Source organism: Aedes albopictus, chromosome 1 (assembly GCF_035046485.1).
Source record: "Aedes albopictus strain Foshan chromosome 1, AalbF5, whole genome shotgun sequence".
Taxonomy (NCBI): Eukaryota; Metazoa; Arthropoda; class Insecta; order Diptera; family Culicidae; genus Aedes; species Aedes albopictus.
This window is the reverse complement of record NC_085136.1, coordinates 177944902-178089080: the sequence shown is the minus strand read 5'-3', so window position 1 is coordinate 178089080 and position 144179 is coordinate 177944902. Positions and strand designations below refer to the sequence as shown.

The following is a 144179-nucleotide window of genomic DNA, read 5'->3' as shown; positions in this document are numbered from 1 at the left end:
AAATTTAACTGGACCTCAGAGTGCCAGAAAGCATTTGAAGAATTGAAAAACTTTTTAACGTCTGACTCTTTGCTAGTGAGACCAAATTACAAGGACACATTTGTTTTAACGACAGATGCCAATGAATACGCTATTGGAGCAGTTTTATCGAATGAAAAATCAATTGACAGACCCATAGCTTACGCTAGTAGGGGATTTATTGGAGCAGAACGAAAATATCATACAATTGAGAAAGAATTACTAGCCATAGTATGGGCAGTGAATTATTTCCGTCATTATATCTACAATCAGAGATTTAATATTCGAAATTAATTGCTGTGGTCACACGACAGCAAAAGAAATTAGCAGAACAAGAAAACGTATCCAACCAAAAGCACCGCGACCGCGATCATCCAAACAAACAGCTGATGGACACCGTTCCGTGCCGCAGTAACGGGGGCGCGATCGCTGACCGGGACTATGAAAGCGAGGGAACCAAAACACGTGTGCTCATTCTGCGAATGGAGTGACGTGAGAAAAGTCGGAGTCGTATATCGAGATGAGGAATCCACTCTCGAATGAAGTGACTCGCCGTGTAAATCAAATGGAGAGTCACCTCATTCGAGTCGAAATTTCTCATCTCGATATACGACTCCGACTTTTCTCACGTCACTCCATTCGCAGAATGAGCACAAAAAACGCAAAAGATGACCTATATGAATGATAGCTTAAATAATAATTGCACGGGTTCCGACCTACGAGGCATAAACAAGGTATCAAATATACCTCCAGCAAGTACGAGTGCGATATCGGACGAGGCTGAAGTTGAAGAATCCATTATGGCCGACGTTTTGGATTTATGCAATGAAACGCACACCAATGACACATTTGCGGCAAGCGCATATGATGAATTTTTAGAGATGTTTAAGAATAATCCAATTGATGTAAATCGATTGAAAATTTCTAGGAAAATGAAAAATGCAGATGCTGATTGTAACATTGTAATTTTGAATAGCAGATCAGCATTTAATGAAATTTCAAAAATTAATAATTTACCCCATGGACTGAAAGATTTTTGCGAAGATGGAGTTTTTTCTATTCCAGATAGTAATTTATTGATTAATACCAAACCATTCTTTTACAAATTTAGCAATTGCTTGAATCAAAATAAAGCGCTGATAACAACGTCCAGAAATATTCATATGATTTCGTTTAGAAAGTTTAAACAATTTGAAGTACTTGAGATGGTTCAATTTTTAGCTTTGAAAAATCAAATAACGCTAAACCTTTATAACTCAGATTCCGAGCGCACTGAAATACATAATGACGATATCGAAACAATTCTTCGAGAATTTCATGATGCTCCCTTAGGCGGACATGTTGGAGGCGAATGCGGAAACGCATTGGTCTCATTTTTAATTGGAAAAACATGAGAAGGGATATCGAAAATTACGTAAAACAATGTGATTCATGTCAGAAAAATAAAATTTGTAAACCCAATAGAATTCCTTTAAAAGTAACCACAACGTCATCCGAGCCGTTTGAAAAATTATATATGGACATTGTTGTTCTCCCAGAATCCGAATGGGGCAACAAATATGCGCTGATCATGCAGGATGATCTTACAAGATTTTTAGTAGTAGCTCCAATGGACAATCAAGAAGCGGAGACTGTATCCAAAACTTTTGTCGAAAAATTCATTTGTAAATTCGGTACTCCGTTGGAACTTGTGACAGACCAAGGAGCAAATTTCATGAGCAAATGTTTTAAACACGCATGCAAAATTTTGAAAATCAAAAAAATCAATACAGTGCTTATCACCCACAAGCAAATTTAGTAGAACGATCAAACAGAGAATTAAAAACATATCTGCGACAATTTGTCGGAGGAAACCCGCAACAATGGGACTAACATCTTGATTACTTTACTTTTGAATACAATACTACAAATAACAGCTCATCCAAATACAGTCCATTCGAACTTTTATATGGAAGAAAGGCAAGGATTCCTACCTCCATATACACTCTAACAAATTCAGATCTAACATATAATGACTATTTTCGCGAAATGAAACAAATTCTTAAAAATTTGCATGAAAACGCCAAAAGAAATTTGATTATTTCCAAAGAGAAACGTAAAATTATTTATGATAAGAAAACCGAAGAATGGCAACCTATGTGGGGCGAATTGGTTTTAGTACAAGCAATCCCAACAGGAACAGGTCAAAAACTTCAAAGTAAATGGAAAGGCCCATAAGCAGTAGTTGACCTACCCAGCGAACAAACCACAATTATTAAAAATGGGAACAAATTTGAAAAAGTCCACAATAATAGGTTAAAAAAGTATAATGATTGATTAGCTATGCATAGTCGTCAATGTATAAATTGATGTAAATATTGAAAAACCCATTTTTTCCTAATTACGAATGATTTTTGTAAATATTAGTTACTAAATATGTTGTAAAAAGAAATACCATAGGAATAATATGTTAGGAAAAAGACTTGCGTAGGATAGCTAGGAATATTAATTGAATTATTATATAAAATAAACAATTAACATATATAATTGTAGTAAGGTTCACAACAAAGCGGTAAACAATTGGAGAGCATACGAATTAACTTAATTGAAATTATATCGTAACAACTTAAAAGGAATTGAAAAAAAAATATGATGATAGCAATAAATAAATAAATAAATTTGAATATGGAGAGACATAAAGAAATGATGATGATGAATGAATCAGGATAATGAAAATAAGTTTTCGGGAAATTTTATACAGCTGAATTATAACAAAAATGCGTCCATCAATTCGGCATGAGTTTGAATGCAAGAACGATTTGAATGTACCGAAGAGCTGAAAAGGGGTAATTTGGGATGAGTAAACATAACTAAGCAAAATGATTAATTGAAAAAGGGTATATAGAAATTGGGGGATTAAGAATTGGGCATTTGATATATTGGGAATAATATGATGGGGAATACAAAGCAATCGTATAAGATATGAAAGGGGAAATACCACTGGGTTATATAGAGTATATCGGGTAACAATAGCGGGGAAGGTATAAGTAGAAAATAATAACTAGAGAGATTCTTGAATAAAGAAGCAGATTCAATTAAGGGAAAAAAGACATAAATTGTTGATTGAGAGTTTTAATAATAAAAAGAATCAATGACAACAAACAGAAACAAAAAACAATTTAGACCCAAATGAAACTACGGAGGACGCTCCTATATAAAATGGCCATGTTACATAACATTTTTGAAAGTATTTACGAGATCGGATGAAAATTGAATGATGAGGACAAGGGAGGGCCCCCCAGAATGCTTGTGAATGTTGAGTGTGAATGATGAATGAATAACTAATTTGAAAAAAAATATAATATGTGAATGAAAAATGAAGTAATATTTATAGATTCGGAATCATTAGGTTGCGTCAAGAAACAAAAACTAGAAATAAACATAAATATATTTATATTTTATCAAATCATGAATTAAACACAAGATCTAAGTCTCGTTACTGGTATCCACCCAAAGTCCTTATTCGGTAAGGGAAAGAAGTCGTAGCAATAAGGCGATCAAGCCGAGCCTGCGAAAGGAAACGGAGCAAACAGGAATTGAAAGAAAACGCACTGGAGAGAATTCTGTAGTGAGATTTTTTTTGGAATTGGTAATACAGATGTTTATAGTGACCCTGCAGAGGCTTTCCATTGCTACAACTCACATTTTAATATTTTTCGGTTTTTGAGTAAAAAAATAACAGTTTTCTGACTATTAAGAAAAGTAACGGTAACAGAGCATGATTAATGTAATGGTGAAGTTTTTTTTAAATACTATTGTAAAGGTTATATTTTGCACATACAAGAAAAAACAAATAATAATAACATGAAGACTAAAAGTTCAGTTTGCCATGGTAGATCAATATTTTATAAATCGATGGTTTCGATAGAATTTAAATACAACTTCCTCGAGAGATGACGCGGGAGGACAAGACGAGAAGGCAACATCCGGCGAGAGCAACTAGAGGAGCAGTTCAACAGTACCTCTATGAAAAAAACGTACCACAGCCAATGGACTACCCGCTTTGCGCACACCCACAGTTGATCAGCAGGAGTAAATCAATTTAATTTTGTATGGCGAAATGCATCTAAACTTGAATTACTTGAAATATGTACTCATTCTGCGAATGGAGTGACGTGAGAAAAGTCGGAGTCGTATATCGAGATGAAGAATCCGCTCTCGAATGAAGTGACTCGCCGTGTAAATCAAATGGAGAGTCACCTCATTCGAGTCGAGATTTCTCACCTCGATACACGACTCCGACTTTTCTCACGTCATTCCATTCGCAGAATGAGCACAATACAAAGCTTTTCCCGAAAAAATATTTGGTAGGCTTAATAGTGGTCACCATTGTGCACAACCACTACCAAATATTTTTTCGAATAACGTATTCCACTTCGATAAATTTGCCTTTAGATGCTATTCGCCATACAATATTTTTGCGATATACTTTTAGCGATTTTTCGCGCATAGAAGCTAGCGCCACATTGGTCGATGCGGAGAGTAGGAAAACAGCCGATGTAGTTAATTCATTGGTACGATGACGAGAAATAACAGATCGGATGGAAAGTTGAAGGTCAAAGGTGCTGGTATGGCGGAGGAGAGAATTCAGCGAACATAATTTTATCACCGGAGACGATTCAAGGTCAACTCGGGTGGCACATCGAGACAAATATTATTGTACATCTGCGAATCTGCTAATATGAACCAACACAATGCAGAACATCGGGAAAACCACAACAACAACCATTGGCGTATCTAGGATTTTTTCCTAGGAGGTGCCTAGGGGGTGCCAGTTTCAGAAGCTTTTGTTTTTTTTTTTGTAAAAGGAAATACCGATCTACCCTCAATTTCCTTCTCTAATTATATAACCGGTAAATTTAATCGCAATTGTAAATAGATGTGCGCGACTGCGTCAAATCATGTTGTGACATCAACGCATTATTCTTGAGCTAAATTACAAACTTTTTGTAAAAGACACCAATTTCAAATCAATCCTGAGTCGCGTTGTTAAGCTTCACAAACATGTATCTGGTAAATGAAATGCTGTATAAAGCTGAAATTTTCACGTTTGTAAAACTTTGATTAGTAATCAGCAGGACCGGATTTACAAATGTGGGGGCCCGGGGCCACAGTGTTGTGGGGGCCCTCTTATTAGAGATTTTTTTTCATTGTAGAAAAATCCAGAAAATATGGAAAGTTATTCCAAAAGTTGGGGTTGTTATTGAAGAAATTAATAATCTAGCTTTATAAGCGCAACTTGAAAAAATAGCATCTACTATAACCTAAGCATAACAGAGATCCAGTTATGAAAATGTAGTCTGAAATCGTCTTCAGAATTTTTTCAAGTAAGTAACGCTTTATCCGATAGTGTTTATAGTATTAGATTCCATTGATCAAGTCGAAATTCATGAAAAAGTCCTTGAAGAAATTTGATAATAGATTTTATGCAATTTAGTATCATAATTTATATTTTATATAATCCATTTTGGTATCATAATGTCCAATTCTCCGAACTGGTTCATTATGCAACTGAAATGAGTGGCATAATGAAAAATAGTTGCATAATGATCATAATGCAACTCATTTGAGTTCCATTATGAACATTATTCAACTCAAATGGGTTTCATTATAAAAAATTCATTTCATAAAATTTTGTATGGAACTCGTTGCAAAACTCGATTGGATAAATATACGACTCGTGCTGAAAAAATCAACTTTTTGGAACTTGTTACATAAATAACTATTATAGGAGACATTTTCGATAAAATTCAGATAAAATTTATAGCGCTATCTTTCTTACGGAGTCATTGATATAGATTGTCATAGAGTTGCTGACCAATTACCAGGTTTCATTTTTTGTGGAACTTAAGCATAAACATTCCTAAGGCGACTCCGAGAGGAGTTTCTGGTGAACGCGCAGAATAAATGTTAAGAACTCCTTGAGAAACTTCAAGAGGCAAAATATCCATAGTGGTATTTTTAGCGGAAATTCTACTTAAAGCTGCTGAAGAAATTTCATCGGAAATCCATAATGAGTTCCTGATGGAATTTCTGTTTTACTATGAATAGAATTAACAGTAAACTTTTTTAATACTCTTGGGCGGACGAATTTTTAGTCAATTTAAACAAGAATTGTTTTGAAAATTTTAAATATTTCAGGATCTTTTATGAATTTCTCCACAAATATCTACAGCATTTTTCATAAGGAACCTATGGATTTGTTAAGAGTTCGTCTTAAATTACACAGTCAAGCTAAGTAGAAAAATTCGTCATGGATTTAATCATATTGAAGAAAATCGGATCAGATCTCCGCTAAATCTGACCTAAAATTCTTGCTAGTTCCTTCAAAAAAATTATTCAACAATTCTGGGGTTTGATTTGAATAATGTATAAGTATGGTAAGTGAAATCAAACTCTACAATTCTAAAAACTTTTCTTTATTCTGATAGAAACACCAATAGTTTTTGACAGAAATAAACATGAATTTTCAGCAGAAACTTTTCGACTCTCTATTCCATAGCGTTTAAGATTTCATCCAGAATTCAGGTGAAGATTTTCTCATGTATTTTCGGTAAAATAACTTGTGCAAATCACAAGAGTGATTAATTCAAACCTTAAAAATCTTAACAACTTTCTGAAAAAGGTTGAAATTTTATTAAAAGGCATATTTCTAATTTGAAGCACAATATTTTACACGCATCTTGAGAGCAGAAGTACTTGTGATAAATCAAGATGTCTCTAGCACTACTTTTTCTCAGTTCCCATTTGAAGTAACATTATTGAAGACTACATCCCAAATTGGACTATCACACTTCTTATGGTACGCCTAAAAAGTGTGATAAAAGTGCACATTTGCCTCGGATCGTCTCGACTGCTTCGGGGCACTTATTCCTCCATTTACAAGGAATAAGTGCACCGAAGACCTCAATTCGATCCGACATATCCGCTATATCCGACGTATCCGCTGTAATCACACTTTGAAGGTATGTGCACACTATTGTGTCAGTCCAATTTGGGGTGCAGTCAGCAATATGTGCCCCCCCCCCCCTTAAATCCGGCCCTGGTAATCAGTGTCACAATTTCTGCTTCTAACAACATTCTGTTAGCATGACACATGTTTTGGGAAATTCCAAAACTCGACCAGATAATCGTGTTTATTTTTTTGTTTTCGGCTAAACATTCGCTCGAAAATTCCTAAGGGAATATTTCCGGCAATTTATTTGGAAATTGTATTACCATTTGTATGCCAATTAAGATACATTTTGGAATTTTCTCAGTAAATTCTTTGGAATTGGAAAATTTCTTATGCATTTTATTTGGACTCCCTTCGGCAATTTATTTGAAACTTTCTTCTGCAATATGTTTGATTTTTTTACAACATACCTTTCGACACATCCTGTGATAATTTTATTGGTAGTTAATTACCGTCGTTGGGGGTGAGAATGGGTCAAAAAAGGATTCTCAAAGATTGTTTGTCAATTAGCAAATACAATTTAAGTCGGAATATTTTTTTATTTGGCAGACATACTATTCTATGTTGTTATAATAGTTTGGCAAGAAAGTACCACATTATATGATTTTTTTTACTAAAATGGGTTTTGTTGAAGTATTTTTTTATAATAAAATCATGATATGTTTAATTCATTGCTAAATATATATTGAACCAAACTTTCCGTTATATAGGGTATTGGTTCCCTAATTAAGCATGTGGCTCCCATTTTCACAATACAAAAAACAAAGGATGAAAGCACTGTTTGTTTTGTTTCTTATTTTTGTATTTTTTGTTAGAAGTGAGCACGCATGAAAACAAAAAGAACGCAATCAATCGGTGCCGTAATCGCTTGTTTTCGAATAGGATGAAATTGGGAGCATGAGATTACTGATGGCACACAAACCCTATGTAAATTTACGTATTTACGTAACAATCATTTAATGATTGGCCCCTGCAAAAGTAAACTATTCTGTCTCAAGAAAGAGGGTAGTTCAAATATTATGTAACACGACATTTCAAAGTTTTTGACCCTATCCCTTAATATTTTTTGAATTTAGTTTTTTTTTAAATTTTGATGTATTGCAGTAGACTCCTCCTTCCTCCAATGTATGTATTTTATGAATGACCCCCATATGGAACTAGGTCATAACATTAATATTCAATACTCAGTAAGCAACTAGGTGCTGCGGATAGAAACGGTTTTATTTCTCAAGCTAGCCAACACACACCAACACACTCCCGTCACACAGCTTGTAAACACGCACGAGCGTTCAATTTTCTTGCAAACACCTCTCTGAGCGCAGTTGTCAAACATGCCGTCGCGACGCTGTTCGGAAATGGTAAACATGATCAATCCACCATTATTCCAATTTTGTTGTCGTGTTCAAAGTTTATTATTTTCCATTTGCGATGGAAATTTGGAAGGATTGTTGTTACAAAATTAGCTAAAATGGGCTCAAAACAATGTTTATTCTTCTCCTCGCTTTCCGACGGATTGATAGCGGCAAATGGAGATATCGTGACAACAGTTTTGATTATATCCGCAACACATAGATAACAATACTCTTCAATCAAGCACACAGGTACAACAAGGTTTAACATAACCTCTATCTTCAATGTTTGGCTCCCAATATTTGGCTCCCGCTGAGAGAGCATATTGAGTCAGTCCGCGACACTCAGGTAAGCAATCTCCCTACGCCTTCTTGTACTCCATTCCATGTTCACAGCTTCGGACATTGTACGAAGTTGCCGGCTTTATAGGCCTAGTATTTTTTCGATTCTATTAATATTTTTCTTTTTTTATCACATCATATTTATTTTTATAATAAAAACATGAGTTGGTAAATCAGAAGAACGCAATTCAGTTGGTTTAGTGAGCTTACAATATTACCGTGCACTAACAATCTTCTGATGATTACGGGAGCTTTTCAAACGCATGAGTTTGTTGTTATGAATGGTCTTGGACACGAAACGTATGAACGCACTCTTTGACACTTCAGTGAAACAATATTTACGAACCAAAAATTCGTCTCTATGAAGGTCCGGTAAACACGGTACACCTCGAACGTTAAATGTGTGAGTTCATACACTGGATAGCAAGTGAAAATGTGCATTGTGGTTGTGTGCACTCAATTTTCCGTTTGACCCAATCTCACCCCTATTTTTAATGTTAAGACATAGGTTTGAAAATGTTCAATTTTTTAATGAAAAATCAATTGACAGCCAGCAATTTTTGTTGCATCATCTAGGTAATACCTATAGCTTACCGCTTAACAGAAAATTAATGGTAAGGGACTTGTGTTAAACCTTCGTAAACATGAAATTTTTCCAGAGTGATTCACTAGTAGTTTCATCATCTAAGTTTAGTCACATAATATACAGGCAAATATTATTGCCTAAAATCTTATTCTGCATTACAATGTGTAAAAATATGTCCTCTTTGAAATAGTATGAAGTTAACAATAATAATTAACGATATTTATTTGATGAGATATCTTAAATTATATTTTTCTCCGTTTTGACCCAATCTCACCCCCTAGACCCATTGTCACTCCCATCGACGGTACCATGGAAACTTTTGTGGCAATCCCATGAGAAGTTTGTTTGTCAATTTCATCAACAAATCATTCGGATTTTTTAAGAATCTCTCAAGCATTATTCATATACGTCAGCTTTTTTTTTGGTAATTCATTCGACAATGACTCTAGCAACTTCCTCGCAAATTCCTTTGCAAATATCTTCGGAATTTCCATCTATTTTTTTAGGAAATTCGTCGTATTTTTTAATGTTCGAATTCAGTTTACTTCGGCATTTTCTTCAAGATTTCTTTTATGGGGAGGGCTCGGGTTCTGTTTGCCTTTCTATTCCGCAAAATTATCACCTGTTCTGTGGCTTAGTTGGTTAAAGCACTGAACAAGCGAGGGGTCGTGGGTTCGAATCCCACCAGAACGCGATTTTTTTCAAAAATTCATCCCTCAATTTGTCAATTAGCAACATTCTGTGTCTTCTAACTACAAGTTTTTCTGTATGTTTATGACATACCAGCTTATCTGGTAAATGCCAGACATATATCAAGTGTCCGAAGAATCCCTTTAGAAATTCTTCCAGAGATTTTTCTAGAAAATCTTCTATGACTTTCTTTAGAAATTCGACTAAAGTTTTCTTCTGAAAGTCTTCTATAAATGGTCGGGGTTCTGCTAAACCGAACCAAAGACCATTGTTTGAAAAATTGAGTTTTCTTCACCATTAGATGAAGAATATGATGATCTTCTTTCCGTTTAAAAAATCCAGCAATTCTGACAGCTCTTCGTGGAGTAAATTCAAAATTTCTGTTTGGCAGAACATACAAAAAATAAAATTGCATCCAACCAGAGTGAACTGTAAACCATTCCATACAATCTGCGAGAGAATTTAACACGTAAAGAAAAATACGGGTGTTGGAGGATCCAATTATGTTTCGATGGCGTTGATCGCCATTTTTCCAAATCACATTCAGCCAGACCGAACCAAATCCACTGCATTAAAAAATCAATTTATTCTCAACTATACAAAAATGAACTGGTTTTGAATACATACGTTATGTCGATACACCTCATACTGATCATTTAACCCAGGAGCCGTCATTGAACAACAAGGCTTATAAGAATGGTCCACTGCACGAATTTATGCTGGCCTGCTTACTCTCACACGAAATTTGACGTTTGAGAAGTGTCGGCACCGCTCAAACGTCAAATTTCGTGTGAGAGTAAGCAGGCTAGCATAAATTCGTGCAGTGGACCATAATAAAGCTTGAAAAAACCCAAACACTTAGTTCACTTTGGCTGATCGAAAATTGGCGTTTTCACGAAAACCATCCTTGAGAAGAATGTTTGAAACTTGATTCAGACGTAACGACTGACCTTCAGCTAGTTAAAATGACCTAGAGGTAACGCGCTTGGTAATCACTTAAATGACCCACGTTCGAATCTCTTCCATATTTTAGAAAACTTTTTTGTACTTAGTTCACTTTGGCAGAACATTTTCATGGTTTTCTTAGACCAGCATAAATTTGAAGTACACAAATTGCTCCACCTTCACATTTCCGGATCTCAGAACATGCACGGACATCATTTGGCATAATCACTCTTGTTCTGTGCCTGCACAATACACATGCACCGCCTATAAAATAAAAACATGGGTGGGAAGGGCTGAGCTGGGAGGGCTTCCGCCGTTTACATTTCACACTATTTTGAGACCTCTGTGCTACCATACTACGCGTCCTCTCTGATTCATGTAAAGGATTGTGAGTGATATCGATTTCAACTTCATAGACACTGAAAAATCGAGATTTTTTATTACATTCCGACTGGTTTTCTCTTAAACAACGAAACACAGTCAGCCACACTGAACTATAAACCATATTCCAATGTTTTTGTTCAGCCAGAATGAACTGAGTGCAAAGTACTGAGAAATTAAATGTTATTATATCAATGATTTTAAATAATTTACATTTATTCTTCATCTCTGATGGTTAATAAAGGCTTGTAAGTTACATGTGTGCGAAAAAGTTCCAAATAATCTTAGCTGTTGTTTATTTCTGAGTGGTTGAACTTTAAGCTTAATTATCTCGGAATAAACTTTTTGGCGCTTAGTTCGGTTTAGCAGAACCCCGGCCAATTAAGCTTCAAGTTCAACCACTCAGAAATAAACAACAGCTAAGATTATTTGAAACTTTTTCCCACACATGTAACTTACAAGCCTTTATTAACCATCAGAGATGAAGAAAACATGTAAATTATTTAAAATCATTGATATAATACCATTTATTTTCTCAGTACTTTGCACTCAGTTCACTCTGGCTGAACAAAAACATTGGAATATGGTTTATAGTTCAGTGTAACTGACTGTGTTTCTTTGTTTCAGAGAAAACCAGTCGGAATGTGATAAAAAAAATCTCGATTTTTCAGTGTCTATGAAGTTGAAATCGATATCACTCAAGATCCTTTACATGAATCAGAGAGGACGCGTAGTATGGTAGCCAAGGAATTGGCATCCCTATCCCACCAATGCAATGTTTTCGTAGCCAGCATAACAGCGGCTCAAGCTGACAACCTATCTTTCAACACAGCAGCATAATTTTAATGCTGGGTAAGAAAACAAGAAGACCATAACAGTCCCCTGATGGTAGCACAAAGGTTTCAAAATAGTGTGAAATGTAAACGGCGGAAGCCCTCCCAGCTCAGCCCTTCCCATCTATGTTTTTTTTATAGGCGGTGCATGATCAGGCACAGAACAAGAGTGATTATGTCAAATGATGTCCTTGCATGTCCTGAGGTCCTGAGATGTGAAAATGGAGCAATTTGTGCACTTCAAATTTATATTGGTCGAAGAAAACCATGAAAATGATCTGCCAAAGTGAACTAAGACAAAAAAAAATTCGAAAATATTGAAGAGATTCGAACTTGGGTCCTTTAAGTGATAACCAAGCACGTTACCTCTAGGTCATTTTACTTAGCTGAAGGTCAGTTGTTAAGTCTGAATCAAGTTCTAAACATTCTTCTCTAGCATGGTTTTCGTGAAAACGCCATTTTTCGATCAGCCAAAGCGAACCAAGTGTTTGATTTTTTTTTTTCAAGCTTTATTATTCTTATTAGCCTTGTTGTTCAATGACGGCTCCTGGGTTAAATAATCAGTATGAGGTGTATCAGCATAACGCATGTATTCAAAGCCAGTTCATCTTTGTATTGTTGAGAATAAATTGATTTTTAAATGCAGTGGATTTGGTTCGGTCTGGCTGACTGTGATTTGGAAAAATGGCGATCAACGCCATCGAAATCCAAATCGATCCTCCAACACCCGTATTTTTGATTACGTGTTAAATTCTCTCACAGATTGTTACTATGAGTCGGTTACAAGTTAGAAATCTGACAGCGATGAGTAGAACTTGAAATGTTCATCATTTGGACCAAAACTAAAATATTTCGCTGATTCTATGGAATGGTTTACAGTTCACTCTGGTTGGATGCAATTTTATTTTTTGTATGTTCTTCCAAACAGAAATTTTGAATTTACTCCACGAAGATCTGTCAGAATTACTGGATTTTTACACGAAAAGAAGATCATCATATTCTTCATGTAATGGTTAAGAAAACTCAATTTTTCAAAAAATGGTCTTTGGTTCGGTTTAGCAGAACCCCGACCAATTATCTCAGAATAAACTTTTTGGCGCTTAGTTCGGTTTAGCAGAACCCCGGCCAATTAGTAAATAGATCCACTGTTTACCAATTCATCATACTTATTCGAAATATTGGGTTCAAAAAATAAGAGTTTATGAATGCTTACAAAAAAAAATCGAATATGGCTTGGTAAATGACCAAAATCATCAAAACATTGTTTTTTTCATAATCATTAATGGAATTGAATAAGCAAGCGAAGCATCGAAATTGGCACTTTCCTAATGATCAAGTCTTTATAACATTTACAATGCAAAAACGTGACACTTTATTTCTAGAAATTTGCTTTCAAAGCACTCTATAAAATTCAATTGAACTGGCCATCATAAACGCCGTGAGCCACGCGCTGAATGTTGGTGAATTGCCATCTCTTCCGCACTGATGGAATGGTCTTCGCTCAATCTGCTGACTTTTTAACCCTGCTGGATTGATCGAATGAAATAACTTGAGGGGAAAGTTTGACGGACTTCGATGATCTTGATGGTTTGGTCAAACTGGATGATAGTGGTGGTTGGATCAATCTTTCTGAAGGGAAATATTTAGGATATGAACACCAACCTCAATCCTCGCTTTTGCAGGTTGATCATTATTGATATCAAGATTCAACATTATCATCCATCTTCTCCGCAATAAAAATGCAAGCAATACATTTAGCAATATTTCCATCAAATTGTGTTTCTTGATGAAGTTGAAGGAAAGATTGAACCTCTTGGTTGATTCAACTTATTGATAAGTGTAAATGGCACTATTATTCAAGAAAAATCAATAATGGTGGCACCATCAAACGCCAGGTACGAAGAAGATACAGTGTCAACCAAAAATATTCGCACCTGTGGATTTACTAATATTCATTAGTATTTGCAAAAAACTAAACAAAAGTATACCTTTTCCAAAAGTTTTTTTTTTCGAAACGCTCAAGAGACATTCGAGTGAACTCGTGCATGGGTACATGAACTTCTTTTCTATTTATTTATTTAGCATGTGAACATTTTTTTAACATACACTGTAATTGGAAACATCTTCCAAAGACTGTCAAAAAATGTTTTTTTTTTTTTGAATTATGTCACCTAAAAGTATTGGCAACCAAAATATGACAAACCGCTTTGTTTAATGCACACGCTAACCCTCAGTTACCCAGATTGGTGTCAAAGCGACCCAGACTGAGCAAAACTGCAGTTACTCTAAACTGAGTAAAGGCACCTTTACTCAAATCTGGGTTACCGATGTTGGTGGCTGTGGTGGGTTGCGTAGTTGCGTGCTTCGCTTTCTGACAGTTGAACTAGAAGTGTTCTGAATCTTGTGCGTAGCCTACTTGATCACGCTCAACTACCACATCTCCTTTTCTTTATAATTGAATGAGCTTTATATAGTTATTCAAAATGGTGTTTTGTTTCAACGATTTGGCTTGAGAACGGGTCAACGGATCTACATATATTTTTTTTACTAGAGGGTCTTTATTCTGTCATGCCCTCACCGACCAACCCAAGGTTGTCCGTGAGGGACTTTATAATGTCGTGCCCTCACCGACCAACCCGAGGTTGTCCGTGAGGGACTTTATTATGTTGTGCCCTCACCGACCAACCCGAGGTTGTCCGTGAGGGTCTTTGTTCTGACATGCCCTCACCGACCAACCCGAGGTTGTCCGTGAGGGACTTTATAATGTCGTGCCCTCACCGACCAACCCGAGGTTGTCCGTGAGGGGCTTTATTCTGTCATGCCCTCACCGACCAACCCGAGGTTGTCCGTGAGGGACTTTATAATGTCGTGCCCTCACCGACCAACCCGAGGTTGTCCGTGAGGGGCTTTATTCTGTCATGCCCTCACCGACCAACCCGAGGTTGTCCGTGAGGGGCTTTATTCTGTCATGCCCTCACCGACCAACCCGAGGTTGTCCGTGAGGAACTTTATTATGTCGTGCCCTCACCGACCAACCCGAGGTTGTCCGTGAGGGTCTTTGTTCTGACATGCCCTCACCGACCAACCCGAGGTTGTCTGTGAGGCACTTTGTATAGGATCCGCCGGATGTGAACTTGCAATTTCAAGTTTCATTGGTAAATCTTGCCACGGTAGAAGGTCTTGTACGGATGGATTCCCTCGTAGGCTAGTTGGTGGAATTTGCATGCCAAACCAGGTCAGACTTTTCTTCACATTTTCGTTTAAATCGTCCTCGTCTTGATGCGAATTTTCATCATCTTCGATTTGTTATATACTTCTTCAGGCATTTTCTCCAAGATCCCATCTTCGTCAGCCATTTGTGGTGGGTTGCGTAGTTGCGTGCTTCGCTTTCTGACAGTTGAACTAGAAGTGTTCTGAATCTTGTGCGTAGCCTACTTGATCACGCTCAACTACCACAGTGGCAAAATCTGGGTAAACGATACCCAGCTCCTCCGGGGCCTTGATTTTGTTAATTTATTTTCAATTTAGATTTTAAATAAAAAGCTCTTAATTTCCATGTGCTGTTCACTTACCTGATGCTGGAAAACAGTTCCCCGGAATAATTCCACTGTTTTCCCGTCATTTATCGGCATATTTTTCGCGAAAACATTCATAGTTTTCAGCGTTCTCCTGACCGCTGCCATATTCTCAAGCTGAAAAGTGACAAAGTGCCGATTACCCAGATCTTTACCCAAATTCAACGAATCTGGGTTTTCGGGTTACCCGGATTATGACAACTGCTAACAACATGAAAATCCGGGTCGAATCGACCCAGTCGATGGGTAGTTTCAGGTTAGCGTGCATTTCATCGTCTGATACGAATGCACTTCAAAGTGTACACACTTAAAATTGGTCCTCGAGCTCGGCATAAATATTTGCTGATTCCGAACGGCAATTCTTAATTTTGCTGATAAATATTTCAGCAAACAAAACTAGATTGAGTATAAATAAGGGTGAAAGTAACATGAGAGAGTTCTCTTCATCGAATCTCTCTTCTTCAAATTTAAGTGACAAGTTGCAAGTGTTGTTGAACTTTTTGGTCATAAATCGCAAGGTTGCGATGCAATCTAGCGTCTGAGTATAAAAAAGTTCGATTGAATTTGCATCTTGTCACTTTAATTTGCAGAAGAGAGAGTCAATGAAGAGAACTCTCTCATGTTACTTTCGCCCTTATTTAACCGTAGTGTGGCCAGCAAAAAAAACACCCGTAGAAGGCCGGCAGGGTACCCGGGTACCCACGAAATGGAAATGATTATATCTCAGCGATTTTTCCACCGATTTTAAAAGTTTTTGCCTCATTCAACTCAGAAACTCATTATCTATCGAGATCGTATTTGGTTGGACCGGTCCGATCACCATGGGTACCGGAAAATCCGGATTTACGGATCCATGTTTTTATACAATACAATATACGGGATTTTCGGTAGTGTGGTAGTCGGGTTCATTGGCAGATGATCACAGCAACCATGAAGTGGAGGAGACTGACAGCAGAGGGAAAACACAGTCATTGGAAGACAGAATATACTTACACCATTGATACTATAATAATAGAATAAATAATTATTACCTATCGTGGCTACAATATTTCAATAAATACCACATAATGGCGACGAGAATCAAACTCACGTGTGCGGGACGCTGGAGTAAGTATTATTTTGACGGCTTTGGCCCAAAAACATCTCGCCTCGAAAGAGGGAGATGCCTGACGGTTGATGAAAATTTGACCGGTTCAGGCAAGAATATCTCGCCTCGAAAGAGAGAGATGCCTTTGCGGCGGATGAAAATCTGACCGGTGCGGGCAAGAATATCTCGCCTCGAAAGAGGGAGATGCCTTTGCGGTTGATGAAAATCCAACCGGTGCGGGCAAGAATACTTCGCCTTGAAAAAGGGAGGTGCCTTTGCGGCGGATGAAAATCCGACCGGTGCGGGCAAGAATATCTCGCCTCGAAAGAGGGAGATGCCTTTGCGGTTGATGAAAATCCAACCGGTGCGGGCAAGAATACTTCGCCTTGAAAAAGGGAGGTGCCTTTGCGGCGGATGAAAATCCGACCGGTGCGGGCAAGAAAGTGGTCGGACGACATGAGCGGGGGCAATCTGGACACCCTCTCGGTGGATTCCTCCTCCAGACCATCCAAGATCGGAGGCACGGCGTTCACGCTGGACGACGACTTCGAGAGGATTCGACGTGAACGAGGACGAAGACCGGATTTGTTTCCGGTGCCACTCGGAGGAAAATGAGGATTCCCACGAGAAGAAACACATCTCCAAACTGCATCGAAGAGACATTTCACATCATCTAACAAAACTAACGCGTACATCACGATGCTGCCGTCAAGAACAGCAGTCGGATGCTGAGTTTGCTGAAGCTGAAAGTGTCGCTTCCACCACCGCCGAAGCTCAAGGAACATCCGGCCTTGGAAGCGGCCAGTCAAGGTGGTGATGAGCAGGCTGATGTGGTGGAAGTGGCGACGGCGGCGGCAGTCGAATCAAAAGATGCCACGGACGCATTTACGGAGCTCAAGGAGGACCAGTTGGAGATCCCCATCGAACGCACATCCACCGGACTGAGGTTAGACGCATAGTCCTTTGTTTTTTTTGGAAAAAAGGAGATGTGGTAGTCGGGTTCATTGGCAGATGATCACAGCAACCATGAAGTGGAGGAGACTGACAGCAGAGGGAAAACACAGTCATTGGAAGACAGAATATACTTACACCATTGATACTATAATAATAGAATAAATAATTATTACCTATCGTGGCTACAATATTTCAATAAATACCACAGGTAGGTTAGTAGCAATTTCGGTACCAAGCATCGTAAAATTGCTTTGGCATATTGTATCTGACTGGCCTCCCGAATAGAAATTGTAATGTAGAAAACATTAGCATACATCTATAAAACCTTAACATTTAATGTATATCGTTGTTCTCCTAATGTACTCAGACTTCAATGTAACATCTAAGTACACAGTAATACATAAGATTTACATGTAACATTGAAGTCAAACTTCAATGTGATGTTGAATTTGACATCATATAACATCCAAAGACAAAATATTCAAATGTTACATCAAAATCAAATGTCATATCGATTTCAACTGTTGCTCACTTGAAACATCAGACTACATCTAACGACAGACAAATGTAATGTAACATTAGAATCAAACATCATATTGATGTCGAGTGTTGCTCACTTGAAACATCAGAAAACATCTAACGACAGATGATTGTAATGTTACATTAGAATTAAATGTCATATTGTTGTCAACTATTGCTCGCTTAAAACATCAGACTACATCTAACGACAGATAAATGTAATGTAACATTAGAATCAAACATCATATTGATGTCGAGTGTTGCTCACTTGAAACATCAGAAAACATCTAACGACAGATGATTGTAATGTTACATTAGAATTAAATGTCATATTGTTGTCAACTGTTGCTCGCTTTAAACATCAGACTACATCTAACGACAGATAAATGTAATGTAACGTTAGAATCAAACATCATTTTGATGTCAAGTGTTCCGCACTTGAAACATCAGCATACATCTAACGACAGATGAAAGAATTTTACATTAGAATCATACATCACGTTGATGCCTCAATCATCAGAAAGGATTCAGCTGAGCTCACTAATTTGACGTTTGAGCGGTGCCGTGTTTACAGAAAATGAACATGTTTCCATAGCCACGACGCCGCTCAAAAGTCACTTGTTTGACACACGTGCATTTGTGCAACGAAAGATAACTTTCCCCACACGTGTAAGGGAACGTTCAAAAATTACGTCCAACATTTGGGGGAGGGGGGGGTCTAGAAAAGTGTGACAGTACGTGTATTGGGTATAGGAAAAGTGCGTGACAGAGGGGGGAGGGGGGGTCTAGAAATCCCGAAAAACGATGGACGTAATATTTGAATCTTCCCTAAAATTCATAACACAGGAATGCATGATGCACAAAATCGGCCAAATTCCGTTTGTTTTTCTGTGCGACACAAATTTAATATCAGCTCGTGCATCCACATAAGCCTGTATTTTGCAATAATTTAGGCATGGCAATAATGTTTAGTATACCGAAAAACATTGAAATTCCACAAAAATGTGAGCGAACGAGCTATTTTAGATTTAATGTCTGGATTTATGTAAATGTTACTCATATTTGAGTGCCATGGAGTTTTACTGAATATGTGTGACTTCAATTCAGCGTTGTTCGTCAAGCCTTTCTTTCTAAAGTTTTTTCAAGTTTTTTCGGTCGGTCGAGTTTTCAAGAAGTGTCGTTCCTGTTGAAAAAATAGTTTGCGGAGGCCAAAAAGTGTTTCACAGAAAAGTCTGGCCCGGGAAGAACATTCGGCAAACGGAAGATTGCAGATTCCGTGCCGTTTTTGAGGTGTTTTGTGCGTCGCAAAAGTACCTCCCCATTTTCTTCCTGACGCCGACGTCGTGCGCCGAAAGTAGAAAGTAAAACGAAGAAAAATCCCTGTGTTTATTAAGTGCCGCTGTGTTTATTAAGTGACTGGCTGATTGATAAGCGGGCAGCCAGGCTTTCCGTACTCTGTGATGGTTATTTTGATGTTTTAATTCGGTGTGTAAAAGATTTGCGACGAGACGAGACGTGCTGAACGACCGGAAATTCCGGACGAAGTCGGGTCGTGTCAGATTTATAGCGGTGGCGGCAACATAAGTGTCTCCGACGACGACATCATGGCTGGAGGGGAAGTTCGTAGCAGTTGTCGGCTGCGACGCAGAACGGAACCGAGTTCATCCAGCGCCTTCCAGCTCGGTAAGAAGGGCTCCGGCGGTGGCCAATCGGAGACGGCTGTGGGACGACAGCTATGACCAGTCTTCCGGTGCGGATAACGGAAACAGCTATAGTGGCAGCAAAATTTAACAATCCGCACGCAAGAAGGCTAAGAAAAGTGTGGAAACCTACGAGGTGGGTCCGAGTGGAACGCATCAGGTATGTTTTGTTTTGGGAGGGAGCGGTGTCCTCTGGCTTGGGCATTTAAGGATGATTATGCTAACCCAATAGCACTTGAGCGCTGATTTATTCATCACAGTTTGGCCCTTGAGCTAGGTATAAATCTGGTTTACGAGTTGAGCGCAGGCCGTAAGTGCTAATGGGAATCAAAGAAATATTCGTTGTGCATTTATCACAAGTCAAAGACGAGTTATAATTCAGTTTGCCTAGACTCAATCTTTGCATTCTTTGAATTTTATCAAATTTAACAATATTTAATATAACGTTACGAAAGAGTGAGTGGGGCAGGACTCTGCAAAACTGACTGACTGACGGACTGACCAGGCAAAAATAAAACTATTATTATTTTTATTTCTTCACATCAGTTATCTTGACGTTTATTTTGACGAACTAAAAGAACAGTAACCTGCGCGTAAACAAATTGTTTATTTATGTTTATTTATTTCTCCTGAAATTCCTCCAGAAATTGCTTCAGGGATTCCTCCAAGAATTCCACCAGGAATTGCTCTAGGAATTTCTACAAGAATTTATCCTGGAATTCTTCAAAGCATTCCTCCATGGATTTTTCCAGAGATTACTACAGGAATTCCTCAGGGATTTCTTTCGGAATTTCCTCAGGATTTCCTCCAAAGATTTTTTCAGGAATTTTTTCGGGGATTCCTGCGAGAATTCCACCAGGAATTCTCCTGGGCATTCTTTCAGGCATTTATCCAGACATTCTTCCAGGAATTCTTGCAGATGGTCCTCAAAGAATTCTTTTAGCGATTCCTTCAGAATTTCCTCCAGATATTTCTCCAGGAATTGCTTCAGGGACTCTTTCACGAATTCCTCCAGGAGTTCCCCAGGAGTTCTTCCAGGAGTCCACGAATTTATTCAGGAAATCCGTCAGGAATTCCTTAAGAAATTCTTCCAGGATTTTCTCTACCAATACTTTCTAGAATTTTTCAGATTTCCTCCAGGCATTCCTTCAGGAATTCTTCCAGATTTTCCTCCAGGAATTGATGCAGGAATTCCTCCAAAAATTCGCTTAAGAATTCATCCAGGAGCTGCTTAATGGATTCCTCCAGGTATTTCTCCAAGGATTCCCTCAGGGATTTCTACAGGAATTCTCTCGAGGTGTTCTCCAGAAATTCCTCAAGAAACTCAAGGGAATTACTTCAGGGATTTCTCCAGAGATTTCCCAAGGGATTCCTCCAGGAAATCCTTCGAAGATTCGTCCAGGAATTCTTCCAAAGATTTTTCCAAATACTCAAGGGAAATTTCTCAAGCGAATTTTTTTTAGAATTTTCTCCAGGGATTCCTTCCAGACTTCCTCTGGAGATTTCTCCATGAATTCCTCCAGGGATTCTTTAAGAAATTCTTCCAGGGATTGCTCCAAGAATTCATCCGAGAATGGACTACCCGCTTGACGCGCAGCCACGGTTGATCAGCAGGAGTAAATCCATTTAATTTTGTATGGCGAAAAGCATCTAAACTTGAATTACTTGAAATAGAACACTCCCTACAAAAACATTTGGTAGGCATAATAGTGGTTGCCATGGATTACTGCACGAATTTGTACTGGCCTGCTTACTCTCACACGAAATTTGACGTTTGAGAGGTGTTGGCACCGCTGACACGTCAAATTTTCAGTGAGAGTAAGCAGGCCAGCATAAATTCGTGCAGTAGACCATTGTGCACAACCACTACCAAATATTTTTTCGAATAATGTATTTCCCTTTGAGAAATGTGCCTTTAGATGCTATTCGCCATACAATATTCTTGCGATTTACTTCTAGCGGTTTTTTGCGTATAGAAGCTAGCGCCACATTGGTCGATGCGGAGAGTAAGAAAACAGCCGATGCAGGTAATTAATTTTCTCCAGGAATTTGTCCAGATGTTCCTAACACCGCTAGCCATCATGGTTTCCCATAGCGGAAAGAATCATGGTTACAGGTCGCAAGCCCTAGTAAAGTGTGGAACGTTTTGATGGCTGTGATCCCTGACCATCATGTAATCAAAATCCCAGGGATACTCAACAGTGACCAAACTGTTGGGCTGTGGGTGTTGCGTGTGTGGGGTGCATATATTGACAAGCATTGCTATGGATCGAAAAGTTGAGGTTATGTCGTGTAATTTTGTAAGTTTGAAAGGGAAACACCAGTTCCCCATCGATTTTTTTCTACCCGGTTTTTGCCAGAAAGATTATCTAAAACGACTCAAATATGGGATAATCTTAAGGACAGACTTGTTAGAATCCCAAAATGGCCGCCACACTGGCCGACTTTGGCACCTACTCACGATTTCGAGAGCACAAATCTCTTCGTAAACAAAACAAGCGCACCTGATCTTCTTATTTTAAGCTTATTACAAGTGAGCAAGAACAGAATAATAAAGTGCACTGTTGTTTGAGGCTTGCTGATTGAGATTTGTGCGTTTGAAGTTCTGATGCACTTTTGAAGCGGGATTTAATGACGTTTGTCCTTAATTTGATTCTATAATTTCTCATTTCTACTTTTAATCTGCCTTCATTTGGTTCTTTAAGGGAATCCATGGAATAATTTCCATAAATCGAAACTTTAAAATAAATTAAATTAAAATTTATTTATGTGGAGCGAACCTGGTGTGGTGGTTAGAAGACAAGACTATCACGCCGAGGACCTGGGATCGAATCTCATTCTCGACATACTCACATAATGTGGATTCTTCCTTCGGAAGGAAAGTAATGCGTGGTCCCAAGATGAACTAGCCTAGGGTTAAGGACAGACTTGTTAGGATCCCAAAATGGCCGCCACAATGGCCGGCTTTGGCACCTACTCACGATCTCGAGCGCACAAATCTCTTCGTTAACAAAACCAGCGCATCTGATCTTCTTATTTTAAGCTTATTACAAGTGAGCAAGAACAGAATAATAAAATGCACTGTTTTTTAAACTTGCTTCTTGAGATTTGTGCGTCTGAAGTTCTGATGCACTGTTGAAGCGGGATTACAAGACGTTTGTCCTTAAAAATCTCGTTAATACAGACAAATAACAAATGTGGATCCTCGTAGCCGTGCAGTTGCTGTTCGATTTCCGCTCCGAGCGATGTTTCTTCTCCGTATCCACTGCATGCTCCGTGTGTCCCTTGTCTAGTGTTAAGTTTCATTCAGTCTTTTTTCATTAAGTCATTCAGCCCAGTTTCGAGTTCAACGGGAATCGCTCAAGAAACTTCTTGAACGATTCCTGGCAGAAACTTTCTTCGGTGACTGCCATTTGGACTGTCATTTTTTCGCAACTGCGTACTGCGATCGAACAAAAAAACGTTTTCTTGAGCAATTCAGGAAAGGAATTTCCTATGCATCAAGATAGGCTGAGAAATTCCTTCTGATTTTCAAACCCGTAACGTGAGTAGATCACCTTGGAATAGTGCGTTAAGGCGTAAGGACTATCACATTACATTTTGAGCATGCTATTTTCCTAACAAATGTAGTCAGGCTCCTGTAGGAACATTCCAGGATCAACCGTTGATGTGGTGCTTTTTTCGGTGTGTCTGTTGGTGTGTTTAGTGTTTGCTGATAATGAACATATTGTTTCGGGAGGATTCAGGTAGGTTTATTATATAATACAGGAACTATGGTAAGGTGTAGGTATAACCATTGCAAGCTTATCACGAATAGCTTATTCAATGAAATATGTTGATACAGTTTTCTTTTCCAGATTTTCGGCCACCCAGTTCTGCAGCGGTCAATATGGAGAAACAAATCAGATGAATTATGCAGCAGCTGTCTCAACACAACAAAATAATATTTTGTGCGCCTCAACGTTCACCAAACGTATTCTTTGGAGTCGACCTTCCCAATAACAATATCCAAATTCCCGAGACACCTTGGCCTGAGCGATCGTAGAGCTATCTACATCTTTCATATAGGTGTTCAAAACTAACCATTGTATTGATGAAAAGTTGTTATTAACTATTCGAATTTCTTTTGTTGTCCAATAGAATGTGTAAAATGCTACAAATTTGATCAAGCACGCCGTAAAATTCGTCACCCATGATTTGGCGCCTACATCAGTGGTCTAACGACTCTTCGCGTTCTCGGCACTAGTTCCAATATGTCGCTTAAAGAGTTGCCACATATGATGTTAGGTAAGCTGAGGTCAGTTAACTGACTGATGGGGCACGGGAGCTATTGCTATGATCAAAATGTATACATTACTAAGACATTATAGACGGACTATTGAAAGGAAACCGAGTATTTAAGAATATAACTTCAATCTATCATGTCGGAAGTAAGGTAATGTGCTATGTAGTTAGAGGTGTAGACAATAGTTGTATTGATGAGAAGTTGTTATTAACTATTCGAATTTCTTTTGTTATCCAATAGAATGTGTAAAATGCTACAAATTTGATCAAGCACGCCGTAAAATTCGTCACCCATGATTTGGCGCCTACATCAGTGGTCTAACAACTCTTCGCGTTCTCGGCACTAGTTCCAATATGTCGCTTAAAGAGTTGCCACATATGATGTTAGGTAAGCTGAGGTCAGTTAACTGACTGATGGGGCACGGGAGCTATTGCTATGATCAAAATGTTTGCATTACTAAGACATTCTAGACGGATTATCGAAAGAAAAACTAGTATTTAATAATATAACTTCAATCTATCAATATCTATCAATCGCACTATAACTGTGGTATTTGGAGTAATCTAGAAACATCATAAAACGTTCAAATATTATGTTTTTGCAAATATGAGTATCAATCTTGGTATCAAATGGTTATGTACATCAAAGAACGTAAGAAAACGTCTGCATCTAATGTTTTTACATCAACATACATCAGAAATACGTTTGAATCCAATCTATTTGCACATCATAAAACATCTAAAAACGTTTCAAATAAATGTCTGAATTTACGTCAACATACATCAGGAAACGTCTGAATCTAATGTTTTTTACATAAACATACATCAGAAATACGCTTGAATCTAATGTATTTGTACATCATAAAACATCTAAAAACGTCTAAAATAAATGTCCGAGTTGACGTCAACATACATCAGGAAACGTCTAAATCTAATTTTTTTAACATCAACACACATCAGAAATACGTTTGAAGCTAATGTATTTGCACACCATAAAACATCTGAAAACATCTAAATCTGATGTTTTAATTTACATCAATATACATCAGCAAACGTATGATTCTAATGCTTTTTACATTAACATACATCAGAAAAACGTTTAAATTTAATGTTTTTGTACATCATAAAACATCTAAAAACGTTTAAAACTAATGTCCGAATCGACGTCAAAATACATCAGGAAACGTCTAAATCTAATGTTTTTTACATCAACACACATCAGAAATACGTTTGAATCTAATGTATTTGCACACCATAAAACATCTAAATCTGATGTCTTGATTTACATCAATATACATCAGCAAACGTATGATTCTAATGTTTTTTACATCTACATTAGAGTGGGTCAACGTTGTATGGGAAAATTCAAATTTGATCCTATCATTCCGGAACAAAGTTTTTTCGATGCTTTTCATGGGTCCAAGCAACTGTGCAAAATTTGGGCGCGATTGGTTGCGTCCCCGCATTCCGCATTGCATTTGAAATTTGTATGGAGTTTTACATAGGAAAACCTACGTTTTAGCATTTTTCTCCTGAGAGGCCCAACTTTGTCTTGAACTGTGTAACCAACGATGTTAAAGTATAGCCAAGGGGATGCTGATAAACTTTGCCGAAAAGAGTAAGGTACTAGAGTGGTTCTGGAAAAAGTTATTAATGTTCAAAGTTTGATACCTCAGTGAAACTACTGAAAATCACTTTTTCTGCCAACACTGCTGGTGCTTAAAAGGATCAGTTCATCCTGGCTTTTTATTTTGACATTTCGTGGAACAACAACCCCCGTTTTCATCAACAAACACCAACAAGCTAGTGGTTTTCAGTTGATTTTCGAATTATTTTTCAATTTAAAACAAAATTCTTATCATTTTAGGTCAACTCTGCTTTTGAGGAATGGTGCTGGAAGTATTTTAGAGGAGTACCGGTGCGTTCCGACGTGAATTTCACTAATCTCTCGATCGCATGCATGCATTCTTTGGTTAGCTTGATCTCGTCTACGTGATGATGCACTAGGCGGTTTATCAACGCAGTGCCATACTCAAACACACCGAATTCCGCCTCCACAGAATCATTTTAGATAACCCAGTGTCATTACTACGCTGTTGGTCCAGATTGAGGGATGTCTCAAGTCCAGACCAATCGCCAGTCTTTCGGAGAATCCTGACTATCTTCAACAGTCTTCAACCGCTCACACCTGCACATTTTTTGAGTGGGAGGGTCACTGCAAGCATTCCCGGAGGGTGATGTTACCACAACTCCTATCCTATCAATCGCCTCACCCAGTTAGAATCAGTCCAACGGAAGATCCGATTTTTTTTTGTAAACGAGTCAGGAGTATCTGAGCCAGCTCCACGGACGGAACAAACGTTAGCGGCACCCGGTTAACATTGAAGATGGCAAGAGGGTGGTGATATGCGACGATAATCTTCCACCTTGCCCTGGAAGCTAAGCCGAATCGAGCAAACCCACCCTGGAGCAGATGGCCTTGTTCTGCGGACAGCTACTGGGGAGCTCAAACGACCGGTGGAAAGGGTTTGCCTCCTACTGTAACCAATTAGGGAGATCGAATTCTTGTTTTATTTAAAAAATATTCCAACATAATTGGATAACTATCATTTATTAATATTTAGTTTTAAGAAGTAACGAATAAAATGTTTGTAAGTTGAACTAACTAGCAATATTTAATTCAAACACATAACCGATACTGTAGCCGCTTGCTATTAACCAAAGTGTCGGTAACGCAATCATCTTTTGAAATTGGTTCCTAGTCTATGATCGGTAAGTTCGGTGTCTAATTAACGAAGTTTGCTGGTGTGGTTGGGCCACCGGGCATAATAGTGTACATCATTGGTATCTGCGGTCGATCCGTTAGCCAGGAAATGGTTAGACGACCGCTAAACCCGTGGTCAGATCGAGGATCATAACATGCCGATTAAAGGTGCGTTTTGAGGTGGATGCATGTTGATATGGATTACTTTCAGGGGCGTTACCGGTCACAGAATGATGGATACACCTGTAGTCTTCGGAATTCCTCAAAAGCAGATCTGATCTAAAATGATAAGAATTTTGTTTTGAATTGGAAAATTATTCGGAAATCAACTGAAAACTACTAGCTTGTTTGATGTTTGTTGATGAAAACTGGGGTTGTTGTTCCATGAAATGTCAGAATATAAAGCAAGGACGAACTGATCCTTTTGAGCACCAGCAGTGTTGGCAGAAAAAATGATTTTCTGCAGTTTCACTGAGCTATCAAACTTTGAACATTAATATCTTTTTTCAGAGTCACTCTAGTACCTTACTCTTTTCGGCAAAGTTTATCAGCATCCCCTTGGCTATACTTTAACATCGTTGGTTACACAGTTCAAGACAAAGTTGGGCCTCTCAGGAGAAAAATGCTAAAACGTAGGTTTTCCTATGTAAAACTCCATACAAATTTCAAATGCAATGCGGAATGCGGGGACGCAACCAATCGCGCCCAAATTTTGCACAGTTGCTTGGACCCATGAGAGGTATCGAAAAAACTTTGTTCCGAAAAAATGACCATGTTGACCCGGTCTAATCTACATACATAACAAAACGTTTGAATCTAATGTTTTTGCACATCATGAAACATCTGAAAACGTCCAAATCTATTGTCATTTTACATCAACATACAAAAGAAAATCGTTAGAGTTTTATGTTTTTTGCACATCAAAAAACATTTGAAAACGTCAGGTTTTGATGTTTCGGATTATTTGCTTGACATCAGAAAAACGTTTGATTTCCTGATGTATACATTATGTTACCTTGCATAAACACATCTGAATCGTAATGTTTTCTAATGTTCAACATCAGAAGTACATCAAACCTTGATGTTGATGTATACATCGAAATTTAACGTCAGGCTAATGTAAATTTTTATTCGGGCTGGAATCATAAAACGTGTTGACTTTGAAACTGTGATTTCGGAACACGCTTCTCGTGGGGCCATGGTTGACCATAAACATCCTAGTCTTAACAATGTGGGTTTCAATATGGTATAAGGACATGCTCCCAAAAATATGGATTTTCCGAAAACCACGGTGATTAGATCGGTCTAACCAAATATTTTCCCGATAGATGATGAGTTTCTGAGTTGAATGAGCTAAAAATTTCCAAAATCTATGCAAAATTGACGGAGATATGATCATTTCAATTTCGTGGGTACCCGGGTACCCTGCCGGCCTTCCACGTAATAAAAAAATGCAGGAGCCCCTCCCCCTGCCCCTGCTTACTTTAAAATTCGGTCAACCCCATTAATAGATGTATATTCACGAGTTCTAAGATCTAACAGAGTTCCAACATACTAGTTTCAACAACCATTAAAATGTCGAGATTTGAAATTGAAAAAGGTACCCGGGTACCCTGCCGGCCACATAAGTGTTAAACTCAATCTAAGACATTTTAAATGTCTTTGCCGAGATTGTTTAAAACATTTTACTGAAATATCAGCAAATTGCTTTAAAAATTGGAAAACTGACAGCATTTTTTGCTAAACCTGTCGGTGAACACGGATTTTACCGAAATCAGTAAACGAGATTACCGAGATATCAGCAATCGTATCATCCTTCGCTGAATTTCGGTAATACAACGGTCACTTTTGCAGGTGCCATGTTTTGGTGAAAAACAAAACAACATATCAGTGATAGTGGTGCTGAAGTCACATGAAGTGCATTCCCAAACGATTACGAAGTCCAGATAGGTATGTAAGAACTATCGAGCTTCTATAAGTAAATTATTGCAAATTAGCGTCATATTCAATTTATTCTAGAATAGCGGTCCCTCCCATTAGTAGATGTTTGTCGAGGAGCGGTACGCCTTTGCAGTAGCCAATTTAGAAATGAAAGGTGAAACCCTGGGAGTAATGAATGTTTCCGGCAACAAAATACATATTTTTCATTACAATTTTATAGACCAATGAAAAATAAATGTTCAAGAATAGAACTCTTTTATTGTATTTTCGTGCGGGTTAAGAACGCGTAATTTTATTTTCAACTAGCTGTCCCATTTGATTGTGCCATTTTGATTGTGATTGTTTGACAACTGCTGGGGAGTCATTTTGGCACCGCAATCTAGATTGGTTTCATTGTGATCGTTTTGAATTTCTTCCCCGCTCATAACAATTCCAGTAATTTTACAATTGCTTTTCTTTAAAGTTGATTTTCGTAACTTTTTTACATATAAACACAGCCACCATGAATACGAATCAAACCCTGCAAGAGTCATCCCGATCGGTTCAGCCGTTCGTGAGTTTTGTTGCCTCAAAGGGACTTCAAACTCATTTTTATATATATATATATATATATATATATAGATATAGATACTGTCTTCCATTCTCAAAAGAAAACAAAATCAAATGCCGAGATTCAGTAAGTTCATTGGGGGTAATGTGTGCTGGGTAATGATTTTGCCGAGCTATCGGCAAATATTTTTACTGAGAATCTCTGCAAAATATCGATAGCTGTCATTTTTTGTGATTGCCGAGGGCCCGGCAAACCTAATTTTTGCTGAGCTGGTTGCCGAGCACTCGGCGGTGCCTATCTCGGCAATCGGTTAGCCGAGATTCAGCGAAAAAAACTTAGTGTGTAGTGTCAAAAAATAAACAAAACAAACGAACATTGTCATCGACGCATCTCAAGCGAAGAGTGTCCCTGAACATTAGTTTTTCTGCTAAATGCCTAATGCTAAAAGGCCTCGCATCGTTCTTCATCGTAGTGTCGTCGCAGAAGGATATAAGCAAAAAAATTGCACCTCCGCACGAACAGATCGTCCCCATGAAGGAACATCGACATTGCCCCAAGGAGGAAGTTTTGCCATCGAAGCGGATCAGGGGACAGATCGCGGTCTCGGTGCAAAAAAAAAAAATGGAGAGATAAAGCGTAACAGCAGTTCGACACCTTCCGAAACGGGAGCGGGAGTCTCTAGAACTGGCGCGGTTTTTTGAAGTTGGTCTGGTGACTGGCGGTTCGGGGAGTGGTGGGATTATTAGAAACCCAAAGCTGGGAGAGAAACTTAGGATGTGTCACGTGAATTGGAGTGGCAGGAGGGATCCCCCCAAAAAGCCGTCCAATTCCGCCTGATCCGTATACTAAGTTCAGCAATCTTTTCCTCTGGTTTAATGAACTTTTTCATATACCGATACAAATCGTTGTCCAATTTGGAATCCCTCTCACACAAGCGAATGTAAACAAACATTGGAGAAAGTTGAACCGCGTTCTCCATAAGGGAAAGATGTTATACATGTTGTTATTGTAACTTGAATTGAACATGTTTAACAAATTTGAGTGACAAAACTTGCCTGGGGATGAGACCATGGATGAAGCACTTGATTTTTGTGTTTGTTTTTAAAAAACATATTCACAACATTATTTTAGATGCATATGTTCTCTGAAAACTTGTGAAAACTTTGTTTTGACTTGAGTTGTTTTCAAAAATCTTTTATATAACAACTTTTTAACTGCAACATGTTTCGAGGTGTTACTTGGGAGGCAGCCATCAGTTGTTTCTTTCGCGTTGAATGGCGTGGTGAAACGTTGGCTTGACAAGGCTTCTTCGGAGTGAGCGTTGCCGAACGAGTTGCACTTTTTGGCTGAACGTGATTCGCCATGCACGGGATGAAATTCGGAGGTGATGTTTGGTGTGATCACTGCGCTAGGAGCTTCCGCTAGAGAATATAGCCAGCTGCTGAAGGACGACAAATTGACCGTCGCTAGCGATAATCGGTACTGCGCCCAATTCAATTTGATTGATGGGGGCAGCTTGTTCACGAGTTGGCGAAGGAAAGCCATGTTGTAGAAGTATTCTTCCAATCCACACGCGTCCACGGTTGCGCAGAAGTTTTGAACGCGAAATCCACGATGGTTTCTAATTTATCCTCTCTCAGTGCCGGAAGGAAGCTGATCTTCGACATCATCGAGTGAACCTCTGGTTGTCCGAACAGCATTTTTAGAGTCGACATGACCCCGCTGACGTTCGATGGATGAAGCAGTCGGCTTTTGACCGCTTCGTATGCTCGACCTTTCAAACTTCGCTGTAGGCGAACGATGTTTTCATCATTGGTGAGCCCACACATAGCAGTGGTGCTGTTGAAAGTAGTTATAAACAAGGGCCACTCTTCCGGGTCTCCAGAAAACGTCGGTAGATCCTTCGAAATGGCTTGTCGGGCTGCCAGCTGCTTCCGAGAAATCGGTTAGGAATCATCTCCTTGGTCGTATAGTCGACAGTCTCGCATTGTAGATGAATGGGAATAGTTCTGTTGACGTTCCGCTGGTTGATTAGAGTTTGGAACAAATCGCTGGTAATTTGGAAGTGACATATTACGTGTGATGCGACGCACTGCATCCGGTTCCATGTTTTGGGAAGCAATTGGTGCGGCAACTCCGCGTTCGCCAGAATGAGGAAGCTGTGCCATCGAAACACGACGCAAAGGCTCGGAATTTGGGACCGGTCATTGCTGTGTCGGTAATGGAGCATGATTCGTCGACCCGAGAGACAATCGCTGTATTCCATCGTTTAGCATCGGTGGATTAACGGGACAACTCAGCATGGATGCTGGTGCGGGAAATGGATCTGGAGGAATTACCTCGGACGAGCGAGTGCTGCTAATCTGTGCAGCTGTTGAATTCCAAACTTGCATTTTGCCGGCGTGTATGTTCGGATTTACTTGACTCTCGATTTGAGCTGCAGATAGCTCAATGCTGTGTGCATTTGTGGCTGCGATCCAGTTCTGGGTTCTGTTCATGGAACTGTTCTTAGATGAACCGTCGTCGCTCATGGCTTGCTCCAGCTGGTACTTTTGCTCCAGGAAAGCCCTTTCTTTAACTTCTTCTTCCGCTGCCAATGTTGGTTGTCGCTCTGCTTCACGCCGCTCGACGTTCCTTATCTCCTCAAGCATTTGTAGTTTGAGTCTAGCGAGAGCTTGCGAGGAGTGACTTGAAGACACTGAAGGAGGTTTGGCTTCGTTTCGAGACGGAGAGACAACCCACTGAAGCGAAGTGACGATCGGAACTTGACCTTCCATCTGAGTCTGGTTCAACCCTTCCGCTGCAAGCGAGAGGGTTTGTTGACTAGTTGTAGGCTCAAGCAGCTGCTGATGCTGTGACGGTACGGAGAGCCTATTCGGATACGTTCTGGATGGCTGCCCTGAAGGACTACCACTTCCTTGGAGAAGAGTTGCAATAGAACTGGTTTCCTAGACACCTTTCGCTGATTCGCATTTGGCGCAACTCCAGGAAAAATTCTCCATATGCTGGGTGACTTCTACGCATCGGAAGTGAGACTATTTGTAACACACGTTGCATTGCATCATCTCGGATGTATCCACTACCTGCCATAAAAAGCACCATTCTCTCCTACATGAGGAGTCCTCTCCAAGTCCCCAACTACCTGAGTCAAACCCCCAAGAACCTAAACCCGCATCACCAACGACAGACTCTCCTAATACACCGTCTCCCTCCAGTCAGAATTCCAATTCTAAACCTCAACAGCAAACCACAGTAAATTCAACATGTTCATGTAATCATTCCCAGAGCCTGAAAACTGTAATGTTGTTGACGGCTGTTGTAATGCTTGAGAGTGATGGTGAGTTGATTCCATGTCGTACGCTCCTTGATAGTGGTTCGCAAGTGAATTTTCTTTCCGAGCGAATGGCCAACCGGTTGAAGGTTCCTCGCGATGTTGTAAATGTTCCAATTACAGGGGTCGGTGGTTCAAAGATGTACGCTCGAGAGAAGTTAACCGTTTCAGTGCAGTCATCATATTCCAAATTTGCTACAGATCTTGAGTGTTTGGTGGTTCCAAAGGTGACTGGAATCATTCCAGGTTCAAAGACAAACATTTCCTCGTGGCAAATCCCCGCTGGTATCCATCTAGCGGATCCGGAGTTTAACGTCCCTAAGAGTATCGATATGCTGATTGGCGCCTCTAAGTTTTTTGGTCTTCTCAAGTCAGGACAGCTGCGCTTGGCTGAGGGCCTACCGGAACTTCAAGAAACTCATTTTGGTTGGGTTTTCTCCGGAGAAATCGACCACGGAGACAAATTTCGTTCGTTTGAAACAAAAATATTCATGTTTATTCGGTAAACTGATAAAATATTTAAAACTAATTTTTAAAACAAACTCAATTACATATTGATTTCTACAATACCCATTGAAGAGCCCCCCGTTCCGCCGTCGAGAACATAAACAAAACTCTCAAGTTCCAGCTGCATCACCAAACAAGTTTTCCTCTTTGCAAAAAAGCAAAGATTTTTAAGTACAAGATAACCCACTCTTGCTTTTCCCATACAGTCCATTGGCGAACACATTTATTCGACAACAGCGCCTTCTTGCGCCAGAAAATCGAACGATTTTAACAAGGACCATCAAAGCAGCCGTTGTTTTGCTGCATCGTTACGTCTACGGTAGACGTCATTTGATTGAGTTGCTGGTCGGGCCTCAAGGTGTGTTTGGAAGTAATCTTTCTTTTTCCATACCGGCCAATGCACCGGCATATGCCCTCATTAAGTCCGGACAGATTTGACCATTGAACCAAATGTGTGTTGTATTTCTTTCCTTTTTGAGTTGTAACGACAAGATTCTCTTTAAGTCATCCCTCGAATCAGAAGGTACATGCTGGACCTGAAGAGACGTCGTTGACAAAGAGATTTACAGGATATTTTCGCCGTAATTACTAATTCTAGAGAAAGACTGTTATGAGTTGCGGTTGGGAGGGATGTTTTTGATACTATCTCTTCAGCTACAACTATCTCCAGAACTCGTTCAGGTTGATCCACATCATGATGTGAACACTTACGTTACTCGGACATCTTGGCTGCATAATAGCAAATTAGCGAATCAAGTGGTCGAGGCCCCACACAACATGGCTGTTGTTGAAAAAGTTATACCCAAAGAAATTCCTTTCAGGAAGTTTTGATAGGGATCGGTAGAAATGAAGATAGGTTTGAGATGCCTGTGCTGTTAAGATGGTTTCCACACCGAAACCGCATCATGGCATGAATCGTATGAATCATACTCGAGCTTGAAGAGCGCATTCTTGCAGTACCTGCCGTTTTTTTCTGACTCCCATATTTATTGAATTACATTACAAGATCCCAATTTGGACGTGAAACCTTTGAGCACTGAAAATGACGTCTGGAGTTCGTTCCAAATTGTCATTGTTTGTCTTTTTTTTTTTTTTTTCAATCAAAGCCACCTGCGGTTTTGCGGCAGTAAATTAGTTCGACCGCGAGTCAACCGTGTCGCTGCTGTCGGTAAAATGCGTTCGCCAGTTTAGCGCTAGAGTGGGTCATATTCTTAATATATTATATTTGAAAAAAGGCAAGTTTCACCAAAAGTTTCCACGAAATCCCATTGATTTCGGGAGCGTATGTTATCTACATGATGTTGGCATTGAAAGTGCCACGCGGAAAGTGGATTTTCCTAGAGAAGGAAATATTTTTGTAAATTTAATTGGAAAACAAATATTTCCGTATGGCCGACCTGCCACAAAAAAAACAAAAATTTTTACATTTGTTTCTAACATAACCAGTCAGAAGATACATGTTTGTTTCAAAAATGGATTGAATTTGGTTCAAATGTGACGTTCGATTTGCTCCAAACAGTTTTATTTTTGTTGCCAGAACAAATTGACAATTTATTTGAGTTTACCTGGAATATTTTTGATTTTACCATGCTTTTTTCTGCGTGATACTTTGCCAAGGACAAACATCACCATGACTAGCAATAGAGCTCGCAATAGAGGTAATAAACTATAGAGGGAGAATTTCGCTGGCGTTGCTGCCACAACATCTCTTGCTGGCAGAGATAGGAAGGGATATAAGCATAAGAAATTAGTCTATGATATAAGTGTCAAAGCGAAAAAGTATGCAGTTTGGCAAATAGACATGAGGAGTGGGAGCTCAAGGTAAAATATCTCCTGGGCGACCATGAAAAACCACCCTCAGTGAGCAGCGGCGCTTGAGCCAAGCTATTTAGCACTGTACTTAGAGTAAATGCCAATGCAGAACCCGAAGCTTCCGGGAATGAAAGCACACCCATATGGAGACACGAGCTAGACGAAATAGAAGAATGCGATCGCCCGAGGAGGGAGCCCCTACTGGAGCTGGTCCTGGAACGGGGGACAGAGCGAGCGGCCAGCGGCTGGAAGAGGAAGTGGCGCAAGAGCGGCCTTCCAGTCAACGGGCACAGCCCGTACCACGAACGCAGAGCAGAAACGGCAGCAATAGCAATCACTAAGGCCATGCTGCACCTGCCAATGTTGCTGTGGCTGATCGACGTCAGTCACTCACGTTAGCAGGCGGCCGACGGCAGCGGATCATGTGGACGAAGGAGATGAATATGTACGTGATTCGCTGCTATTTTGTCTGCACGAGGATGGAGACGGACATGTCCGGCAGATCAGGGATGCTGGAAATGTTAAACGAGAAATTCCCTCGCTTTGCGAACCAGCTTGACTTGAACAAGCTGTACACACGAAAGCGAGCAATTATGTCTCATAATATGCTCACAGCTGCAGAAGTGGAGTGCATCAAGCTGGAAGCGCAGAGGGAATTGGGAGAGGAGAGGACAAGATCGAGCGATACGTCGAGAAGGAGTTCTGATGGACTGGATGCATCGAACGCGAGTGAGAGTCGTGATACGACTGCACCCACTGCTCCAGGACCAACAGCGGATATGCAACGACAGCAACTACGAGACGAACTAGCGCTCCACATGGCCACAGCAGTCACGCAGTTCCGTGGGACAGACCCCATGTCCCGGCACCGAATACCAAAGCTGCGAAATTCCTATCGGTTAACAAGTGCAGTAAGCATCCTAAACCAGGATATTTTGCCACAGTACTTGGAGGCTGTACAGCACCTTGAGGATCTGCAGTTTACGGTGTATTCAGCTGCGGTGGCTGTTGTCAAGACGCTGGGACTGCGGACGCGCCCGCAAGGCGACGGTGAAGGTCGCACACGCCCCAGCACACAGAAACCCGCGTGGATGCGACGTTTGGAGAACCGGATCGCCACATTGCGGACCAAGATTGGTCGATTAACACAGTACAAGCAGAGCAGGGGAATCGATCAACGAGGCTAGTTCGTTATGTTGCTGAAACTGTGAAGCCCGCAGAACTCCGAGATCTCACAGAAGTCAACATTACGGAGATCCTCGACACCCATGTACAGCGGTTGAGTGCTCTTGCGAAACGATTGCGGCGTTATGGAGAATGTTCGAAGCGGAAGGAACAAAACCGGATGTTCAACATTAACGAAAGAGAGTTCTACAACTGCATCCGAAACGACAAGCCTGACTATGGAGAAGGCCTTCCGGAGATTGGCGAAGTCACACAGTTCTGGGCCAATCTATGGGAGAACCCTGTCCAGCACAGCGACGATGGGATGTGGTTGGCAGAAGAAGAGCGACAGTGTAATGGAGTTGGAGACATGACCGCGGTCGTAGTAACCGCTCAGGATGTACGCGAGGCTACCCGGTATACCAGAAATTGGGCTGCACCAGGACCCGATTTCGTGCACAATTTTTGGTATAAAAAGCTCACGACGATCCACGGGCGGATGGCGGAATGCTTAAACATGGTGCTAGAAGACCCCACGCAGCTACCAGAGTTCATTACCAGGGGTATCACTTATCTTCTGCCGAAGGACCAAAACACAGCTGACCCAGCAAAGTACAGACCAATAACGTGTCTTTCGAGTCTGTATAAAGTGCTGTCGTCGGTGATAGCGAGGAGGATACAAACTCACTGCGATGCCAACAACGTAATGACCAAAGAACAAAAAGGGTGTCGCAAAAACACGCAAGGCTGCAAAGATCAGGTCATTATAGATGCAGTCATTGTGGGTCAAGCCACCGATAAGCAGAGGAACCTGAGCATGGCGTACATCGACTACAAGAAGGCGTACGACTCAGTGCCGCACTCGTACCTTCTTAAGGTGCTGCAGTTGTACAAGGTAGACGGAAACGTCATCAGGCTGATGCAACACGCGATGGGGATGTGGAGCACGTCCCTACAAATCACCGACGGAACAGCTGTATTGCGGTCCAGAACTCTCAGCATCAGGAGGGGTATATTTCAAGGCGATACCTTCAGTCCGCTATGGTTCTGCCTTGCAATGAACCCCCTCAGCAGAGCACTCAACCAATGCAACTATGGCTACCAACTGAAAAGTGGGGGAAGAAGTACAAGAATAACCCACACCTTCTTTATGGACGACCTGAAGCTGTTTGCGGAATCAGTACAGAGGCTGCATCAACTGTTGCAGCTTGTGACGGTGTTCAGCAACGACATCCGGATGGAGTTTGGAATTGACAAATGTCGGTCAGTCCATCTTCGCCGGGGTCAAGTAGTGGACGCCAGCTGTTTCCGCGTCAACGAACAGGAGGAGATTCGGAATATGGTTGAAGGCGAAGTGTACAAGTACCTCGGCTTCCTGCAACTTAGAGGTATTCGCCACACAGCGATCAAGAAGGAACTGCAGGAAAAGTTCTTGCATCGTGTCAACTGTGTTCTGAGGAGCTTTCTGTCAGCCGGCAACAAGGTGAAGGCGATCAACACGTTTGCTGTGCCCCTGTTGACCTACAGCTTTGGGGTGGTAAAGTGGACCAAGACTGACCTTGAAGCGTTAGAACGAGCAGTACGAGTGGCGTTCACCAAGCACCGCATGCGCCATCCAAAGTCGTCCATTGAGAGAGTCACCCTGCCACGCGCAGTAGGAGGAAGAGGCATCACCGATATCCAGGCACTATGTGTCTCCCAGATCCAGCAGCTGCGGGCATATTTCGTAGAAAGCCAGAACCGTCACGAAATGTACCGCACTGTATGTGAAGCTGACCACGGTTACAGCGCCCTGCATCTGTCGCAGGAGGATTATCGGCTGAACTGCGACATCAAGACCCTCGACGAGATGATCGTAACGTGGAAGCAAAAGGAGTTGCATGGGACGCACCCCCATCAACTGGAACTCGAGCACATCGATAAGGCGGCGTCAAAGGCGTGGCTGGTGCGGGGTGACCTGTTCTCAGAAACAGAAGGTTTCATGGTAGCCATCCAGGACCGGGTAATTGCGACGAAGAACTATCGGCGGTACATATTGCACGAGGACGTGGAGGACCGTTGTAGGAAGTGTAATTCAGTAGGAGAAACGATCGAGCATGTCGTTGCAGGCTGTTCAGTGTTAGCTGGATCAGCTTACCTCGATCGTCACAACGAAGTTGCCAAGATTGTGCACCAACAGCTTGCTTTAAAGCACAACTTGGTCGACAGATTTGTACCCTACTACAAGTACCAGCCGGACCCGGTTCTGGAAAATAGTTGCATAAAGCTGTACTGGGATCGCGAGATCATTACGGACATCCTCATTCGTGCCAACCGGCCTGACATTGTGGTTTTCGACAAAAGGATGAAGCGAGTAACTCTCATCGACATCGCTGTACCGTTAGACCATAATGTCCAATCAACATTCTCCGGCAAGATAACCAAGTACCACGACCTAGCGGAGGAGTTGAAGCAGATGTGGAACCTGGAGGACGTCCGTATAGTTCCGGTTGTCCTCTCGGCAACCGGAGTTGTCCCTAAATCTCTCCTGAGGTCCCTAGACGAGCTGGAATTGAAGAAGGACCTGAACAGTATCCTGAAAGCGGTGGTTCTTGGAACCTGTAGTATAGTTAGGCGGTTCCTGAATCATCACAACTGAAAGTACATCCAAAAGCAGACTCATTAGGATAAGCTAAAAAACCGGCTAATGAGATCCACAGAGCCTAATCCCCTTTGGCATTCCGATTGCCCGGGGTAGGTGAAAGTTTCCAGCAATTTTTGCTGAGAAGTGCCAAAACTCTATAATAATAATAATTATAATAATAATAATAATAAAATAATTATTTTTAAGTTAAGGCCTCCTAAAGTGAGGTTAAGTTTTGTGAAATCCCATTTCGTATTTTAGTGATTGAGTCGTTTCAGATAAAATTTAATGTGGAATCGGGGTAGAAAAATTCATTTTATCGATAAATTTACCAAAAAAATAATGATTAATCTGATGGGTAACTGATATTTCCCTTTCAAACTTCCAAATTTTCACGAATAACCTCTACTTTTAATCGCCAATTCTTTTTTACAAAACGGCTACTTTGTAGGCTAGAGGCAAGACACTGTGTAAACGAGAGTAACTCTTTTTATGGATGATCGACGAAATTTGTTGAAAGACTTCCCCAAAACTGCAATTTTCATTCAGCAAACGCAACATTTTGCAGTTTGACATTGGTGCCGGACCACACTTTGGGTTCATTCAAATATTACATAACGACAAAATTGACCCTCTCCCTCCCCCACGTAACATTAAATTTTTTGTATGAATCGTAACACAGCGCTAGACCCCCTCCCTCCCTCCTTAGCGTTACGTAATATTTGAACGAACCCTTCGGTATAAATGAGAGAAAATCTGAGGAACTGTGAGGAATCACTGAACAACACTTCGTAATAAGGTATAATTCAGGTAATACCATTTAACAGTGTACTCTCCACAGTTTCTATCCGAGATCTCTCCAGAGACTCGACACTCATACACCCATTGTTCACTCTGTAAAAGTTTCTCGATTAATAAAGACGCGTTTGTTATAACTAGCGAGTTATCGGTCTTTATTCGAATTGTCCGGTTATCCCATTAGGTTATGGACCCAGGGCCGGTTCCGGATTGCGTCGCGGAAGTAGTTCGAGTTCTGGTGCTGTGAAAAATCGCGGAGTTGAGTGTTTTTGCGTGCATCATGGAGGATTCCGGAAGGGACGAGATTCGTCGAGTCGCCATGTTTGATGGCCACAACTTCGTCTCGTGGAAATTTCGAATGATGACCTTGTTAGAGGAACATGACTTGGTCGAGTGTATTGAGGTCGAAATAGAGGACGTAGACGAGTTAAAAGTGGAAGATGACGATTCGGCGGTAGTGATACAGCAAAAACAAAAGGCCTACGCGGAGCGCCAGAAGAAGGACAAAAAGTGCAAATCCGTCATCGTGTCGCGAATCCACGATGACCAGTTAGAGTTACTTCACGGGAAGAGCTCGGCGAAACAGATGTGGGACACGTTAGTGCGTATTTTTGAGAGAAAAAGTGTCGCAAAACGTATGCAGCTGAATCGCGAGTTGTTCGAGCTACGTCACTCGGGCGGTCCGTTACAAGATTATTTTGTGAAGTACGATCGGCTCATTCGCTTGTTTCAGAATGCTGGTGGAAAAATCGATGATGTCGACGTCGTGTGCCGCTTGCTATTGTCGTTAGGCTCGGAGTACGATGCCGTCGTGACGTCGATCGAGAGTCAACCGGAAGAACAAATAACGATGGAATTCGTTAAGTGTAGACTTCTCGACGAAGAGATTAAGCGAAAATCGATGGCCGCGAGTGATGTGTGTGGAGACCAGAACGAGTCCGCTGCCTTCAGTAGTAGTGGTAAAGCCGCCGCCCGCCACATCTCGAAGCCGAAACTGAAGAGAGTGTGGAAGTGCTTCGGCTGTCAGAAAGAGGGGCACAAAATTGCGAACTGCCCCGACAAAGCAAAAAGTGAAAAGAAAACGGTGAAATCGTCGTCGGCTTCCAGTGCCGAGCCGAGCGCAGAGCCAAGCGATGGTGGTGGTGATGTAGTGTTTTTGGCAGATGAATGCAAAAGCAAGCCGCCGACGCCGTCGACGCCGCCGATCAACCGAGTGCAGTGGTTCGTGGACTCGGGCGCCACCGAACACATATGCAATGACAAAAGTTTGTTTTCAAAACTCTCGCTGCTCGAAAAGCCGATGAAAATTGCCGTGGCGAAGAACGGCGAGTGGGTTACAGCGAAGTACGTTGGTGATGTGCCTGTGGTGTCAGTCGTCGGAGAAAAAGTGATCGAGTCCACCGTGAGCCGAGTGTTATTCATACCGGAGGCGCGCTGCAATTTGTTTTCGATAAGCAAATTTGAGTCGGCCGGCATGAAAGTGGTGATCGCGGGTGGTCGGCTGGAAATATTTCGTGGGTCGGGGGTAGTAGCCACCAGTGAAAGGCGGAATAAACTGTACGAGCTGAACTTTTTCTCGCGTCGTCGTAGTAGTGACATGTTGTGTTTTTCGGGACAAATCAGCAAGGAAAGTGAGTTGTGGCATCGGCGGTACGGACATTTGGGTGAACGTAACCTGTCGTCGCTGATGAAGAACGGAATTGTGAAAGGGATTCCGTCGAAAGCCGCCGGTGGTGCCACAATAACCTGTGAGCCGTGTGTGTCAGCGAAATAAACAAGAAATCCGTTCACGCTGAGTGAAGAGCGTCGTTCGAGCCGAGTGTTGGAGATCATTCACTCTGACGTCTGCGGTCCAGTGACCCCCGTCGGATGGAACAATGTGCGTTACTTTGTGAGTTTTGTGGACGATTGGTCGCGTTTTACCGTAGTATACCTGATCCGATCAAAGGACGAAGTAGTGAATTGCTTCAAGCATTACGAAGCACAGGTAACGGCAAAGTTTGGAGTGAAAATCTCGCGTTTTCGGTCGGACAATGGTGGTGAATACACCAGTAAGGCGATGCGTTCGTTCTATGCCAGCAAGGGAATACGGATGGAGTTCACTGTGCCCTACACTCCCGTACAAAACGGGATCTGTGAACGAATGAACAGAACGCTCGTTGAGAAAGCACGGTCGATGTTATTCGATTCTGCCGTTGATCGTGAATTTTGGGGTGAGGCAATACAAACCGCCGCGTATTTGACGAACAGAAGCCCGTGTAGTGTTCTCGATTCGAACTTGACGCCGAGTGAAGTGTGGGAGGGTACGAAACCGGATGTTTCGAAGCTGCGCGTCTTTGGGTCGCCGGCTTACTGCCACATCCCGAAGGAACGTCGGAGGAAGCTTGATGAGAAGACGTGGAAAGGGGTGTTTGTCGGATATTATGCGAATGGGTATCGCGTGTGGAACCCCGAAACGCGGCAAACCGTTGCGGTGCGCGATATTATCATCGACGAGAACGCGATATTGTCCAATGCGAAAGTGAAGAAAGAAGATGTGAGTGATGTGAGCGTGTGGGACTACGCTGAAGAAAACAGTGGACATGAAAAAGAAGATGACGATGCAGAAGCACAAATAGAAGAGTGCGGACGATTGAATGACTCTGAGGCTTTTGACACTTGTGATGACAGTGACGGAGAAGATATTGCTGCTGAACCAAGAGCTGAGCAAGGTGATGCCCGCCGGCAGCGAAAGCCGCCGTCATGGCATAAGGATTATGACATGACCTTCGCTGGCGTGGCGCTTGGTGCCATGGATTACGTGAACAACCTGCCGGATACGATTGCTGAATTGAGAACGCGAGCTGACTGGCCATCCTGGAAGTTGGCCGTTCAAGAAGAGCTGGAGTCACTTCAGCGAAATGGGACGTGGACCCTGTGCAAGCTTCCGGAGGGGCGAAAGCCAATAACATGTAAGTGGATCTTCCGCATCAAGCCTGGTGACGATGGACAACCGGATCGTTTTAAAGCAAGGTTAGTAGCCAGAGGTTTTTCCCAGAAGAAGGGGTTTGACTTTACCGAAACGTACTCGCCAGTCGCCAAATTAGATACACTGAGGGTCATGCTGGCGATAGCCAAACAGGAGCGTATGTCTGTCCGTCAAATGGACGTGCGCACAGCATTTTTGAATGGTGTACTCTCTGAGGATATTTACATGACCCAGCCCGAGGGTATGCACCAAGAAAATGGCCTGGTTTGTAAACTAAATAAGTCCATTTATGGCCTCAAACAGGCTTCCAAAGCATGGAATGACAAGTTTCATGACTTTGTGACTAAACTGGGATTTCGACGAAGCGATCAATGCTTGTATAGGCGCGGTACTGGCAAGAAGAAGATTTTCTTGATTCTGTATGTCGATGACATTCTTGTCATTGGGCATGACACAAATGAAATCGAAGCTGTCAAAAGGAGTCTAGCCACAGGTTTTGACATGACAGATGGAGGAGAAATTTCCAGTTTTCTTGGGATGAAGGTGGAACGGAATCTGCAAGGCCGAACGATGCGAATAAGCCAACGCAGATATCTGGAAGCCCTACTCGATCGTTTCAACATGACTGACTGTAAGGCAAGCTCTATACCGATGGAGTGTCGTCTTCGATTGGACAAGGGCGTTGAGGAGAACCGAACGAAAAAGCCATATAGAGAACTAGTAGGCTGTCTCATGTATGTGGCCCTGACTAGTCGTCCGGGTCTGCTGGCCGCAGTAAACTACTACAGCCAATTCCAGTGTTGCCCAACAGACATCCACTGGACGCACCTGAAACGTATCTTGCGCTACATAAAGGGAACCTTGGATTTGGGACTCCACTACACTGGACGAGATGAAGCGGATTTGGTAACGGCTTTTTGCGACGCTGACTGGGCGAATGATATCAGTGACAGGCGGCCGATTACCGGATATCTTTTCAAAGTTTTCGACTGTACGGTGGTTTGGGCCACTCGTAAACAGCGGACCGTGTCCTTATCTTCCACTAAGGCCGAGCTGTGTGCGCTCTGCGAAGCAACCTGCGATGGGACGTGGCTGGTACGATTACTCGAAGAAGTCGGCTACAGAAGCAAAACTCCAGTACCATACCATGAGGACAATCAGTCTACCATAAGGATCATCGAAGAACCTCGTGATCACAGCAGACTCAAGCACTTTGATGTGAAGGATTGTTTCGTGCGAAATCTGGTCCAGGAAGGGAGCGTCGTGCTGAAATACATACCTACGGAGAGACAAGAAGCGGACATCCTTACGAAAGGTTTGGCGGCCGGCCAATTCAAGCGTCTTCGAGCTGCCATAGGATTGCGGGATTCCATGAATTAAGGAGGGGTAATAAGGTATAATTCAGGTAATACAATTTAACAGTGTACTCTCCACAGTTTCTATCCGAGATCTCTCCAGAGACTCGACACTCATACACCCATTGTTCACTCTGTAAAAGTTTCTCGATTAATAAAGACGCGTTTGTTATAACTAGCGAGTTATCGGTCTTTATTCGAATTGTCCGGTTATCCCATTACTTCGAACACAGATTTTCTCTTGTTCTTCTATAGTTCGGAGGCCATACAGAAGTGACCGGTAGAATACAAGTAGCCGGTAAATCCACAATAGAAGCTTCTGGTAAAAATGTCGGTAAAATAAATAAAATTAATTAGGATTTATCGGATTTATATTTCAATTTTCATCTTGCTTACAATTTTGTTGATATAGTCAAAAAAATTATAAAAATAATTAAACTCGCTAAAATTAAAATACAATAAATTCGTTTGTTTTTTCTTTGATATTTATCTGCTTTTTGAAGTTGTTTATACCCCTCAAATATTTTGGTTTGAGTGCTTTCAATGTTGTAGTCAATCCTATCTAGGATTGTACCTTGTTCCTGTACTATTTGCGACATATCCTTGAAAACTACATTCAAATCATCTATTGAATTTACAATTTTTGATACTTCTTGCTCTCGATTTTTTATCATTTTAGTGTTTCCAGCTTCAATCAGCATTAAATGTTTTTGATTTATATTGAGCCCAGCGGCGGGGAGTTCAAAATATTCATCCAAATTTCCGGCTTCGTCGAAATGTAGAATACTTGATGATGTAGACACATTTATATTCAAAAAATTATCGAAAGTTTCAACTGCATTGCAACCGGGCACCTGGGAATGGCTTGAAATATTCTCAAAAAACAGATTGGAATTCTGTTCCACACTATTCTGCTTCTCGTTGAAAGCTGCATGGCTTTGTTGAAATTGTTCTGTAGTTGATTTCAATGTCATCAGCATTTTTTTCTCCACATTTTGTAGTAAAATAGTTTCTATGCGACTTTTGCCTGAAATGAAATTTAGTGGTATTTTAATTTTAATGTTATCTTAAAATTACAAAGGCTATACAAAGGGAGTAGGCAAGGGAGTAGGACATTTCACATAACGTTACACGGAGACAAATTTCGTTCGTTTGAAACAAAAATATTCATGTTTATTCGGTAAACTGATAAAATATTTAAAACTAAAATATTAATTTTTAAAACAAACTCAATTACATATTGATTTCTACAATACCCATTGAAGAGCCCCCCGTTCCGCCGTCGAGAACATAAACAAAACTCTCAAGTTCCAGCTGCATCACCAAACAAGTTTCACCAAAAGTTTCCACGAAATCCCATTGATTTCGGGAGCGTATGTTATCTATATGATGTTGGCATTGAAAGTGCCACGCGGGAAGTGGATTTTCCTAGAGAAGGAAATAGTTTTGTAAATTTAATTAGAAAACAAATATTTCCGTAGGGCCGACCTGCCACAAAAAAACAAAAATTTTTACATTTGTTTCTAACATAACCAGTCAGAAGATATTGTGGATTTACCGGCTACTTGTATTCTACCGGTTATTTAAGTAGCCGTTACAAAGTAGCCGTTTTCATATAAAAATCAACTTGATTGTCCAAAAATGAATGTCGCTGAGTAGCTAGTGGTAACGAGGAATAGCGCATACAATAAAAATGTTTAAAATTATTTTTAAGTTACTCTTTTTATAAAACGGCTACTTTGGAGGTCATACTGAAGCGACCGGTAGAATACAAGTAGTCGGTAAATCCACAATACATGTTTGTTTCAAAAATGGATTGAATTTGCTTCAAATGTGACGTTTGGTTTGCTCTAAACAGTTTTATTTTTGTTGCCAGAACAAATTGACAATTTATTTGAGTTTACCTGAAATATTTTTGATTTTACCATGCTTTTTTCTGCGTGATTCAAATGTAATGTTCGATTTGCTCCAAACAGTTTAGTTTTTGTTGCCAGAACAAATTGACAATTTATTTGAGTTTACCTGGAATATTTTTTGATTTTACCATGCTTTTTTCTGTGTGTATAGAGTCGGTAATGATCAATGCTTGGGTAAAATAAGCAACCATTAAGCCGTTAAAATGGCATTACGTCGGCTCTATAGTCGAATGTGGAACCTATCTAACAGAGCTAATTGGTTCTATATCCTCTTATAGAGCTGCTCAAAAGCCACTTTTGGCGAATTATTCGGCTGATATACGGCCAACTTTGAAATATCGTACCAAGTCTCTGGAGCGAAAGTTGTCAAAAGTGAGACAATCACGGAGACAAATTTCGTTCGTTTGAAACATAAAATATTCATGTTTATTCAGTAAACTGATAAAATATTTAAAACTAAAATATTAATTTTTAAAACCAGCCTCTTGTCACCGCAATACTGCCCCACAGGAAAATAACGAGCCAACATCTCGAGCATCTCTGGTTCCCACTTTCAGCCGCCTCGTAGAACACAATAGCGGCGGCTCGGGCGGTTGGTTCCCCATGACAGCGCAAAGTTTGTAAACAAACATTAATCCAGGAGCAATAATTGAAAACTGCGAAACATTTTACACAACAGATTTTTTTTTCACCTTTTAAAACAGTTAGTAAAGGCAAAACATGACTTTTAATTTCTCAATTATTTATTTCAAAATGAAGTCGTAATAGTACCGGCTCGTCTTCTTCACGGGGTGGAAGTTTTCATAAAATTTAGAATTGTTATTGATATGATTCAGCCACAGTAAATTATCGTTCCTGGATTTTGATGCTGACCTCAAAAACATGGCCGCGTGACAGGAGGCTGTTTAAAACAAACTCAATTACATATTGATTTCTACAATACCCATTGAAGAGCCCCCCGTTCCGCCGTCGAGAACATAAACAAAACTCTCAAGTTCCAGCTGCATCACCAAACAAATTTTCCTGTTGCAAAAAAGGCAAGTTTCACCAAAAGTTTCCACGAAATCCCATTGATTTCGGGAGCGTATGTTATCTACATGATGTTGGCATTGAAAGTGCCACGCGGGAAGTGGATTTTCCTAGAGAAGGAAATAATTTTGTAAATATAATTGGAAAACAAATATTTCCGTAGGGCCGACCTGCCACAAAAAAAAAACAAAAACGTTTACATTTGTTTCTAACACAACCAGTCAGAAGATACATGTTTGTTTCAAAAATGGATTGAATTTGCTTCAAATGTGACGTTTGATTTGCTCCAAACAGTTTTATTTTTGTTGCCAGAACAAATTGACAATTTATTTGAGTTTACCTGGAATATTTTTGATTTTACCATGCTTTTTTCTGTGTGAAAGAAAAAAGAAAAAAAATATTTTGTTTATCTCCTGTTCTTTTCTATCTTCCTTCGCTTCCATTCAAGTTGCTTTTTTGCAACGTCATCCAGATTCTAGCTGTTGTCCTCTGGGTTCCTGATCAAGTCCAAGTCCGTTGTCTTTCTCATCTGCTCCACCAATGCACCATGGGAATGGTGTGATCAAACTAGTATTTAAACCATGAAAAACAAAATAGTTTGGACATTTCGAAGGTTGAAAAGGATAAGGGATGAAGATGATTCAGTGGTAAGCTCGGTGGTGACGAACGCAGGAATTGATGCAGGAGAAGCAATGTTTAATAAATGGTCGGGAAACGGAAAGATTACCAGATTCCATTATCTATTCAACAACACCATTGCGATAAACATTCCAACAACAAAAATAATCCCGTTCCGCCAAACCCGTCCGACATGGATGTTTAAAATGTATTGATCATGACCGACTCGAGTCTGTTTTGGTCGAAATCCATTTTGATTGATATAATCGTCATGTGCTCCAAGCCCTGTGACAGCACTGCACGGTGTCAAAATTTTGATTATTATCGAACTTTCACGCAGAAAAAGCATGGTAAAATCAAAAAAAAATCAGGTAAACTCAAATAAATTGTCAATTTGTTCTGGCAACAAAAATAAAACTGTTTGGAGCAAATCGAACGTCACATTTGAAGCAAATTCAATCCATTTTTGAAACAAACATGTATCTTCTGACTGGTTATGTTAGAAACAAATGTAAAAATTTTTGTTTTTTTGTGGCAGGTCGGCCCTATGGAAATATTTGTTTTCCAATAGGAGGCAATCAGTGAAGTACTAGATTGAAAGTAGTGAGCTGGATTTTTGTATGGTGAGATGTTCAATTCCTTATTTTTGCAATGAATTGGTGCAAACAGCGTGGGTTATATGATTTCTTGGCTAATTTGATGCTGTTTGAGCAAAAGTTTGGATAACTTTGTTGTTGTATACAATATATTATTTATTTCATGCAACTTCAACAACACAGTTACCCAAACTTTTGCTCAAACAGCATCAAATTAGTCAAGAAATCATAATACCCACGCTGTTTGAACCATTTCATTGCAGAAATGGAGAATTGAACATCTCACCATACAAAAATCCAGCTCACTACTTTCAATCTAGTACTTCACTGATTGCCTCCTATTAAATTTACAAAACTATTTCCTTCTCTAGGAAAATCCACTTCCCGCGTGGCACTTTCAATGCCAACATCATATAGATAACATACGCTCCCGAAATCAATGGGATTTCGTGGAAACTTTTGGTGAAACTTGCCTTTTTTGCAAGAGGAAAACTTGTTTGGTGATGCAGCTGGAACTTGAGAGTTTTGTTTATGTTCTCGACGGCGGAACGGGGGGCTCTTCAATGGGTATTGTAGAAATCAATATGTAATTGAGTTTGTTTTAAAAATAAATATTTTAGTTTTAAATATTTTATCAGTTTACCGAATAAACATGAATATTTTTGTTTCAAACGAACGAAATTTGTCTCCGTGATCACCAAACAAGTTTTCCTCTTGCAAAAAAGGCAAGTTTCACCAAAAGTTTCCACGAAATCCTATTGATTTCGGGAGCGTATGTTATCTACATGTGTTGGCATTGAAAGTGCCACGCGGGAAGTGGATTTTCCTAGAGAAGGAAATAATTTTGTAAATATAATTGGAAAACAAATATTTCCGTAGGGCCGACCTGCCACAAAAAAAACAAAAATTTTTACATTTGTTTCTAACATAACCAGTCAGAAGATACATGTTTGTTTCAAAAATGGATTGAATTTGCTTCAAATGTGACGTTCGATTTGCTCCAAACAGTTTTATTTTTGTTGCCAGAACAAATTGACAATTTATTTGAGTTTACCTGGAATATTTTTGATTTTTTTGTTTCAAACGAACGAAATTTGTCTCCGTGTATGGTTGTCATTTTAGCCACCGGTGCAAAGGTTTTGCCATAATCCAATCCCGGACGCTGCGATCAACCTTTTGCAACAAGGCGAGCTTTGTATCGCGGTGAGTCATCTTCCATTTTGACCGTGAAGGTCCACATTGAATTGATTGCCTTCCTCCCGTTAGGTATTTCTTCCACTATGGTCCAAGTTTTATTTTCACGGAGTGCTGTCATTTCCTCTTCCATTGCACGCTTCCACTGATACCAATCGTCACGCTTCTTCAACTCATCGATCAGCTGTGGAACTTCCCCTGAATAGTGAGATAGTACGAAACTAGTTTGGTAGTCACGGAGCCAATTTGGGCGATGAGTCATCCTCTGACTGAGGCGTTGAGACATTGGTTCAACATCACCAAGTCCTGGATTATTCTCGTTCCCATAATCTTCCGCTTCTACAAATTCCTCTTCATCGTCACTACCACCAATATTCTCTAGGATTTCCAAAGCATTAATTGGATCAGCGGATTTCAGTACTGGAATGTCGGCTTCACAAAAGTCTTTACGCGATTCTTTAGGTAGTGGCGGTTGGGAACTGCTGAAGGGAAAAGACGATTCGTCGAAAATTACGTCCCTTGACACAACGACCTTCCTCTCGTCATCGTCCCACAACCGATACCCCATCGGGGCATACCCTATCATAACCAATGATTTACTTTTCGAGCGAAGATGTTTATCGATGTGTGCGTAGGCAGCGCATCCAAACACTCTTATTCGACTCACATCGGGTTTATTCCCAAACCACATTTCGTAGGGAGTTCTGGAATCAGTCAGCGCATTTGTCGCGCTGCGATTAGTGAGAAAGGCCGAAGTATATAACGCTTCACCCCACAAATACATAGGATCATTTCCTTCATGCATCATGGTTCTCACTTTATCCATTAATGTCCGATTCTTCCTCTCACTCACCCCATTCTGCTGGGGAGTGTAGGGTACAGTCGGCAACATTTGGATTCCCTTTTCTTCACAGAAAGCTTTGAATTCTCTACTGAAATACTCTCCTCCATTATCTGATCGTAACCTTGAAATGTTCACAGAAAATTGGCCAAAGCTTCAAAATGCTTGAATTTATCCAGGACTTCACTCTTGTACCTCATCAAGTACACAATAACAACATGTGTGTAATCAACTATGAATGTCACGAAATACTCATACCCATCATTGGTACTCTCGGCCATCCGACCGCACACATCCGAGTGGACCCATTCCAGTGGTCTATTGGACCTTACCTTGAACGACTTGTCAAATGCTTCCCGAGTCTGTTTCCCCATGATACACGGCTCGCAAACAATTGGATCTTGGCCCTTAGCTGATGGTTCTAGATCCAACCTCTCAACCATACCCTGTTTAACCATCTTCCACAAACAAGCTTTATTCAAGTGTCCCATCCTACAGTGCCATAACCTTTGCTTTTCCAAAACCTTACCCAAGCACACGCTTTCGCTGTCCGAATACAGGTCCAGGTGATAGAGCCCATTGACTCTCCTCCCTGTTACTAATACAAAGCCATCTCTGTCTCTGATCTCGACTCCACCATTGCCAAACAGAATCGACTTACCTGCTTCTTCAAATTGAGACACAGAAAGGATATTTGCATTCAAGTCAGAAATGAAAAGCACATCGTAAACTTCCAAACGCGGGCGTCCCAAGTAACCATTAAGCCGTAAAAATGGCATTAAGTCGGCTCTATAGTCGAATGTAGAACCTGGCTAACAGAGGTAATTGGTTCTATATCCTCTTATAGAGCTGCTCAAAAGCCACTTTTGGCGAATTATTCGGCTGATATACGGCCAACTTTAAAATATCGTACCAAGTCTCTGGAGCGAAAGTTGTCAAAAGTGAGACAAAGAAAAAAAAAACAAAATGTTTATCTTCCGTTCTTTTCTAACTTCCTTCGCTTCCATTGAAGTTGCTTTTTTGCTACGTCATCCAGATTCTGGCTGTTGTCCTCCGAGTTCCTGATCAAGTCCAAGTCCGTTGCCTTTTTCATCTGCTCCACCAATGCACCATGGGAATGGTGTGATCAAACTAGTATTTAAACCATGAAAAACAAAATAGTTTGGGCATTTCGAGGGTTGAAAATGATATGGGATGAGGATGATTCAGTGGTAAGGTTGGTGGTGATGAACGCAGGAATTGATGCAGGAGAAGCAATGTTTATATAACTGGTCGGGAAACGTTTCAAAAGAAGAGGGAAACGAGCTGAAGTTTGTCTTGATTGAAAAAAAAATGGAATAATCAAGATAATCAAATTCCATTATCTATTTAACAACACCATTCCGATAAAAATGCCAACAACAAAAATAATCCCGCTCCGTCAATCCCGTCCGACATGGATGTTTAAAATGTATTGATCATGACCGACTCGAGTCTGTTTTGGTCGAAATCTATTTTGATTGATATAAACGTCATGTGCTCCAAGCCCTGTGACAGCACTGACAAACTTCTTTACAGCTTGTAGGCTTTATAAAGGCTTACAGGGCTTAATTTAGTTCTTACTGGTTATAGTGCCTATAAGCATTAGGAAGGCTTATATAGAGCTACTTAGCACTGAAAAGCTGTTTAATGGCCGTTATAATGCTCAGAACAGTGCTTAGTGGTTACCTGGGATTCTTAGTATGGTATTTCCTATTTTGCAACACTTCAGCACTTCCTCATCTTTGGCTGTTCCTACCTGTAGCTCCGGGGCGTCCCAGAGGCGGTTAAACTTTAAATCCGTGCATAGAATGACAGTTCAATCGATAAAAAAAAAAAAATTTCCCCATACAAATTTTAAATGCATTTTAAAAATAGTTCCCGGGCACCAAAAATGATGAAAGTTTGGATTTCGACTAATAGGCTCCTAAAGGCCTATCTCAATTTCTGCATAATTCGATCAGGCATTGATTAAAACGACATGTTTACTCATTTTTTAAGTATTCCTATTAGGTAAAGCCCATAAAATATATTTTCAAAAATTTTAATAATTTTTGCAACACTCCTTGTTTAGCACTAAATTTTGGGTAAATTTTGTTTAGCGTGTATGTCAAACAGGAACATTTATTGTCAAAAGTGAGCCAATGTGGTGTCTTTTGCAACCCGCCGTTTCACTTTCGTTACGTCAAGGTTGACCTCGAATGTCAAACAAGACCTGCTCATCATTATTTTATTTTCAAGTTTATTAACTATTCTGTTATTGTTTAAGTTCGGAAAAATTACCATTGAGATCAGAAAAGCATGCTCTTTCGTGTTATGCAGCAAAACCGGGGAAATATTTTTCATTTTAGGACCCTATTGTTGGGCGGAGATTCCGACTATGCAATAATCTGGATACCCCTAAAGAACCCAATTATTCCATTTTTTTCAATCAAGACAAACTCCAGCTCGTTTTCGCTATTCTTCTGAAACATTTCCTGAAAATTTATATAAACATTGCTTCTCCTGCTTCATTTCCTGCGTTCGTCACCGCCAAGCTTACCACTGAATCATCCTCATCCCATATCATTTTCAACCCTCGAAATGCCCAAACTGTTTTGTTTTTCATGGTTTAAATACTAGTTTGATCACACCATTCCCATGGTGCATTGGTGGAGCAGATGAGAAAGGCAACAGACTTGGACTTGATCAGGAACCCGGAGGACAACAGCTAGAATCTGGATGAAGTAGCAAAAAAGCAACTTCAATGGAAGCGAAGGAAGTTAGAAAAGAACAGGAGATAAACAAAATATTTTTTTCTTTTTTCTTTGTCTCACTTTTGACAACTTTCGCTCCAGAGACTTGGTACGATATATTAAAGTTGGCCGTATATCAGCCGAATAATTCGCCAAAAGTGGCTTTTGAGCAGCTCTATAAGAGGATATAGAACCAATTAGCTCTGTTAGCCAGGTTCTACATTCGACTATAGAGCCGACTTAATGCCATTTTTACGGCTTCCAAAAAGTTTTGTTTTTTGAGAAGGACCAACAAATCATCACCAATGTTAAAAACCCGATTTAATCCACCTATGGCGAACAGAACCTTTCTTACACTTATTAAAACTATTGTTGTATTATTTGTATTTAACATATTTATTTTGTGTAATGGACCAAAAGTTCTAGAAAATATTGTGGATTTGGCATCTAGTGGATTGGTTTCCAAAATAGCATCATGGACCATGGACTAATCTACCAGAAATGCCAGACACCTTCTATAATCTTGAATGAAATTTAAAAAAAAATAGTTTACATATTCTGAAATATTGTATCTTTTGTTAACTGCCAAAAGATCTTGAATCGATTAACAAATGAATAAGAAAATCAGCGAGATACACTTTGTCTAATATCTCTTAATCAGTCGAATAAATTCTCCAAAGTACTTGGTATTCATGGTTATGGTGTAAATGGACAAAAATTATATATCTACTATGCTAATCAGTTTTGGAATTAGCTAGTTATTTTGACTGTCAATTTCTTGCATTTTCCCACAATACATAAATTCAAAGCTTTAATTTAACATATTGTTAGTTTTCATAGAATTCCTGTTTATTTGTAGTTGGTTATTTATAATTTTATTGAAAACAATAACCTGCGAGGTCAGGATTGAACAATAATTTCCCATAGACTGTTCAAAAGCTTATGCAAGATAACAAACGAATATAATAATAAAAAAAGGAATTTATTGAAATACTCTTCGAAAGATATCTCAGTAATCAAATGTCCAATCCAAATAAAATTTCAGAGCCTTTTACAAGGATACTGTAGCTTCCATTTGGTGCTAAGATATCCCAAATCGGTTGACAGACGGCTGAGATATTTATTAAGATACACTTGGTCGAAAATCTCTCAAAAGGTTAACCTGTATTACTCCCAAGTACTCTTTGAAAGATATCTCGGAAACCAAATGTCCACTCCTAATAAAATTGTATAGGGTTCTACTAGGATGTTATAGCTTTCATTTGGTGCCAGGAGAACCGAAATCGGTTGACAGACGGTTGAGATATTTATTATGATAAACTTGGTCAAAAATCTCAAAAAGTTTAGTTGAATAAATCCCAAGTACACTTCGAAAGATATCTCTGTAACCAAATGTCCCCAGGTAACCACTAAGCACTGTTCTGAGCATTATAACAGCCATATAACAGCTTTTCAGTGCTAAATAGCTCTATATAAGCATTCCTAATGCTTATGGGCACTATAACCAGTAAGAACTAAATTAAGCCCTGTAAGCCTATATAAAGCCTACAAGCTGCAAAGAAGTTTGTCAGTGCTGTCACAGGGCTTGGAGCACATGACGTTTATATCAATCAAAATAGATTTCGACCAAAACAGACTCGAGTCGGTCATGATCAATACATTTTAAACATCCATGTTGGAATGTTTATCGGAATGGTGTTGTTAAATAGATAATGGAATCTGGTTATGTTAATTATTCCATTTTTTTTTTTTCAATCAAGACAAACTCCAGCTCGTTTCCCTATTCTTCTGAAACGTTTCCCGAAAATTTATATAAACATTGCATCTCCTGCTTCATTTCCTGCGTTCGTCACCACCAAGCTTACCACTGAATCATCCTCATCCCATATCATTTTCAACCCTCGAAATGCCCAAACTGTTTTGTTTTTCATGGTTTAAATACTAGTTTGATCACACCATTCCCATGGTGCATTGGTGGAGCAGATGAGAAAGGGAACAGACTTGGACTTGATCAGGAACCCGGAGGACAACAGCTAGAATCTGGATGAAGTAGCAAAAAAGCAACTTCAATGGAAGCGAAGGAAGTTAGAAAAGAACAGGAGATAAACAAAATATTTTTTTTCATTTTCTTTGTCTCACTTTTGACAACTTTCGCTCCAGAGACTTGGTACGATATTTCAAAGTTGGCCGTATATCAGCCGAATAATTCGCCAAAAGTGGCTTTTGAGCAGCTCTATAAGAGGATATAGAACCAATTAGCTCTGTTAGCCAGGTTCTACATTCGACTATAGAGCCGATTTAATGCCATTTTTACGGCTTAATGGTTACTTGGGTCCAATCCTAATAAAATTGCTGAGCAATCTACTAGGATGTTGTAGCTTTCATTTGGTGCCAAGAGAACCCAAATCGAATGACACACGGCTGAGATATTTAGTATGATACACTTTGTAAAAAATCTCAAAAAGTTTAGTTGTATAACTCCTAAGTACTCTTCGAAAGATATCTCGGTAATCAAATGTCAAATCGAAATAAAATTTCAGAGCGTTCTACTACGATGTTGTAGCTTTCATTTGCTGCCAAGAGAACTCAAATCGGTTGACAGACGGCTGAGATATTCATCAATATGCGAAATATCGCAAATCTCTCAAAAAGCTAATATAGGTCAAAGTACTCTTCGAAAGATATCTCGGTAACCAAATGTCCAATCGAAATAAAATTTCTGGGCGATCTACTGGGATGTTTGATTCCCAGCCCCGGCACTTGCCATTTTTCGTCAGTTGCTCTTCTCCCGAGAGCGACTGGCACCGACCCTCTTCTGAGCCCCATGGCTCAAACGGACCCGGATACCTGGACATCGGCGAACTGCTATTTATATAATGGACCCCCAATCGGACCGGAAATGAATCATCATCCTTGTGCTCATCATTCTACCATAGAGTAGAAAAGTGAAAGCAGCAGAAAAGCTACCAGTTTTATATAGTAGAGTAGAATAGAATACATCTAGGCGCTGTACAAAAATGTAAGTGAAGCTGTCAAATGTAATCGCTCATGTAGTGCCCTAGTGGACAATAGAGCTGTAAATTAGGTTAAGTGATCAAAAAAAATCTACTAGGATGCTGTAGCTTTCATTTGGTGCCAAGAAAACCCAAATCGATTGACAAACGGCCGAAATATTTATTATGATACACTTGGTCAAAAATCTTAAAAAGTTTAGATGTATGACTCATAAGTACTCCTCGAGAGATATCTCGGTAATCAAACGTCCAATCGAAAAAAAAAATCAATAGCGTTCTAGTAGCTTTCATTTGCTTCCAAGAGAACTCAAATTGGTTGACAGACGGCTGAGAAACGTGCGTGACTTTTTTTGTAACGCACATACACACACACACATACACACATACACACACACACACACACACATACAGACATTTGCTCAGTTCGTCGAGCTGAGTTCATTGGTGTATGAGACTCGGCTCTCTGGGCCTCGGATCGAAAGTCGGTTTTTCGAGCGATATTTATAACCTTCTTATGGGTGTAAGAAGGGTAAAAATCTGTTGACAGACGGCTGAGAAATTTATTATGATACATTTTATCAAAAATCTCTCAAAAGCGTAAATTTCATTACTCCTTAGTACTCGTGGAAAGATGTCTCGGAAACAAAATGTCCAAACGGCATGAAATTTAATAGCATACTACTAGGATGCTGTAGCTTTCATTTGGTGTTGAGAACTCAAATCGATTGACACACGGCTGATTCATTTATTATGAAGTTGTATTACTCCAAAGTACTCCCCGAAAGATATCTCGGTTACAAAATGTCCAATCGGAATGAAATTCAAAAGCGTTCTTCTAGGATGCAGTAGCTTTCGTTTCGGGCCTTAAGAACCCGAATCGGTTGATAGACGGCTGAGAAATTTGTGGTGATACACTTTGTCAAAAATATCTAAAATAATTAAGTTGTACTACTCCCTAGCACTTTTTGAATGATATCTCGGTAACCGAACGTCCAATCAAAATCAAATTCAAAAGCGTTCTTCTAGGATATAGTAGCATTCGTTTGAAGCCTTAAGAACCCAAATCGGTTGATAGACGGCTGAGAAATTTATGGTGATACACTTTGTCAAAAATATCTAAAATAATTAAGTTGTACTACTCCCTAGCACTCTTTGAAAGATATCTCGGTAACCGAACGTCCAATCAAAATAAAATTCAATAGCGTTCTACTAGGATGTATTAGGTTTCATTTGCTTCCAAGAGAACTCAAATCGGTCAACAGACGGCTGAGAACCGTGAGTGACATTTTTTTGTAACACACACACACACACACACACACACACACACACACACACACACACACACACACACACACACACACACACACACACACACACACACACACACACACACAGACCGAGTAGACCGCGAAAAAGCACCGGTGCTTGGTCGTCAGGGCGCCTGTGAACCGGAAGCCAGTCTCCAACCGGAATCTCAGAACCGACCTTGGCACCAGCCTGGGAAGTATCGGTAACGGAAGAAGTTTCAGTGTCGGGGAACTCTTCGTCGGATAGGGTAGATCCACCGTCGGGGACTATCCGAGTCGTGCGCGAAAAGCCGGAGTGCTGAATGGCACACGGACGGCATTAGAATAACAATTTTGGTGTATGTTTGTACCAACTGTGTCGCTGAATGGCGATAGGTTAGGTACGAACACTAAAAAGATTATAATAACAAATTTAGAAGCGACAAAATGTGCATGAGCACAGAAGAAGAAGAGCGCATGAGCGCATTGCCCCCCCTGAAGCAGTCGCATCAGTGGTACCAGGGGGATCGAGGCGACAAGGTGTAGCAGAGTTTTTCCAATCGGTTTTCTCTGCTCGGGAGGTTGGGAGGAAAAAAAAAAAAACACACACACACACAGCAGGGGTTGACCCTGCCCGCCTTCCGAGGGCAAAGGGAGTGGCGAGGACCACTCGGGAAACTGCCCCAGGTAACCACTAAGCACTGTTCTGAGCATTATAACAGCCATTAAACAGCTTTTCAGTGCTAAATAGCTCTATATAAGCATTCCTAATGCTTATGGGCACTATAACCAGTAAGAACTAAATTAAGCCCTGTAAGCCTATATAAAGCCTACAAGCTGTAAAGAAGTTTGTCAGTGCTGTCACAGGGCTTGGAGCACATGACGTTTATATCAATCAAAATAGATTTCGACCAAAACAGACTCGAGTCGGCCATGATCAATACATTTTAAACATCCATGTCGGACGGGATTGGCGGAACGGGATTATTTTTGTTGTTGGAATGTTTATCGGAATGGTGTTGTTAAATAGATAATGGAATCTGGTTATGTTAATTATTCCATTTTTTTCAATCAAGACAAACACCAGCTCGTTTCCCTATTCTTCTGAAACGTTTCCCGAAAATTTATATAAACATTGCTTCTCCTGCTTCATTTCCTGCGTTCGTCACCACCAAGCTTACCACTGAATCATCCTCATCCCATATCATTTTCAACCCTCGAAATGCCCAAACTGTTTTGTTTTTCATGGTTTAAATACTAGTTTGATCACACCATTCCCATGGTGCACTGGTGGAGCAGATGAGAAAGGGAACAGACCTGGACTTGATCAGGAACCCGGAGGACAACAGCTAGAATCTGGATGAAGTAGCAAAAAAGCAACTTCAATGGAAGCGAAGGAAGTTAGAAAAGAACAGGTGATAAACAAAATATTTTTTTTCTTTTTTCTTTGTCTCACTTTTGACAACGTTCGCTCCAGAGACTTGGTACGATATTTTAAAGTTGGCCGTATATCAGCCGAATAATTCGCCAAAAGTGGCTTTTGAGCAGCTCTATAAGAGGATATAGATCCAATTAGCTCTGTTAGCCAGGTTCTACATTCGACTATAGAGCCGACTTAATGCCATTTTTACGGCTTAATGGTTACTTGGGCTTAGCCATGGCTAAGCGCCAGCATGCTACCGTGATGGACTCTCCAAAGCGAGTCATCGATGTTCGTTGCTGCAGGCTACGCAGCTAACCTTGTGGGTGCGATGTGCACTAGCCCCTCTCTGAAGCAATACCTTCTTGGTGGTTCCGGAGAGACGTAGGGTTTGGCGACCATAGGAATGGTTCAGTGGGTACGAGCAGAGAGTAGTCCTTGATTTTACTTTTGTTGTAGAAGACGGCCTGTCAGACCTACACTACCCTAACCTTCTGTTAGGGTGTCTGTTGAGCAGATTATCCCCCTATGGTTTAGAAGGAAAAAAAAAAACACACACACACACACACACACACACACACACACACACACACACACACACACACTGCGCGGTGGTCACCCTGGATGTCAAAAATGCCTTCAACAGCGCCAGCTGGGTAGCAATCGCCGATTCGTTACACAGGTTGAGGGTGCCCAGTATCTGTGCCAGATCCTGCAAAGCTATTTCCAGAATCGCACACTTACCTACGAGACAGACGCCGGGAAGAGGAGTGTGGCTATTACTGCGGGCGTTCCACAGGGATCCATTTTGGGCCCGACCCTCTGGAATGCTATGTATGACGAGGTCCTAAAACTAGAGCTACCCAGAGGAGTGAAGATTGTTGGCTTCGCGGACGATGTGGTGCTGATAGTGATCGGTGAGTCACGAGAAGAGGTTGAAGTATTGGCCACGGAGGCGGTAGACGTAGTGGAAGAGTGGATGCGTAGGAAGAAGCTATCGCTAGCGCACCACAAGACCGAGCTGGTGATTATCAGTAACCGGAGGACAGTGCAGCATGCACGAATGATGGTTGGCGAATGCATTATCGACTCAAAGCGTGAAGTCAAACACTTGGGAGTTATGTTGGACGATCGACTGAACTTCAACAGTCATGTCGACTATGTCTGCAAGAAAGCCACGGTGGTGATCTCAGCACTATCCCGGATCATGCCCAACAACTCTGCGATTAGCAGCAGCAAGAGGAGGTTACTAGCGAGCGTATCATCGTCCACCGTAAGGTACGCAGCTCCAGTGTGGTCGACCGCATTGAAGACTGGAAGAAATCGCGTCCAACTTAATCGTACGTTCAGACTGATGGCGATGCGCGTGTCAAGTGCGTACAGAACCATTTCGTCAGACGCCGTGTGTGTGATAGCCGGGATGATCCCTATCTGCCTTCTACTGGAAGAAGATAGCGAATGCTACAGGGACCGAGGCACAGGAGGAGCTCGGAAGAGAGCGCGAGCCAGTACACTATCCAAGTGGCAGCAGCAGTGGGATAACGCTGTGAATGGCAGGTGGACCCATCGTCTAATTCCCAACTTGTCGATGTGGATCACCAGAGCACACGGAGAGGTAAATTTTCACATGACTCAGTTTTTGTCCGGTCATGGGTGCTTTAAGCAGTATCTGAACAGATTCGGCCATGCCCGGTCGCCGATATGTCCTGAGTGTCGGGACACGGAAGAAACACCGGAACATGTTATCTTCAGTTGCCCAAGGTTCACGCGCCTGCGAGGAGAAATGGCAGCAATTGTCGGCGTCGACGTAAATGTGGACAATATCGTCGAGCGTATGTGCAGCGAGGAAGAAAAATGGAACGCGGTGAACAGGACTGTAGTTCAGATCATGTCGGCACTACAGCGAAGTTGGCGGGAGGAACAACGAACGGTTTCGGGAGATATTCCTTCGCCGGAGAACTCTCCGACGGAGTCGGCCGGGGGCTAGCCGAGTATCACGTGTCGTCGTGTCGTACATGTTAGAAATCTGTATAGCGGAGTAGAGAATAGCATGAGGAGTGTTAGTAACCGAAATCAGTCGCTAAATGGCGGCTTAATTAGTACTAACCTAGGTACTAACACATTACTAACTGGAGCCAAATGGCTCGGCATGTGGCATGGTAAATGTGGCTAACACACAAGAAGGCCGCTAAATAGCGAATGTTTAATCGAAATAGAATAACAAATTGCACGGGAGCCAAAAGGCTCAGTACGAAGACTAGAATAATAAATTGGTGATGGTGCACAAGGCACATAACGCCTCCCCTCCGAAGAAATACTGCATGGTGGTACCGGAGGGGAATTTAAGGTGGAGGCGAACTAGGAGAGTGTTTTTAGTGGGTAGGCGCACATTCGAATCCCACACAGCGTCTTTAGAAGATTTTTGGACTCCTAGAATAAAAAAAAAAAACACACACACACACACACACACACACACACACACACACACACACACACACACACACACACAGCAGGGGCCAAAGTAAACGGGGTCTTCTTCTGTAGCTGTTACGCGCCTCCGCGGTGGCCGATCGAGCGGTTCACGCAAATGCTGGACCGCTTAACGACCGTGCTAACAGGGCGAAGGCCGGTGGTAATAGCGGGTGAATTTAATGCCTGGGCTGTGGAATGGGGAAGCCGTTTCACGAACCAGCGGGGTCAGATCCTGCTAGAAACACTGGCCATCTTAGATGTCGACTTGGCTAACGTCGGTACCAAGAGTACCTATAGTCGAAATGGAGCGGAGTCAATTATTGACGTGACCTTTTGTAGTCCTGGCCTAACAAGTAGTCCGAACTGGAGAGTAGATGATGGCTACATTCACAGCGACCACCTGGCGGTTCGCTACAGTATCGACTACAACAACAGCAGACAGCGGATAGAAGAAGAGGCGGCTAGGCCAAGGCCAAGCCCTCGTAGGTGGAAGACATCATACTTCGACGAGGAGGTATTTAGGGAAGCGCTCCGCCGTGAGCGAAACTTAATCGGTTTAGACGGCGACGAGCTGGTAGCGGTGCTCTCACGTGCGTGTGATGCGACCATGCCTAGGCGAGTCCACCCTAGAAATGGGAGGTCACCGGCTTACTGGTGGACCGACGCGATTGCGGACCTGCGCCGCGCCTGCCTACGGGCTAGGCGGCGGATGCAGCGAGCACGATCAGAGGAAGAGCGAAACGAACGGCGGGTGGTGTTCGCCGCTGCAAAAGCCGCGCTCAAGACCGAGATAAGAGCAAGCAAAAAGGCCTGCTTTGAAGGTCTCTGTCAGAGTGCCAATACGAACCCGTGGGGTGATGCCTACAGGATTGTTATGGCCAAGACGAGAGGTGTGATGGCTCCTACAGAGCAATCTCCAGAGATGTTGGAGGGGATCATTGGAGGACTTTTTCCGCGTCATGATCTTAGTCCTTGGCCTCCTTTCGTAGGACAGCCGGGGACTGGGGCTGGCGATGAGGAAAGGGTCACCGATGTGGAACTTGCGGGGATAGCTAAGTCCCTTAGCGTAGGTAAGGCCCCAGGTCCGGACGGAGTTCCGATCCTGGCCTTAAAAGTAGCTCTTGCAGAAGCTCCCGAGATGTTCAGGTCTGCTATGCAGAAATGCCTGGACGAGTTTTCCCAGAAGCTTGGAAGAGGCAGAGCGTGGTACTATTGCCAAAGGCGGGGAAACCACCCGGAGACCCGTCGGCATATAGACCAATATGCTTGATTGACACGGCGGGGAAGGTGCTCGAAAAGATCATCCTCAATAGAATGTTGAAGTTCACTGAGGGCGTAAATGGTCTCTCGAGCAACCAGTATGGCTTCCGGAAGGGGAGGTCCACCGTAGACGCTATCTTGTCGGTTACAAAAACCGCCGAGAAAGCACTCGAGCCTAAGAGGAGGGGAATTCGCTTCTGCGGGGTAGTGACTCTGGATGTAAGGAATGCATTTAATAGCGCCAGTTGGGCTGCTATTGCCGAGCGCTCTTGCGTCTGGGGATACAGGAGTACTTGTACAAGATTCTCGGAAGCTACTTTCAGAATCGCGTACTAGTATACGACACGGAGGTGGGTCGGAAGTGCTTTCACATAACCTCAGGAGTCCCGCAAGGTTCCATCCTGGGTCCGGTGTTATGGAATGTCATGTACGACGAGGTGTTGAGGTTAGAGTACCCAGTGGGAGTGGTGATTGTCGGATTTGCCGACGATATTACGCTCGAAGTCTAAGGTGAAACGATCGAGGAGGTGAAGTTGACTACCGACCACTCGATCAAGGTTGTGGAGGCGTGGATGCGGTCCAGAAAACTGGAGCTGGCTAACCAGAAGACAGAGGTGACGGTTGTTAACAACATGCAGTCGGCGCAGCAGACGGAGATCAGTGTAGGAGAGTGCACTATCCTGTCGAAGCGCTCCGTCAAACACTTGGGCGTGATGATCGACGATAAGCTTACCTTCGGTAGCCACGTCGATTATGCCTGTAAAAGAGCCTATTGCGGCACTGTCCCGGATGATGTCCAATAGCTCAGCGGTGTACGCCAGTAAGCGCAAGCTTCTGGCTAGTGTTGCTACGTCCATACTTAGGAATGGCGGCCCGGCGTGGGGTACCGCGCTAAGTACTGAATGCTACCGACGGAAGCTGGAAAGTACTTACAGGCTTATGTGTCTGAGGGTTGCAAGCGCGTACCGTACCGTGTCACACGACGCTCTCTGTGTCATTATGGTGTGTCATTATTATGTGTGGTATGGTGCCTATCAGCATTCTTATCAGTGAGGACATGGAGTGCTTCGAAATGCGCGGCACAAGAGGCATACGCAAGACTGTCAGGATGGCCTCTATGGTCAAATGGCAGCGCGCGTGGGACAGTTCCACCAAAGGAAGGTGGACCCATAGGTTGATACCGAGGGTAGATAGTTGGATTAATAGGCGCCATGGGGAAGTTTCATTCCACCTGACACAGGTCCTTACAAGTCATGGTTGCTTCCGACAGTATCTACACCGTTTCGGGCATGCGGATTCTCCCGAATGCCCAGTGTGCAATGGTTTAGAGGAAACGGCGGAACACGTTTTGTTCGTGTGCCCGCGTTTTCGCACAATGCGTGACCGCATGCTTGCCACATGCGGGGAGGACACAACTCCGGACAACTTGGTCCAGAGAATGTGTAGGGATGAGATTAGCTGGAATGCCGTGTCAACGGCTATCACCCATATCGTCTGGGAGCTACAAAGGAGGTGGCGCGTGGACTCGGAGAATGGCTAGTCCAGATGCAGTACAAGAGGTGGTCCAGGGGTTCGAAGTCGGCTTCGTAGGTCATACCGGTGCCCTGCGGTCGAGATCGACCCTTACAGCGATTAAGTGGCCGCGGAGAAGAAGTCCCGGTAGCGGTGCTGTCGTGGCGTCAGTCTACTGGGTTGGATCTGAGCCCGCGGTTGGAAAGGGGTCCCCGGCAAGGGTCGGGGTAGGTGAGACCCTGCTGTCTGCAACCTACGGATGCATCTGATAGGGCCTGAAGGGTAGTAATACCCTTCCTTTGCGGGCAGGTCAGATCGGGTTGCATGTGGGCATCAGTTCTTGATGTCCGCTCAGCAGTAGGGCGCGGGCGGGGTTGACCCTGCCCGCCTTCCGAGGACAAAGGGAGTGGCGAGGACCACTCGGGAAACTGGCTAAGCGCCAGCAGGCTACCGTGATGGACTCTCCAGAGCAAGTCATCGATGTTCGTTGCTGCTAGGCTATGGCAGCTAACCTTGAGGGTGCGATATGCACTAGCCCCTCTCTGAAGCAATACCTTCTTGGTGGTTCCGGAGAGACGTAGGGTTTGGCGACCATAGGAATGTGTTTTAGTGGGTCGAGGGGAGAGTAGTCCTGGCTTCTACCGGCATTGTAGAAGACGGCCTCAACCCCACACTACCCTAACCTTCCTGTTAGGGTGTCTGATGAGCAGATTTATCCCCTTATGGTTTAGAAGGAGAAAAAACACACACACACACACACACACACACACACACACACACACACACACACACACACACACACACACACACACACACACGCACGCACACACACACACACACACACACACACACACACACACACACACACACACACACACACACACACACACACACACACACACACACACACACAGCAGGGACGGATGTCCTGGGGCCTGTCGCACCCCCCCGCTTGCGAGTCAGCCGCGTAGTTGCCGGCTAAGAATAGGACTACTAACCCCAATTCAAGGTGTTAAGCGACCCGTGCCGAGGAATGAGTGATCGAGGGAGTGAAAAAGATGCTCGATCTTTAACGGAGCCTGTGGGGCACCTGGGCACCCCCCACAGTAAGCTGTCCCTTACCGCGTTAATGCAGAGCTCTGGCGTGGTGGACATTCTTTCTCGTGCGACTCGTGGGAATAAAATATGAGTAAACAAATATCAAAAACAAGTGTAACAGGTAGTAGTGGTGCGATCAACCCCTTCGCAAGAAGCGGGTTGATGCGGTCTCCAACAAGGAGAAGCGAAGAGTCAGGTGCTGGAAGCTGCTTGCGCAGCTCAAGCGTGGGAGCTCCTGTCCACTCCACGGCAAGCCAGCCGGCGGAGGTCATGGACGGAGCATGGTTGCTGAGGGCCATCAGCCAAGTAGCAGGAAAAGGACGGCCCGCATTGGAGGTAGCTGAGCAGCAGCTTGGCAAAATTATCGACTTCGCGACAACTAAGTCGAATATAAGCAAGGACCTGAAAACGGCCTTGCTTCGGCTTAGAGCGTCAGTCGATGAGGCCAAGCAGGAGCACGCGGTCGCGTTGCTGGCTGCGGCAGCGGCGGAACCCGCAAAGGAGAAAGCGTCTAAGCTTACGCAAACGGAGGCCTTCTCCTTCGCGGGTAGTCCGAAGAGTGTGGAAGCGAATGCTCGTGACAAACGTGACAAGCATTCGCAGAAGCGGGCGAGGCAGCCGTCAGGTGAGGAGCTGTCTGGCGGTGCCCGCAAGGCCAGGCGCATAATAACCCCGAAAGCCGGTGGTTATGCCGGAAAGTCGGACCCCAGCCAGGGTTCCCGGAAAGCTGGGAAGGGTGGGCCTGAAAAGGCCGGCCCGTCTCGGATTGATGGGAACAAGGGGTTGCGACCAATGGTGGGCCCTCAGCAGCCACAGAGCAGGGCGGTCCAAGGAGAAGACCCTCCTTGGACAAAGGTGGAGCGGAAGAGGAAGAAGAAGGGGAATCCGCAGGTAGAAGCGCAGGTCGCCAAGCCAAGGCGTAGGAAGGCAGGTGCCAGGCGCGAAAAAGGTGACGCAATCGTCATCAAGACCGAACAGTCGAAATACTCGGACGTCTTGAAGGCGATGAGGTGCGACGCCACGCTCGAGGGTCTTGGAGCCGACGTACGCAGTATCAGACGTACTCGTACGGGCGAAATGATCCTGTAGCTTAAGCGCCAGAAGGATCACAAGGGCGCCCCGCCTACAAGAGGCTGGCAGAAGAGGTCCTTGGAGATGGAGTGGAGGTGAGGGCTCTTACGCATGAGGCGACTCTGAAGGTCAAAGACCTAGACGAGATCACCGAAGCGGAAGAGCTCGTCACGGCACTGCGGCAACAGTGCGATGTTCAGGTGGCCGCCACAGCCGTCAGGCTGCGGAAGGGGCCAGCAGGGACACAGATAGCTCTGGTTCAGCTACCTGTGGCGGATGTTAAAAAGTCCGTTAAAGTAGGGAGTATTAAGGTGGGCTGGTGTGTTTGTCACCTGACATTCCACGAGCCACCTGAGGTTTGCTTCAGGTGTCTGGAACCAGGACACAAGTCGTGGGACTGCAAAGGCCCCGACAGGCGCAAACTGTGTAGGCGATGCGGCGCTGAAGGTCATAAGGCCCAAAGCTGCACGAGTCCGCCCATCTGCATGATCTGTACCGGGAAAACCTCGAAAAACAGACATGCGATGGGTGGTCCAGGGTGCCCGGCCTTTAAGAAAGCCGCAGTGAGCAACAAATCACAGTGCAGGTAACGCAGCTGAACCTGAACCACTGTGATGCGGCTCAGCAACTGCTTTGTCAGGCGGTTTCTGAGTGGGAGACGGATATCGCCATCATTTCGGACCCATACCGAGTACCCGCCGGCAACGGCAACTGGGCCTCGGATGGGACCAGGAAAATGGCGGCGATATGGACGACGGGTAAATACCCCGTGCAGGAGTTGGTGTCTACTACCTATGAGGGCTTCGTGGTCGCCAAAGTAAACGGGGTCTTCTTCTGTAGCTGTTATGCGCCTCCGCGGTGGCCGATCGAGCGGTTCACGCAAATGCTGGACCGCTTAACGACCGTGCTAACAGGGCGAAGGCCGGTGGTAATAGCGGGTGACTTTAATGCCTGGGCTGTGGAATGGGGAAGCCGTTTCACGAACCAGCGGGGTCAGATCCTGCTAGAAACACTGGCCATCTTAGATGTCGACTTGGCTAACGTCGGTACCAAGAGTACCTATAGTCGAAATGGAGCGGAGTCAATTATTGACGTGACCTTTTGTAGTCCTGGCCTAACAAGTAGTTCGAACTGGAGAGTAGATGATGGCTACACTCACAGCGACCACCTGGCGGTTCGCTACAGTATCGACTACAACAACAGCAGACAGCGGATAGAAGAAGAGGCGGCTAGGCCAAGGCCAAGCCCTCGTAGGTGGAAGACATCATACTTCGACGAAGAGGTATTTAGGGAAGCGCTCCGCCGTGAGCGAAACTTACTCGGTTTAGACGGCGACGAGCTGGTAGCGGTGCTCTCACGTGCGTGTGATGCGACCATGCCTAGGAGAGTCCACCCTAGAAATGGGAGGCCACCGGCTTACTGGTGGACCGACGCGATTGCGGACCTGCGCCGCGCCTGCCTACGGGCTAGGCGGCGGATGCAGCGAGCACGATCAGAGGAAGAGCGAAACGAACGGCGGGTGGTGTTCGCCGCTGCAAAAGCCGCGCTCAAGACCGAGATAAGAGCAAGCAAGAAGGCCTGCTTTGAGGGTCTCTGTCAGAGTGCCAATACGACCCCGTGGGGTGATGCCTACAGGATCGTTATGGCCAAGACGAGAGGTGTGATGGCTCCTACAGAGCAATCTCCAGAGATGTTGGAGGGGATCATTGGAGGACTTTTTCCGCGTCATGATCCTAGTCCTTGGCCTCCTTTCGTAGGACAGCCGGGGACTGGGGCTGGCGATGAGGAAAGGGTCACCGATGTGGAACTTGCGGGGATAGCTAAGTCCCTTAGCGTAGGTAAGGCCCCAGGTCCGGACGGAGTTCCGAACCTGGCCTTAAAAGTAGCTATTGCAGAAGCTCCCGAGATGTTCAGGTCTGCTATGCAGAAATGTCTGGACGAGGGAGTTTTCCCAGAAGCTTGGAAGAGGCAGAGCCTGGTACTATTGCCAAAGGCGGGGAAACCACCCGGAGACCCGTCGGCATATAGACCAATATGCTTGATTGACACGGCGGGGAAGGTGCTCGAAAAGATCATCCTCAATAGAATGTTGAAGTTCACTGAGGGCGTAAATGGTCTCTCGAGCAACCAGTATGGCTTCCGGAAGGGGAGGTCCACCGTAGACGCTATCTTGTCGGTTACAAAAACCGCCGAGAAAGCACTCGAGCCTAAGAGGAGGGGAATTCGCTTCTGCGGGGTAGTGACTCTGGATGTAAGGAATGCATTTAATAGCGCCAGTTGGGCTGCTATTGCCGATGCGCTCTTGCGTCTGGGGATACCGGAGTACTTGTACAAGATTCTCGGAAGCTACTTCCAGAATCGCGTACTAGTATACGACACGGAGGTGGGTCGGAAGTGCTTTCACATAACCTCAGGAGTCCCGCAAGGTTCCATCCTGGGTCCGGTGTTATGGAATGTCATGTACGACGAGGTGTTGAGGTTAGAGTACCCAGTGGGAGTGGTGATTGTCGGATTTGCCGACGATATTACGCTCGAAGTCTACGGTGAAACGATCGAGGAGGTGAAGTTGACTACCGACCACTCGATCAAGGTTGTGGAGGCGTGGATGCGGTCCAGAAAACTGGAGCTGGCTCACCACAAGACAGAGGTGACGGTTGTTAACAACATGCAGTCGGCGCAGCAGACGGAGATCAGTGTAGGAGAATGCACTATCCTGTCGAAGCGCTCTGTCAAGCACTTGGGCGTGATGATCGACGATAAGCTTACCTTCGGTAGCCACGTCGATTATGCCTGTAAAAGAGCCTCCACAGCTATTGCGGCACTGTCCCGGATGATGTCCAATAGCTCAGCGGTGTACGCCAGTAAGCGCAAGCTTCTGGCTAGTGTTGCTACGTCCATACTTAGGTATGGCGGCCCGGCGTGGGGTACCGCGCTAAGTACTGAATGCTACCGACGGAAGCTGGAAAGTACTTACAGGCTTATGTGTCTGAGGGTTGCAAGCGCGTACCGTACCGTGTCACACGACGCTCTCTGTGTCATTACTGGTATGGTGCCTATCAGCATTCTTATCAGTGAGGACATGGAGTGCTTCGAAATGCGCGGCACAAGAGGCATACGCAAAACTGTCAGGATGGCCTCTATGGTCAAATGGCAGCGCGCGTGGGACAGTTCCACCAAAGGAAGGTGGACCCATAGGTTGATACCGAGGGTAGATAGTTGGATTAATAGGCGCCATGGGGAAGTTTCATTCCACCTGACACAGGTCCTTACAGGGCATGGTTGCTTCCGACAGTATCTACACCGTTTCGGGCATGCGGATTCTCCCGAATGCCCAGTGTGCAATGGTTTAGAGGAAACGGCGGAACACGTGTTGTTCGTGTGCCCGCGTTTTCGCACAATGCGTGACCGCATGCTTGCCACATGCGGGGAGGACACAACTCCGGACAACTTGGTCCAGAGAATGTGTAGGGATGAGATTAGCTGGAATGCCGTTTCAACGGCAATCACCCATATCGTCTGGGAGCTACAGAGGAGGTGGCGCGTGGACTCGGAGAATGGCTAGTCCAGATGCAGTACAAGAGGTGGTCCAGGGGTTCGAAGTCGGCTTCGTAGGTCATACCGGTGCCCTGCGGTCGAGATCGACCCTTACAGCGATTAAGTGGCCGCGGAGAGGAAGTCCCGGTAGCGGTGCTGTCGTGGCGTCGGTCTACTGGGTTGGATCTGAGCCCGCGGTTGGAAAGGGGTCCCCGGCAAGGGTCGGGGTAGGTGAGACCCTGCTGTCTGCAACCTACGGATGCAGCTGATAAGGCCTGAAGGGTAGTGATACCCTTGCCTTCAGCAGGTCAGATCGGGTTGCATGTGGGCATCAGTTCTTGATGTCCGCTCAGCAGTAGGGCGCGGGCGGGGTTGACCCTGCCCGCCTTCCGAGGACAAAGGGAGTGGCGAGTACCACTCGGGAAACTGGCTAAGCGCCAGCATGCTATCGTGATGGACTCTCCAGTGCGAGTCATCGATGTTCGTTGCTGCTAGGCTACGGCAGCTAACCTTGAGGGTGCGATATGCACTAGCCCCTCTCTGAAGCAATACCTTCTTGGTGGTTCCGGAGAGACGTAGGGTTTGGCGACCATAGGAATGTGTTTTAGTGGGTCGAGGAGAGAGTAGTCCTGGCTTCTACCGGCATTGTAGAAGACGGCCTCATCCCCACACTACCCTAACCTTCCTGTTAGGGTGTCTGATGAGCAGATTTATCCCCCTATGGTTTAGAAGGAAAAAAAAAAACACACACACACACACACACACACACACACACACACACACACACACACACACACACACACACACACACACACACGCAAATACAGACATTTGCTCAATTCGTCGAACTGAGTTGATTGGTATATGTGACTCGGCCCTGCGAGCCTCGGATCGAAAGTCGGTTTTCCAAGCGGTATTTATACCCTTCTTATGGGTGTAAGAAGGGTAAAAAGAACAGGTGATGTCCTTTTTCACTCGGTATGACTTTATTGATCCCCCAGAAGTTCGCCAGAATATTGGGATTTTTAAAAACTAAACGGTTTAATACATCGTTCCGTTTCAAATCTTCGGACGCATTCCAAGGAATGCGCCAGCAAATGCTGTTTCGGTGAAGATCGTACTGTTCAATCGCGAACTTGAAATCATCCACCGCCTTCTCATTGCTCAACAACAAGCTCTGTTTCAGCCAGTCATAGCTTTCTTGATTTTCCGTATTGATTTGCCGTATCTGAGCCCGGAACCGAGGAATGTTAGGATGAATGAATTAGGCGGCGTTTGATATAAAAGAGTGTTCAAACCCTTCATCAGTTCATCCTTCAGCGCATTCGTAAAATAGCCTTTTTCAAGCCTAATTTGCAAACGCAATGAAGGTTTAGAACTGTTTGCTTCCCCAGAGATAGAAGTTTTACCGATCAAAGCAGTTTTGCAGTTTGCTTCTTTCTCTGGTTTCTCGCATAATTTTTGCCTTTCACTATCGCGGCAAAACCAGGATCACCACTTTTTGCGGTCGATGGCTCCGCACTCGGAAGTTTATGTCCAGCACATAGAGTTTCTTCTTCAGCACGTCCAGTAAATGCACGAAACTACCAGAGGGCTTACCTGAAAGTTCAGCCATGTTTTCAAATAAAATCACCGCTTAGCTAGAAATATCGAACCACAACGAATGACGTCCAGGATCAAAAGAATGATCAACTTCAACTGCAGTCGAACCGCTCTGTAGGGTTCCATATCAGTAGTTGGCACACCAACACACTAACTTTTGGAGAGAATTTGAGCACCAAAAGCGAAAAAAGGTCCATAAATACACCATTATGAACAATATGCAATACAGGGATATTTTTGGCGTACATATGCCATACGCCACGTTGTGCAGGTTGAGGATCAAGGGCCGATTCTTCAACTTCAGCATAATAAACGTGCACAGCCCACACTCCGGAAGTACTGATGATGACAAGGACGCATTTTACGCGCAGCTCGAACGCGAGTACGACCGCTGCCCAAGCCACGACGTCAAGATCATCATAGGAGATTTGAACGCTCAGGTAGGCCAGGAGGAGGAATTCAGACCGACGATTGGTAAGTTTAGCGCCCACCAGCAAACGAACGAAAACGGCCTACGACTCATTGATTTCGCCGCCTCCAAAAATATGGCCATACGTAGCACCTTTTTCCAACACAGCCTCCCTTATCGTTACACCTGGAGATCACCACAGCAGACGGAATCTCAAATCGACCACGTTCTGATTGACGGACGGCACTTCTCCGACATTATCGACGTCAGGACCTATCGTGGCGCCAACATCGACTCCGACCACTATCTGGTGATGGTCAAACTGCGCCCAAAACTCTCCGTCATCAACAATGTACGGTACCGGCGACCGCCACGGTCGCAACGGCTTCGTGCCGCGAGCCGAAATATGCAGGGATAAAGACGGAGGCCTCTTGACGGACGGACGTGAGGTGATCGAAAGGTGGAAGCAGCACTTCGATCAGCACCTGAACGGCGTGGAGAACGTAGGCACGGGAGCCCACGGCAACGGAAGGAACGACGACGCCAGTGCAGCGGAGGACGGAAATGAACCAACTCCCACGCTGAGGGAAGTTAAGGATGCCATTCACCAGCTCAAAACCAACAAAGCAGCTGGTAAGGATGGTATCGCAGCTGAACTCATCAAGATGGGCCCAGAAAAGTTGGCCACCTGTCTGCATCGGCTGATAGTCAGGATCTGGGAAACCGAACAGCTATCGGAGGAGTGGAAGGAAGGGGTAATCTGCCCCATTCACAAGAAAGGCGACCATTTGGAATGTGAGAACTTCAGGGCGATCACTATTTTGAATGCTGCCTACAAAGTGCTATCCCAGATCATCTTCCGTCGTCTGTCACCTAAAACAAATGAGTTCGTGGGAAGTTATCAAGCCGGCTTCATCGACGGCCGGTCGACAACGGACCAGATCTTTACCGTACGGCAAATCCTCCAGAAATGCCGTGAATACCAGGTCCCAACGCACCACCTGTTCATCGATTTTAAAGCGGCATACGATAGTATCGACCGCGCAGAGCTATGGAGAATCATGGACGAAAACGGCTTTCCTGGGAAGCTGACTAGACTGATTAAAGCAACGATGGACGGTGTGCAAAACTGCGTAAGGGTTTCGGGTGAACTATCCAGTTCATTCGTATCTCGCCGGGGACTGCGACAAGGTGACGGACTCTCATGTCTACTCTTCAACATCGCGCTGGAACGCAACAGCCGGGGAACGATTTTCACAAAATCCGGACAATTTGTGTGCTTTGCGGACGACATGGACATTATCGCTAGAACATTTGGAACGGTGGCAGAACTGTACACCCGCCTGAAACGCGAAGCAGCAAAGGTCGGACTGGTGGTGAATGCCTCAAAAACAAAGTACATGCTGGTAGGCGGAACCGAACACGACCGGATCCGTCTGGGTAGTAATGTTACGATAGACGGGGATACTTTCGAGGTGGTGGAGGAATTCGTCTACCTCGGATCCTTACTGACGGCTGACAACAACGTGAGCCGTGAAATTCGGAGGCGCATCATCAGCGGAAGTCGGGCCTACTACGGGCTCCAGAAGAAACTGCGGTCAAAAAAGATTCACCCACGCACCAAATGCACCATGTACAAAACGCTAATAAGACCGGTGATCCTCTACGGGCACGAGACATGGACCATGCTCGAGGAGGACCTACAAGCACTCGGAGTTTTCGAGCGACGCGTGCTAAGAACGATCTTCGGCGGTGTGCAGGAGAACGGTGTGTGGCGGAGAAGAATGAACCACGAGCTCGCTGCACTTTACGGCGAACCCAGCATCCAGAAGGTGGCCAAAGCCGGAAGGATACGGTGGGCAGGGCATGTTGCAAGAATGCCGGACAACAACCCTGCAAAGCTGGTGTTTGCAACGGATCCGGTTGGCACAAGAAGGCGTGGAGCGCAGAGAGCACGATGGGCGGACCAGGTGGAGCGTGACTTGGCGAGCATTGGGCGCGACCGAGGATGGAGAGCGGCAGCCACAAACCGAGTATTGTGGCGTACTATTGTTGATTATGTCTTGTCTTAATGATGTTGAACAAATAAATGTATGTATGTATGTATGCCATACGCCCATAAGATACCCCATGCACGCAAATTATAACACATTGTATTGAACCTTTACCCTATCATATTAAGATTGAAATAATTGACAATACAAGCAATCGATCGAACTCTCATATTGCAAACAAATGAACAAACCTCCATTGCCATATGCTCTCCCATGAACACATGCCAAGACACATGCAATATAGGTTTATATGTATGAAGGAGAAATTCCAAATAGTGAACAATTTGAAAAATACAGGGATATTTCCTGATGCACATATTACATACACCCAGAAAAAAACCCCATGCAAATCAAAGGTTCACAAAGGTATTTCACTCTTCCAAATAACGTGTCCGTGTTTTTCATATATATATTTAGATATATATAAATACGATAACATGATTTGCGATGCACTCGTATCACAGTTATACGTCATTCATCCACAAATATTAGTCACTATACTATTGGAAATGACCCATAATTGTAGAATGTATAATTGTAGAATTGCTTGCACAGTTGTATTACAACACAATATCACCCTGATACGCGGTCCTCTGTAAGTAGGTACACGCAGTAGAGGCGAATTGAAGAGCGCACACGAAAACAACAGTGTACAGTCTCTCATTGTCTCATCACAGCCATTCTGGTACAGACCACTATTGCAATATAATGCTGTAGCTGTTTACCTACGAATGGCTTTAACGGATACCCAAACTCGCACAACGATAGCTGATATGGATACCACATTAAGTTCTCACCTCCTCTGTAAGCGACAACACTAGAAGAGATGAGACGACCCCACACACAGGAGGTTTCTCATGGCTCCATACTACCTACATGCCCCAAACGATGGAGTAAGTAATTGCACCACCTATTGAAGTAGCACTTCACAGTAAAGAAATATTCTTTTCACTATATTTCTTTTTAGACGGGTCAGAAACATTTCACTTTTCTTAACCCGTTATCACAGTGGTAATACTTTTTTTAATTAATTGCCTGAAGGGAAATTAAAACGATAACACCAAACTAAAATTGCTTAAAGCGGGTCATCACAAAGGGCGTCCACTACCCAGCAGCACTACTCACAGATGTCCAATCCATCATTATAGTCTATCGTATGAGCATGTTATTCATGATATATTTTGTTTGCTTGTATTTTTTATAGCGACTAGAAATTTGTTTATTCTTAATTGCGCAAAGTTTAGTGCTTACACGGTAGTCGACTATTGTTCACAACCGCTACCAAATATTTTTTCGAATCCAGATTCGACTGTGATAAATTCGCCTTCAGATGCTATCATACACTATTTTTACGATTTACTTTTTAGTTTTTTTCGCGCATAGAAGCTATAGCCAAACTATTTTGTTTTTCATGGTTTAAATACTATAGTTTGATAGTTTGATCACACCATTCCCATGGTGCATTGGTGGAGCAGATGAGAAAGGCAACGGACTTGGACTTGATCAGGAACCCGGAGGACGACAGCTAGAATCTGGATGAAGTAGCAAAAAAGCAACTTCAATGAAAGCGAAGGAAGTTAGAAAAGAACAGGAGATAAACAAAATATTTCCTTTCTATTTTCTTTGTCTCACTTTTGACAACTTTCGCTCCAGAGGGTTTTCACTCAAACTTGAAAATTATACAAATTTATTTCAACCGCACCAAGAGTTCGATGGCAATGTTTACCACCCACCACAGTACAACGACGACGGCAGCAGCGCGACGCGACGGTGCCGTCTGGCGCACAATCATCGATCATTGAACGCAGTGATGTCGATCTTGCGGGTCAATTCATCAATAAAATCAATCAAAATCATTGAAATGGTCAATTCAAATTTATCGATTATGCGTCGTAAAATCGAAAACTATTTTTCGAATGATTATTGTTGTACTTTGAAGTACATATGATAGTAATAAAAGCAAATAATTTTTATTTGTGAAATCTCCTCCGCACTGTCCTCCAACACTGCTGCTGCTTGCAAACATCAACAGCGGAAGAGCATACTGAGAGTATTCGATCATTTTTAGCTTATTACACATAAAATTCGGTGTTTTTTGTAATATTGAGACATGTTTCATTGTTATTTAGCAAAACAGAGAAGTCTACTGCTTGAATTGATTTTAAATGATTAACAATCTTGAAATGTTTACATTGGCGGAAGCGAGACAAAGAGGTGCCATTTTTGTTTGTTTGTTTATAGAACAAATGTAAAAAGGCAACACCACTACTGTTGCGCTCGATGTTTGTTAGAAATAAGAATCGAAAAAGAAGAGCTGAAATAGGAGTGATACAGGGAGTCGGATAACCAACCGAAATGGTATGTTTGACATACGTAATGTCTGAAGTTCATAGGCACAAACATGTTTGATAGGATCGCTCAAAATCTACAGGGCTGTTGACGAAGAAGTTGCCAAAGCAGTACATAAAGGGTTCTTGAAACATCTGCAGTTTTTGGATAGTAATCGCAATATCTTTTCAACCATATTTTGATATCATATAATCCAAAAATGTGTCTGGTAAATCCATAATCGAATCAAACAACATTTCTACATTTGAACTGCACTCATTTGTACAAGGCAGTCAGCACACAAAAGAATTATTACACAGTGAAACATTTTGTTGTCTCAGAAGCGAACTTATATGTCTCTGACAGTTTTTGTGTCGCTGAATCCGAATCCGGGCTCAGATTTGCTCCAGCACGTCAGGATTTTTAGCTATACCTCAATTTATAGGGCAAAATATGTGATTTTGGGCTTTTTTGACTGAAAGCCATTTGGCATGAAAATTATTTTTTAAAGCAATTAAAGTGTAAATTGGTCGATTAACATCTAAACTAACGATTTATGCCAAATATTTCGTTTTACCAAATTAAATTTGATAATTTTAAGCATTTTATTTTGGGTACAATATTTGCCATACAAGCCAACCTCCAAAACTTGCGTGCAAGTTGAGTAGTCAACTTAAAATGCTTAAAACTATGAAATTTGATTTGGTAAAACGAAATATTTGGCATAAATCGTTAGTTTAGATGTGATTCGACGAATTTACACTTTGATTGCTGAGCGGTTCCATATCATTTCAGCAACGAGTAATTTCATATTTTTTTATTTGAATGAAACCTTGCATACAAGTCTTTGGGGGAGGAAAAAACCGTTTCGCATACTTGGTTCGCCATTTTGAATCTATCGTTACTTATGAGAAGGGCACATGATATCTTCAAAAAATTGTATCTCGAAAACGGTTTGTCCGATCGGTTTGGTGTCTTCGGCGAAGGAACTGCGTTGAGGTTTTTTGACAGTTCGAAAAGACATTTAAATTGTTTCAACATCCTTCTATCAGTTATGATAGGAAGATTGCATGAATACGATGATTTTGTTGGTGTAAATCAAAAGAGCACACATTTCATCCGCTCAGTACGGACATGCTTGGCCATGACCATTGCAAAAGTTAATTATATCTGCAAATACCGCATTAATGAAAAACTTCCCCATCTTAGGGGTTCAACAAACAGTTTTACTCTTCAAACTAAACTCTTCTTCCTCATAGAAACAGCTGAATAAATATTTACTTGAATTTTTAAATTTAGTCTCACAAAACTTTTCAAAATCTTACAAGGCGCCGTCCACAAATTACGTAACGCTCTAGGGGGAGGGGGGGAGTATGGCCAAGCGTTATGGCTCATACAAAAATTTTCGGGTTTTCATACAAAAAAGCGTTACGGAGGGGGGAGGGGGGGTTGAAAAATGTGGATTTTAGCGTTACGTAATAAATGGATGCTGCCCAATGAGATGAACCTCTCTAGTAAATAAAACTCTTTGGTAGTCCGTACCACAATATTTAACTCTGTCGATAGAAATCGGTTTGAATCACTATATCGATGCCGTGATTAATGAAATAGAACAAGAGGAGAGATAATAATTAGAGAATATCTCATTATAGATAAGACACCGAAAGATTTGTAGGAAATTATGGCTTGAAGCTATTACGAAAAATATTACCTGGTTGAATTTTCTGGAAGAATTTTTTGATCTTAATTTCCAGAAAAAACAACCCTAACGGAAAATACAATACAAATACAAATACTTATATCGTTTTTTAAATTTATTTTTCTACAAAAAGGACCACTTTTATGCAAAATAAGTGAAACACCCAAAAAAAAAAGATTCAAAATTTAAAAATGAAAATAAAAGATTTCATAAATAATTGGTGATACGCCCGAGAGGGACAGGAGAAGTACAAATTCGCAATGGTTGTTACGCCCTTTCCACATGTTGGTCTAGGAATATTTTAACAAAGTGTTACATGCCAATAAAGGATTATGGTTTTAAACTATACAAAAACATGACTGGCAAATTTTCTGGAAATATTTTTTTGTTCTTAATTTACATCTCAAAGAACCACCCTAATTAAAAATAAATGAGCAACCCCTAATGAAATATTATATATATTCAATATTGAAAATGACTTACAGTTATATAAGAGATTTTTAATACTATTATCTTATTTTAAAATTTTTCTACAAAAGGACCACCCTAATGCAAAATAAGTGAACCACCCTAACGATATATGATATATTGAAGGAAAACACGTGTGGTTGCAACGGAATGACAAACTAGAATGATTTATTAAACTTAAATAATTCAAGGGTTACTATGACCAACATCCCCCCTTAACCCTGAATTTAAGAAACCCCAAGTGATTTTCTTGCTTCTCGGAGTTTCGGATACGGAACCGGCTTCGTCAGGACATCCGCCAGTTGACCTTCGGATGGAACGTGTTGAAGGGTGTGGTAGATAAAATAACTAGTAGTAGGCTGGGAGATGCCGGACGGCAGAGTAAAAAGAGCTGTCAATGAATACGGTTGCCACCCACCACAAATGGCTGACGAGGATGGGATCCAAATCATGAAGAGAATCGGAACTTGAAAAACAAGATTTGAGGTATCCTGGACGATTTGATGGATTGATGAGCACGGACCGCAATTAATTTTACCATTCCTCTGTGGGCGAGATCTCCAAGGCGACCAAGGGAGATAAGGCCGGTGCTGTTTTACGACGACAATTGAAATGTTATTCACGATGTGATATGGAGGACAGCCTTACAAACCCCCGGGATGGATGAAGACTCTTGGTGTTGTCAGCATGTTAGTTGCTACGATTTGTGCAGTGCGAAAGCTTAAAAGGATCAATACGTTTCCGTACGCTATCAACCAGCGATAGGTAAATATGAATAAAATTTAAAGTCCAACATAATGGACACGCGCTGTTCCTGGAGAGGAACGCATATAACAAAATCCTTAACGAGTAACACGCTAGGCAACGTGTTAGCTCGGAGAAGGTAAGAAGTACCAAAGACCTTAACGGACAACATGCTGCCAACATGTTGGTCCGGAGAAGGCAAAGAAATATCAAAGTCCTTAACGAGCAACACGCTGGCAACGTGTTGGCTCGGAGAAGGCAGCTAAAATCAAAGTCCTTAACGGACAACGTGCTGCCAACACGTTGGTTCGGAGAAGGCAATAATAAAGTCCTTAACGAGCAACTCGCTGGCGACGTGTTGGCTCGGAGAAGGCAGAAAGCATCAAAGTCCTTAACGGGCAACACGCTAGTAACGTGTTGGCCCGGAGAAGGCAGATAATAATATTTACAGTTTTCAGCAATCCGAAAAAGAACGAGACTTTAAAAACAGACAACCTTTCAAAGATGTGGATTTGGAAGATTGATTTAGAGATTGCAGAACAGTGCAGTTTAAGTTTGGAGGAGCCTTAATACAAACTACTGAAAACCATTCTTGGACGATTTTTAATGACAAGCAGAGAGGCGTTGAGGCGTAGGCCGGATTAGGTATGCCCAACCGTATAACATGTTTCATTGCAGATCCCTTTGCCACCTACATCAGAGTCAGCAAAGCAAGTTGTTCAAGTCTATTGGAAAAGAGAAAAACCAAGACAATAACGCTTAGATGTCTAAAGTTTTAGAAGAAGTTTCATTTGTTGATGATGAGATAAGATCGAGTAACTAACGGAATCCTGTCGATGGAGTTGCAGGAGTTTCCGTTCAATGTTTGCGAAGAAATTCATGTATGGAGAATTACATACTTGAAAACAAAGCCTTTTTTGATTTGCAACAAAAGGAGATGTGGTAGATAAAATAACTAGTAGTAGGCTGGGAGATGCCGGACGGCAGAGTAAAAAGAGCTGTCAATGAATACGGTTGCCACCCACCACAAAGGGCAATAGTTTTCTGCTCCAACTGCTCCTTGACGAAATGATGACGCAGATCGATGTGTTTTGTCCGCGCCGAGTAACCGACTTCTTTTTCGGCTAAACACATTGCACTTCTGTTGTCGCAACGCATTTCAACTGTGGTAGTGAGGCCACTGAGCTCTGCTCGGAATGAGCGCCACCATAGAGCTTCCTGGCCCGCGGCTGCGATCGCCATGTACTCTGCTTCCGTCGTGGAGAGAGCAACGGTGGGTTGTCTTCTGCAGCTCCATGCAACTGCACCGCCCGAGTGCTTGAAAACGTAGCCTGTCACGGACCGTCTGGTCTCTGGATCGTTTCCCCAGTCTGCATCCGAATACCCGTGGAACGATTCTTCACTTTCGCTACTGTAGATTAACTTCATATCCTTCGTTCCTTTCAGGTACCGCAGAATGCGTTTGGCTGCCGTCCAGTGAGCTTCTCCCGGGTTGCTGTTGAAACTGCTGACTGCATTGACCGCGAATGCTATATCCGGTCTGGTGCACTGAGCCACGAACTGCAATCCACCGACGAGTTCGCGGAAAGGTACATTTGCCATCCTCTCGACGTCATCGGGCAATTTCGGGCTCATTTCTTTGCTCAGTTTCTGGCTTGCATCGAACGGCGTGGAAACGGGATTGCAGTCATTCATTCCAAACCGCTCGAGCAGTTGCTCGATGTACTTTTCCTGGTCCAATGTGATCCTCCCGTCAACTTGTGTGACCCGCATTCCGAGGATCTGCTCCGCGTATCCAAGATCTTTCATCTGGAACCGGATCATTAGCTGCTGTTTCAACGCGTCGACTATTTCATCATCGTTGGCGAACACCAACATATCGTCCACATACACGGCCACGATGAGAATCTTGTCGCCGTCGATCAGGAAATACACGCACGAGTCCATCTTCGATTGCTGCAGACCGATTTCCCTGAGTACATTATCGAGCTTCTTGTTCCATACGCGACTCGCTTGCTTGAGTCCGTAGAGCGCTTTCTTCAAACGACACACCTGGCCGCCAGGGATTACGAAGCCTTCTGGTTGCTCCACGTAGATCTCCTCATCCGTCAAGTCGCCTTGAAGAAAGGCCGTCACTGCGTCGAGTTGATGGATCTTCAATCCTAACCTCGCTGCTACTGCCATCAGGTAACGGACCGTGGAGTATCGGACCACTGGAGAGTAGGTTTCTCCATAGTCGACTCCTTTGATTTGCGAGTAGCCCTTCGTCACAAATCGCGCTTTGTACCGCTCGATCGAGCCGTCCGCTTTCGTCTTCAGCTTGAACACCCATTTCGATTTTAGGGCTTTCCGCCCCGCCGGTAGGGCACAGAGCTCCCAGGTCCCATTGTCGCTGTGGGATTTCATCTCTGCCTCCATGGCTTCATGCCACCGGTTGCTGTCGTCACGCTGCATTGCTTCCGCAAACGTTTGCGGCTCATCGAGAAATACCTGAGATGGGGAAATGCTTTGAGGGACGGCACTGAAGCTCAACTGAAAATCATTGTACTTGCCTGGGATACGGCGCTCCCTGCCACTGCGCCTTACCACACATTGGGGGTCCTCTGGTTGTGGAGGGAGCGCAATTTGTGATGGGTCCGACAGCACTTCGCCGCCAGTTTCATTCGCTGGTAATGGTTCTGCTACGGTAGCTTCTCCGCCTTGCTCGGATTCCGGGTCGGTGTCCACTGATGCCATCCGAAACTGTAGCATCTCTGGTTCGGGAGCTTCCAGTCGTTCTTCGCTGCTGCCTTCGTTCAGGAACACAACGTCCCGACTCACATACACCTTCCTGGATTTCGGATTGTAGACTCGATAGCCTTTCGTTCCCGCTGCGTATCCAACAAAGATGCCTTGCTCCGATTTCGGATCCCATTTCTTCCTTCTTACCTTCGGTATGTGCGTCATCACTCTCGTACCGAAAACGTGCAAATTGGATAGGTCCGGCTTCTTTCCGCTGAACTTTTCTTCCGGGGTCACTTGAAGACCTTTCGTTGGTGAACGGTTCACGAGGTAGCACGCTGTTCCAACCGCTTCGGCCCAAAACGATTTGTCCAATCCTGCATCAAATAGTAGGCAACGAGCACGTTCCACGAGGGTCCGGTTCATCCGTTCTGCCAGACCATTTTGCTCCGGATTATGCGGCACACTGGTTTCGTGTCGGATTCCACATTGCCGCAAATATCGCCTCATGTCATGATTCACGTACTCCGTCCCGTTGTCACTTCTCAATCGCTTCACTCGCCTACCTGTTTGGGTCTCTGCATACGCTTGAAAATCTTTGAAGCATTCCAGCACTTCCGTCTTCGATCGAATGAAGTAGATAAAGCACTTCCTGCTGCAATCGTCGACGAAGGTAAGGAAGTACTTGCTGCCTCCTACGGAAGTCGTTTCCATGGGACCACACAGATCACTGTGGACGAGATCCAACACCTCTGCTGCTCTGGCCCCTTTGAATTTGAACGGTTGACGTTGATGCTTCCCTTCCAAGCACGGAATGCACGCCGGCATATCGGATTCGTCGAATTGCACACCACAGACCATACTGCGAAGTTGCTTCAAACTGTGTGCATTCAAGTGCCCCATGCGGCGATGCCATAATCCGATGTCCTCCTTGGGCGTCGCGATGCACGATACATTTCTTCCGGTTTGGCGGAGACGATATAGTCCGCCTTGCTGATCACCAACAGCCACAATCCGACCGGTCTGGTCGAAAACTTCACACACGTCCTTGGAAAACACCACCTGATGACCACGACTGCAGATCTTGTGCACGGATAAAAGATTCATCGCCAGTTCCGGAATGCACAGCACTTCCGAAACATCGAGCACTTCGGTTGCATCACCCAAGTCGGCTTTGATTACCACGTTGCCCTTAGCAACGACTGGTGTCTCCATGTTGTTTGCAACTATGACACTATCACTCACCTCTTCTGCTTCTTTCAGGATTGCTTTTTCGCGACACATGTGGGACGACGTGCCGGAATCGAAAATCCACTCACCCGGATTTCCACGACGATGTTGGACCATGAACGCCGAGTGTCTGTCGAACTTCTTCGGTGCTTGTTGCCCGCCGCTGCGGTGTCCTCGTGGTTCCATTTTGCCTTCTCGCTGGCACTCTGAGGCGTAATGACCCGGCTGGTTACACCGGAAACACTTCACGTTGCTCTTGTTCGGTTTCGTTGACTTTGGCTTCGCTCCGGGTTGGCCATAGAACGCCCGTCCAGACTCGCTTCCAGAGTCGTCAGGCCACTTTACATCCTGCAGTATCTTCGCACGTATCGTATCTGCTCGCATCTGGATCCCGGACGCTTCCAGGCCCATGATCATGGGCTCATACTGTTTCGGCAAGCCCATCAGCAGAATGCTGGACATCCACCGATCGTTCACCTCGAAGCCAATCTGCGCCAGTTTGTGCCTGGTGGACATCAGCTGGTTGACGTAGTCCTCCACCGTAGCACAATCCACTAATTTTACTCTGGTCAGTTGCCGAAGTAGTCCGAATTCCCGGATGTATCCGCTGTCCTGGAATGCAGCCTTCAAACTGTCCCATGCTTCCTTGGCCGTTGCAGCGTTCTGGACAAGGCTGTAGTTCGTCGGATCGATGCTCAAACAAATGGTTGCAAGCGCACGCTCCGAAAGCTCTTCCGTCGGGTTGTCCGTCTTGATGGCCGCCCACGTACCTTCTCGGATCATCACCATTTTGATTGCGAAGGACCAGGAGCTGTAGTTTTCCTGCCCTCGTAACCGCTCCGCCAATGGCAACGATAGGCTTCCTCCCGCTGGTAGGATTCTTGAATTCGTCGCCACCGGTGCTCCTCCAACGGAATCCGCTTGCTGGCTTCCTGCTCCTGCTGTTCCGGCCGGACCTCCGGCGCCTGGAAGTGCTTCTGAGCTGCTACCGTTCATGCTTCGTGTTGGAGTTCTCTGGAGCGACATCAATTTTCTTCTTGTATAAAAATCTTGAAATTTTCAATTCTTCACATCGGCGAAAAATTTTTCTTCAATTGTTTGTCCGTTGCTATGGTGCCACAGGCCCATAACCTGAAGGAAAACACGTGTGGTTGCAACGGAATGACAAACTAGAATGATTTATTAAACTTAAATAATTCAAGGGTTACTATGACCAACATATATAATAAGCTAGCAGTTGCCAACGATGATGTAAGACATTTTCCAGTACTATTGCTATGAATATTTCAGCAACTAAATTCAAATCCTCCATTTCAAATTCATTTCACTCCCCCAACTCCAAGTCCAAAAAGTCAAGTTTTTTCCAAAAAAATTTTTTTGAGATAACACCAGATCTCGACGTTTCATGCACTTTTAAGGCATTTGGCATCAAAAAAAAATTTTCGATTTCGAAATTTTCATGTATCCCTTGGGTTATTTTTCGTGTTTCAAAACAGCCAAACTTTGACCGCTTTGGGCCACCTCTTAGCGAAGTCCGATTGAGCTGAAATTTTGCATGGGGACTTTTTTTGAGGAGACGAAACTTTTGAGCACTACCCGTTTTCGAAATTCGAAAATTCGATTTTCATTGGCACCCTAAGCAGCAGTGTTGGAGGACAGTGCGGAGGAGATTTCACAAATAAAAATTATTTGCTTTTATTACTATCATCTCTCTCTCTCTCTTCTTGGCGTAACGTCCTCGCTGGGACAAAGCCTGCTTCTCAGCTTAGTGTTCTATGAGCACTTCCACAGTTATTAACTGAGAGCTTCCTCTGCCAATGACCATTTTGCATGTGCATATCGTGTGGCAGGCACGAAGATACTCTATGCCCAAGGAAGTCAAGGAAATTTCCTTTACGAAAAGATCCTGGACCGACCGGGAATCGAACCCGTCACCCTCAGCATGGTCATGCTGAATACCCGTGCGTTTACCGCCTCGGCTATATGGGCCCTCAAGTACTATCATATGTACTTCAAAGTACAACAATAATCATTCGAAAAATAGTTTTCGATTTTACGACGCATAATCGATAAATTTGAATTGACCATTTCAATGATTTTGATTGATTTTATTGATGAATTGACCCGCAAGATCGACATCACTGCGTTCAATGATCGATGATTGTGCGCCAGACGGCACCGTCGCGTCGCGCTGCTGCCGTCGTCGTTGTACTGTGGTGGGTGGTAAACATTGCCATCGAACACTTGGTGCGGTTGAAATAAATTTGTATAATTTTTAAGTTTGAGTGAAAATATTTCTTTGTGGCATAGATAGTTGGAAAGGGAATTTTAATTGGAATAGTGTGTTCTATATTTCTTTCCCAAATATTTTGCGTGAAGTGGAGAATTTAAGAGAAAAGGTGAGCGTCGATTTTCTTACGTAAGTGTATTAGTGCAATACTGTGTAAAGTTGAATTTGGATGATGATTCTGAAGAAGCCGTTGTGATGACACAAGAAAAAGCCTTAAATTGACTTAGTTATAGAAGCAAGTGCCCAAAATAGGAACAATTGCCCAAGCGGTACAAGACTCTATAATGCAAAGGTTTAGGTACTATACTTACTTCTGGCAAATGATTTAAGAGCTTTAATATTACTATGAACACTGGATATCATCCTAGAAACATCTCTGGCGTGTAGTTTTGCCTAAAAATCAAATCTAGTATTTGAAAAAAAAAATCATCTATGTCAGTGTTTAACATACTCTTTCCTTGCCATCGACGTTTTCACTGAGCACCAACCGAGAAGTACATCCATGAATTTCTACTAGATCTTCAGTCTTGATTCTAATTCTAAAAAGAGAAAAATGTAATCAACCCACTTTTATGTCCCATACCCACATATTTTTTATATACACTCACTTGTTGAATAAATATGTAACGTCTTCATAATATTTCATCCAGGATGGTTGTTCTGAGCAGCTAGCGAGTTCGTCCAATCCTCGGTCAAGTAGCGCAATATTGTCAGAATTGTTCTGAAACATAAAAAAATCAATGGTTTTGGCCAGGGAGAATACACTTCTATTGCTGTTAACCCAGCAGAGGTTAGACGCGGTTAAAGTCGGATATTGTCGGTTTTCCCCCTTATCGAATGCGAAGATTTGAACCCGTTGCAAGTGAAACCATCGCTAAAGTCGTCGCCAGCCAATCAGCAAGTTGACAGAAGACAGATGACACAGCACTTGGGGCAGCAGGGATGAAAGTCCTGGGGCCAGACGCACCCCCTCCCCCCCCGCTTGCGAGTCAGCCGCGTAGTCGCCGGCTAAGAATAGGACTACTAACCCCAATTCAAGGTGTCAAGCGACCCGTGCTGAGGAATGAGTGATCGAGGGGGTGAAAAAGATGCTCGATCTTTAACGGAGCCTGTGGGGTACCGGGCACCCCCCACAGTAAGCTGTCCCTTACCGCGTTAATGCAGGGCTCTGGCGTGGTGGACCTTATTTCCCGTGCGACTCGTGGGATGAAAAAATTAGCAAAAATTCAAGAAATCAAAATTTAGGTGGAAGTAGTGGTGAGATCAACCCCTTCGCAAGAAGCGGGTTGATGAGATCTCCGACAAGGAGAAGTGAGGAGATAGGCGCTGGGAGTACGCAGCTCAAGCGTGGGTGTTCCAGTCCACTTCCCGGCAAGCCAGCCGGTGGAGGTTATGGACGGAGCGTGGTTGTTGAGGGCCGTCAACCGGGAATCCAAAGGACGGTCCGCAATAGAGGTGGCTGAGCAGCAGCTTGGCAAAATCATCGACTTTGCGTCCACTAAGTCGAACATAAGCAAGGACCTGAAAACGGCCATGCTTCGACTTAGGGCGTCGATCGACGATGCCAAGCAGGAGCACGCAGCACTCGCGTTGCTGAGTGCTGCAGCAGCGGAGCCTGCAAATGAGAAAGTGCCGAAGTTTACCCAAACGGAGGCCTTCTCCTTCGCAGGAAGTCCGAATAAGGCGGAAGCGATTGCTCGCGACAAACGGGGCAAGCAATCGCAGAAGCGAGCGAAGCAACCATCAGGCGAGGAGCTGTCTGGTGGTGCCCGCAAGGCCAGGTGAATCATTACCCCGAAAGTCGGTAATAATGCCGGAAGGTCGGACCCCAGCCAGGGTTCCCGGAAAGCTGGTCGGTGGTTTAGTCATCCCCATTCCCAAAAAGAACTCAATTCGTACCGAGCCTAACGGATACCGTCCGATTTCTCTGACCAGCTGCTGCAGTAAGGTTATGGAACGAATGGTGAATCGGAGACTAATTTATTCGGGACAACGACCTTCTGGACCATCGGCAACATGCGTTTCGCCAAGGATGTGGCACGAGCACCTACTTCGCAACACTCGGCCACGTTCTGGACGACGCCCTTGAAAATAGTCTCCACGTGGACTTGGCTGCGTTGGATATTTCGAAGGCATATAATCGTATCTGGACCCCGCCGGTTCTGGAAAAACTGGCTAGCTGGGGCATTGGTGGCAATACTTTCGCCTTTATCCGTAACTTCCTATCAAACAGAACCTTTCAGGTGTCCATCGGAAGTACAAAATCGAACTACTTTCCAGAGGAAACTGGCGTGCCTCAGGGCTCCGTGTTAGCGGTAACCCTTTTCCTTATCGCTATGAACGGAGTGTTTGAATCCCTACCAAAAGGAGTCTTCATTTTGTATTTGCGGACGACATTGTTATCCTTATAACAGAGGCCTGCTTTAATCCGCAAGAAACTACAAAGAGCCATCGATGCAGTCCATTCCTGGGCACTCTCTAACGGATTCGAATTGTCACCATCAAAAAGTCAATTCTCTCACATTTGCTCTGGAAGACATCGCGCTAAAAAGAACCCGCCGACCATCAATGGAGAAGAAATTCCTTACGAGTCCACCATCCGCATTCTCGGAATACACTTAGACCGACACCTAAAGTTTCCAGCCTCACTGTGATCGGATTAAAAAAGAATGTGAGAGTCGATTGAATCTTATACGAACTATCACTAGCAAACACACTAAAAACAATCGTGATGTGGGTCCACGTATCACGCGGGCAGTCATTTGCAAACTACTATATGGTGCTGAACTACTATGCAGGAACTCTGAAACTGTAATCAAGAAGCTTGCATCCACTTTCAACCGCTGCATCCGTATTTTATCTGGCCTATTTCCATGTACACCTGCAGCATCCGCGTGCGTCGAGGCCGGTATCTTACCATTTCGACACATTTTTGCAATAGCCGTATGCTCCAGGGCAGCCTGTTTTCTTGAAAAGACGAGCGAGGATGACGAGGAAGTGTTCCTCCTCAAAGAGGCAAACAAGCTCCTCCAGCAGATCGCCCACCAGATCCTCCCCCCGGTGTCCACGGTCCACTGGGTTGGAGACGAAGCGTGGGACTTCTTTCCACCTAAAATCTTATGGACTCTAAATACACCAACCAAAGAAAATCTGAATTCTTGTACTGTGGTACCATAGACTAATTTCAAGACCTCGATGTACCAAAGAAAACCATTAAATTTTCTGTGTCCAGGCCGGTACCCAATAAATATTCATTACCGTGTATTTTTTCCGTGTAAATAGCCTTTTGTGTAAATTATATTTAGCGTGTTACACCGATCTGACAGAGCTCTGACAGTAAAGGACTGAACATAAATTACGTAAAGTTAGTACCGAGGATTGTTCACAATCTGCGAACTTGACTGCGGAAAAAATCGCGAACATGACGCCGGTGGTGGTACCCCGTTTCAACGAGCTTATTGTCGTCGCGGTTGAAACCTGAAGTTTCCCCACACCCGACAATCGAATTTTCTCAAAATGCATACGTGAAACCTAACGTCGGCCGTAGTGCGCTAGACAGCGGACCTGGTCCTCTATCCAGCGCACTGTGCCCGACGTATGTCCGACACACGGTTTAAAAGAGAAATCGATTTACGCGTGTCCAAAATTTCGATTTTCAACTGCACGAACAATATTAAAACAAAGTTGAACGGTTACAAGCTTATTTATACTGACGGCTCCAAGGATCTATGTAAAGTTGGCTGAATTTTTGATTTTACCATGCTTTTTTCTGCGCGAACTAAATTAAGCCCTGTAAGCCTATATAAAGCCTACAAGCTGTAAAGAAGTTTGTCAGTGCTGTCGCAGGGCTTGGAGCACATGACGTTTATATCAATCAAAATAGATTTCGACCAAAACAGACTCGAGTCGGTCATGATCAATACATTTTAAACACCCATGTCGGACGGGATTGGCGGAACGGAATTTTTTTGTTGTTGGAATGTTTATCGGAATGGTGTTGTTAAATAGATAATGGAATCTGGTTATCTTGATTGTTCCATTTTTTTTTTTTTCAATCAAGGCAAACTTCAGCTCGTTTCCCTCTTCTTCTGAAACGTTTCCCGACCATTTATATAAACATTGCTTATCCTGCATCAATTCCTACGTTCATCACCACCAAGCTTACCACTGATCCGCATCCCATATCATTTTCAACCTTCGAAATGCCCAAACTATTTTGTTTTTCATGGTTTAAATGCTAGTTTAATCACACCATTCCCATGGTGCATTGGTGGAGCAGATGAGAAAGGCAACGGACTTGGACTTGATCAGGAACTCGGAGGACAACAGCTAGAATCTGGATGAAGTAGCAAAAAAGCAACTTCAATGGAAGCGAAGGAAGTTAGAAAAGAACAGGAGATAAACAATTTTTTTTTCTTTTTTCTTTGTCTCACTTTTGACAAATTTCGCTCCAGAGACTTGGTACGATATTTTAAAGTTGGTCGTATATCACGAGGGGGGCGACACATCCAGATTATCACATTTTTACCAAAAATCTTACGCATCTTTTGCACTGTGCATTATCCGTTTCCATCTTGACATCTGCTTTCCATCCAAAATCTATCTCAAATCCTTTTTTCAAACTATTCACATCTCTTCAATCTAATGCGATCGACGTAAACAAAGCTAGCGATTTTGTTGCCAAACGTCAAAACAGATCGCAACCCTTGCAGTGAATCGCGCAATTAAAGTTGATCGTCGGGAGGAAACAGGATCTCCGCCTACCGTATCCCGAAGGAAAGGAACCGGAGCAACCCGGCCGTGTGAAAAGCGAGTGGAGCAAAGCAGTTGACACAGGCAATGTATCTCCGCCGTTTGCAGCCAGAGCTAGGGCCGTATTCCGCTTCCGAGACTGGTGAGTGATGGTTCTGGTCGTCGAGATTGTCGGCCACTCCCTTTGCATTGCTGGTCTGCTAGGCGGAATGAAGCGAAAAAAGTATGTCCGAATCTTAACTAACGTTTAGAAACTGATTACTATTAATATTTTTTAGGCACCGCCGTCTGCATTCACTCAGTGAGGAATTCGAGGATCGGTGACAGGTACCTAATTTGATACCAGTAATAGTCGGTCTACTAAAGGCTTTCGGGACATGATGCTCTCTCGGGATCAGACCCCGTTTCCACGATTGCTGCTCCTTTAGTGACATTGCTGTTCCTCGCAGCGGCTGCCATGCATCCTAAGCATTCAGCACTCCTTCATCCCACGGCCACCGATATGGTTTACCTCTTCAATCGGATGCTTCATTCCGCTACACACAATCATTTCTAGCAACTTGATAGGCTACCCAATCCAGCCCGATTATAAATCAGTGCCCTATTTTAACCCATTAAGCCGTGGAAATTAGACGAGGTGTCAGAGTTTACTATTATGGAAATAATTTTGTTTGAAAGAAATTCTCAAAAATCTAGGAGGCAAAATAGTTGCTACTGGTCGTTTAGGCCACCAGCGTGGGTGTAAAAATCTTGCCACTGCCCATTTGGGTACTTTGTTTATCTTGGATATGCCAAAAAGCCCGAAGGGTTTTTCAAGTGGACTAAGCTGCCCCCATTGGCACAACAGTCCCATGTGAATAGGAAACCCAGCAAACATGGGACGGTTATGCGAATAGGGGCAGTAAGGCTAACCCACAATATTTTTGCATAGGTTCAGCTCTTGGTTATTTCATAAAATATTTGCTAAACCATCAGCTTTACAACAGTTCAGAACCAAAAAACACCCATAGTTGTTAGTGCGCGGTGGTATGGCGCGAAACGAATGAAGCCGGGCGGCATACATGTTCTGGATCCTTTGGAACTGGTGATGATCAAATGCACCGAGCTGAATTAAATATTGCTCGTAAGATGAAACTGATTCGTTACTTCAAATCAGAAACATTTCTGGCAATAGACTAAGTCTGTCATTCAATTTAGCTTAGATTCCTATGTACTGCCTATGTTCGCATATCCGTCCTATATTTGCTGGCTTTCCTATACATGTGGGGCAATTATGCGATCATAGGCAGTGCAGATTTGACAATTTTCATGTCGTTTGCAAGAAATGAGTTGCTTTCAAAAAATAGTAGTTATTGTTATTGAAGAGGGAAACAGAACCTATAATGGGATGGGAAGGGCGGTCATCAATATGTATACACAATCAGTACAAAATACCTATCTTTTTGAAATGTACCACTTCGTAAAATTTTACAATAGGACCAATTTATAAACTACTCTTAGAAGAGCACTTTTAGTTTCGGCAGTCCTGTGGGCACCGGATTTATTACGGCTTTCCTCGGTCAACTGAGTTTTGGTGAACTGGCTTTAAAACGATATCACGCACTGATAGGTATAGAAGGTCTAGACTCTGGCATCGCTCATGATCAAGTGATACTGTGGAGTTTTTGGCAGCTTGCAGTAGTCACAAGGGATCTGCTTCACCCAGAGAGCGTTGCGTTGCCGGACTTTCGCTCAGGGTAAGACAATTCAGCAAACACCTGACCATGTTTCCGATCACCTTTTGGATCATATCAAAGTTGGGCTTTTCACTTTACATCACTTTACAGTTTCCCGACACGATGTTCCTGTTAGTGATAACACTCGTGATTATATATATATATAGAGATTCACCATGCACATTTTGAAACAAGTAAGCCCTGTCGAATCCAAACCGGACGCAAAGCTTGCCCCTGCTGGATACTGAAACGGCGTTGCTACACATGGCACAATTGGCACGCACCGAGTTCTGATAAACCCCAAGACATTTCTAGTTGTCGTTACAAAAGTCCATCATCTCCCACTGAAGTGTCCTCTCCGTCAGCTGGAAGCACTGGGCACATCGTCGCATGTTGCTCGCCTCGCGATCCAACTGAGCGTGTTCGGCTTCCTCTTCGCTGTGTTCTACGGCCTTGGCCAGCTTCTGTGGTTGCTCCGGTTCGGTAGGACAGACTCCTACTTGGACTCCTAACCCTTACCGACGGTCGCTTCAGCTGGAACAAATCCTGGAGTTCCGTCATCAAAAGATTCAGACAATCGTCCTGATAAACGAACAACTCATTGTCGTCCTGAATTATTTACACTGCCTGATAGAAAGATTTGCTGGAGGACTCGTTGGAGGGTGCCACAGAAGAAATCGCTGGACATTTTTCGAGAAAAACCAGCTGGAGTATTTTCCGGACGGAGCTGCTGAAAAATTGCGGTAAAATTGCTGGAGCATGTATTCTCCACTCTCCCAGAGGAACTTCAGGTTTTGTTTTTTTCTAACGAAAACAAAGTGACTAGTTCTGACATACTATGTGAAAAAAGGCCAACTATTTTTTTTTTGTACCAGCTCACACTCACGCTTTATTTGACGACATTTCTCGGTCTAATTCAATATTATTACGCCAATTAACTCAAATACAAGGTAAATAAATGCTTAGATAACTACACTCCCGTTCAAAAGTTTGGGGTCACCCCCTCAAAAACATGTCATTTTTTTAGGCCCATATCTCCGCCAATTTGCGTCCGATTTCAAAACCCTAGGTTTCATTCAAAAGATAATAAGTCAAAGAAACTTTGAACATGATTTGAAAGAAACTTTTTCAAAAAATTTTGTATGTAAACTTAACCCAAAGTTGCCAAATTTTCTAAAAAATGAATATAAACTTACGGCAGTGTCGCTGGAAATTGGGTCGACCAAATTTTAAGATGAGAGCGGTAATATGACCCATTTTCTATTAGCTTTCAACTGCTTTTTACAGAACTTAGCTAAAAAATCTAGAAAAAAAGTTATTAAGTAAATTAATCCTTGATGTCATCGGCCAAAAGTTTGGGGTCACTTCTCAATATGATGTATCGGTCAAAAGTTTGGGGTCACTATCGTAAAACATGGAAAAGTGATTTGTTGATATCTTTGTCATCTTTCATTCAATTTTAATTCTTCTTGGCTTATTTGAAACAAAATGAATGATACTTACTGCATAGACATTGAACCACACATATTTGTTGAAATTTACATACTAAAACTTAACGTAAAGTTGCCTCATTTTTTGAAGCGTGGTAAAATGTGCTAACTTTACATAACATTTTTATATACAAAAATCGTTAAATACGTTAAGTTGAAGACATCAAACGTAAATTTAGTTAATTATCTTTGAAATGAGCCAAAAATAATTAAAATTGAACTATAGATGACGAAGATATCGCCAAATTACTTTTCCATGTTTTACGAAAGTGACCCCAAACTTTTGGCCGATACATCATATTGAGGGGTGACCCCAAACTTTTGGTCGATGACATCAAGGATTAATTTACTTAATAACTTTTTTTCTAGATTTTTTAGCTAAGTTCTGTAAAAAGCAGTTGAAAGCTAATAGAAAATGGGTCATATTACCGCTCTCATCTTAAAATTTGGTCGACCCAATTTCCAGCGACTCTGCCTTAAGTTTATATCCATTTTTTAGAAAATTTGGCAACTTTGGGTTAAGTTTGCATACAAAATTTTTTGAAAAAGTTTCTTTTAAATCATGTTCCAAGTTTCTTTGACTTATTATCTTTTGAATGAAACCTAGGGTTTTGAAATCGGACGCAAATTGGCGGAGATATGGGCCTAAAAAAATGACATGTTTTTGAGGGGGTGACCCCAAACTTTTGAACGGGAGTGTATGTAATCCATATTTTACTGGACTCAGTTGCGTGAACATAGTCGAAGCAGTTGTTAACGTATTTGTTTGTAAAAATCAATTACACCCTTTTCACATTTTTTACTGGACTGGCCTCCGCACATCTGTTCTATCCATTCACATCTCCTTCCATATCAAAGCAGCGCTCGCAGGATTTGGAAGTGGATGCAGTGCAAAAAAATCTGATAGTTGCACACTGATCTAAAAAAGTAGATGCATCTATGTCGGCATCTATTGGACGATTTAGATGTGTCGCCCCCCTCGCCTAGCCTTAACAATGTGGGTTTCAATATGGTATAAGGACATGCTCCCAAAAATATGGATTTTCCGAAAACCACGGTGATTAGATCGGTCTAACCAAACATTTTCCCGATAGATGATGAGTTTCTGAATTGAATGAGCTAAAAATTTCCAAAATCGATGAAAAATTGACGGAGATATGATCATTTCAATTTCGTGGGTACCCGGGTACCCTGCCGGCCTTCCACGTAATAAAAAAATGCAGGAGCCTCTCACCCTGCCCCTCCTCACTTTAAAATTTGGTCAACCCCAGTAATAGATGTATATTCACGAGTTCTAAGATCTAACAGAGTTCCAACATCCTAGTCTCAATAACCATTAAAATATCGAGATTTGAAATTGAAAAAGGTACCCGGGTACCCTGCCGGCCACATAAGTGTTAAACATCCATGTCGGACGGGATTGACGAAACGGGATTATTTTTGTTGTTGGCATGTTTATCGGAATGGTGTTGTTAAATAGATAATGGAATTTGATTATCTTGATACTAGTTTGATCACACCATTCCCATGGTGCATTGGTGGAGCAGATGAAAAAGGCAACGGACTTGGACTTGATCAGGAACTCGGAGGACAACAGCTAGAATCTGGATGAAGTAGCAAAAAAGCAACTTCAATGGAAGCGAAGGAAGTTAGAAAAGAACAGAAGATAAACATTTTTTTCTTTTTTCTTTGTCTCACTTTTGACAACTTTCGCTCCAGAGACTTGGTACGATATTTTAAAGTTGGCCGTATATCAGCCGAATAATTCGCTCTATAAGAGGATATAGAACCAATTACCTCTGTTAGCCAGGTTCTACATTCGACTATAGAGCCGACTTAATGCCATTTTTACGGCTTAATGGTTACTTGGGTACGGTTGAGATATTTATTATGATACACTTGGTCAAAAATCTCAAAAAGTTTACTTGTTAGATATCTTTGTAACCAAATGTCCAATCCTAAGAAAATTTCTGGGCAATCTACTAGGATGTTGTAGCTTTCATTTGGTGCCAAGAGAACCCAAATCGATTGACACACGGCTGAGATATTTAGTTTGATACACTTTGTTAAAAATCTCAAAAAGTTTAGTTGTATAACTCCTAAATCCTCTTCGAAAGATATCTCAGTAACCAAATGTCCAATCGAAATAAAATTTCAGAGCGTTCTACTAGGATGTTGTAGCTTTCATTTGCTGCCAAGAGAACTCAAATCGGTTGACAGACGGCTGAGATATTCATCAATATGTTAAATGTCAAAAATTTCTCAAAGAGCTTACCTATATGACTTCAAAGTACTCATCGAAAGATATCTCGGTAACCAAATGTCCGATCGTAATAAAATTCAATAGGGTTCTACTAGGATGTTATAGCTTTCATTTGCAACTAAGAGAATCCAAATCGGATATCAGACGGCTGAGAAACGTGCGTGACTTTTTTTGTAACATACGCACACACACACATACACACACACACACACACACACACACACACACACACACACACACACACACACACACACACACACACACACACACACACACACACACACACACACACACACACACACACACACACACACACACACACACACACACACACACACACACACACACACACACACACACACACACACACACACACACACACACACACACACACACACACACACACACATTTGCTCAGTTGGTCGAGCTGAGTTGATTGGTATATGAGACTCGGCCCTGCGGGCCTCGGATCGAAAGTCGGTTTTTCGAGCGGTATTTATACCCTTCTGATGGGTGTAAGAAGGGTAAAAAGGGGGGTTAGGTCAGACGGGAATGGTCTATTCTGCTGCTACACCGCCTCCATTGTCCGAGTTGTCGTAAACCTTGCCTATTTCATATTCTTGTTCGCTTTCTTCCGATGATTCATCTGTAGTAGTAGATTCGTTTTCTGAACTGCTTTCTTCCTTGACTACACGAACTCTACGGGACCGTCGACTGGTTCTGCGTCCTGCTGCTCGGCATACTCTCTCGAAATGATTTTTTCTGTTGCACTTGTGACATCGTTTGCCGACAGCCGGGCATGCTCCTTTCGAGAATTCATGAGCATCTCCGCAAAACTTACACCTTGGAGAGAGCGGCGTCATGGTCGCAATTTTTTCCGCAGTCAAGTTCGCAGATTGTGAACAATCCTCGGTACTCACTTTATGTAATTTATGTTTAGTCCCTTATTGTCAGAGCTGTCAGATCAGTGTAACACCACAGACAAACAGACGAAACACTCTGACATTTCCCATCGTACACCGAATTAACGGTCTATTTAAAGAGTTGACAGTTGGCCAACTGCCCACCCGTGGCGCTCGCATCGTTTTTGTTCGAGTTTGACGTTTGCCCACTACCGCCACCTAGTTCATGGTCGGCCAAACTCAGTCCTTTTAGTATTGGGCGAACAGGTTTCCGGGACTATCATTTGAATCGAAAAATGTTCGTAGTGTTACGTCTGTTTGTCTGTGGTAACACGCTAAATAAAATTTACACAAAAGGCCATTTACACGGAAAAAAATACACGGTTATGAATATTTATTGGGTACCGGACTGGTCACCGAAAATTTGATCGTTTTCTTTGGTACATCGAGGTCTTGAAATTAGTCTATGGTGCGACTGCCTCGAACGAGATTTTCCTTTTGTGATTTTGTTGACATCTGACTCCGGAATGGTGTAGTTCAGCTCTTGAGACCTCTTCTCCGTGATTTCCTCTGCGCGACAGAGATCTACTGCTTTTTCCAATGTTATGTCGGGTATGGTCAACATTTTTGTTCGCAAACTCTGCCACTTGTTGGCGGTGACCAGCTTGTACGCAATGAGTTCCGACTCGAGATTACCCAGCTTGGAAATTTTTGCCAAACCTTTGAGGCGAGAGCAGAAGTCATCAACCGTTTCTCGAGATGCTTGGACAGCGGAGAAAAAATCCAATCTGTCGACGATTATGTTACGTTTTGCCACCACCTTCGACTTGATAGCCTGAAGTGCTGATTGCGTATTCGCTGCCTCAGCTGCGGTGAGCTCGAAGTTGTAATACTTCTTCCTGGCTGGTTCACCAATAATGGCCAGCAGAAAGCTGACTTTTTTTTGCTTTGTCACCGCGGGGCCACTCGTCCATGCCGATCGCCTTGGAATAGTCGTTCCAACTCTTCACAAAAAATCGAAATTGTCCTCCATATCACCTTCAAGAGCCAGAGGCGATGGCTGTGGGACGTGCACGTTCGCCGCGCATGGACGCTGGTCGGCCTGGCGCTGCTGCTGCAAAGACGACGTCGCTGCTGCTGTCGCTGACGATGCCGTCGAATTCACTGACTCCATGAACTGCTGGAAAATGTTGTTCTGGTGCTCCAGAAACATCTTGAACTGATTGGGATCCATGTCGAGGAGGATCCACCACTTTTTTCCACTGAAAACAAAATGGCGGCTGTCTTGCCGCAGACCGATTCACCGCAAGTTTTTCACACTCGAGTCTTTTTTCCGCACCAATTTTCCGCGATATACACCAATGACGCCGGAAAACACTATTCGAATCGCGAACCAACTTCTGACACCATGTTTTAACGTTAATTAAACACGGGTTCGATTAGTTCAAAACGATTTATTGTATTGATTCACGGAGCGCACTGTGCTCCCTACACGCTAAGATCAGTTTACCTTTTTTCCAAAAAGTGCACAACCGCAAATATGCGTAAATGATACTCAAATATAGGTAAACAGAACTCAAATATGGGTAATGTGGACACAAATATGAGTAATTGTAACCCAAATATGGGTTAATATTACCTATAAATGCGGTTGTGCACTTTTCCAAAATATGAGTTTAATTTACCCATATTTGCGTAAAGTTTACGCAAATTTGAATAAAATTTACCCATATTTTAGAAAAATAGGTAAACTGGTCTTAGCGTGTAGGCTCGCCTATATTTTACTGCCCACCCGCATAGTTGTAAACTGCAAGCGTACTATCTCGCTTATTGTCCAAAACCACTTAAAACTGTGCCTGTACAATTTCACATGTTATCCGGCATCACATCATAAAATAGTGTTCGTATATTGTAGTGTACCATTTGACAATTTGTAATGGGCCAAATCACAATATGGCGAATAGGCTGTTAAGTTAGGTTACAATAAAAAATCGGCCTTTTTCTCGAACAAAATTTTCGCAAAACAACAAATCATATTGTAGACATATAATCCATTTTTAGCGATAATGACAATAAAGTAAATTGTTACAAATCAGTTAAACTATAAATTTGAGACAACGTTTGAAATATCTATGGAATTGTTCGTTTATTGTTCAACAAGTTTTTATCGACAGTATGCTTTATTGTATAGTTGTACTTTTTCAACAGTTTGAATATCATTTTCAAGCAATTTGCTGTTTTCAAATATCTGCTTTCGCAAGGACGCAATCTTCATATCGACTTGAAATAAATGTGCCAAACTGCCTCAATCTCATGTTTTACGAAAATTATTCATTAAATTTGAAATCGTCATGAAAATTACGGAAGCAAATATTCAAAAATAACGCCGAGCAAAATACTTCGGAAATGGTAAATTAAATTACTTTTTTAAAATATTGATAATTACAACTGGAATAATTTATTTAAGAACGGTTTCTGCCTAAAGCAAAAACATGAAACTAGACAAAAAAAGTTGCTACGCTGCCTTCCGCTGCTCCCCTAGTTGTAGTCTGCGGTTATAGCGTAGATATAGGTCTCTTCTTGAAAGTCGGGAATGCACAACCAAAATCCGGAACCAGGAAGTGGACCGATGCAGTTAGCGCACAAAACAGCACGTAAACTTCCAGGAAGGAGGGCGGCCCTCAGGAACAACAAGCGAGTTACTTACTCTCGAGGCCTGCTTGCGATCGCTTCAGGGCAGGGTTATTTTCAGAGATCGTATCTGTTGGGCAGAGGTGAACAAAGCACAACGGAAACGAAATAACCGAAGAAAGGGAACCGGACTCGGAATGAAACACTTCGTGTGAATGAAACTAGAAAATACTTTAATGCACGTCTGAACGGGTTTAACGTAGGGGACTGAAAAAATAAAGTTCACATTGATACGCGCGTGGCGCGCTCGCTCGGGTCTGCTGTGGAAAGTTTTCGCAGGGTTGATCTCGCCTTCGATCTCGCCGAATGCCACACTGAGAGGAAACAGTATTGCATATCCCAACAGTATCGAAATTCTATTCTTTTCAGCGTCTTGGCCGTACTTCCCAGTCTGAAATTCGAGATCAGAAGACAAACAGTAATAATTTGTGAGTGAGATCAAAGCTTGAAAAAAAAAGATTCACTAAAAACTCACCTTCATACCGCTTCTTCCGATCCGTGGCTAGAAACTTGCCATTTCTTGGAACCTGCATTTGTGTATGATTCCGTTGATACCGGGCGGACGATCTCATACTTTCAGGAGGACAGCACTCTGCCGATTGACTGGTAGCAGCGTATGTACAGAAAGGGTTTTTGTTCAACCACCGCCGGTGTTGGGGTATTGATTGGGGCTGCTCCGGCTGCGCTAAAACAGATTTGTTTCACTTTTCTGACATTAAACAATAATTTGGAATGCTTTTAATCAACTTTTCGCTCAGAATGGCCAATAAAGCTGGTACTTCGTGAAAGAAAAGTACGATCTTTTCCGCAAAACTTTCGTGCTGCCAAATAAGTTGAAGACCGAATCAAATATGGCTGTTCGCCGCAAAGGCAGGAAAATTAGCAAAAATAAATTATCACACACACAGTTTATGTTTAACAATATCAGATATGGTCCATCGAATGTGATACAATAAAATGTGTCGATGTGTTTGTGACAACATAGTCTTTCCCATTTGATGATAGAAAATTAAATACAATGTCAGCAAGATTTGGCATAGTGTTACATCTTGTGAGATAGTTCTTATAGATTGTTTATTGTCATAAGCAAGTGATATGCAAACTTATGGACAGTAAATAACAACTCAACGACAATACGTTATATTTTTAAAATAAAAGGTATTGTTACTGAAGTGTCATATGTTGTTTTAAGTCAACCCAAGTAACCATTAAGCCGTGAAAATGGCATTAAGTCGGCTCTATAGTCGAATGTAGAACCTGGCTAACAGAGCTAATTGGTTCTATATCCTCTTATAGAGCTGCTCAAAAGCCACTTTTGGCGAATTATTCGGCTGATATACGGCCAACTTTAAAATATCGTACCAAGTCTCTGGAGCGAAAGTTGTCAAAAGTGAGACAAAGAAAAAAGAAAAAAAATGTTTATCTTCTGTTCTTTTCTAACTTCCTTTGCTTCCATTGAAGTTGCTTTTTTGCTACTTCATCCAGATTCTAGCTGTTGTCCTCCGAGTTCCTGATCAAGTCCAAGTCCGTTGCCTTTTTCATCTGCTCCACCAATGCACCATGGGAATGGTGTTATGAAACTAGTATTTAAACCATGAAAAACAAAATAGTTTGGGCATTTCGAGGGTTGAAAATGATATGGGATGAGGATGATTCAGTGGTAAGGTTGGTGGTGATGAACGCAGGAATTGATGCAGGAGAAGCAATGTTTATATAAATGGTCGGGAAACGTTTCACAAGAAGAGGGAAACGAGCTGGAGTTTGTCTTGATTGAAAAAAAAAATGGAATAATCAAGATAATCAAATTCCATTATCTATTTAACAACACCATTCCGATAAACATGCCAACAACAAAAATAATCCCGTTTCGTCAAACCCGTCCGACATGGATGTTTAAAATGTATTGATCATGACCGACTCGAGTCTGTTTTGGTCGAAATCTATTTTGATTGATATAAACGTCATGTGCTCCAAGCCCTGTGACAGCACTGACAAACTTCTTTACAGCTTGTAGGCTTTATATAGGCTTACAGGGCTTAATTTAGTTCTTACTGGTTATAGCGCCCATAAGCATTAGGAATGCTTATATAGAGCTATTTAGCACTGAAAAGCTGTTAAATGGCTGTTATAATGCTCAGAACAGTGCTTAGTGGTTACCTGGGAAGAGAATCATTTTGTATTACATTAAGTAAACGATATCACAAGGACCTACACTATGGTATGAAACATTTTTTATGTTAGAACTACAAGACAAAGTGTTTTTGGCTATGCGGGCATTCACTGCACTCTTTATTTCAGGTCCGTGCGAGAGTATGTTAGTATGTGTGTGTTAACAAAAGAGAATGAAAATACGAGGGGCGCGTACATACTGCAACAGATACTGACACGCATGACGAGATTGACAAAAATGAATTTCAAGGCAAATAATGCTACTTCCAGTGCGGAAATGATTGCTGCCCGTGCAGAGCAATCTAATTTAGCGAATGATTCTAAAAATTTTCGCAATATCTTCATTAAATCTGAGAAATTTGTGATAATACGACTCAGGGGGTCCAAAATATATGGGGGTCCAAATTATATTGGTTACCCTATCAGTGCAAAATATGAATAAATTTTGAAGACAAAAAACTTGATTTTTTATGTAAACAAACGATTTTCTCCTTATCTCACTCAGCGCCTCTACAACGGGGGACCATTCCGATTCACCTATTGGGGGTCATCTGAAGTAGCCTAGAAGAATTCGAATGACTCCCAATTCAAGAGCAAATTTTCAATACGTTCCAAGTAACAAAATAAACAAAACTAAGATTTTTGCATATTTTTATACCTAATATTCTGCTTAATGATGTGTAGCAACATCACAATGGACTTCCCGCTTGGCGCACACCCACAGTTGATCAGCAGGAGTAAATCCATTTTATTTTTTATGGTGAAAAGCACCTATAGGTTATATAGTTTATAAACTTGAATTACCAAAATCCGGGGTAACATTGATCAGAATTTTCGATCTTTCTTGAATGTTTCCCTTGTGACGCAAATGTTATAAGTTTTATATTTTTAAAACAATAACTCATTCAACAGTTGTTAAAACCTTTTGAAAATGAAGAAAATCAAACTGACTTAAGTAACAAAGTGAGCACTTTTCATATGTGTCGCTTTGTCGGTACAATGACGTATGTAAGGCACCCTACACACCACCCAAGTAACCATTAAGCCGTAAAATGGCATTGAGTCGGCTCTAGTCGAATGTAGAACCTGGCTAACAGAGCTAATTGGTTCTATATCCTTTTATAGAGCTGCTCAAAAGCCACTTTTGGCGAATTATTCGGCTGATATACCGAGGTCCGAATTCCCATTAAACATTGCTTCTCCTGCATCAATTCCTGCGTTCATCACCACCAACCTTACCACTGAATCATCCTCATCCCATATCATTTTCAACCCTCGAAATGCTCAAACTATTTTGTTTTTCATGGTTTAAATACTATAGTTTGATCACACCATTCCCATGGTGCATTGGTGGAGCAGATGAAAAAGGCAACGGACTTGGACTTGATCAGGAACTCGGAGGACAACAGCTAGAATCTGGATGAAGTAGCAAAAAAGCAACTTCAATGGAAGCAAAGGAAGTTAGAAAAGAACAGACCCAGGTAACCACTAAGCACTGTTCTGAGCATTATAACAGCCATATAACAGCTTTTCAGTGCTAAATAGCTCTATATAAGCAAACAACAAATCATATTGTAGACATATAATCCATTTTTAGCGATAATGACAATAAAGTAAATTGTTACAAATCAGTTAAACTATAAATTTGAGACAACGTTTGAAATATCTATGGAATTGTTCGTTTATTGTTCAACAAGTTTTTATCGACAGTATGCTTTATTGTATAGTTGTACTTTTTCAACAGTTTGAATATCATTTTCAAGCAATTTGCTGTTTTCAAATATCTGCTTTCGCAAGGACGCAATCTTCATATCGACTTGAAATAAATGTGCCAAACTGCCTCAATCTCATGTTTTACGAAAATTATTCATTAAATTTGAAATCGTCATGAAAATTACGGAAGCAAATATTCAAAAATAACGCCGAGCAAAATACTTCGGAAATGGTAAATTAAATTACTTTTTTAAAATATTGATAATTACAACTGGAATAATTTATTTAAGAACGGTTTCTGCCTAAAGCAAAAACATGAAACTAGACAAAAAAAGTTGCTACGCTGCCTTCCGCTGCTCCCCTAGTTGTAGTCTGCGGTTATAGCGTAGATATAGGTCTCTTCTTGAAAGTCGGGAATGCACAACCAAAATCCGGAACCAGGAAGTGGACCGATGCAGTTAGCGCACAAAACAGCACGTAAACTTCCAGGAAGGAGGGCGGCCCTCAGGAACAACAAGCGAGTTACTTACTCTCGAGGCCTGCTTGCGATCGCTTCAGGGCAGGGTTATTTTCAGAGATCGTATCTGTTGGGCAGAGGTGAACAAAGCACAACGGAAACGAAATAACCGAAGAAAGGGAACCGGACTCGGAATGAAACACTTCGTGTGAATGAAACTAGAAAATACTTTAATGCACGTCTGAACGGGTTTAACGTAGGGGACTGAAAAAATAAAGTTCACATTGATACGCGCGTGGCGCGCTCGCTCGGGTCTGCTGTGGAAAGTTTTCGCAGGGTTGATCTCGCCTTCGATCTCGCCGAATGCCACACTGAGAGGAAACAGTATTGCATATCCCAACAGTATCGAAATTCTATTCTTTTCAGCGTCTTGGCCGTACTTCCCAGTCTGAAATTCGAGATCAGAAGACAAACAGTAATAATTTGTGAGTGAGATCAAAGCTTGAAAAAAAAAGATTCACTAAAAACTCACCTTCATACCGCTTCTTCCGATCCGTGGCTAGAAACTTGCCATTTCTTGGAACCTGCATTTGTGTATGATTCCGTTGATACCGGGCGGACGATCTCATACTTTCAGGAGGACAGCACTCTGCCGATTGACTGGTAGCAGCGTATGTACAGAAAGGGTTTTTGTTCAACCACCGCCGGTGTTGGGGTATTGATTGGGGCTGCTCCGGCTGCGCTAAAACAGATTTGTTTCACTTTTCTGACATTAAACAATAATTTGGAATGCTTTTAATCAACTTTTCGCTCAGAATGGCCAATAAAGCTGGTACTTCGTGAAAGAAAAGTACGATCTTTTCCGCAAAACTTTCGTGCTGCCAAATAAGTTGAAGACCGAATCAAATATGGCTGTTCGCCGCAAAGGCAGGAAAATTAGCAAAAATAAATTATCACACACACAGTTTATGTTTAACAATATCAGATATGGTCCATCGAATGTGATACAATAAAATGTGTCGATGTGTTTGTGACAACATAGTCTTTCCCATTTGATGATAGAAAATTAAATACAATGTCAGCAAGATTTGGCATAGTGTTACATCTTGTGAGATAGTTCTTATAGATTGTTTATTGTCATAAGCAAGTGATATGCAAACTTATGGACAGTAAATAACAACTCAACGACAATACGTTATATTTTTAAAATAAAAGGTATTGTTACTGAAGTGTCATATGTTGTTTTAAGTCAACCCAAGTAACCATTAAGCCGTGAAAATGGCATTAAGTCGGCTCTATAGTCGAATGTAGAACCTGGCTAACAGAGCTAATTGGTTCTATATCCTCTTATAGAGCTGCTCAAAAGCCACTTTTGGCGAATTATTCGGCTGATATACGGCCAACTTTAAAATATCGTACCAAGTCTCTGGAGCGAAAGTTGTCAAAAGTGAGACAAAGAAAAAAGAAAAAAAATGTTTATCTTCTGTTCTTTTCTAACTTCCTTTGCTTCCATTGAAGTTGCTTTTTTGCTACTTCATCCAGATTCTAGCTGTTGTCCTCCGAGTTCCTGATCAAGTCCAAGTCCGTTGCCTTTTTCATCTGCTCCACCAATGCACCATGGGAATGGTGTTATGAAACTAGTATTTAAACCATGAAAAACAAAATAGTTTGGGCATTTCGAGGGTTGAAAATGATATGGGATGAGGATGATTCAGTGGTAAGGTTGGTGGTGATGAACGCAGGAATTGATGCAGGAGAAGCAATGTTTATATAAATGGTCGGGAAACGTTTCACAAGAAGAGGGAAACGAGCTGGAGTTTGTCTTGATTGAAAAAAAAAATGGAATAATCAAGATAATCAAATTCCATTATCTATTTAACAACACCATTCCGATAAACATGCCAACAACAAAAATAATCCCGTTTCGTCAAACCCGTCCGACATGGATGTTTAAAATGTATTGATCATGACCGACTCGAGTCTGTTTTGGTCGAAATCTATTTTGATTGATATAAACGTCATGTGCTCCAAGCCCTGTGACAGCACTGACAAACTTCTTTACAGCTTGTAGGCTTTATATAGGCTTACAGGGCTTAATTTAGTTCTTACTGGTTATAGCGCCCATAAGCATTAGGAATGCTTATATAGAGCTATTTAGCACTGAAAAGCTGTTAAATGGCTGTTATAATGCTCAGAACAGTGCTTAGTGGTTACCTGGGAAGAGAATCATTTTGTATTACATTAAGTAAACGATATCACAAGGACCTACACTATGGTATGAAACATTTTTTATGTTAGAACTACAAGACAAAGTGTTTTTGGCTATGCGGGCATTCACTGCACTCTTTATTTCAGGTCCGTGCGAGAGTATGTTAGTATGTGTGTGTTAACAAAAGAGAATGAAAATACGAGGGGCGCGTACATACTGCAACAGATACTGACACGCATGACGAGATTGACAAAAATGAATTTCAAGGCAAATAATGCTACTTCCAGTGCGGAAATGATTGCTGCCCGTGCAGAGCAATCTAATTTAGCGAATGATTCTAAAAATTTTCGCAATATCTTCATTAAATCTGAGAAATTTGTGATAATACGACTCAGGGGGTCCAAAATATATGGGGGTCCAAATTATATTGGTTACCCTATCAGTGCAAAATATGAATAAATTTTGAAGACAAAAAACTTGATTTTTTATGTAAACAAACGATTTTCTCCTTATCTCACTCAGCGCCTCTACAACGGGGGACCATTCCGATTCACCTATTGGGGGTCATCTGAAGTAGCCTAGAAGAATTCGAATGACTCCCAATTCAAGAGCAAATTTTCAATACGTTCCAAGTAACAAAATAAACAAAACTAAGATTTTTGCATATTTTTATACCTAATATTCTGCTTAATGATGTGTAGCAACATCACAATGGACTTCCCGCTTGGCGCACACCCACAGTTGATCAGCAGGAGTAAATCCATTTTATTTTTTATGGTGAAAAGCACCTATAGGTTATATAGTTTATAAACTTGAATTACCAAAATCCGGGGTAACATTGATCAGAATTTTCGATCTTTCTTGAATGTTTCCCTTGTGACGCAAATGTTATAAGTTTTATATTTTTAAAACAATAACTCATTCAACAGTTGTTAAAACCTTTTGAAAATGAAGAAAATCAAACTGACTTAAGTAACAAAGTGAGCACTTTTCATATGTGTCGCTTTGTCGGTACAATGACGTATGTAAGGCACCCTACACACCACCCAAGTAACCATTAAGCCGTAAAATGGCATTGAGTCGGCTCTAGTCGAATGTAGAACCTGGCTAACAGAGCTAATTGGTTCTATATCCTTTTATAGAGCTGCTCAAAAGCCACTTTTGGCGAATTATTCGGCTGATATACCGAGGTCCGAATTCCCATTAAACATTGCTTCTCCTGCATCAATTCCTGCGTTCATCACCACCAACCTTACCACTGAATCATCCTCATCCCATATCATTTTCAACCCTCGAAATGCTCAAACTATTTTGTTTTTCATGGTTTAAATACTATAGTTTGATCACACCATTCCCATGGTGCATTGGTGGAGCAGATGAAAAAGGCAACGGACTTGGACTTGATCAGGAACTCGGAGGACAACAGCTAGAATCTGGATGAAGTAGCAAAAAAGCAACTTCAATGGAAGCAAAGGAAGTTAGAAAAGAACAGACCCATTTTTCGAAATTTTTGTTTTTCATATAAGTGTGGGCCACCCTAATGCACAGGCATTTAAATTTAATTCCGCGTGAAATACACATGGCAAACGTGCGATTTGTTGAAAAGTCGGGGTAAAAATAATGTTGGCGAATTTATATCTCGCGTTTAGTCTCATACGGGTGAATCAACAATGATCGATTTTTCTTCATCGATTTTCTTTTTGGATTTTTCCGGGACAAACCACTAATATTCGGATGATCTCTCGGTGCGTTTCGGTGAAGGACGACTAGAATTGGCATCTAAAATAACAAAAACAGCCGAAATTATTTGCCGGCCACGTCATTAACCAAAGAGAAAATCGATAAAGAGAAACCGATCACTGTAGATACGTCCGTATGATACTAAGCGCGAGATATGTTTAACACGTGACATTCGAGGGTTTTACAATTTGCGCAAATCCATGTAAAACATCAATATCCCAATATCAAGCAATCCTAGACGTGTCAATTTATTCGAGTGTATGAGCTATTAGACGAGAATAGTCGTCTAATTGCCTACTGGGTGGAGAAATTCACAGTGTAAAAAGCTTGCCCGCCACCGCTAGGTTCGCTGCTGTCGATTTTTAATGACCAGCGCCTATTTTTCTAATGATGATGTTTATCTGTTCTGTGTTAATAGGCTCCTAAAGGCCTATCTCAATTTCTGCATAATTCGATCAAGCATTGATTAAAACGACATGTTTACTCATTTTTTAAGTATTCATATTAGGTAAAGCCCATAAAATATATTTTCAAAAATTTTAATAATTTTTGCAACACTCCTTGTTTAGCACTAAATTTTGGGTAAATTTGGTTTACCGTGTATGTCAAACAGGAACATTTCGGCACCAACATTTCAAAAGGGCGTAACTGCTTTTGCAACCAATGCCTTCTCACAGAGCTGTGGGTCGTATTTCATTCATCTCACGCAATTCACATCCATTATTCGAAAGAGGAGGATTTTATCTTTCTATGGCCAGTAGTACACAGGGTCAAATATTTGACAAGGAAAGAACTCAAGAAACAACATCAGTTTGACACTAATGAAAATTCGATCGAGTCAAACAAGATGTTTGAGCATTGGTTTCTTTTTGGACAAATATTTGACCCTGTGTACTAGCAGCTTATTTGTGCTAGTGGATTGCTCGAGAGGGATGGGATACGCTCCACAGCTTTGTGAGAAGGCATTGGTTGTAAATGCAGTTACGCCCTTTTGAAATGTTGGTGCCGATTTATTGTCAAAAGTGAGCCAATGTGGTGTCTTTTGCAACCCGCCGTTTCACTTTCGTTACGTCAAGGTTGACCTCGAATGTCAAACAAGACCTGCTCATCATTATTTTATTTTCAAGTTTATTAACTATTCTGTTATTGTTTAAGTTCGGAAAAATTACCATTGAGATCAGAAAAGCATGCTCTTTCGTGTTATGCAGCAAAACCGGGGAAATATTTTTCATTTTAGGACCCTATTGTTGGGCGGAGATTCCGACTATGCAATAATCTGGATACCCCTAAAGAACCCAATTATTCCATTTTTTTCAATCAAGACAAACTCCAGCTCGTTTCCCTATTCTTCTGAAACGTTTCCCGAAAATTTATATAAACATTGCTTCTCCTGCTTCATTTCCTGCGTTCGTCACCACCAAGCTTACCACTGAATCATCCTCATCCCATATCATTTTCAACCCTCGAAATGCCCAAACTATTTTGTTTTTCATGGTTTAAATACAGTCACTATATACACAGTCTGGCGGACTGTCACTTTCGACCGGAGCCAATCGAGCATGACGTCACAGTGTCCACACCGTTAAATGCTACACCGTGACGTCATGCTCGATTGGCTCCGGTCGAAAGTGACAGTCCGCCAGACTGTATATATAGTGGCTGTAGGTTTAAATACTAGTTTGATCACACCATTCCCATATGGTGCATTGGTGGAGCAGATGAGAAAGGCAACAGACTTGGACTTGATCAGGAACCCGGAGGACAACAGCTAGAATCTGGATGAAGTAGCAAAAAGCAACTTCAATGGAAGCGAAGGAAGTTAGAAAAGAACAGGAGATAAACAAAATATTTTTTTTCTTTTTTCTTTGTCTCACTTTTGACAACTTTCGCTCCAGAGACTTGGTACGATATTTTAAAGTTGGCCGTATATCAGCCGAATAATTCGCCAAAAGTGGCTTTTGAGCAGCTCTATAAGAGGATATAGAACCAATTAGCTCTGTTAGCCAGGTTCTACATTCGACTATAGAGCCGACTTAATGCCATTTTTACGGCTTAATGGTTACTTGGGTAACGTCGGACATAGTGCGCAGGACAGCGGACCTGGCCCTGTATCCAGCGCACTGTGCCCGACGTACGTCCGACACACAACTGCACGAACAATAGGTGAATTCAGATGACTCCCAATTGTAGAGGCGCTAAGTGAGATAAGGTGAAAATCGTTTGTTTACATCAAAAATTCATTTTTTCATTTTCAAAATTAACTCATATTTTGCCTTGGTGGTTGCTATTTTCCATTGGTAATGGCTTCTATTATCATCAATCTCGATGCCTTCGGCGACAGACACCGGATTGACCAGCTAACAAAAAATCCGGAAGATTGTCCGCCGGAGGCATAGCAAGAGCTCCTCAAATTAATCACATAAGTTGTTCGTAAGTACCTACCGGATCTAAGCGCATCTGAAAGAGAATTAGATTTTCTTTCCAAAAAGTGCTCGTTTGTTTCTCTACGATGCGGAATTCGATATGAAAAAATGAAAAAAGTGCACTTTGCCTATGCTGCGCAATGGCAAATTTTGGCGGAGCCCCTCTTTTCATAGGTTTCTCATTCCTGCCACCAGATGCGGAGGGATCGTTAGCTTCCGTTGGAGTTGCCTATAGGTAAATCCAACGGAAGCTAACGATGCTTCCGCATCTGGTGGCAGGAATGAGAACCCTATGAAAAACGTGGCTCCGCTAAAATTTTCCATGGCGCAGCATAAGCAAAGTGCACTTTTTTTCACTTTTTCGTATCAAATTCCGCATCGTAGAGAAGCAAACGAGCACTTTTCGGAAAGAAAATTTTATTCTCTTTCAGATGCGCTTAGATCCGGTAGGTACTTACGAACAATTTATGTGATTAATTTGAGCAGCTCTTGCTATGCCTCCGGCGGGCGATCTCCCGGATTTTTTGTTAGCTGGCCAATCCGGTGTCTGTCGGCGTGGGCATCAAGAATGATGATAACGGAAGCCATTACCAATGGAAAATAGCAACTTCTAGAGCAAATAATGAGTAAAATTTGACGACAAAAAATTGACTTTATGTAAACAAACGATTTTCTCCGTATCTCACCAAGCGCCTCTACAATTGGGGGTCATCTGAATTCACCTATAGGCCTTTTCATGTGACAGATCCGTGCATGCATTTGTTTACAAAGCTTGAACAACAGCTGCTAACAAGAACGTGTCATCTTCATAGAACAACTGTCAAACGCCCGAACAATCAGCTGATTTAAGACGTCAAATGAAAAGGCTTATAGTAAAGAATAGGGTACTGCAAGCACCTGATCTAACCTCACTTTGTCTGACAGTTTAGCGAGCTTGTTTACAAGGTGTTAGAATTTTTAACGAGCGGCGAAAATAAAATTTACGTTTCCGGTCCCGAAACCATTATGATACGAAAATATCGATTATATTCAACTCTACTAGTACGAAACCAATCGTCTAATTATCGTTTAACAAGAATTATATCAAAAAACAGTTTTGCCGGATCTCCGCCAAAGACTAAGTCCATGTAAACAAGCTCGCTGAACTGTCAGTGCACGGCTTCGTGACGTCATCTTGCAGTATCCTATTGATGCATTTTAGCATTTTCCAATTGGCTTTCAAGGGCAAAACAAAACATAGAGATAAGTGACATTTCAACACACGAATAGGGCAGTGCATAAAATTATCTCCTTCTCTTTCACTCTTACAGAAATTTTGTAAACAACAAGGCCACAAAACGTCAAAATCCCATACATAATCAAAACAGTGCAGTGCCCTATACATAGCATGAATTTTTCCTCACACAAAAATGCACGCCAATTCAAAGGCTATTCAAATTGCATATGAAAATATTACCCAATCAAATAGGTTAAAACGGGTAAATAATTATAAAACTAACATCCGATGTAAGACTGCAAATATTTTCCTCACAGTTTCACAACTACATCTACAAAAAAGGCATGCATACATTTGAACGTGATTACCACTATACTGTTACCCATCTTTGTTTCGGTAGCGCAACTACCGAACTGATGATGTTTACCTTTTTTTACATACCTATGTAAACTTCTTGAATTAACGAAGAAATGTGATGTTTTGCTTTAGAGTGTAATTGTAGTTGGGTAGAGTTGGGTGTAGAGATTTGGAGAGCGGACCCCTCCAACAGCGAGACGAGCAGTTCGAGAAAAATTGTTAACGCGAAGACAACCAATAAAAATTTGTTTGAGTTTATTCGGCGTGTTTTGTTTGCCATCCGGTTCCCCGTCTTCAGATTCAGAAGTGGGATTCCCCCGGACGTACCGGCGGTGTATAGCGGAAGATCCAGAGCAGAAACTCCGACGGATTTGGAGTGCGACGGCGGATCGTATTACACGATGCCAGTGACGAGAAACATGGCGGCCAAGAAAAAACAGCAGCAATCGGAGGACGAGCATTTTTTTGACGTCACAAGCGACGAGACGGACGACGATCGAACCAACGGCGAAAGGCGAGGCGACGCAATGCAAACACAACCACCACCACTAACAACCGGCTTCGCTCTTCATCCGCACGACGTTGGTAAATTGATTCCGGAGTATACTAAAGTGACCAGATGAGCAGAGCTCCAACGCGGGACATTTATTTGTAAAGATGCATGGTAAGGTGAAATCATGAGGTTTTTTTTTTGTTAACGAATACGTAACGATTTCTTTTGTTCGAAGAATACGAAGCACTCATTTTTTCTACCAAGCATATCTTTCTGCGTTGTGAGCTTCGCAGAAGTGGGACAAACTCATAAACATTTTTTCTACAATCTTCAAAAGAAACCTGATAATTAAATCTAGCTGTCAAAAATGAGTTTAATATTTCAACTCCCATTGCTTTCGAAATTAAAATTAAGGTGGTTGTAACCGTCGGTTCCATGTATAGCTTGTGGCTCCTCCACAAATCCAAAAATTTCCCATCCCGAATCTAACACGCCCTTTTCCGAAGTAAGGTACTAAAACCAATGGAGTGAGTGACACTCATGCAGTGGCTTGATGCGTGAGAAAGTGCCTCTCCACTCTCACTGCCGTCTGTCATGCTGTGACAGTTCGTAGTCGAGCAGTTAGAACCAGTAATTTTAATTATGGTTTCAACCCACAGGTGTCGCATGAATAGAGACAAAACAGGCAGGGCATGATTTTAGTATGCGAAAAGCATAAATTAATATAAAAAAATATTACAATTTTCCATAAAAGGGAAAGTTGCCTCTCAAAAACCCTCTTTTGGCTGGTGATTCCAGAACGGAATGGTAGTGCGCGCGTGTGTAGTTTTTCCGTTAATTGTTGAGGTCAGTTTAAAGTGAAAACCTCATGTGGTGTAATTATTTTAATTCTGTGTTATTTTCTCTTTGTGATAGGAATACAAGTTAATTGTTAGTAAAAACGTGCGATAAATGTTAGTATTTGTTAAAAGCGTTAGTAATTGTTAAAAAAAAACATGCAAAAGTAGGTACAGTGTTAGTACATATATGTTAAAACAAAAATCAAATAATTAATTGTTAAAATTGTTAGATACAACGACAAACAAAACTTAAACCCTATCAGACAACAACGAACTTGCCAAAAGCTATAAGAAAAAGGTAAAACATTGAAAATGTGAAAACAGTGGTTCCGCGACGTCACGGAGGTTAATTTGTGGTTAGGTCCAAAGAACGGGCCCTTTTCTTTCTATTTTGGACTAGTTCTCCAGTAAACCGGGCCTCCAACGGCCATAGTGGACACTCAAGCCCAACCAAGCTACCGCACCGAAGAAACCAGCCAAAGCCGCCATTGTTCATGGCTCTCGAGCAGGAGTTGGTGGTGCATTGGATCACTCCCGCTTCGAATGTTACTCCCTCGACCGTCCGAAGCCGCCATCTTGCCCACCGGCGTCGTTGCACTCGCTCGGTATGCACCGCCGGAGACTTTCGGCACCGACCGTCATCAACAACATCCGCCGTCTTCGTAACAGACGCGCGAACCATCGTCCAAACGATAAGCCTCAATGGGAACCAGAGGTTCCCAAACCACGAACACCAAACCGCAAGTATAAAACCTCCTGTTAATATGACGTCAAGGTAATAAATTTGTAAATAGGATTGTAAATATGAACCGCTGTGTTAGGTTATTTAAAGAGCATAGCCCTGGATTAAATGTGTTCCACCACTTTTCGTTTTGTCCGCCTTTCCGGGCTAAAAGTAGCCATCATGCCTCGCCTTTCTGGAATTCCACCAATTCATCTATCGTTTTATATGCTTTTTGTATCGTCCGTCCTGTGGTCTCTCTGTTTATGAAACACTGGTGGGTTTGTTTAACGTTCAATACTGGTCCTGCTGCTATGTTCGTCCTCAGCTGGAGATGTGAGAGACAAGTCACGTTTGAACGACCCTGTGATCCACAATCCCTGAGCCACCGAGTTACAAATTGGCGCCCAACGAAAAATGACAGAAAGCTTTCATTTCCCCCCGGAGGGAACGAGAAAAACAGTGGCCTGTTTTAGTAATTTGCTTCGTTCTCCTAACGAAGATTTTCTTTGAATGTGTCCAGAACTGGATTTTGAACATCCAGGCCTGTTCGTAGCCTGTCCTAGAATAACAAATTTTGCATTACGAAATGCTGGAGCTCATAGTAGGAATTTTCAAATGCGCTTGCAACAAATAGTCGCTTTTAATTTATTTTCGTTTCGAATTCTGTTCGATAATCGCCGTTTAGGATAACAAATTTTAGATAATCGCCGCGTACGCGTAGTTAAAGGCAGTTCCGGTCTGCCCATGTCATCTTGAATAGTCTACGAAATTGAAATGATCAGTAATAGAACCCATTGAGAAACGCTGTCGGAGTCTAATGCAATCCCGAGATCGATTCGTTCGTTCCTCGGCAAGATTGATCGAAATGACCGACAACGATCCGGTTCGTTGGTTCAAACCAGCAGAAAACGCGACCCGTTGAAAACCCGAACAAATCGTAATTTGCCAGTCTTCAATTCGTAGAAGACCGATCGTCCGGCAACCGTGACCGAATGATCAACCCGCACCGTATTCGTTGGTAAGTGATCCGAAAAGACGCGAAATAGAGATCCAATCGCAGGATCGAATCAATCACGATACGATAAAAGGATCGAATACCGAATAAAGGTTCGCAAAAGTTCAATTACCGCGATCGGTAATGAACCAGAATAGAAATGTCCATACAAACCTCAATACAAACCTTTGCCTCAGCATGCAAGCGTTTCTCCAACAGCATCTTATCTCATTGATAATTTGTAGCCCCAGAGGCACAACCACCCACTTAATCTTGGGAAAATTTCTTGCCGTGAAGCAATAAAGGCTCCCCAACCCCAACCCTTCTTTATTTTGAATCATTGTCTACTGAAAATACAGCGAGAGTAATCAAACGATTCAGTTTTCTCGGGTCACCCGAATGGCCTAAGAGTTATCCTTGAAGAAGAGTCAAACGTCCAGTTCCTTTGAAGCCGACAGCCCAAACTCAGGAAGAGTTGCGGTCATGTCCGGCGATTCACATCGGCGATCGGGACCAGCTCGGCGAAATGAGTTGGCGAACGAAAAGATCCCATCGCAGATACCCTCATTCGGTGGACGGTTGTTTGGCCGATCCTAAAACCGAAACTGATTATGAAATATCTTCATGTCAGTCGTTAATTGAATATTTACTCACCCATTCAGATGTCCGGACGCGGATGTCCATCAATGGTGTGATGATGCTAAAAATATAATAACAAATTTAATTCGTCGAGACTTTTGTTTACAAAATTATTACTCTTACCTGGTATGCATAATTGCCTCCCCTGGAGAAAGTTCTCCCCCCGATTCAATAACAGTGCGAGAGAAATATGACCGAAAAGTGACCCGCGAATCGATGACCCGTTAACATCCCGGGAACTTCCTACGGGCGGACACGATTTTGTCCCAGTTTGCGCCGGATTTCACAACGAAAATTGTCCGCGATAGCTTCGAGTAAACACGGATTACGGTTTCGCGAGCCGATAGTTTAGTGTCGAAACGTAAACAATAGTTGAGAGTCGACGATGTTGTTCAGTTCATAACAGATAATGAGTTACTTTTATGAGTGCTTTGCTTCTTCGCATGAGCGAAGAAGATGAACAAGCAATATCAAAAGGGCCTATTCAAGATCATAAATTCGAAAATCATAATTTCGATTAAAACTTCATTGATTCACCTGATTAGACTTTGAACCAAAATGAAAATTCTTTCATTTTTCAGGAGGGACGACGGGGTATTGTAACCGTCGGTTCCATGTATAGCTTGTGGCTCCTCCACAAATCCAAAAATTTCCCATCCCGAATCTAACACGCCCTTTTCCGAAGTAAGGTACTAAAACCAATGGAGTGAGCGACACTCATGCAGTGGCTTGATGCGTGAGAAAGTGCCTCTCCACTCTCACTGCCGTCTGTCATGCTGTGACAGTTCGTAGTCGAGCAGTTAGAACCAGTAATTTTAATAATGGTTTCAACCCACAGGTGTCGCATGAATAGAGACAAAACAGGCAGGGCATGATTTTAGTATGCGAAAAGCATAAATTAATATAAAAAAATATTACAATTTTCCATAAAAGGGAAAGTTGCCTCTCAAAAACCCTCTTTTGGCTGGTGATTCCAGAACGGAATGGTAGTGCGCGCGTGTGTAGTTTTTCCGTTAATTGTTGAGGTCAGTTTAAAGCGAAAACCTCATGTGGTGTAATTATTTTGATTCTGTGTTATTTTCTCTTTGTGATAGGAATACAAGTTAATTGTTAGTAAAAACGTGCGATAAATGTTAGTATTTGTTAAAAGCGTTAGTAATTGTTAAAAAAAACATGCAAAAGTAGGTACAGTGTTAGTACATATATGTTAAAACAAAAATCAAATAATTAATTGTTAAAATTGTTAGATACAACGACAAACAAAACTTAAACCCTATCAGACAACAACGAACTTGCCAAAAGCTATAAGAAAAAGGTAAAACATTGAAAATGTGAAAACAGTGGTTCCGCGACGTCACGGAGGTTAATTTGTGGTTAGCTCCAAAGAACGGGCCTTTTTCTTTCTATTTTGGACTAGTTCTCCAGTAAACCGGGCCTCCAACGGCCATAGTGGACACTCAAGCCCAACCAAGCTACCGCACCGAAGAAACCAGCCAAAGCCGCCATTGTTCATGGCTCTCGAGCAGGAGTTGGTGGTGCATTGGATCACTCCCGCTTCGAATGTTACTCCCTCCACCGTCCGAAGCCGCCATCTTGCCCACCGGCGTCGTTGCACTCGCTCGGTATGCACCGCCGGAGACTTTCGGCACCGACCGTCATCAACAACATCCGCCGTCTTCGTAACAGACGCGCGAACCATCGTCCAAACGATAAGCCTCAATGGGAACCAGAGGTTCCCAAACCACGAACACCAAACCGCAAGTATAAAACCTCCTGTTAATATGACGTCAAGGTAATAAATTTGTAAATAGGATTGTAAATATGAACCGCTGTGTTAGGTTATTTAAAGAGCATAGCCCTGGATTAAATGTGTTCCACCACTTTTCGTTTTGTCCGCCTTTCCGGGCTAAAAGTAGCCATCATGCCTCGCCTTTCTGGAATTCCACCAATTCATCTATCGTTTTATATGCTTTTTGTATCGTCCGTCCTGTGATCTCTCTGTTTATGAAACACTGGTGGGTTTGTTTAACGTTCAATACTGGTCCTGCTGCTATGTTCGTCCTCAGCTGGAGATGTGAGAGACAAGTCACGTTTGAACGACCCTGTGATCCACAATCCCTGAGCCACCGAGTTACATGGTTCAAACTTCGTACACAACTGAAACAAAAATCGTTTATTACAGCATTTTTGGCTGACAAGCATGACGTGAACTCTACATTTTTTGAGGTTATTATTACCCTCAAAGTGCCTGAAAATGTTAACCAATCTAGCTTCTGCTTGTCCAATTTTCATTTTTCTACTATTTCCTTAAGTAGCTCGGATGCTTCTCTGTCCACATTGATTAACTTATTGGATAAATTTAATTTACAAGCGTACTCGTTTGAACCGCCTGCCAGTCAATGAAGGTTTTGATATTCACCCATTTGAAAAAAAAATAACACAGTCAAAACAAATTTCCGATAAAAGTTTACTATACTGGGCTTGGAAAGATTTTAACTTCGGGTAACGATTTCCCTCCAGATTTTTCATCTGACTGTGCGCAGTGCGCACTTACATATGTAGTAAAAAAAAGTAGTTTTCTGCCTTGAAGTTTAAACTTGAGACAGTTTCGTCTATTACTTTTGCAATTGTACTTATGTCACTCTCTATTTTCTTCACCGAACTGTAAAATGATGCTGCCTGACTGTGCATAAAAATCAACCAAATATTCAATTTTTTTTCTTCAAAAAGCTGGGACTGCTATCGCTCGATAAAAAAAATAGCAGATCAAACTTTACTATAACTCAGAATCTTCATGTACTTTCTCGCAAAAATCTTTCAGTTTTTGAACTCTGATGTTGAAAGTTCCGTTAATATGTTTGATGTGATTTGTACTTTGTACAAAACCGGTTTGACTATTTTGGCTTTTAAGTTAGTACAATATTTTGAATGCTTGTTGATTTTTTTTTCAAACGCGGGACATTTTTACGATTTGAGACGAACGCGGGACATTTCGCGGGACATAATTTGTCGCGGGACATTTGGTCAAAATGGTCACTTTAGAGTATACAGAAGGCGACGGCGTAGTGAAATGGTTACGCCGGATCGATCATTTCCGCGTTTTGTACGGTTGGTCGGAGCAAGTATGTTTACTATACGCTTCAACTCGTCTAAGCGGCGCAGCGGCTAATTGATACCGGAGACACGAGGAGCAAATTTTCAACTGGATGCAGTTCAAGGATCAGGTGACATTGGCCTTTCCTGAAACCTTCGACGAAGCCGATATACATCGACAATTGGAGGCGGTAAAGATTGAGAAGGATGAGTCGTACGAGTCATATGTTTATCGCGTCGACGCCATGGCACAAAAAGGCGATTTCAGCACTTCAGCGACGATGAAGTACATCATCAAAGGACTACGTAATGACAAGGTGTACTCAAGTTTACTCTCGATGCAATTCAAATCGACCCTGGAAATGTTGCGTCATATCAAATGGGTGGCGTCTAATTTGAATATGGTCCCTCAAGCGCCTTCAAGATTCGTTAAAACCGCTCCCACCTCCACGAGTGAACCGGTCGGCCGGGTCAGCACTGAGGTAACTTGCTTCAACTGTCGAGAACCTGGCCACAAATCCATCGACTGTCCAAAACCTCAACGTAGAGAGCGGTGCGGCAGGTGTTTGAAGGTCGGCCATGCGACGGAGAAGTGTTTTTCGGCGGTGCAAAAGGAGCCATAGCAGGTGGGGCCGAAAGTGGCAGGACGAAGTTCAACGAATGCGGTGTTCCAGGGTGGCTCGTTGAATGCGGTAGCAGTGGATGAATCATCTCAGGCGATGGTGGAGTTGGATGTGGCTGAGGAGCGCATCCGTGCGTTAGCTCTGGTGAATTCAGGTAGTTATGCTAGTCTCATAAAATCAAATTTGCTACCCTCTAAGATTTCGGTTAGACATACAAGAGAGGAGATCGTGGGTATAAATAATTCAAAAGTAAAAGTTGTGGGTGAGTGGAACAGTTTTGTATATATTGACCAAAACCAATTTACTGCACGGTTCTTGGTCGTGTCAGAAGACACTATGCAAGTAGGGTTGATATTAGGTAGAAGCTTTCTCAGGGAAAATCAAATTCAGTTTATAACATTCCCAGTAAACGCTCTTCCAGAATTGGTTGATAATCCGTCGAAGCTTTCTGATTGGTCCATGTTTGGGGAAATGGGGTCGACATGCACTTTTCATGCTGATTATGCGAATCTTGATGTGGGTGACGATAACGAGACGTATTCTTTTCGACATAAACTTGAAGAGGTTTTGAAGGTAAATTATTTCGAACGCCACCGACCGGCAGCTCCCTTGGTCAAGTACCAAGCGGAAATATGTTTGAGGGAAAACAAAGTCTTCTCCGCAACGCCACAAAGACTTAGTGTCGTTGAAAAGAATGAGCTTGATAAAATCATTGCTGACTTGTCAGCGGAGGGCATAATCCGGGAAAGCGATTCGCCGTATACTTCGCGTGTAGTGCTGACCAAGAAAAAAAACAATACTTACCGTATATGTGTGAATTACAAACCACTGAACAGAATCGTTGAAAGAAATCACTTTCCCATGCCAGTGATAGAAGATCAAATTTTGAAGCTTCAGGGAAAACGATATTTTTCATCACTGGATCTCAAAAATGGATTCTACCACGTTGAATTAACCGAAGAAAGTAAGAAGTACACTTCCTTTGTGACTAACAGCGGGCAATACGAGTTCAATCGTTTGCCTTTTGGGTACGCTAATTCCCCAGCGATGTTCGTAAAGTATATAATTAAAGTGCTTGATCCATTCATTCGGGACGGGAGAATAGTGGTGTTCATTAGTGCCATTTACACTTATCAATAAATTGATTCAACCAAGAGGTTCAATCCTTCCTTCAACTTCATCAAGAAACACAAATTGATAGAAATATTGCTAAATGTATTGCTTGCATTTTTATTGCGAAGAAGATGGATGATAATGTTGAATCTTGATATAAATACTGACCAACCTGCAAAAGCGAGATTGAGGTTAGTGTTTATATCTTCAATAATTTCCCCTCCGAAAGATTGATCCAACCACCGCTATCATCCAGTTTGACCAAACCATCAAGATCATCCAAGTCCGTCAAACTTTCCCCTTGAGTTGTTTTATTCGATCAATCCAGCAGGGTAAAAGAGTCAGCAGATTGAGCGAAGACCATTCCATCAGTGAGGAAGAGATAGCAATTCACCAACATTCAGCGCATGGTTCACGGCGTTCATGGTGGCCAGCTCAATTGAATTTTATGGAATGCTTTGAAAGCAAATTTTTAGAAATAAAGTGTCACGTTTTTGCATTGTAAACAAAATAAAGACTTGATCATTAGAAAAGTGCAAATTTCGATATTTCACTTGCTTATTCAATTCCATTAATGATTATGAAAAAAATAATGTTTTGATAATTCTGGTTATTTACCACGCCATATTCGATTTTTTGTAAGCATTCATAAACTCTTATTTATTGAACCCAATCTCTCGGATAAGTATGTTGAATTGGTAAATAGTGGATCTATTTATTAATTCATCATGCTATTTTTCCTAATGTCTTGAGAAGGTTAATGTTTTTCAATTTCTAACACAAGTTATGAACTTCTACCGAAATTTACTTCAACATGTAAATTTGGAAATCACTCTAAGGGGCTTTTCCCTCTTACAAAATTTAAAGTTAAAAATAAATAAATAATTAAATAATAGTTAGGTTCGAACAAGTTTTGATTTTTGCTAATGTCATAGTAAATATGTAAAGCAGTAGAGGTTTGGAAAACAAAGGCTGATAAGAGGTTATTGCCATATTGATTTGGTTGTTTCGGCTATAATTGAAAATGTTTGCTTTATCCGTTAATCCGTTATTAACAGGTTTATCTATAGCTAGATTGATTACTGAACGATGATTAAATTATATGCCTTGAGAGTGACTTTGAGTATTATTGGCAGTGTTTCTCTCTTTGCCATAAGAGTTTTTTGTCGTCCAAATAGCTTGAAACTTAGTTGTAAACAGTTTGATTGGCAAAAATGTGACGCCAACTTTCAGTTTATCAGACTTTAGATAACACCCCATGACGAAGAGAACAAAGCTGTCGAAAATATACTGATTTTTGTAGCATTTTATACTAAAGGCACTAGAAAATCGCATATGCGTTAGTGAAAATTAAAGATGTGATATAAAACATGATGAACCAATGTCAAATATTAAACATTATTCCTAAATGATCTAATGAAAATTTACGATGCGCAACATGTGCTTGAAAATGTTTATTTGGCAGCGCTTTCTTGTTTCCTTTATTCCACCATTCCATCAATTATTTCTTTCTCAAGGATTATTGATGAAATCACGAGGATCAAACCAAGTATCAATCCAATATCTTTCACGAGAGACAGATCAAGCTGAGGCTCGAGCAGAGAGAAAATCTCCCGGCAGTATGAGAGAAGTTAATGCATAAAGAGAAAAAAAAAAAACAAGTGTCCGTGCATGCTTATCATACGTGCACAGCTAGCAAAGCAAAGCCTTTTATTGAATCAATGCGTCGTCGATGGGTGTGCGGTTGATTTTCAGTCCTACCGATCCCAATGCCCAATGTATACAATGCATTTCTGCATGCATTTCTGTTACATTTTTGTTTATGTTTTTAATGAATTTTCTATTCACATTAATTCTTCTTCTAAGCTTTACCATTTTTACATCTGTAATCAAACATTTTACATATTTTTTTTATTACGAAAAGTTTTTGGACAGCGCATGGGATGGGACTCGAAACACCATCAGTGCCGTCTTGCTGAATTACCTTTATATTTCGACATTACACAACATTACTACAGAAGGGTGTTATTTGTCAGAAGGGGGTATTTCTAATTTATAGGCAAAGCAGCTAAGCATGTTACCACCATAATGTGCAAATTATTTATTAACTGGTGTTAGAAACCGCCAGTGCACCAGTAATTTTTAGCAAAGTTCGGTGGGACACCCACCGAGTTATAAGATTACACAAAAAATGTTGTAAACTGTTTATTATCACTAATGCATTGTAATCGTTGGGTTCATTACATATACCTCTGCATAAATTACTTTACATAAACTTTGCATAAATTTACTACATTACTTCTGCATAAATTGTTTTTTTTTTGTTCGATGATTTATTACATCTGAATTCAGTTTTTTTTGTATAATATATTTAGCTATTAAAATTTATTTAAATTTAAAAAATACGGCAACACGGCAGAATGCTCTGCAATGATGACGCTCTCGTTCACGCGCTGCTGCATTGAAAGAATGATAGGTTGATCTGGAGGGGAAATATTGAACCAATCAATTGATCCATGGAATAATTTGACCCATGGTTTGAAGAATCTTCGAGAGGATTGATGTAACAATTTTGAAGGTGGGGAAATATTGTAGAGAAAATTGAAGAAAAATGCGCTATGGAGGGGAAATATTGCTGTGTGGTTGATCAAACGGAAGATAGGGGAAAAGTTGAATGATTGATGTCAATCTATTTTTGAACAATATTATACATTCAATGTTTCCATAAAACGACCAACTATTCATCAATATATACACCGTGTGACTGGCGCTATTGACGATATGATGATCGCTTCGAAAAGCGTTGAAGAGCATCTTCAAACATTGAGTGAGGTTTAGCAAGTTCTATCGGACAATCACTTGGAACTTCAGCTATCTAAGTGTCATTTTTTGAAAACGCGTACAGAATATCTTGGTTACGATGTCAAGTTCAACAGTATTCAACCGAGTGACCGGCATATTGAATCTATTCGCGAGTTTCCGATTCCAATCGATCGAAAAAGTCTTCAACGTTTTCTCGGACTTGTTAATTACTTCAGAAAGTTTATTTGCGGGTTCAACATTTTGGCAGCTCCGTTGTACGACTTGTTGAAGGAAGATCGAGAGTTTGTATTAACCCACGAGCGCTCGCGCTGTTGTATTTTGTACAACACGTTGAAAAAATCTCACTTTTTGTACTCAGCATTAGCGTGGTGCTGACGCAGGTAGTCAACCGCGCGAATTACGGAAGGTTAACAAGGAATCATCTAGAGGCGGTAGATAAGCTAAAGCAAGCACTGATTTTTAAACCAGTTCTTCGAATCTATTCTCCAACGGCGGAAACGGAGCTTCATACGGACGCTTCTTCGGCAGGCTACGGTGGTGTACTACTACAACGACAAACAGATGATGGGTTGATGCATCCGATTATGTATTTCAGTAAGAAAACGTCACCAAGTGAGTCAAAATTGCACAGTTTCGAGTTGAAGACCTTAGCAATCGTGTACTGCCTCCAAAGGTTCCGTATTTACTTTTTTTTTCTCCCTTTTAAATGGCTCAGACCTGTTTGGTCCATATTTGCCAAGTGTCAAGTTTGTATCAGTTATTCAAAATGACGGTTACGCGAACAAAACTATTTGAGTGTCTTCATGAAAGTGTAATCTATACCAACTACTCCAGTGATTATTCAGATAAAGTGATTAAATAATGATAATTAAATATGATGATAAAAAGGAATATTTACAAGAATCAAACACTAACTTTTGCTTCATTGATGAATTCAGCCAACTGTAAATACTGGTCTAGTTTTTTATTTTTTAATATATTTTTTAATTCAAGTTTCTGAATGAGAACAGGGTACTTACTTCTAATTGTTGAAAGTCTAACACAATCAAAAAGGATATGGTGTAGATTTTCCTGGATATTGCAAGTGGTACAAATGTCTGATCTAATGAGTTTCCATTGTGCAAGTCTTTCTTTGGTAGCCGTATGAAAAGTTCGAATTCTATTGATTATTATGGTTTCTGTTGTTGATAGTTGTATATTGTAAAACCATGGTTTAAGTTCTATTTTATCCATTATTTCAAAGTGTTTAATACCTTTTTCTGTAGATAACATTTCATATTCTCTGGTCCATTCAGTTAAAAGTTCATGTTTAAAATTTAACAGGCAGTCTCCTAAAGTAAGAGCATAGTTTTCTTGTTGTGTTCTATTTACACCTAACTCAGCAGCTGCATCAGCTCTATCATTACCCAATATATTTACATGTCCTGGAATCCATTGTATAACAATTTCTTCCAAATTATTGTAGTAAATCAATGTAAAAAGTTTATTTATTAAATAATTGTCTGTATTAGGGTTGAGAAGATTGAGGCAACTACTTTGTGAGTCTGTCAAAATTACTATTTTAAGTTGGTTTATGCTAATTGCGTATTCTATTACTTCTATAATTGCTACTAATTCTGCATTCATTATTGAAAAAGCTGGACTAAGTTTAAAGCTGAAAGACTTTTTATTTTTCTCATCATAAAAACCGTAACCTACACCTTGAATTGTTTTAGAGCCATCTGTAAAAATTTTAAAATGAGTTGAAAAGTTATCTCTAAGTAAATATTGTACCAACAACTTTTGAACTGATATGGGGGTTGTATTTTTATTTAAATTGTTGATTACCGGGTTAATAATGAGTTTGTTTAGATCGTCTAGTGTAATTGTGTCGTCTATTGAAGCTTTGCATTGAAGAATGTGAAAATTATTAATTGATGCAACTTTTTCTAAATAAGAAGTGTATTTAGGTATTACATCTGAATTGATCAAGTCTTTAATTTTATTTACAGTAGGACTATTATTATAGAATAAAGTTTTAAGGATTTCTTTGAAAGTTAAATATTGTGCTCTGTATTTTAATGGGAGTTCACCTGCTTCTGCATATATTACATGAATTGGGGTTGATTGTAAAAATCTGAAGCTAGTTCGTATGGATAAGTTCTGAACTTTTTCAAGTCTATTGAAATCTGTTTTACTAGAGGAGGAATAAACTGAAATACCATAATCTAAAACGGATCTAATAATTGAGTTATTTATTTTTTGCAAAGTAGCTGGATGGCAACCACCCTTTTTTCTGCTGAGCATTTTTAGTATATTAATTTTTCGTTTACACTTATTTACAGTTTCTGTGATATGAGTTTTGAAGTTAAGTTTTTGATCAATCCAGATACCTAAATATTTATGTACAGCTTTGATTTCTATTGGATTATTGTTTATATGAATATTAATGTTATCGGGAGGATTATTGGAAAAGCATATTGTACCTGATTTATTTGAATTTACTTTCATTCCCAAGGATATTAATTCAGAGTTTATTAAGTTAAGAGATGAGTTCATTTTATTACTGGCAATAGTTAAATTATCACCTTCGGTTACCAAAGCAAAATCATCTGCAAATTGAATAAGAATACCCTCTATTTCAGTAGAATGAAGTTTCGAAGTATATATGTTAAAAAGGATTGGTGATAATGGGCAACCTTGTGGAAGACCCTTATTAGTCTGTCTTTCTATTGTGCTACCATCGTTAAGTGTAAGGATAATATTCCTTTGTTTTAAATATATATACAGCCAATTCACTAATTCCGGAGGGTAATTATAATCTTTAAGAATATTAAGTAGTTTAGATATATTTACATTATCAAAAGCTTTAGATAAGTCCAGAAATGTTACTAAAACTATTTTACTCTCACTCTTTGCTTTATTTACTAAGGAAACTAAGGTATTTACACAATTTACAGATGATGTTTTCTTTTTAAAGCCAAAGGAATATTTAGGGATAATGTTATTTTCTGTTGTATATTTATTTAGTTCTTTTTTGATTTTCATATTTATAGTTTTAAGAAAAGTTGAGATTAAACATATAGGTCTATACGATTCCGAAGAATTTTCAGGCTTACCGGGTTTTAGGATAGGAACACATTTAATTTTTAACCAATCCAAAGGAATGGTTAAAGAAGTTAAAACATTATTACAAATTAAACTTATTTGTTGTAGTAATTCAGGTTTTTAAGAATAAGAAAGGAAATGTTATCAGGGCCAGGAGCTGAACTGTTTTTCTTTGAGCGAATATAACTAAAAACTTCATTAAAATTAATAGATAATTTATTTACAGTGGGTTGAATATTATATTGAACTACCCAATTACAGCGCTTTCTATATCTGCTGCAAAATCTTTTATCACTTTCGAAAAAGGTGAAACAATTAATCAGAAGCCATCATCATCCAACAGTCATCAGCAGTCTATTAGCAACCAGAAGCAACAACTACAACCACTGCGCAAAAACAATATCCAGCAGCATCCAAGCCCGCACATGCCACAACAAACGACTGGCAATCAAAATGACTTCCACTCAGCACCTTCAACTGAAAGCACAGACGGTCAATTCGAATTTGATCCAATGCGTCCACCCATTGTACGCCTGACGCAGCAATCTGTGCAAGGTGATGGGCGCTTTTTAAAGGCCAGACTGCGTGACCCAAAAATTATGAAAATTGTCCGCTTATATCTTGCCTACATGAAAGACCAGCCTACAACGGTCTGTGTAGACGGCATGACATCTACAAGCATTAGAATGCTGCTGGCATCGGAAGGCTTGCCTACGGTTCCAGAGCATCTAAATCGCATCTTCGTCGAAGTTCATCAAGAGTATGGAGTGGATGCAACTGAAGCGGCAGCTGACTTGCTATCATACGGACGATTCCTGACCAGCGAAAGGACCAACCGATTGCAGCACCTACGCGAGAGTGCCAACAAATTTTACTCTCCCGTCCCACATTTTCGGAAATAACGACGCCTTCTTTGGAAGCAGAAACTCATGACGAACCATCAACGGGTAATTCTCAATCTGACTGTATTTTAAATATTTCACAATCCGACACACTTCCAACTACTTCTTCGACAAAAAACAACTCGACCGAAATTTTGATTTATTGTCAAAATTTCAATCGAATGAAAAGTCCAGCCAAAATACAAGAAATCCAAAAAAAATTATTAGGCTCATCCTTCTCGGTAGTCTTGGCAACTGAGACAAGCTGGGATGAAAGTGTTCGAAGCGAAGAAGTTTTTGGAAGTGCTTTTAATGTATTCCGAAACGACCGAAACTTTCATGAGTCCCAGAGGAAATCAGGAGGAGGAGTTCTCGTGGCTATTTCGGCCAATATTGATTCAGAAATCATGAACACATCTAAATTTAAAGAATTTGAGCATGTCTGGGTGAAATCTCACATAGCAGGTGAAACACATATTTTCGCCTCAGTGTATTTTCCACCAGACCATGCGAACAAAACTACATACGAAAACTTTTTTCAATGTGCTGAACAAATCATGTCTGAACTTCCTCCCGAGATTAAGGTTCACATATACGGAGACTTTAATCAACGTAATGCTGATTTCATTTTGGACTCTGAAAATGAAAGTATTTTACTCCCAGTCGTTGGGGAGAATGAAACCTTGCAATTTATTTTTGACAAAACTGCAAATTTAGGTCTAAACCAAATCAATCACATAAAAAACCGCCAAAATTGCTACCTAGACTTTTTATTAACGAATATCTTTGACGACTTCTGTGTCAGCGAATCATTGTCTCCATTATGGAAAAATGAAGCTTTCCACACAGCAATCGAATATTCTTTGTTCATACATGAGCACAAAATCCCCAACGACTGCGAATATGAGGAAGTGTTTGAATACAAATTAGCGAAGTACGAAAACATAAAATGTAAATTAAGTAGTGTAGATTGGCAAGCTATTCTTAAGAATGAAGGAAATGCCGAATCTGCCGTAGAAAAATTCTACAGAATTTTAAATGAAATTATTGGGCAAGAAACTCCAATAAAAACGAAACGTCGTCATATAAATTCAAAATATCCAATATGGTATAATCAACAAATCAAAAATCTGAAAAATCGCAAACAAAAAGCACACAAAATTTACAAAAAATATGAAACTGATGAAAATTTAGCTAAATATTTGAACATATGCGACCAATTAAATTTTGAAATTAATAATGCATTTGAAGAATATAATACGAGAACTGAACTCGAAATAAAGTCCTGCCCAAAGAACTTCTTTAATTACGTAAAAAGCAAATTAAAATCTGACAATTTTCCATCCGTTATGCATCTTGACGAAAAAGTTGGAGACAACCCGGAAAAGAATTGCAATCTATTTGCGGATTTTTTCCAGGAAATCTATACAACTTTTTCGGAAGAAGATCGTGACCGCGATTACTTTGTTTTCTACCCAGATTTTATTAGGAATGTTGGTGTGAATCAAATTCAACCAAATGAAATTTTTGAAGCACTTTTAAACTTGGACGCCTCTAAAGGACATGGTCCAGACAAAATTCATCCAATATTTCTGAAAAATTTAGCTAAGGAGCTCACTGCTCCTTTATTTTGGCTTTTTAAAATATCACTCGATACTGCAAACTTCCCAAAAGTATGGAAAACGTCTTTTTTAGTGCCTATTTTTAAATCTGGTCGTAAATCAGACGTACGTAATTATCGCGGCATAGCCATTATCTCTTGCATTCCAAAACTATTTGAGGCAATTGTCAACAGAAAGTTATTTCTACAAATCAAAAACAGAATAACTAACATGCAGCACGGCTTTTTTAAAGGCCGATCAACTTCAACAAATTTGCTTCAATTTGTTGACTATGTACTGAATGCAATGGATAATGGAAATCACGTGGAAGCTCTTTATACGGACTTTAGTAAGGCATTTGATCGCATCGACATACCAATGCTGCTTTTCAAATTGCAGAAAATTGGAATTGAACCAGGTCACCTGAAATGGCTTGAATCATACCTGAGTGACCGCCAACAAATAATTAAATTTGATGGATACAAATCAAAACCAATTCAAGTCACTTCCGGTGTACCACAAGGTTCTCATTTGGGACCTCTTCTTTTTATCATTTATGTAAACGATATTTCCTTCATTCTCAAGAAATTAAAAGTGTTAATTTATGCCGACGACATGAAGCTCTTTTTGGAAATAAGAAATGATGAAGACATCAATGTATTCCGCAATGAAATAGACATATTCTACACATGGTGCAACAAAAGCCTATTAGAACTGAATGTTAAAAAATGCAATCTAATATCATTTAGCAGAAAAAGAACAACACCGAATGTCTCTATCGCATTAGGAAATAAGAATGTGGAAAAATGTGAAAGGGTTAGGGATTTAGGAGTAATCTTAGACTCTAAACTTACATTCGTTGACCACTACAACACAATCATTCACAGGGCTAATAATATGCTAGGGTTCATTAAGCGCTTCTGCTATAACTTCTATGACCCATATACAATTAAAACACTTTATATTGCCTATGTTAGATCTATTTTAGAATACTGCAGCACAGTATGGTCTCCTTTTTCAACCACGCACGAAGAAAGATTAGAATCAGTGCAAAAACAATTTCTACTGTTTGCTCTTCGTAAATTAGGCTGGACATCATTTCCACTTCCGTCTTACAAAGCACGCTGCATGCTTATTGACATACAAACTCTGCAAGAGCGGCGTGAAATCGCAATGATTTCATTCGTAAACGATATCGTTTCGCATCGTATAGACTCGCCTGAAATCTTATCAAAACTGAATTTTTATATACCCTCTCGGCAATTAAGAAATCGGAATATTTTCGCAAGTAACCACCACCGAACAAACTACGCCAAATTTGGGCCTATAAATCGCATGATGGTTGCTTATAATAAACATTGCGAAACGATTGACTTTACCATGTCCAGGCAAAATTTAAAAACATATTTTCGTACCATTAGAAATAGGAACACTTAAAAAAAAAACAAAACACTACACAATTTAATTCATTTTTTTATATATTTTTCAATGTATTTCATAATTATAATATTAAGAAATAAGAAAAAAATATGTATATGTATAATGTACTAGTCTACGTCGGTTGACGAAATGAAATAAATAGAAATTTTGCCTTATAAACTTCGTTTGTTATGTTTGGAAAATTTGTGTCCATAAACTGAGATGACAGAATTGGATCATTTAACAATTTAATGTTATTCTTATTTGAATATCCACTACTTATTAGTTTCACAGTGGACCAAAGTTGTTTGATATTTAATTCTGGGGTCAATAAGTCCGTTAATTGATGAAAGCTTTTTCGTTTCTCTTTACGAATTTTAGCTTTTAAAATTGTTCTTGCTTTTTTAAATGCTAGAAAGTTTTCTAAAGTTAAATTTTTACAGTATGCAACAAGTTTTTTGTTTTTATCAACAAGAAGATTTTGAATTTCAGTAGTCCACCACTTTTTTGGTTGGAACTTTTTGTTGGGTTTGTATTTAGCATCTGTTATTATTTGATTGAAAGAGGTTATCAGTTCATTTGGGGTGTTTAAAGAATTTGGATCGATCAGGTTTAGATTTTCTATTGCTTTCTTGTTATTTACTAGTACTGTTTGGTAGTTGAAGTGTTTTGCAGCATTTAGAATTTGGAAAATTATTATTTTGTGGTCTCCACAAATTTCTTCATCCAAAACCGTCCAACTGGTTTTCGGGGCTAAATCAGATGAAACGAATGTAATGTCTATTGCAGATGGAGTAGTGTTAGGTGGTTTAAGCATTGTAGGTGAGCCATCATTTATTGAAGTAATGTCCTTATTGTCTATCAAATCAATTAGAAGTTCTCCTCTTGGGCAAATTTTGTTAGCATTATTCCAGATTGGATGATGGGCATTAAAGTCACCAGCTAAAACTGTACTTATATTTACTTTATCAATGAAATCAAAAAGAAGTTTTAAGGGATGTTTAATTTGGTTATTGTTAATTGGACTTTGGGGGATATAAATTGAAATAAGCAAATATGGGACAGAAGTGTTAAGAGTTTTGACAGCTATTGCTTCTATGGGATGTAAATCAGGAATTTTCAAAATTTCAAAATCAATTTCATTTTTTATTAGGAACCCCACTCCCCCATAACCATTGTCACGGGTTCGTTTTGGGAACTTATATCCGGCAAATTTAAAATCTTCGTTTGGTTTTAACCAAATTTCAGATAAGAAAGCAATGTCTATTTTATGTGATTGTAGCAAATGAGAAAGTAATGACCGGTTTGCAGTTGGACGAATGCTATTGATATTGTTTTGGAGGAAGTTTAAATTCCTGAAGTCAGCCATTTCAGGATTTACGGTCGGGAGGTTCAGAATTTTGTAGAATCTCGGGATTGACCAGTTCGTTAAGTTGTTTATTTATGTCAATTGGAAGTTGATGGTTGTTTGTTTTACTGTTTGTTTCATTAGCCTGTGAAATGTTGTTAACAATTGTTTCTTGGATTTGTTTTATTTTGTTTATGAGTTTAGTAACATTGAGTTGTTTAATAATTTCTACCTTAAGTTTGTTGACAATCTGTTCAAGTTCTGTTTTTGTTATGTATTCTGAGGGAGCATTATTATTGTTGTTATTTGTCTGGGTATTGTTTGGCGGTGTGTTCTTGTTAATGACTTGTTTTTGGTTGATCACGTTTGGAGGTTTGTTTTTGAGGGTTTGGTTTTGGGGGTTTTCTGTATTCACGATTAAATCTTGTTCTTGGTTTTCAGGTTCACCTAGTTCTGGAAATTCGGCCTTATCTTGGAGTCTGTACTGTACTTGTCTTTGAACTGGGTATAGTTTAGCAGCTTCCATAAAAGTTAGCTTATTGTAAGCCATTGCCTTTCTTATGTCATCTTGTCTTTGTCTTTCCTTACAGTCTGAGTCAAACCAGTAAAACTCACTCCTGCGACGGGAACCTTGTGAGATGTTATGTGGACCGTGTTTTACTTGCTAAATTATGGTTTCTCAATATTGCTGCAATTCGTCAATGCAGGAGAGATTGCAAACAATTCGGTTGTGATTTTGAAAACTGCTAAAGGCTAGACTGAAGACTAGATGATATTTGTTGGATACATATTTGAATACATTTTGTCACTCATGATTATTATAATTGCGTGTGACTCAGTAAGTAAGTATCAACATAAAATGTCTATGTTTCTAAAAATGTAAGTTCAATTCCCAATTTAGGAAATGATTGCAAAAAAATAAACATGAACAGCAAGGGTGGGGTGGCGGTAAAGTGGCTGTTATTTCTAGTTTTTTTTTTGTGACGATGACGTATCGATAAAGCAGAACCCACTATTTTCAAATCGATGTATCTTCAAAAATCTTTATCAATCGATAACGAAGTGACTTTGTTTTTATTTAAATTTCTTTAAGAAACGATGACGATCGCTATCGATTTTTGATATGTACGTCTTTAAAGATCGTTATAAAGAAATGTAAAGATTTTTAAAGAAATGGTTGACCGGGAAGCTGCAACATGCAGATGCACTCTCACGGGTAAACGTGCATCTGATTGAAGAGGATTATCGGACGGTGTCTTCTGTTTTTGAAAATGCTCTTTATGTTGCTCAGTTGCAAGACTCAGCGGTGGAAAATTTGAAGCAAGCGGTGAGTTTGGGATCATTGAAAGATTACGAAGTTCGGGATGAGATTTTATACAAGAAAGTAGGTAACAAGTTGGGCTGCAAAACGGTGAGTCGATAAGGAGAGCGTCCAATATAGCTCTGGTCCTCACAAGTTCCTACCTCATGCTTCCACGGGTCAAGCGATGACAAAGACCGCCAGCTAAGAGTTGTGTGCTTAGCTGGTAGTGCAGCCTGGGCATGTTGTCCTTCTGACTTCAGCTAGATTGAGGAGGTACGATCCGAGTGTCTGTTCACCAAGGAGGTGCGGCTCAAACAGCGTCTGTTCTGGCATCCAGCGGCTGAGTAAGAAACGCTGCACCACGCCCAGCTAGATCCAAGGTGGTAGCCCCATCAGCGTGGTCGTCCCAGTGTTGGTTGGGACGTTAAACAGAACTGGCACGATGGCCCTCCGGCGAGACAGGAGTGTTGGCGTAGGCCCAATAAGCCACCCGTAAAAATCCCCATTGCGAATAACATAGGAGAAAATACGACTCGATACAATCGGCAAAGACCCACGCGACGAAATAAGGACTACGATTGGAAACTTGGAACATGGAATTGCAAGTCACTAGGTTTCGCAGGATGTGACAGGATAATCTACGACGAACTACATCCCCGCAACTTCGACATCGTGGCGTTGCAGGAACTTTGTTGGACTGGACAGAAAGTGTGGAAAAGCGGGCATCGAGCGGCTACCTTCTACCAAAGCTGTGGCACCACCAATGAACTGGGAACAGGATTTATAGTGTTGGGCAAGATGCGACAACGTGTGATCGGGTGGCAGCCGATCAACGCAAGGATGTGCATGTTGAGAGTTAAGGGCCGTTTCTTCAACTACAGCATCATTAACGTCCACTGCCCACACGAAGGGAGACCCGATGACGAGAAAGAAGCGTTCTACGCGCAGTTAGAGCAAACATACGATGGTTGCTCGCCGCGTGACGTGAAAATCGTTGTCGGCGACATGAACGCGCAGGTAGGAAGGGAGGAAATGTACAGACCGGTAATCGGGCGAAACAGCCTGCACGCCGTATCGAATGATAACGGCCAGCGATGCATAAACTTTGCAGCCTCCCGTGGTATGGTAGTCCGAAGCACCTTCTTCCCCCGCAATGATATCCACAAAGCCACCTGGAGATCACCCGACCAACAAACAGAAAACCAAATCGACCACGTTCTAATCGACGGTAAATTCTTCTCGGATATAACCAATGTCCGCACATACCGCAGTGCGAATATAGATTCGGATCACTACTTAGTCGCTGTATGCATGCGCTCAAAACTTTCGACAGTTATCACCACGCGTCGAAGTCGAACGCCGCGACTCAACATCGAGCAGCTGCGTAACGTAGAAGTGGCTCAAGACTACGCGCAGCAGTTAGCAGTGGCCCTACCAACGGAAGAGCAGCTTGGCGCAGCTACACTTGAAGATGGCTGGAGGGACATCCGATCCGCCATAGGTAGTACCTCGGCTACAGCACTAGGCTTCGCGACTCCGAATCACAGAAACGACTGGTACGACGGCGAATGTGAACAGTTGAAAAACGAGAAGAATGCAGCATGGGCGAGAATGCTGCAACACCGCACGAGAGCGAATGAGGCACGTTACAAACAGGCGCGGAACAGGCAGAACTCAGTCTTCCGGATGAAGAAGCGCCAGCAGGAAGAACGAGATCGCGAAGCGATGGAAGAGCTGTACCGCGCTAAGGACACACGAAAGTTCTACGAGAAGCTGAACCGCTCGCGCAGAGGCTTTGTGCCACAAGCCGACATGTGCCGAGATAATCACGGGAATATTCTCACGAGCGAGCGTGAGGTGGTCGAGAGGTGGCGGCAGCATTACGATGAGCACCTCAATGGCGACGTTGCAAGTACCGAAGGTGGCGTGGTAACAGATCTAGGAGTGTGTGCACAGGACGAAAGACTTCCGGCCCCTGATCTTCAAGAGATTGAGGAGGAGGTTGGCCGGTTGAAAAACAACAAAGCCGCTGGAGCAGAACAACTACCAAGCGAGCTTCTAAAATACGGTGGAGAAGCACTGGTGAGAGCACTACACTGGGTCATTACCAAGATTTGGGAGGAGGAAGTATTACCGGAGGAATGGATGGAAGGTATCGTGTGTCCCATCTACAAAAAGGGCGACAAGTTGGATTGCGGGAACTACCGCGCGATCACACTATTGAGCGCTGCCTACAAGATACTCTCTCAAATTTTATGCCGCCGTCTATCACCGATTGCAAGAGAGTTCGTGGGGCAATATCAGGCTGGATTTATGGGTGAACGCGCTACAACGGACCAGATGTTCGCCATCCGCCAGGTGTTGCAGAAATGCCGCGAATACAACGTACCCACACATCACTTGTTCATCGATTTCAAAGCGGCGTATGATACAATCGATCGAGAACAGCTATGGCAGATTATGCACGAATACGGATTCCCGGATAAACTGATACGGTTGATCAAGGCGACGATGGATCGAGTGATGTGCGTAGTTCGAGTATCAGGGACACTCTCGAGTCCCTTCGAATCTCGCAGAGGGTTACGGCAAGGTGATGGTCTTTCGTGCTTGCTGTTCAACATTGCTTTGGAGGGTGTAATAAGAAGAGCGGGGATAAACACGAGTGGGACGATTTTCACGAAGTCCGTTCAGCTGCTTGGTTTCGCCGATGATATTGATATTATTGCTCGTAAATTTGAGACGATGGCGGAAACGTACATCCGACTAAAGAGTGAAGCCAGGCGAATCGGATTAGTCATTAATGTGTCGAAGACAAAGTACATGATGGCAAAGGGCTCCAGGGAGGAATCACCGCGCCCGCCACCCCGAATTCATATCGACGGTGATGAAATCGAGGCGGTTGAAGAATTCGTGTACTTGGGCTCACTGGTGACCGATGACAACGACACCAGCAGAGAAATTCAGAGGCGCATTGTGGCAGGAAATCGTGCCTACTTTGGACTCCGCAGAACTCTACGATCGAATAAAGTTCGCCGTAACACGAAGTTAACCATCTACAAAACGTTGATTAGACCGGTCGTCCTCTATGGGCACGAAACATGGACCCTACGTGCAGAGGACCAACGCGCCCTTGGAGTTTTCGAACGGAAGGTGTTGCGTACCATCTACGGCGGAGTGCAGATGGAAGACGGGACTTGGAGAAGGCGAATGAACCACGAGCTGCATCAGCTGCTGGGAGAACCAACCATCGTCCATACCGCGAAAATCGGGAGGCTACGGTGGGCGGGTCACGTCATCAGGATGTCGGATAGCAACCCGACTAAAATGGTTCTCGAGAGTCATCCGACCGGTACAAGAAGACGTGGAGCGCAGCGAGCTAGGTGGATCGACCAAGTGGAGGACGATCTGCGGACCCTACGCAGAGTGCGGAACTGGAGACAAACAGCCACCCGGTCAACCATTTCTTTGAAAATCTTTACATTTCTTTATAACGATCTTCAAAGACGTACATATCAAAAATCGATAGCGATCGTCATCGTTTCTTAAAGAAATTTAAATAAAAACAAAGTCACTTCGTTATCGATTGATAAAGATTTTTGAAGATACATCGATTTGAAAATAGTGGGTTCTGCTTTATCGATACGTCATCGTCACAAAAAAAAAAACTAGAAATAACAGCCACTTTACCGCCACCCCACCCTTGCTGTTCATGTTTATTTTTTTGCAATCATTTCCTAAATTGGGAATTGAACTTACATTTTTAGAAACATAGACATTTTATGTTGATACTTACTTACTGAGTCACACGCAATTATAATAATCATGAGTGACAAAATGTATTCAAATATGTATCCAACAAATATCATCTAGTCTTCAGTCTAGCCTTTAGCAGTTTTCAAAATCACAACCGAATTGTTTGCAATCTCTCCTGCATTGACGAATTGCAGCAATATTGAGAAACCATAATTTAGCAAGTAAAACACGGTCCACATAACATCTCACAAGGTTCCCGTCGCAGGAGTGAGTTTTACTGGTTTTACTTGACGGCGGAAATCACGCAACTGGGGGTGTTGGTGGCTTCATACGGCCAACGAAATATCTAAAATACCTACCAATTGCATGAGTTTCTGCTTATGTTGGTATCCTGAGGAACAATCCTGCGAGCTACGGCGTAATCCGGACCTTGGCATCATTTTTGCGGTCGGAGAAATCCAAGGAGAAACCGTCTCGGTTTAATAAGGATTTCATTTTTTTTCTAATTCAAGACAAAACCAAAACATTGCTCCTGTCATATGAGATATCAGAACATCTTTACTCAGCTTCACCTAACGACACCGAAAATAACGATAAAGGAGTATCGTGACTAATCTTTGCGCTTCGATATCAATAGGCAAAGTTACGTTGATATCGAAAATTGAATATTTTCCGATAAATGCTCATGAAGAAATCCAAAGTTTCAACGACAACATGGATTTTAACGAAATTAAGTTACTTTTCGGTAAAGATTTATATCTTATCACCGATAAAGGACATATTTCAAGTTTGGTTATCGATCGATGAAGTTGTTTGAATATATGTAACGTAATAATCAGTAAAGAACAGTCTACATTAATATTTATATATTGATAAAGATCTTTAACGTAGTTTGTGAAATGGTTGACCGGGCATGGACCGAGTGGAATGGAGGCGGCTACTATGTACAGCAGAGGCCACCCCGGCCTTAGCCTGACCGGTAAGGTAAGTAAGGTAACAAGTCCTTGTTGTATGTACCCTTACAAATGGTTCCATCGGTTATCAACAAGTTCCACAACGACATGGGACACTTCGGAGTGGACAAGGTTTGCGGATTGATCAAAAGGACTTACTGGTTCCCTCGTATGCGAGAACAGGTGCAGGATCATGCCAACCCAGGTAACCACTAAGCACTGTTCTGAGCATTATAACAGCCATATAACAGCTTTTCAGTGCTAAATAGCTCTATATAAGCATTCCTAATGCTTATGGGCACTATAACCAGTAAGAACTAAATTAAGCCCTGTAAGCCTATATAAAGCCTACAAGCTGCAAAGAAGTTTGTCAGTGCTGTCACAGGGCTTGAAGCACATGACGTTTATATCAATCAAAATAGATTTCGACCAAAACAGACTCGAGTCGGTCATGATCAATACATTTTAAACATCCATGTTGGAATGCTTATCGGAATGGTGTTGTTAAATAGATAATGGAATCTGGTTATGTTAATTATTCCATTTTTTTTTTCAATCAAGACAAACTCCAGCTCGTTTCCCTATTCTTCTGAAACGTTTCCCGAAAATTTATATAAACATTGCATCTCCTGCTTCATTTCCTGCGTTCGTCACCACCAAGCTTACCACTGAATCATCCTCATCCCATATCATTTTCAACCCTCGAAATGCCCAAACTGTTTTGTTTTTCATGGTTTAAATACTAGTTTGATCACACCATTCCCATGGTGCATTGGTGGAGCAGATGAGAAAGGGAACAGACTTGGACTTGATCAGGAACCCGGAGGACAACAGCTAGAATCTGGATGAAGTAGCAAAAAAGCAACTTCAATGGAAGCGAAGGAAGTTAGAAAAGAACAGGAGATAAACAAAATATTTTTTTTCATTTTCTTTGTCTCACTTTTGACAACTTTCGCTCCAGAGACTTGGTACGATATTTCAAAGTTGGCCGTATATCAGCCGAATAATTCGCCAAAAGTGGCTTTTGAGCAGCTCTATAAGAGGATATAGAACCAATTAGCTCTGTTAGCCAGGTTCTACATTCGACTATAGAGCCGATTTAATGCCATTTTTACGGCTTAATGGTTACTTGGGTTGTATTTCTTGTATTGCATTCAATCCTCGCAACAAACGCTACGATGGAGAACTTTTCAGCGTAGAGAAGCCGAAAGTTCCATTTGAAGTGCTGCATATTGACCATCTCGGACCATTGGAGAAGGGAAAGGGAAAAAATGAGTACATTCTAGCTGTAGTAGATGCTTGCACAAAGTTCATCAAACTGTATCCAACGAAGACGACCAAAACAACTGAAGTCATGAAATCTCTTCGAAGTTATTATATATATATATATATATATTATAATATTTCCACACATATTCGACTCCAAAGGTTTTGATATCTGACCGAGGCACCGCGTTTACCTCGCATGCCTTCAATAAATTCATAGCAGACCATGGCATACGCCATGTTAAGGTTGCGACGGCATGTCCCAAAGCCAACGGACAGATCGAGAGATATAATCGAACTATGATGCCATTGATCAGCAAACTCGTCGAGGAGACAGGTGACAGATGGGATTCGATCATTACCGACGCGGAATACATGCTCAATAATACAGTCAATAGAGCAACTGGAAAGACCCCAGCGGTGTTGCTCTTCGGAGTGGAGCAACGAAGACGAATTGATCATGATCTGAAGCAATATTTATTGGAATTGAATGACGAACCGGAAAAGCAAGGGTTAAACACTCTTCGTGATGAGGCAGCTGAGCATAACCAGCGTCAACAAAATTACAATAAGCGAATGTACGATAGGCATTGCAAGAAGAATACCGGCTATTCTGAAGGCGACTTGGTGATGTTGAGGAGAGTAAATGTGCCGGGAGAAAGGAATAAACTTAAACCGAAATTCCGTGGGTCATATATTGTAAAGAAGGTTCTGGATAAAAACCGATATGTGGTGGGGGATCTTGATAAGTTTCAAGTAACGGGGACGAGGTTTGAAGGGATATTCGATCCGTTAAACATGCGGCTATATCAGAAAGCGAAAGACGAAGAAATGAAAACTAGTGTATTAGAAAAAGAAGAAGAACAGTATCAGGATGTTCAGTATTTGGAAGATGAGAAAGAAGACAGTGAATTAGAAGAAGAGGGGTATCAGAATGTGGAGTATTTGGAGGAAGAGGATACAGATGTTGATTACGAAGATATTGAATATTTGGAAGATGAATTTGAGTAATTTCTTTGCAGATGAATAATTTGTGCAGGATGGCCGAGCTGTAAACTTTTTGAATTAACGAAGAAATGTGATGTTTTGCTTTAGAGTGTAATTGTAGTTGGGTAGAGTTGGATGTAGAGATTTGGAGAGCGGACCCCTCCAACAGCGAGACGAGCAGTTCGAGAAAAATTGTTAACGCGAAGACAACCAATAAAAATTTGTTTTTTGTTTATTCGGCGTGTTTTGTTTGCCATCCGGTTCCCCGTCTTCACCTATCAACATAATCTGTTGGGGGAATTATTTTATTTTTCCTACTTACAACCCACATCCGACCATTTTTTTAAGTGGGAATGGTAGAACTTTCAATTCCCTCGGTCGCACGTACATTAGTTTTGCATTTTGTTCCACCGTTTCCGTGAAAAATGAGATCCGGCTTGTGCAAGTGAGAAAATGAGGTTAGAATTGTAGGATATTCTAGGTTAGATTTGCTATTTCACTTCGCCTGAACGATTTTCAGACCCAGAAATATCGTACTTCTAATTAGTTTTCACTGCCGTAAAAAATACTGTTATGCTCAGAATAAACAGTTATACCTTCGGATCACACTCATTTACTCGTAAATCTCAATCTGACTGTAAAAATAATGAATTTCTTTCCAATGTTTTGAAACCCCGAACGAATTTGACATTGCTTTCGGGAAGCATCATCACGACGACGACAACACTCCCAAGCGGTCGAATCGTCGTTTTGGGGGCGAATTTCTCCGTGCACAACACAAACTTACTGCATTTAGGATTATCGAGGGTCACCACCACAAAAAATTATCTATAATCGAATCTATACTTACCGTATCCGAATACACATTTCTGCTGTACAACAAATTATTTCTCAACATAAAAAACAAATCTGTCATGTTTCGCTGCGCCATTATTACAAGGCAAAGGGTGCTATAGGGCACTGCATGGAATTCTCTCCTTCTCTTTCACTCTTACAGAAATTTTGTAAACAACAAGGCCAAGAAACTTCAAAATCCCATACAAAATCAAAACAATGCAGTGCCCTATAAGCTATTTTACGAGACGTTTCAGAACAGCTGATCGCAGCAGCGGCGTCAACTGACAGAAGTCCCCGCACGTTTGTTTTGCTGGAATCTCGTGTAATTTTTGAAAAGGTACTTGTGCGACAAATTGGAGATATGAGAAATTGGTGCCAAAAAAGGCTCAAAAGCAGTTGCAGAAGCAATACAAATCTCATAAATTAATCAGGTATTGTCTATCCGGTTGGAATCAAGACCGACATTCAATCAAAAATTGCAATTTTCTTGGTCCACAAGTCTCGCAACTGTTTCGCATCTAGTGCGCTGTGTGGCTGACAACAACGGGAAGGATGCGCACTACTTTTGACATGATTAAAAAACGTCGCGAGTTGGGTCGCGTCGCGACTTGATTGTGCGAAGTCCGGTTTGGTGGCGGCCCGACAATATTTTTTTCGTTGCGATTGACTCGTTAACTTGCCGAAAAGAATTTAAATAAAAATTTCTAATTATTGTTTTAGCCAGTTTCAAAAACTACGCTTGACTAAAGATACTATAAGCAAAGATACGAAGTGTGATGATTGTTGATGTCGATGATGATCATCCAATCATGACGATGATGCTGACGAGCAATGCTTTAAAGCACGTTTGACAGGTCTCCTGCTCGATTGGAATGACATTGACAGAAAATTTGGAATTCCAATTGGAACATTTCGTGTCTTTGCATATAGTGTCTTTACGCTTGACTTGCGCGCAGTCATTAACCATCATCAACCGGATGATGATTGAAAACGTAAACATCAGAGCGCGGAGTTCTGTCGTTTGACGAGCCTCATAAAATAGACTATTACACTCTTTGCCCAGATTTGACCACTTTTGACAGATAAATTTTGGTAGGTTGTTTGGCTTTGTTTGTCCCTATAGGGCACTGCACTGTTTTGATTTTGTATGGGATTTTGACGTTTCTTGGCCTTGTTGTTTACATAATTTCTGTAAGAGTGAAAGAGAAGGAGCGAATTTCTTGCAGTGACCTATAGGGGACTGCACTGTTTTGATTTTGTATGGGATTTTGACGTTTCGTGGCCTTGTTGTTTACAAAATTTCTGTAAGAGTGAAAGAGAAGGAAAGATTTTCATGCAGTGCCCTATGAGCCTCTGCACGAATCTGGCGTACTGCTCACTCCCACAGAAAACTTGAAATCAGTTCGCACAGTAATGCCTGGTTTACATTGTTCAACAGAAACGAACATTTCACTTGCTAACTTCTCAAAGATGTTCAATTCAATGGAATGATGTGTTTAGACTGAGAAAATGACTTGAGTGTTCACTTGAATGCTCTTGAATGCATCTCAGTTGAAGCGAGTGTTTACATTGTTCAACTCGTGCGGAGCGTACACGGAGAAACTGAAAAACTCAAAATTAGGTACTTTTAAACTCAATTTTGAGTTCTTTTTCATCTCCCTTTTCATGCGCTCTTTCTGTTGTTGTCAGAGAGTGAAGAGAGAAACAGCCCAACTTTTGCAGTTCCGTGCGTCAAGCCAACGCTGAGTTTCTAGCACAGTACTCAAATTTGAGTGAATACAACCTAGTCAAAATTTCGGTTGGGTGGAAAAAACTTAAAATTAGGTATTTTTTTCACATGGAAGCAAGCGGGAACAACCCAACAAAAACATCGATTCCATCAACTCAAAATTGGCTTGACGCACGCAACCCCGAAGTTGGGTGGAAAGAACTCACTTTTGGGTAGTTTCGTCTCTCCGTGTTAGCAAACTGAACTGCCTCATAAAATAGACTATTCATCTCAAATGACCTGAATTCAGCTCACATGAATCGCGGGTTTAAACGGAGCAAGTGAGACGATTTCGTTTGAATTGAATGAAAAAGTTCAACATGTTCATCTTTCGTTCAAGTCAAGTGAGTTGCGCATGTGAGATGAATGGTGGTGTTTACACGTTCAATTTGCATTCAATTGGGCATCAATTGAATCAAGTCACTTGCACTGTCTAACCAGGCATAAAAGTCAAAAAATGTGACTTTTACATTTTACTGTGCGCGCTGTTTTCAAATTTTCTGTAGGAGTGAGCAGGACAGGGCAAATTCGTGCCAAAGTATCTAAATGGTACATATTTATATACTTTGAATTCGTGCAGAGGCTATTAATTTTAAGTCTATTTTATGAGGCTAGTCAAACGACAGAAGTACGCGATCTGATGTTTACGTTTTCAATCATCATCTGGTTGATGATGGTTAATGACTGCGCGCAAGTCAAGCGTAGTTTTTGAAACTGGCTAAAACCATAATAAGAAATTTTTATTTATTTTTTTTTTTTCGCTAGTTAACGAGTGAATCGCGACGAAAAAAATACCTGATTAAATATTGAGTTTTGTATTGCTTCTGCTGGCAGCTTTCGAGCCTATTTCGGCTCAAATTTCTCATATCTCCATTTTGTCGAACAAGTATACGAAAATAAAAATCATTATTGAATGTATAAGAAAATGTTATACATTTTTGCCATTTCGTTTATGTTATATACCATATAAACTATTGTAATGTATAACATAAGAACGAGGCAATAAAAAGTATAAGTTTGGCTTAATACGAACAATCAGTAAAGCTAATGATTTTTAATAGAGTTCTTATATTATGAATGTGGTACAGCTAATGAAATCTATCACTATATATTTTGAAGCTGCCTTCTTCTAATTTTTCTTCTTTCAGTCTGCTGTTTAAAGATTGAATATACATATTTTTTTCTGAAATACTTATTTTATTGATGATTCAGTAGTTTGTAGTACACAGGAATACATTATACATTAAATTGAGATACTGCGCAATCCGGCAGATGTAGTTATCGAGGTAGTTATTGCGTGCTGTAAATATTCCGAGGACTAGTTGAGGATCCGGCGACGTGGCGTATTTGTTTCCGCTTGTTGATTGAGTCGATGTCGTTCCGTTGGAAGTTTCGCTTGCCTGTTTTTGTGTGCCATCATCAGGGCGTCGATTATGTCGATTATGATGATGCAACTGAAAATGAGAGCAATAACGATAAACGTTCATTTCAGCAAATATCTTGAAGTCTTACCCGCCGCCGTCACCGCGAACTCCTAAATCTCCCACGTCAACTGGCGTAATCCGAGTCAGTAATCTTGATTTGCAGTCCGGGAGTCATCTCCATGCCATCCGCTTTCTTTTCCGAGTCGCAGATCTTCACAAACTTCGGTAGGTATCAAGGGGAATGACATATCCTTTTCTAACCGGAATATCCGCATTTATCCGTTTCTAACCGTCGCTAACCGTGTCTAACCGTTGCTCACTTAGCAGCTCGCTTAGCAACGGTTAGCGACGGTTAGAAACGGATAAATGCGGATATTCCGGTTAGAAAAGGATATGTCATTCCTCTTGGTAGGTATTTCGTTCAATCGGGACCGACAGTATTGTTGAAATTAGCATTTCTTAATTTCAAAAGTATTTTATTCTCAGTGTAATAATTACAAGAGATTTAGGTCGGACGGTCCGGGCATCCACTCACCACCTCATATTTTTCAACAAGTATGAGCTTCGCTAGCTCCGACTGCTCCGTATGGCTTTTCGAACGACAGCGGCTGGACCGGGAACCGGATTTTGATCAGGATCTGAAACTTATTAACATTACTTGCCATTCTTCCTACCAGCGATCAATTGAATAGAAATTTTCAAGAATAATTACCTAATTAAGCTTGGTCAAACACTTGTGAAAGAAATGGTGCAATTCTATCTTTTTGTTCACGACATTTTACTGCTGCTCGCAGGTGCCTACGGTGCCTTTTGGCGGGAACTTTATTCAAACGGCAAACTTATGTAAAGTATAAGCTAAACCTTATACATTTTGTCCATTAACCA

General features: G+C 41.7%; 1 protein-coding gene and 1 long non-coding RNA gene across 4 annotated transcripts; both read right to left on the bottom strand.

Moving 5' to 3' along the window:
• Window positions 1–44448: 44448 nt before the first annotated feature.
• LOC109416319 (syntaxin-16-like) lies at window positions 44449–142550 on the bottom strand. 3 transcript variants are annotated; one of them, XM_019690358.3, is made up of 5 exons: window positions 140116–142540; window positions 85838–85950; window positions 85681–85768; window positions 85541–85622; window positions 44449–45097 (listed from the first exon to the last, which is right to left on the bottom strand). In XM_019690358.3, the coding sequence occupies exons 1-5, from the start codon at window positions 140194–140196 to the stop codon at window positions 44463–44465; spliced, it is 999 nt and encodes a 332-aa protein (XP_019545903.3). In that variant the 5' UTR covers window positions 140197–142540; the 3' UTR covers window positions 44449–44462. The 3 variants fall into 3 exon arrangements, with proteins under 3 accessions (XP_019545903.3, XP_062701881.1, XP_062701880.1); XM_062845897.1 differs by lacking the exon at window positions 44449–45097 and adding an exon at window positions 45177–45498 and having other exon boundaries at window positions 140116–142546; XM_062845896.1 differs by lacking the exon at window positions 44449–45097 and adding an exon at window positions 48970–49055 and having other exon boundaries at window positions 140116–142550.
• Window positions 99195–102700, bottom strand: LOC115258361 (uncharacterized). The gene is made up of 2 exons (XR_003893618.2): window positions 99518–102700; window positions 99195–99433 (listed from the first exon to the last, which is right to left on the bottom strand). It is a non-coding gene; the product is annotated as an uncharacterized LOC115258361 (long non-coding RNA).
• Window positions 142551–144179: the final 1629 nt, after the last annotated feature.

Bases quoted from the DNA above. Each gene is read 5' to 3' on its own strand.
- LOC109416319 (XM_019690358.3), bottom strand. From the start codon at position 140,196: ATGGCGCAGCGAAACATGACAGATTTGTTTTTTATGTTGAGAAATAAT. The intron at 85,951-140,115 runs GTAAGTATAGAT...TTTATGTTTCAG, and splicing joins GAAATGTGTATTCGGATACG to AACAATTCTGACAATATTGC. The intron at 85,769-85,837 runs GTGAGTGTATAT...TTCTCTTTTTAG, and splicing joins GTTACATATTTATTCAACAA to AATTAGAATCAAGACTGAAG.